Consider the following 137,215-nt stretch of genomic DNA (forward strand, 5'->3'; position numbering starts at 1 on the left):
CCTCTCTCTCTCTCTCTCTCTCTCTCTCTCTCTCTCTCTCTCTCTTCTCTCTCCCTCTCCATATTTCTCTCCTTTCTATCTCTCTTATTCCTCTCGCTCTCTCTCTTTATATATATATATATATATATAATTATTTTCTATTGTGCGCTATGTTTAAATAGGCGCGCGCCACGCCGTACACTGTGCGTCATGGCTTAATGGGGATCTTTGCGTCGTGCTGTGCCATTTACCAATGACAAATATGAGTCTGACAATACTAGTGAATACTTCACTAGTAGTCTCAATACGTACCTTCATAACCATGGGATTATCCACATAATTTCTTGTGTTGACACCATGCAGGTGTACTAAGAATATACAAGTGCACTAAACAAATGCTTTGCAAAAAGCGTAAGTACGGCTTGCAAATGCATAAAAAAATAAGCATGATACATCAATTGAAATCAATTCAACCAGATGTGTCTTGACCAATACATTGAATTCTTAAATCTACGGTCAGAGAATGTTGCATGGGTTAAAATGGAATGAATATGAAATCTTATAATTATGCAAGAAAATTCAGACTCTCTTTTTAAGATTCAAATGCCAAAGCATCAATATTACAAGCACGCACTCAAATAGGTCGCTCTGCATATAGGGCACAGTTGTAAGTCTCTCATATTTCAAGTCAGATCCTCCTTGCAAGCTTTATAGTTGACAAGGCCTGAATCCCATAAGAAATGTACAAATAATAAGTATTAAATAGTGCATCATAAGTCTTATCCTCACTAAATCGGGAGATAAGAATGTGCTGAAATTTGATGCTGGACAGGTTCTGCCGGCTGATTTCTGCAGAGGGCTTTGGGTGAGGTTGCGGTTGAGTTATGAACTGTGGCGTGGAAGAAGAATGACAGATTGCTGCTGTTGCTATTGGAGAGGGATGAGGACTGAAGCTCTCAATAAGAGCTAGTGATCCAAGAAACTTTAGCACCTTTTGAGTAGGTATAAACTCCAAAAAAAATTAGAAGACAAAGAAAGAGAAGAAACCAGAAATTTTATTCATTCCATAATCTTTTCTTACGATAGGAGGTGTATTTATAGTATTTGGGTAGACTAAGTTTACAACATAGAACCGTTCTACCTAGAACAAATTAAAAGAAATACTAGACTAATGTTTTATTACAAATGTCAACCTATTTGTCATTTATGAAATACCATATGCTCATGTCTAACTATAGTACTCCATATAATGAACTGCTCATCTGGATTGTTCCTTGCTCTACTAGGTTTGCCTCTTGATGCCTAATCACCTAAGACTTTAGTAGAGAATGGTGGTATAAGAGTTGACAAGCGTAAAAGAAACAATAGCAGCCATATCTAGACCTACTATCATCTTAGGCATAAAAGCGGTGCAAAACCAAGATTGATGCTAATCATCTTTTTTTTCTTGATCAAGATAAGGATAAAAGGAAGAAAGAGTTCTAGAAACAGTCTAAGCTGTATCATATTTGCCAACCTATACTATTGTCATCTTTGGTAAAAGATGGATTTAAGTTTCTAGAGGTATGGAATGCTAAAGAACACGAGACTCATTAGGAGGGGCAACCTCATAGGCGACCTTATCGATTAACCACTCCATGAATGCAAACTTGAAGTTGCATTGTCGATTCATTTTGTACTCCAGTTCCTTTTTGAACAACCATGAGTACAGATTTGGGTGGGGCTTCTCTCCAACTTAAATCTTTCGGCAAATTCCTCTGAAATTAAATTTTTCTAACTTCATGAACAAAAGATGGTAGAAAGCATGATTATCTTGAACAAAATATTCAACCTAGCAAATTTTGTAGAAAGCAAGTTTCTTTATGGCCTCATTTCATTATTGACTGTAAGCTTCAAGAGCAAATTTTGTTGGTCCTTTTTTTTTCAAACTATTTCATGCGTTGGTCTTGTTGTTGTATAGGCTGAACCACCGGTTGATTTGTCCAGCTGGTTGATCTTGTGGTTTTTGTTGTTTTATTGTGTTTTAAGGGCTTATTTTGATGTGTTGTTTGGACCTTTCTGGGTGGTAAACGGCTTTTCCATCACTTGCATGGGTTATGGTGGCAATTTGGAAGCTTGCAAAAGGCTAGCTAACTGCTTCTTTTCCGATCCATCCTTGTCTTAAATTCTACAAAATTTTCTTTCCAGCTACATTGCTTCTCACAAGCCGTCAAAAGTAATTGAGGGGTTCCCCTGTTATACCCTTCTAATCTACACTTTTTCTGTATATACCACAGTGGATTGCTTTACCTTTCCTCCATCTTTCAGATTCAATCATGGATAGTGTCAAAAACTTAGCATTGGCATGATCACAGAGTTGGAGATGCATGCATAAAAGGCCTATCATTATTTTGCTGACCTCGATTGTCTTTTCCTCCTTTCTCATCTTTGTATGCGGTCTTTTGGTTGTTTTACCACCAGTCATTAGCTGATTTTTTACTTCTATGGCCATCGCTTTTGGTATTGACATCATCAATCAGGAAGATTATGAAAAATTCCAGTTTTTGAGGGAAGTTGTTATTCGAAGTTCATAGAATTTAGGGCTCATTTAGATTGATTAAACAGAGTAGAGTACCATGTTTGGTTCACCGCACCAGATTGTATGCCTCTATAGCCCCAAAAATATTATCACAAAAGTTTAAGAAGAATATCACAATAGGATGGAGTGCCTCATCAACAATTGTGAGAGGAGACAATTATGGAGAGAAGATGATTTCTTATGCAAAGACAAGCAAATTCGGTAATGACTCACAGTAGAGGGTATAATTGCAAGAACAGCATGTTTGTTGTAAGTCCCACATAGGTGATTGGCACAACAGTCGGATATTAATATAGCCACAAGGCTCCTATACCACGGGAGATTTGAAATATTGATGAATATTTGAATGCAAATGAGCAAATCCACTTGCATAATGCAAATGCTAATTAGGCACTACTTATACTGAAGCATAGAATGGATTACTTTCAAATATAAATGAGTTTTGACTACGTGAATTCTGACACCCAAGAACTAACTAGATTTATGCTCAACTTATATACCAATTTAAACCATAGATGAATTTTTAACTTACACTCAACTCCTCACTTCTCACACATAACCCAACGCAATATCAAACTGCTAAAGAAATGACATAAAAAGAACGATTCACAAGCAGTTAGATTGTGCAGAATAAACATAAAAGGTATGTCCACTTTATTATAGTAGCTATAGTAGCATACTTGATGTTTATACAATTTGCAGAAAAATGGTTCTTGTAAGTTCCATTAAGCATTTAAGCTTCTGCTAACTATTATAGAAGTTCTTGTAGCATTAACTTACTGCACATAGCTTGTTCACATTTTTCATTGCAGTCTTCAAATTGTCAAGTGCCTCCTGATGGTAATCAGCACTCAACCACGAAAAGTCGAAGCGTGCCACTAACAAAGACAAAACTCAAACATATTAGACAACAGAATGATAGAAGCAAAACACGGATAGGAAAATTTGCAACAACTAAACAAACCTGACATTCCTGCTAAAAGACATCCCTCAATCACTTCAATAGAACGTGATTTTGGCCCAAGGGTTCCAACAATCTTGGTTAGAAAGAACCCCTAAAAATATTGTATATCGGCCTTTAATAAATAGATGCTATAGAAAATAGCCAAGAAGGTAAAACAAATATAATAAATTTTCAATTGATCTAAAAACAATTTCATAAGATATATATTGTTTTATCATTTTGTTATGATTCAAATACAGTGTGCCTATAATGCAATCAAGCAAATCAGCAAAAGAACAATAGAAACATGAGAAGAATATCAGAGGGGAGGTAGAAGTGCTATCCACTAAAAAAAATTAAAGCAAAAAAGGACAAAAGGAATTGTCCAAATAATTAATGAATAGACAGCAAAAACTCTAATTTATTTCTGGCAGGTTTAATGCAATCTTTGACTAGATTTAAACAAGTATCCATAAGGACCATAAAGTCCACATCCAATACTCCAATAACCAAATAAAAATTTGTGTATCTTATGTACAAAATAACTTCATAAAAGTTCTTATTTTCTTACCATAACTATTGTACCATAGGCAAATAAAGCCCAACTTGCATAATGACTAATGTTATGAAGTCTGGATACTCTAAAAGAACAAAGAACAACACATGCAAGATCAAGCACACGCATTGATGGAGCCATGAATGTTTCTTAGTAGAGGCACACAAATTAATTTTATTAGTTGGGGAGGCAGAAATTGAATGTTTACCGTTGGAAACATTAAAAAAGACAACCATTTCTTATTGAGTATTGACAACTATTCCAGTAATTCTGAAGAATTATATTTTCGATGAACAGAAAAAATAAGTACTTATCCAAATGTTTAGCAAAAAACTATTGCCGATTCTAAACCGGACTTCCTATATATTGGAATTTTGATGCAAAAAGTGTGTGCCATTAACACGGATTCTGAATAAATCGAATCGGCAAATTATAAGTACGGGAGATGATAATATTAGCACATGGGAAATATATTGGGTACATGATACCCCGACTTGGTTACGAGTTCAACTTTTTTTGAAATTTTAAAAAGATTGTAGCGACCCCAGTTTGTTGCAAGGGGAAATCTAAATATGCCAAAAGAAATTGGTAAACCTCCAAGGAAAAAGCCTTATTTTTATGTATTCAACCAAATGCATTCCATAAATTAATCACATATCTTGTTCGAATAAAGCTAACAATGGTGATGATGATGATGACTGATAAATCATAAGCACATTCACAATGGTATGAGAATTTATAAATAAAAACAACAAGTCAATTCTTAATAGCTGCTTGTAGACATCACAAGTCCATGCATATCGATAGACGAATGCCGGGAGGGAGTAAGAGAGGGAGGGAAGGGAGAGAGAGAGAATACGGGCTTCGATGGCGCCAGAACTGAGGCGAGACGAACGGGCTCCTCTATGAGCATCTGACCTCCATGCATTTCGATGGGGGAAAAATTGACGGATTAGGGCTTCGGGCTTCTCCAGAGTCGGAGAAGGAACAAAGGGCGCCGTAACGGTTGCCTCCGAGTCGCACACGATTGCAGTATACAGAATTTGTGAGAACGTTGCCACGACCGGATTTAGAGGACTCAAATAAAATGTTAATAGGTGGAGTGGAATTTTATATTTATTTTTTAATTTATATATTTTATATGTATGTAGAACTTTAAGTCACTATAAAGCATATTTAAAGTATAGGTAAAGCGTAGTAAAAAAACTCAACAAAAGAATAGTCAAATCGTAACTAAAATATAGATAAATAGCAGGCAAAGCGCTGTAAAAAAATGCAACAAAAGTGCACTCCACATGTCAATTTTTAAATAGATGTCCGGACGTATCTTACGTCCGGTCTCGTCCGGTCTCTGCAACTAATAATTTTCGGTGGCGAACAAGCTAGCGCAGACTTCAAAAGGCTTGTTCTGGAGGGCAGAATCCAATGACAAACATGTTGAAATAGTATAGAATTATTTGGCCAATTAAAAAATGTTATGTTCTTATGTTTGACATAAGTTATCTTTTTTTTTATGTCTGAATGTTTTTTTAAGGGTTAAAAATTACTGATTTTTTTTTTCAAAGGAATTTAAATGTGTCTTTGTCTTGTATATTTTGTATTAGAGTTGAAGAAACTCATAATCAATTTTTTTTTAATGTGAATTTTCCTTTTTATTATTTCAAATTTAATTCCTCAATTGAAGCACTCCATTCTTAGGTCTACTCTTATTCAAATCTTTGACTTCATTTCTAATTCAGATTTGGCTAAGGTTGTTAAGAATCTATTTTTTTCTTGCTTCTTGTTGTACTTAATATTTTTTTATGGAGAGAATGAAATGAGAGAAAATATTGGGGGTAATTTTAAAACAAATGTTGTTTGGTAGGCTTATTAGGCAGGTTATTTTTATGAGATTCCTCATGAAAATCTTACCATGAAGTTAAATATTTGATTCTCTGCGCCTTGTGTTATATTGGTTATGGGTTGGCATGGGCTTTTGGATTGGCTTTTGGTTTTGTTGTTATAGTTTATTAGTCTTCTGTGGTGGTTTGTTTCCCTGCTATTTTTTTTGGTGGGTTGTTGTATGTAGATGCAATGGTTTTTGTTCTTTGGATTGTATTGTTCTTTGTTTAAGGATTCTTTGAGTCTTGTATTGTGGTGTTTTTGGGTAGGTTTTGTTTTCTGGTTTTACTTTGGGTTTTTTTGGTGTTGTCTCTTGGTTTTCTGTGTTGGTTTGTTTCTCTGGTATTTTCTCAGGTGGGTTGATGTTATGGTGATGGTTCATGTTCTTTGGTTTGTTGAGTTATTTGATTGAAGACTTTTTTGGACTATTATGAGTTAGTTATTATTTAAATCCTATAACCTTGGATGGCTAATTTGGTAACCGATTTTTCTCTGAATGGTCATTTATAGCCATCAAATATACTTTGCTCAATGCTATTTTTTCCCATGAAATTGTTGGATTGGCAACCAAATCTAGCTTTGGATGGTCGATTCTTGAAATTTGGTGGTTTTTTATTATTTTCCATAAGTCTTCAGATGGAATTTAATCTTCCCGAGTCCCAGTTGTGGGGGTTCCTTTTAGTTTTCCTATTTCATTATTTTTTTTTCTTGGGGTTTTTTTGTTTAGTTATTGTTTTAGTGTTCCAGTTATTCTTCTTAAAGTGTCTGCAATTTAGATATTGAAATTGGATATTTGCTCGAGTTTTTTGAACTCCTTCTGTGGCTTTGTGAAACACCTTAAGTTTGAACTCCTTATGTGGCTTTGTGAAACATCTTAAGTAAAAAAAGTTAAACTCTTAAACAATGAGATGCATTTTTATGTAATTGTTGAAATTTTATTAAAAAAACTTTGCAATTAATCGTGCTCATCCCGGAGCAATTCTGGGACGGGGGATGTCACGACCCGACCCGATCCGGAACGGATCCCGCTCGCACCGGGTTGCGACTGGAACGAACAAACTGACTGACCAGGATCTGGCTTTGGAATTTGTTTCGAAACTGAATCTTCCAAATATTTCAACTCAAACACAGACACACAGAGCTACTATGAAACATCAAATGCAGCGGAACACCGGTAAAATCACGGAAAGAGAAACCGGCAACAAAACTGACTCCAAACGCAAAAGCTCAAAACAGTGCTCGGACAGAAAAGAGTGACTAGCTCCAGAGTCAAACAAAACACGACAGGGCTGATCAGAAATGTAAATCGTACCTGTCACAACATCTGGAGCATCACGAGCCTCCTGCTGACTCAGGCTGTAAACTCGTGGCTGAACTGGAGCTGGAGCTGAAGCAACAGAACTACTCTGTTCCCTCTGAACAGTAGGTGGTCTCCGTGGTACAAAACTAGAACCATCACCTCTACTAGAAAATCCCTCAGGGCGTGGAGGAACAGTCCTCGGTCTTCCTGCTGCTGAACTGACAGGTCTAACAGAGCCCTCAGATCGAAACTCAGAACGTCGATCAAACCCAGCCTGTGGACACTCTGCAATCCTATGTCATGGCTAACCGCATCGGAAGCACAGACCAGCCATCCTGTAGCACTGGCCAAGGTGTCGCCGTCCACAACTCTGGCACACAGGTGCCATACTGACAGATCCAGAACTCATCGTACTGGTAGCAGTACCAGACAACCCTCCACTCCTCCTAGAGTCGGATCTGGTGACTCCGGATTCAGAACCTGCTACAAATCTCCTCTTTCCAAAGGAATCACTGCCTGAAGCCTCGCCTCCAAATCTCTTCCTACTCGTAGTCCACCGCTGCTGAGTAGCCATCAGGTCATTCTCTATCAAACGAGCTCGCTCCACAAGTTCAGAAAAATCAGTGATACGGAACGGTATCAGGGGCTGCCTCAGAATATCTCATAATCCCCTCAGAAATCTGTAGCACCTCTCAGTAGAAGTACTAACCAGCTGCGGAGCATACCTGGCTAATGCAGTAAACTCAGCCTCGTACTGCATCACCGTCTTACTCCCCTGAACAAGTCTCAGAAAACTCTCCTGCATCTGCTATCGTGCAGAAGGGGGAACGAACCAATCTCGAAAAACATCAGTAAACTCTTCCCAAGTAATCAAAGAGTTCAATATGCCCTAAAACTTGGCCTCCTGCTGGCCAACCCCCCAATGCTCAGCTTCACCATCCAACAGAAATACTGCCAAAGGTACCTTCCTGTATAACAGACACTGCATGCCGTCGAAGGTCTTCTTCACTCTCCTCAACCACTCCTCAGCAGCTCTGGGCTCAATAGCGCCCTCAAACCTCGGAGGTTTCAACCTCAAAAACAACTGCAGATGTCTATCAATGTCCTCAGATCTGACGGTAGAAGCTCTGCTCTGAGTCTCGCTCATCATATGAGCAATGAGTGTAGCAAACTGAGACAGCGTATCAGCACCGGCCACAGGGGCTGTACTCCCCACTGGTGCTGCCTGACTGGTACTCTACCCGTTAGTCATGTCTGGGTCTGGCTGATCCATACAGAAATCCAAAAAAATCCGAAAAAGTACTATCACAAAAACAACACAATAAAAAGCCAAATAAACCAAAACTACCCCAGACCGACTCACTACAGATCACTTCCTATAGCTCTGTTGTACAATCCAACCAAATTCCAAAACCAAGGCTCTGATACCACTCGAATTGTCACGACCCGACCCGATCCGGGACGGATCCCGCTCGTACCGGGTCACGACTAGAACGAACAAACTGACTGACCAGGATCTGGCTTTGGAATTTATTTCGAAACAGAATCTTTCAAATATTTCAACTCAAATACAGACACATAGAGCTACTATGAAACATCAAATGTAGCGGAACAAAACATATATATTTTTCTTTCTTTTCCTTAAAATAATTATCTACAACTACAGACCATGGCTCAGCAGAAAGAAACAGAGCAGAAGAGCCATGTCTGTACAAAAATCAAAAGTACAAAACAATATCTACATATCAGACTCTGAAATCTAGTCCTGGACTTCATTCCCTTTCCCAGAACCTGAAAACCACCAGAAAACAAGAGTGAGCTCAACAGCTCAACAAAGCGACAAACCTCCAATCAAAACTTCTAGAATCCAAAACCAAACACATCAGACCAAAATCTAATCAGAATTCGGAACAGAATCGTATACCGAATCAGAACAGAATAAAATCAGAACTTATACGGACATATATCAAATCAGAATCAGAGTCGTACAAATCAGATCAAATCAGAATACAAATCAGAACAGGTTAAATCAACAGAATCAGAATCGTACAGAAATCAGAAATTCAGACAGATCAGAACAAACAGATCAACAGAATCATACGGATCAGAACAAAACAGATACGAACATATATCGAATCAGAAGCAGATCAGAACAGATCAGAATATATAATCAGAACAAACAGAATTGTACGGAAATCAGATGTCATATCAAATCAGATATCATATATATAATTAATAGCTAAATCAGATATCAGATATATAATTAATAGCTAAACTAAACTAAACCTATAACTAACTAATACATAATCCTACGTTTATTCGACCATTATGTCTCCCTTGTTTGTCACGTGGGCATCAGTTTTATGTAGATAGCATATGTGTGTTACTTAGCACCAGAATTATGAATAGATTTTCATCGTTGAATTCCGGAACAGAGATAGAATTGTCTCCCAACTTGAGCTCCTCTAGATTTGGCCTTCCAGACACTAACTGAATCTCATAGGCATTCCAGCCCTTATAACTCCCCTTTATACTAGCATCATAAGAAGCATTATCAATTTCAGAGAAATGCCGGACAAATATTAGGAAAATTCACATGAAAATCGTTCTGGCAAAGCACAACGTTGTATTACGATAATTTTACACAATTTCCTGAAAAATCAAGAATCTCAAATTGCACAGCAAGTGTAAGATACCAACATTTTACAAGACTTTAATCTACTGCTGCAACATATTTTAGTACTAACAGAAAAAATCCAGTCGACGTGAAAAAATTCACCGCTCGAACAAAACACCCGGACAAAATTCCTCCAATGTAAATATTAGTGCCAAAATGTGTCACACTTCGGCCCGTGTCAATACATACAGGAAGTTACGCTAAAGAAAGAAGAACAATCGGGAAAATATACGGACGAAAATCACGAATTAAGATTATAATGTCTAATTCCGACAGGAATTAAATATACCGCCGAAACAGTCGGACTGGTTGAAATATGGAAAGTGGAATGGCCTTACCTTGCGTGGGCTTTACAGCATTCCGAACAGTTCTCGTTTCGCACGAAAACAGCTCCTCGTTTGCCGAAATCAGATCTTTTTCATATTATAGTGTTTCTCGATCTTTACTCTCGTCTTTATCGTAAAACATGATATTTTATATTTTTTTTATGTTTCGTCTCTCTTCAACAATCTTTATAATACACAGATCGGCCCGGCCGATCATAATATCGTCCTGGGACGATCTGAACAAAATCCATCGTCCTGGACGGTTCACAGGGCGATGCTCAGGACGAAATTCTTGCACTGAACTGATCGTCCCGGGACGATGCCCCTATTGGCCCGGACGATACCTACAAGAATTCATTTCTGGAGCTTCTGTACAGAAATCTGGAACAAACATACCACTGATCGTCCCGGGACGATCCAGATCGGCCCGGACGATCCTGGAACAGATTTTGATATTACAGGGACCTACTAGGAAGCTACACCAACAAAACAAAACTGTGAGGCTCTTAGGTCAAAGCAAACAATATCTCAATAGTTAAGAGCGTGGGTTGCCACAAATGATATCAGAATAATGCATCAGTCAGAATATGTGAACTAAATGGTATACAAGGCAAAGTACTACGCCGTGGGAGCTACATCTTAAACCCTGTATGGGACAAAGTGTTGCATGATGGAAGCTACCACTTGAATTTGTAGGGGCCACCTTTAGAGTTCTATCTATATGGTGGATGATTCTGATATAAAGATGCTAACAATGATATCAATTACTTAAGAGAAGGAGATCGTGAAACTTCTTTTGGTGTGATGGTTGAAATTTCATTCAGAAATTTTACAATTAAGTGTACTCATTACAAAGCAATTATGGGATGGATAACCTAGTGGGAAGTTACACCAACAGGACATTATCTTGATAGTTGAGAGTTTGAGCTGTCACAGGCACTTTGGCAACTTGTTTAGTTCTTCAACATGTTGGTTGGAGGAATTAGCTAGATTGTGGGCTTGGATACCTGTTTAATTTGCTGGTGTCTTTTCTGACTTGACTCAGGTTATAGTCGGTGCTAATTTTCATTCTAAAATACCGAATGGCTGTCTATATTGTCCATTCATTGGTGGCTATATTGGATATTTGATACATGAATATTGCTATCTTATGGATTTATTCTTGGAGGCTTTATTGGAGACTCGAGCCTTCAGACGGCATATCTTCTTAAATTGTTCTTTATAAGTGGCAATTTTATTTTTTCTTATTGCTTGGGCTGGTCCTAAGCAGGTTGTATTTTTATTTAAAGCTTTATATCTTAAGTATTTGTATTCAAGATTTGTAAGTTTTTTTGTTTTTCTCACATTTGTTGTAATATTTTAATTATAACTTTTCATTATATTAATGAAAATTGAACATGATTGCCCCTAATTCCTCCCCCCCCCCCCTATATATACCCTTAGCCGGCGTCGCCTCTTCTCTCCCTCCCCCCCCCCCCCATATATATATATATATATATATATATATATATATATAATGGCAAAAAAATTTAGCTAGTATATGCTTCAAAGTCAGTGTTTGATTGCAGTGTAAGATGAATATAATATATATAACAAATTCATAGTATATTAATTAATAGTAAATTGAGTTATTTTTGTATATGCATAATATATACTAATATTCATACATTATATGTTATAAGTTATAACACAATTTGACATAAACTTGTGTACTAAACGGGTGGCATCGTATGAAATTATAACTATTCAGTTTGCAAGATCTATTCATAAGTAATTTATTTTCATTTCATTTATGAACATAACACAAAGCTACTACATCAAATTAATATTACTGAAAATATCGTCTCTATCCAAAAAATATTCTCTCTCTCTCTAGTTCGACGAATCAAACGATAGACATGAGATTTTGAAAATTTTAGTGGATTTTGATATTTATGAAAATTCTGATTACAAAGCCGTGATGCCCAAATGGTCGACGGCTCGACGCCATAATACTCCCAAGGAATTCTATTTTATATTCAGATTACAGAGAATTTGGCGTCACAGCGCAGAGACCAGCACCGTACGTAATGCTCCCAAAGACTCCAAATAGAGTAGAATACATATAATGATGTAACATAATATTATAGCGCTCCCATAAAACTTATTTTTTCTACGCAATAACAGAAAAAAATCAACGTTGTAATGCCTAGAAGACATTAACTGACAATAAAAAATGAACATATCAACTTACCGTATTAATTTTAAGCCATAACAGGACCACAGGTTATCTGATCACTAATATAGTGGTCCTTGCATTATATGTATAGAAATATATGCATATAAATTTATATTTATGTGAGCATTGTTGTACAATAAAATACTCGTGGAAAGGAAAAAAGAGTTTAAGTTATAGCATCCTACAAAAAATTCACCCGCATATAGATAGGTAGATAAGTAGGGGTGTCAATTCGGGTCAACGGGTCGGGTTCAGGTCGAACCCGACTTGATTCGAGTGTAAACGGGTCAACCCGAACCCAACCCGTTTAGCTAAGTGGGTCAAGAAATTTAACCCGGACCCAAACCACGACACGTTTTATTCAAAGACGAGCGTTAAGGTGAGTGTGAGTTCGTGACGGGAAATGCCGTCGTCGGTCGGTGCCGACTCGACGTCTCCGTCTCAACTGACTCGCATGACTTCGTGACAGGATGTTGCACGACGGACAGAGGGCTTGCTAGCGCGGGCGGCGTCGCGGCGAGCTGAGGCGGTGCGGACCAAGACCGTGGACTAGGCGCCGTAGCAGCGTAGCCTCAAAAAAAAAAAAAAAAAAAAAGACCGTGGACTATGCGCCGACGCGCCGTAGCGGCGTAGCCTCGTAGGCGAGTAGGTGACTGCAACTAGGTGAGCAGCGACGTGTTGACGTGGACAGCGGGCTTGCCAGGCGACTTCCAATCTAATCCCTCGAGTTGAGACACAAATGCTATTTCGTATTTCCCTCCCAGTCGGCCAGTCCCACGCGGGAAAATTTTAAAACAAGTGGGTTACTAGGTCAATTCCGAGTCAATTTCAGGTTACCGGGTTGACTCGGACCCGACCCGTTTTTTAAACGGGTCGAAAGTTGAGACCCGAACCCGACCCGTTTGTTAAACTGGTCGGCCCTAACCCGGATTTTTCGGGTCAGGTTTGGGTCGGGTTATCGGGTCAGGTCAATAATTGACACCCCTACTCACTACTTTGCCAAAGGATGATGATGAATTTCTGCGCCTAACGAGTTGTATAGGTGCTTTTGAGTTCACAGGGATTAAGACCATCCCCAACGGAAAATCTCATTTTTCACTCCAAAATGTCGTGAAACTAAAAAATGCCGTGATTCATCTCAAATCGAACTCCATTTTGCCCACTTTTGTGAAGGTAATGATCTTTCTCTTCTTTCGGCGTTTCTTCTGTAAGTTCGATAGAGACAGAAAAATAATGAAGATGAACAGTACAACGCCAATAATATTGGCGTCCCACTGTTCACCTGCAACTAAATAATGAAAGTCTTAGGATTCGGCTGGAGCTCGCGAGCGACGCCATTCAAGTGTTTGGAGTTCGATTGGAGATGCCCTAAGGATCTTCAGCTGTAAGATCTCTTCATAACTTTGGGGAAGAGGAAAAGAGCCTTAGGCTGGAGAGATTCAGAGAGACTGAAAGATAGGAAGGGACATGGAAAGTCCAGCGAACTTCTCTTGAAAACTTAGCCAGACGCGGCTCGAATGGTAGTGCGAGACTTCTGAAGACTTGAGAATTCGGTAATGGCGGGCTTGCTAGTCTGGAAATTTCCTGCAGGGAGGGGGCGATTTGTCTAGTATTCTGCGACTTTTTTTTTGAAAAATTGTTCGGGCAAACCCATTTTTCATTGCTGAAGAAGGGATATAAAAACAAGGTCCCAAAAAGAAGAAAAAATAAGAAATTACATAACAATGAACACCTATAAAAAACTAAGATCGATAAACAACCTAAAAAAGAGACAACCCGGCTTTTTTACTGTTTCTTGATGCATTTTTTTGATAAAAAAAATTAAAATTTTATACTAAAAAATTAAAATTTTATACTAAAAAATTAAAATTTTATACTAAAAATTTGCTTTAATAAGCAATAAGAAGGCCATCCAGAACTAAGCCAAGTATAAAAGAGATAAAACTAGAGGCCCAAAGGCTAGCCAGACTTAAGAACTGGCAAGATGTTTCCTGCAAAAATTGCCAACCTTTTAATGAGCACAACCAAGTTGCCTAGGCAATGGGGCATCCATTGAAGGCAGCAAACAGAAAAATCTGCATGAAAGTAAATAGAAGCACAAATTACCTCATATAAGAATTTTTTTATAGCCTTAGAGAATTGGGAGTATCCTTTGATATAATTCAAAATCTGCATGAAAAACAAAAACCTAAATACTTTAAAAGAAAAAAATCACATTAAAAAAATGATGAGAAATAAATTAATTGTGGTAGTTACAAAAAAAATGAATGGGCTGAGCAGGGATACTTCTTAAAATAAGCCGATCAATTGTTTTTAAACCCCCATCAGAATTAAAACATAGATTAGCTGAAATAACATTATGTAGAGAACTAAGGAAATTATGAGGGAAGGACAAATTGCCACTAGTAACCAACTAAAAAATTATAGCATCTAGGAAAAACTAATCCAAAAGGGAAGAATAACTCAGAAAGTGAATTCACATAGCACCAGGGATCCCACCACAAGGCAGTATGACTACCATCACTAACCCTGATGGAGAAACTAGGCTTAATCAACCCAACAATCTTAACCAATTGTTTTCAGTATGCAGAAACCTTTTGAGAAATGAGCTTCCAAAATAAAATATAAATTTTTTTAAACCAACAACTAAGAAGAGAATAAGAAGAACGACATATCCATATCAAAGCAACGAAATAGACATGGGTTAGAGCAGAAATGGAGGGAAGACCCAACCCACCTTTTTTCTTAGATAAAATAGTTTATAGCTTGGGTATCACCATGAAATAGGAACCTAGCACAAAGCTTATAAATAAAGTTGCAACATGACTTAGATAAGATAGAGTCTCTAATCCAATAGGCAATAGAGTTCCAAATACTAAACCTAACAAATTTCAATCTACTTGCAAAAGAAAACAGCTTAATTGGCCGTCCAACCATCTAACATGTTTGAGATTTTTTACATAAGAGGAAGAAAACTAGCAACTCTAAGCCTCATGGAGGAGATAGGGAGGAGAAAGGTATCCCCAAATATTTGAAGATATCCTCTCGCAAAGGTAAATTGAGAATGTTAGTAATACCCATGAAGTTACTAGTATCTTTAGAGAAGTAAGCAAAGCTCTTATCTTGATCATTAACCTTAAGACTAGAGGCACCTCCAAAAACTTGTAACGTATTAGACAAAACATAAGTATTTTCACAAAAAGGCTTTTCCAAAAACCAGCAAATCATCAACATAAAGTAAGTGAGAGAGAGTAGTCCCAGTAGAGGAAATCCCATCAAAAGGGATATACCAATTATGAAAATCCATCAGATTGGAGAAAACATCCATAATGATACAAAATAAATAATGGGAAAGGGGACAACTCTGCCCAAGCTCCGAAGTAGAATTAAAGAACCTATAAGGACCACGATTGTAGAAAATGGAAAAATAAACCTTATCAATGCAAGCATGAACCCATGACACAAAAACCACCATTATAATGAATGAAGCTCTTATCTTTATAAGTTTCTTTTATTCAAATCTGCATGGCTTAACATTATATCATCCTGTAGGGTAAACTAATGTTCTATAATTGATTTAAAAAGAGAAACTATAATTTATTTTCTTAATCAAATATAATATAGGGAAAATGCAATCCATCATAACAGATGAATAGAATATTCTCCTATTGCCCCAATTAAAAAATAAATTATAAATTTATTTCTATAATCGAATATATAAAAGATATTCAATTCACCATAAAGGCAAATGTAAAATATATTTAATCATATAATATAAAATAAGAATAATTTATATTAAATTTATAAACTTATGTTATAATTAAATTTATATTAAATATGTATTTATATTAAATTATATGGTTATATATAAATTTAATTTACATTAAAAATTAAATTTAAAATTCAAAAAATATTTAAATTTAAAATTATCATATTTTTATGAGTGTAAATTCTTATAAATATGAGATTTAGAATTTTTTTCTTTTATGTGAGATTTTAATATAATTCTTTTACTTAATTATATAAAATTTATGTTTCATAGTTTTTTTTTTTTAAATTTAATTTTTTTGCCTCAAACTTTGAATGATAACATTATTATTATGTTAATTTTATTAAATTTTAATAATATTTATTATTTATTACGTCATCCGGTTCGACCCCGGTTAGACCCCGGTTAGACCGGTTGACCTCTCATTCTTCCGGTTCGTTGTCTGATCCGGTTTTCACAGCCTTGCATTTAAGTATTTAGAAAGTATTGTTGATACAGTATAGTATAAATAGGCAGTGAAAAATTAGATAATACTACCAATTATTCAATCAAGCAAAATTAGATAAATAATTTATGTACAAATTTTTTTTGGGGACATATATGTACAAATTATACTACTAATTATTTAATAAATTTACTTGATTATTAATATTTAAGTTATATTAATTAAGTTAATTGTTAATTAGATTAATTTCTTTCCACGTCTAGGATTTACTCTTCATCTTCTATATTTCGTCGTTGATGTTCGACTTCCTTGCTTGGCGTGAGGTAGAGTCGCTTCTTCGGCTCTTCGTTGCGGTTTGACTTAGCTCCTTCGACGACGTTCCCTTCCTGTCGGATGGGAAGTTACGACATTTTGAGAGGAGGCAACGACGGGAGCCCGCTCGATGTGAAGGTAACTATCTTTCTCCCTTTCGCACGCTTCTTCGGCCAAATCCCGTAAATCCGCCGAATTTCAGGATTTACTAAATCCGAGATTTACGGTCCAAAGTGGGAGACAGGATTTATTCCGCCGTGGGATTTAGCGGGCGCTCAAATCCCGTTCGGCAGGATTTGGCTTAAATCCTATTCAAATTCTGCATAAATCCTGTTGCCAAACAGTCCCGGAGGGGCTGTTTGCTTATGTTTAATTTAGATTCCTATGAATTTTTTCTTGTCTCTAGAGCTAATTGTTTGGCTATTTCTATGTATTTTCTTCGCAGATTTTCTGGGCATCTTCGGGCTTCAGATTACTGCGCATGCGGTTAGAAACTTGGTCCTTCTCCTGATCTGGAGGACCCCTCTAAATGCAACTTTCCGTTTACTGAGTGATTGATTTCCATGATTTGGATCTGTTTTATACTTTTATTGGCGGACACCACATTAAAGACTAGGCATTTCGATCTCTTTGAAATTTCATATAGTTTGGATGCTACTGGAACTTTGATTCAGCTTGATATATTTTCTTGACGTGCATATTTTCTCGAGCGATCCATTTTTTTCCCTCCAAAATCATAACTGGATTATGGGTATGCATGATTTCTTTCGTCAGCTACACAGACAGTAAATTAATGCACTCATGAACAACTCCACATTTGGGCCAGGAAGCCCGAAGCCCTTTCATGCCTATTCTAGACGGGACATTGATTTGGAATCTGGAAACTTTAGAAAACCCCGACAACAAAAAAGTTTAGTGTCCAGATTTATTAGAATGATCAAATCTATTGGAAACCAAATCAGCTATATCTATAAGCTGCATCCACTTTTAGTTTTCATTGCCTCGTTAATATTTGGTTTGGCTGTGTTGATTGTTCTGTCTATGTATGAAAATAGTTTCCTGCTGATGAAGCAGCAAAATGACAAATTAAGTTTAGTCTATGGTTCTTATCCTATGAAGAATTTGCATAATCTTGTCATGGTGGCTGGACATTCCATTTACATTAGTAGCACCTGTGGGAAGTTTGATAGTGAAGATTCCTGGTTCTTGGAGCCTTATCAGAAGCATCCAGGTCAAGCTGCTACATTCATTGCTCATATTAAGGAGGGAGTGAAGATTGCAGCTCAAGATGAGAACGCTCTTCTTTTGTTTAGTGGAGGGGAAACACGTAATGGTGCTGGCCCTCGGAGCGAGGCCCAAAGTTACTGGGCTGTTGCTGAAGCAAAAGGGTGGTTTGGTAAGTTATTTGACTTATTCTTGTTTCATATAGTTGCACTATCTGGCTTGCACTAGTTTAACTTGAAATTTATGATAAATTAGAGAAATAATTTGTTTTTAGTATGCAAAATATGCTATAATTGAAATATTCACTCATATACAAAAAAGTATAGGAAAATGTCATAAGACTGATAAATGCTAGCACAATTGTTCGGCCTGTTTGATGTTTAAATTATCAACTGATTGAGTTCTATCTTCATTTCCCCCAAATATCTCCGATTTGTGCATTTAGTGCTGAGTAAAGTTTATTACTGCTTAATGTTGCTGCTTCTACTTTCTAGAGAGCGGAGTCAGTATCAAATATTTTTTTGTTGAGTATGCAATAAAACTTATTGATTGATTCTGATAATATATATATATATATATATATATATATATATATATATATACACACACTTAGCTATTAAGCTGGAATTCAACATTATAGCTGTTAACTTTTTCCCCTTTGATAATGCATCTCTCAGAGGCCTTGTAAGTTCATCAAATCGACATTCAATGGTCATGAGAGCGTGCTAATACCCGTCTATAGTGATTTTGCAGTCTCTTGTAGCTAAATGCGCATTAATTTTGCACTTGGTTCGTCAAAAAATGATCCCCAGAGCTATCAGCTTTGGCTTACAATATGTTAAAAAATTATCATGTCTGTGTATGGCCAACCGTAATCAAGATCAGGAATTCTGATGCTATATCAAATAACATCATAATAGGTTGGCCTCAGACCTATTTCATAATCCTGCTAGAAAGATCGACTTTAAAAGATTTTAATATTGAACTAGTTACTTTCATCTTGATCTGAATTCTTAAGGATTCTCCCCCTATGGAATCTTTATCTGGTAGGCTACAGCTGCAATCAATTGAGCATTAAGGGTCAGCTTATCTAAGCATTTGTCACTTGAAAAGAAAATCCAAAAAATAGATCACATCTCCAATTAAAAACCAACTTTAGAAGGCATACGACATGCATCTTAGGGCTTTGAACTTTTTGTGCATTAAATGATTTGGTCATTGTAAATGTCTAGAATTTGATGGCCCAAAGTTTATATATTTTTAGAATCAAAAGAGAGAATCTATTGAGATTAAGTGAGAGAAAATGAGGGGAAGAGAGACAATAATTCAAAGTGGTTTTGAAATGCTGGGAAAAGATTCCTTGCTTTTCTAGTTGTCTCGTCTTCTATTGATGCTTCAAAAAGAAATTAATCAAGTCTTTAGAACCATCATCCTTTGAATTGTTGCACCCATTAATACCTAGATGTTTTGATTCATCATTGGAATGGATGCAATGAATGGTCACCTATTTATGATGAATTGTAATTCTTCCCATCAAATTGATTCTTGTATTAAATGCCTCATCAATTACTTTGATGTTCTTTCACGTTTAGCCGAGGGTAATTATTTCCTATGTTGACGAGCTAATTTGATGACATGGGGGTGAACTTTGACATTTGAGCGTATTTGAGTTAAGTGAATTCTAATTTGTGTTATTAGTCTGATTTATCTTGACTATTTATTTAATATTTATTCTCATGACATGCCCAATTTGAGACACACGAGCTGTTTTGATTTGATCTCCATGAGTAGGCATACTAATTTCCCACATTTGTTCCTCCTCATTTTCAATTATTTTTATGTCAAAAATAGATTTTGAAATGAGGAATCACAACACCTATAACTTTCTTTTGTGATGCTTTGCATGACCTCCTCAATGATATTGCTTTTGAATTTTTTTTTTTTTCAGTTGAGAATGATTTGCATGAAAGTACTTGCTCCGTAGGAGGCATTCCTCTTAAAGATGCAAAGGATTTAATCAACCTCGCAATAAGCTTCACTGTCTTTATTTTTGTTGATTTCTCTCTTTTAAAACCAGAGGTTACAATACCATCCAAACCAGGGCTTCATCCAAGCTAGTCTTTCTAGAGATATTTCTTTAGCTTCTCCTACCATAGGTGGCTCTATCGCCAACCCTTTGCCCTTCGTTTTGCTAGTCAGTAGGTTGTCCCATAAAGAGAAACAATTAGACAAAAAGATCGTTTTGTTGAGATTATCTTGATCATTCTTGTTCCTTATCGGGAAAAGCTCTACTTGGGTGCATGTCTAAACAAAGGCACCAAACTATGAACGATGAGATTTGGCATCCCGAAGTTCATGTACTTTTAGAGAATAGAGATTAGAGAGAGACTCTGAGTTGTAAGAGCGAGTAAGAGAGAAAATAAGAAGAAAAAGGCAAAAAATTAAAGTAGTTAAATTTTTGTGACCTACATCTATGATAGAGGATGGAAAGTTGTCATGATTTCTCTTAATTAAAAGTTTATGTTTTGAGATGTGTGGAACCATTGTCATCTTTATCGTCTCTTTTTTTTAATCCCTCTATGAATTCCTGAAAGGGGAATTCAGTTTTTCAGAATTATACTTTGAATCATTGCATCCTTGATGCCTAGACCATGTCATTCAATTGAATGGAAACAATGAATGGCGGCTTCTGTATGGTGAATGTCCATCTTTTGTTGAATAATTCTTCATTGTGAAAATCTCATTAGGTACTTAGACATCGTTTCATCTTTTTAGCTAAGAGGAATTATTCCCCATGCAAGCTAGCTGATTATGACCTTCGAGTGAATCTTAGCCTAACATATTATAGCCCAATTTGCCAAATTGGTTTTGCTTGACATTTCATTTAGTTTTTTATCTTTACGAAATGACCTCAACAACTAACACATTAATATTTAGTGCCTAAGTTGTGGTACATGTGTGGCCCTAGGGGTGTCAAAATGAGTTTTTGGGTTGGGTTCGGGTCCAACCCGAAACTGCCCCACCCTCAATTGATCCAACCCTAACCTGACCCGATTACACAAGCGTTTAAAAATCTGAAACGAACCCTACCCGCCCCAAACCCAGGTGAACTAGACCCAACACACTAACCTTGGCGAGGGCGAGGCTGAGAGCGGTCGCAGGTCCGAGGCTGCCAGCACGAGTGCAAGGGGCCAGGGGTGAGGCAGGCCGCAAGTGAGTGGCAAGTCACGGGCCCTGTAAGGGAACCTATATTCCAAGTTCCTATCCTAATTTTAGTTTCATGGACTAGCTTCTTTGCCCACATCCGTCCTTGATGTGGGAACCCTTGCCTATTAACACTACACCCGGGCATCGGTGCAGCGGCCCTTTCACACTTGTCACTGTATTTAGGCCATACAGCACGTCGCTTCCAAGGGACACCCTAGCATTAACACAATTTCTTAAAGGATTCATGTCATTATTGTTCGACAAGTTTTACGCTGGCTGTCGACTACCTAACATAACCCTCCACTTTTCTCATCCAGGACTTGGGACCTGGCAACGACAGTGTTTAAAAAACCAGTATAGATACATAAACAAAAATGATGAACAAACTAGAATGAATAAACTTTGATCAATACTATAAAATTATAAATTTTCCTCGTGGTTGGATAAAAAATAATAAGAAATGAATTAATATCTCCAAAATCCAAAAATAATATAACAATCGATCTTGTTAAACCCAGCTCAGACTCGTGACAGTGTAAAAAATCTTTTGAAAACAAAGACCTAATTAAGAAAAAAATTGGATATGTTTAAAACTTCATTCTAGAAAATATATATGATAGAATAATATAGCAAAGTAATTAGTCAAAATCTTGAGTTTCAAAAATTAAGTCTTTGAAGATATCAACTAACAAATGAATTTTTCCAAGATTTAAATGTTTAAAAAAGAAGGAAGGTTAATTTCTTGTGGGCTCATTTTGTACCTCTTGTTAGTTGTTTGACAGACTTTGCTCATCTTTTTATTTTTGATACACATTATGTATCTTTCAATTATTTGATGATCATTATGCATCTTTTAAGTTTTTTTTGGGTCCATTTTATAGATCTTGTCATTTTTACGAGCAAGCTCCCTTTTGAAACCTTTGAACACTCTCAATTATGAGAATATCTTCCATATATAAGAGAAGAAAAAAACTCACTATCTAATATAAGGAGGAGTAAACCACAAAGTAGAATTATATTCATATGATAATTTCAATAACCTGATCAAGAAAGCTTGAAAGTGATTTAATGACTTTGAACATTATTCATATGAGATGGATTACAAAAAGAAGATAGAAAAGATCTCAATTTCAAAGTCCAATTTTTAATTTGAAATAGTTTTTGCTTCGAAAGGAAAATTACATCCCTAAGGAGTTAGGGAAGAGAAATAATCAACTCCCTTTAACTGATTTAGGCATGCCAATCATTATTTATAATTTTTTTTTTTAAAAAAAAGTAAGGCAAAAATGTCATTCTAATAGTGGAAAAAAATGAATGAAAAAATAATATATTACTAAAAAATAGAAAATAGAAGCACATTGACAGAAATAATCATGCAAAAAAAAAATAAGATAAAAAATAAAAAAAATTTCTAGTTCGGTAATCACAAAGTTCATTTATTTATGTCTATAACACCTAATATAGTCCTTAAGATGCTAAAAATTTTAAAGACCAGTGGTTTAGTAAAGAGTCAGCTAGTTGATTTTCAATTGTTACATGATGTAGCTCAATGTCTCATTTAGTAACATGATCCCTAATAAAGTGATGCCTTATGTCAATGTGTTTGGTTCTAGAATATTTGATATAATTTTTAGAGATGTAGATTACACTAGTGTTATCACATAGGATTAACATTGTGCCTACAGGTAATCCTAAATATAGAATCTATTGCTTTAACCAAAGGACTTGGGCCATACAATTTCCTAAGGCCATGTTTTTATCTTCAGTAGTCAAAAGTGCAACTGAGTTTTATTTTCAACTGGAGCAGGAGACTAAGGATTATCCTATGAATTGACATATTTCATAGGTGCTTTTTATATCCACCCTACACCTTGTAAGGTCTGAATCAGAATAACTTATAATCTAAAAGGAAGTGTTATGCCTTGGATACCAAATTCTTAGGTTTTAGGTTCCCAAGAGATAACTAAGTTTTCTCTTAACTACAGTCAGGTGGGACTCCTTCTGATTAGCTTGATATCTAGCACAAAGGCAAACACTAAATATTATATCACGTATGCTAGCTATCAAGTGTTGTTATACCCCTTATCCACCAATCTTGCCTTATTCCTAACCACCACACAAGAATCATTCATTTTATTCTTAAAGACCCATTTGGTTCATACAAAATTTTGGTCCTTAGGTCATTCTACTAGCTCTTAAGCATCATTCCTAAAAAATTAGTTTAGTTCCTCTTGCAGGGTTAGGATCCATAATTCATCAGAAAGGGCTTGTTGATGTTGGTGGGTTCCTTCATTGAGAAGAAGGCAGAGTGGTTTACTTCTTTCTAAGTTCATGTCTAGTTTTAACAACTTCAGAAGGGTTTCCAAAGATAAGTTATTTTGGATGACTTAAAGAATATATCCATTCTCTAGGCAAAGTATTTTTAGGTTCTACCCATTCCTCTAGATTTATAGTTTCTTCTCCTTGGGTAATCTCACCTACTTCATCTTCTTCATCAAACCTAGACTTCTTAGAATCAAATTCATCAAATACTATACGAGTAGTCTCCTCCACCACCAATATCCTCTTATTAAACACTTTATAGGATTTCCCTACTTTTGAATAGCCTAAGAATACTCCTTCATCAGATTTTGGGTCAAATTTTCCTAAGAGTGATTTCCCATTATTTATAATGAAAACCTTACATCCAAAGTCTTGGAGGTGAGAAAGGTTGGGTTTTTTACCTTTAATGATCTCATAGGGTGTCTTATTCAATTTGGATCTAACATTCACCCTATTCAACACATAATATTTTATATTCATCACTTCCGGCCAAAAGTATTTTACAAGTGAATACTCAACAAGTATCTATTCTTCCTTTTAACTATCCCATACTACTGAGGGGTTCTAAGAGCTCAAAATTTATGACTAATCCTTTGCTTCTCATAATAAGTTTCAAATATCTCATTTTTAAACTCTCTGACATGGTCACTATGGATGGTCAAGATATCACAATCTAGTTTTTTTTTAATCCAAGTGAAGAATGATTTAAATTCATCAAATGACTCACTTTTATGTGATAAAAATCTAGTCCAAGTGAACCTCGAGTAATGATCGATTATTATAAACCTAAAGATCTTTCCCCATAAGCTTGTAGTGCTAATGGGTACAAATAAATTCATGTGAAGGACTTCTAAATGTTTAGAAGTGTTAATATCGTTAATGGAATGACTAGAGGATTTGACTTATTTTGCTAATTGACAGGCATCACAGGTGGTCCTCAGTGAATTCAAGCTTGGGGATCCCTCTTACTAAGTCTTTTTAGTTTACTTTTCTAAGTATCTTCTTGCTAGTATGACATAACCAAGACTCATAAGCAACAGTTTTTAGGCAAAGGGTGTTCTCAAAATTAATATAATTTAAATCTAGCATGTAAATATTATTCAATCTTTTTTCAAGCAGCTTATTTTTTCCATTCAGGTTTATGATGCAACTAGCAGTTAGAAATTTACTTATGTAGCCTTTCTCACATAGTTGGCTTATTCTTAGTAGATTATATTTTAAGCCATCAACAAGTAAAATATTTTCAATTAAAAAGTTCTTGGAGTTTTTGATCATACCTGCACCCACCACTTTCCTAGCAGAGTTGTCTCCAAGAGTGACCTTGCCTCTAGCCCCGGCCTCTAGTGAAATAAATTTATTAGAATCTCTAATTATATGGCATAAGTATCCACTATCCAAGTGCCACATACCCTCATAAGATCTTGTGTGAGAGCACCCCTACAAAATCATCATATATCAAATTTGGGAATCCAAATAAGTTTGGGTCCCATCTTATGGAGAGAACAATGAAATGTATGCATGCTATGCTGTAAATATTGAACTTTAGGTCTCCACACTAAATGTGTTATATGATAAACGGTGCATGTGTGGGAGATATGTTCTAGCATGCCACAAGAGAAACATCTAACATCAGGAAAAGGGTTTACTAGTCTACTTGGGTTATAGTGCCTCTTCCTAGGTTTAATGATGCATGTTGATCTGATTGATTATGAAACTCAAGCATTATGGGTGGTTTTTTATTTTCTTTGAAAGCAATTAATTTAGCTTCTAAAAAGTTATTTGAATTTTTAAGAATTAAAATTTCTATTTTTAAAGCATGCTCCCTACTATCTAAATCAGTTGCAATAGTGTCTAAGTCCTTGTATACATTTTCTAACTCAATATGTAAACTTTTCAAGGAGTCATGCTCATTTATTAAATCACGATGCATTGATCGAGTCAAATTCATCCAACAAAGTCATATGATTGCTATCCAGAGTAGAATGATCTTTCCTTAGAATTTCATGCTCATTTTGCTGATTTAAAAACTTAGTTTTAAGACTAACATGCAGTTTCTTAAGCTTCCTATACGAAGAATGAATTTTTTTAGAAATTTCAAATAATTGATTGTATGTTAATTAACATACCTCTTCTTGGTGAGTGACTAAGAAGATCATCCTTCATCATACTAAAGTTTGTTATCTCCTCTTCAACTTTAGTTTCAGAGGAGTCTGATGCAAAATCTACCCAAAAAGCCTTTTGGGTTATTAGCTTGCCCTTTTTGAACTTGAGTTTCATCTCACCCTTCTCTTTGCTTGGGTGAGCCTTAATTATAGGACAATTAGATTTTATATGTCTCGGATTTCTGCATTCAAAGTAAATCACTTCAGAAGAACCTTTAGAATTCTTGCTATTCTTACCTTTGTTCCACTTCTGATGGTGTTTTTGCTTCTTTCTCAAGAAGATTTTGCATTGCCTTGTAATTAAGGCAATATCATCATACTCATAACATAAAGAATCAATGTCAGAATCATCAGCCCTGAAGGCTACAATTCTTTCCTACTTTTTCTCCCCTGCATCAAGTTGTCTTTGGTTCACTCCTTTCTTGTAAGGAATGAGTAATCCAAGTAAGTTATCTATAGAATAAACATTCAAATCCTTGGATTCAGTTATATCACTAATCTTAGCATCAAAGGAAGAAGGTAAATATCTCAAAATTTTGTTTACTTTCTTATGGTTTGTTAGCTCTTTTCCTAAGGCATGCAGGGAGGAGACTATTTGTGTAAACCTAGTATATATTTTATATATTGACTTAGTATGTTTCATGCAAAAACATTTGTAATCATGAAGTAAAATATTTAACATAGTTTGCTTAACTTTACTTGTGCCTTCAAATAAAATGCATAATCTATCCCAAGTTTCTTTACCATTTGCACATGTTAAAACACGCATGTAATCTTCAAATTTTCGTGCACATAAAAAATAGTTAAATATTTTGTATTAAGTTATGCTAGATCTCTATCATCAAAAGTCCATTCAGAAAAAGGAAGTTTAGTTTTTAGGCCATTAATTTCACATGTTGGTGTAGAATAATCTTCCTTTACAAGCATCCACATGCGATAATTTATTGATTGCAAAAAGGCGGACATGCGAGTTTTTCAAAAATCTAATAGTATATTATCAAATAAGGGTGGTTGAGTAATGTAATACCCTTCGTCCATGTTTTGGTTACTAAAGTTAACTATGGATCTTTAATTCAATGTTTTTGAGAAATTGATATTTTGAATCCTGCTCTGATGCCTTCGTTAGGATTGTTAAGCCCTTATAAACTAGCCCTTGACTAACTAAGTGTGTGTGTGTGGGGGTGGGGGGGGGAATTGGTATTTTAAAAATTCCTAAAAAAAAAAGAAAAATATTTTTGAGATTTTGATATTTTTAAACAAACTACTTTTATCCCAAGACAAAAGCAGAATAATGTCATTAAAAAAGAATTATGATATTTCAACCACAAAAATAATCAAGAGTAAATAATACGAAAATGTAGTACAAGAGTTAAAATAGAAAGAATACACCAAATTTTTTTAGTGGTTCGGTGAATGTGACCTACATCCACTCACTGGAGCCTTCCCTCTAGGTATTGCACTAAAGTTATAGTGTCTCTCCTCTTGATCCCATAGTAAGGAGGAGAAGCCCGTATAAAATCTTTTTACTAACCCCTATGAGGCAGAGAACCTAGACTCCTTTTGCTTCCTCCTGAAGCAGATAGAGAACCCCAACTCCATTTTCTTCCTCTTGAAGTAGGAAAAGAACTTTGATCTAGTGTTAATGGAGGCCTCCCTAGAGACACCAAGGAGCCAAGGACAATGATTGGAGAAGACACCTGAATTCTTGCTTGGAGCAACCTTTATGAACACCTCACCAACTCCCCCTCATAAGATTTTCTCTCTCTCCCAAGCTCTCATTCACCTTCTTTAAGCTCTCTCATGTCAAGAAACTAGCAAAAGATTTTTTTCATCAGCTAATAAGAGAGTTTAAATAGATGGTTCTAAAAATGCCCTAATTTTTAACTTGCTGTTAAAGATCATCAAGGATGATTATTATGAATCTAATTTCAGGAAATAAAATTTTGATGATGGTAAACATTTCTATTACTTATATTTTTCTATGACTGCCTTACCTACTAATGTTTCAGGTCCATAAGGTCGAGTGTAAATCAAGCCAGTTTAGGACACACATGCTCATGAAAAAGATTTTATTTGTTTTTAATTTCTTCTATTTTTTATCACATCATTCGAGATGATCCAAAATCATCCTGGACAATCAGTCAAAAATAGAAACCCTAATTAGGGCATCCTGGTTAAGATAGCTATAATTAAGCAAATCATCCTGGATGATATTATCATCATCCAGAATGATAGGTTAAATCAGAAAGAATCAGCTGCCACAACCTTTATAGGCATGTTTTATTTTTAGACATTATTCAGGATATCATCCTGATGATGCATTATAATTATGCTTAAATTAGTTTAGTAATTAAGAAAAGTAATTAAGTTTTGATTTCTTGATCATATTGTCCTAGATGATCGCAAGATTAGCCGGGATGATTGGTTAAACAAATCTTAGTTCTTCCTAGATGACCTGAATGATGCTCTATACGATATGTATTGATTTGAACTAATTATTCAGGATGATCCAAAATTGTCCTTGATGATCAAGTTATTTTTTTATCATCTAGACATCCATCCAGGGAAATATTTTGGACGATATATGATGTTTTGTACTAATCAGCCTGAACAATAAGTTATTTTTTCATCATTTAGATATCCATACAGGTGGATGGTTTGGATGATATTTGATGACTTAAACTAATCATATAAGATAATATAATATCATCATGGATGATATGAACAAAGAAACCTTTTACTCATCTAAACTCTCCCAAATTATTATGGCTGATTGAGCTAAATTTGAATTGATCGTATAGGACGATCAGTCAATTATCCTTGACGATCTTTGATGATTAGTTGCAAATTAGAGAAAATTTGAAGCCCTTCTTTAGAAGATCTCTTGTTTTCTCAAAAAGAGATCTTTTGCTATTATCTTGACCTAAGAGAGCCAAAAGGAGAGGGAGAGCAAGGGAGAGAGAGAGAGAGAGAGAGAGAGAGAGAGAGAGAGAGAGAGGGGATCTTATGAGGGGGAGTTTGTGAGGGGTTTCACAAAGGTTGCTCCAAGCAAGTATCCGAGTCATGTTCTCTAGTCATCATCCCCGATTCCTTGGAGGTTCAAGAGAGGTATACTTCAGCAACTGATTGAGATTCTCTACTTGCTTCAGGAGGAAACAAAAGGAGTTGGATTCTCTACCTGCTTCAGGAGGAAGTAAAAAGAGTTAGGATCTCTACCTCACCGGGGTCAATGGAAAGAAGTTTTATATGGGTTTCTCTGCCTTACTTTAGAGGAAAAAGGATATACACCGAGTTTAGTGTAATACCCGAAAGAGAGGCTCTGGGGAGTGGATGCAGGTTAAGTTAACCGAACCACTATAAATTTTGGTGTGTTCTATATTATTATTTTTTTGCATTTAATTTCTGCACTTTAATTTTTGTGGTGATTGTTTGGTTATGTTTGTGATTTTGTTTTAAGAAAATTTTAAATACCAATTCACCCCCCTCTTGGTTAGCCTCGGGACTAGTTCATAAGGGCTTAACATTCCTAACAAACTTTTAAGTGGTATCAGAGCGGGATTCATAAAAATGAGTTTTTTAAAACTTTTGAATTTCGATCAATGTCTATGTTTGGTAATCATAATACCATGGAAGGGTATTCTATTACCCAACCACATTTTTTTTTCATAATATTCATTTTAATTTTTGGAAAACTCATTGCTTACGAGTAAGGGGTGAATCAAAGACTACTTAATGTAGGCGAGAGGAAGAAGGAGAAGACTGTGGCACTGAAGGCCAACGATACATATACTAATTCTTCTAGGTCTGAAAGTAATGATGTTGTTTTAATCACTAGGCAATTCAAAAGCTTTCTAAGGAAAAATCACCAGCACCATCAGAAGTTGAATAAATATAAGGGTAGCAAAAATTTTAAAAGTTCTTCTGATATAGTTTGTTTTGAATACAGGAAGCCTAGACATGTTAAAGCTGATTGCCCTACACTTAAGGCTCACCGAAGTAAGGAGAAGGGTGAGGAGAAACCTAAGTCCAGGAAGGACAAGAAGTGGTTCCAAAAGGCATTATGGGCAGATTCTGCTTCGAACTTCTCTGAAATGGAAGCTGAAGAGGATACAACAAACTTGTGCTTGATGGCTGATGATCATCTTGGTTAATCTGACCAAGAAGAGGTATGCAAACTAACTTACAGTCAATTACTTAAAGTTTCTAAACAAATTCATGAATCATATGGAAAACTTAAGAAATTGCATGCTAGCTTGAAATTGGAGTTTTTAAATTTATAAAAAGAGCATAAAGTTATTTTTAAACATCACCCCATACTTGATAGCAATCACATGTCATTACTTGATGAGTTTTATGAGTTAAATAAAAAGCATTCTAAGTTGGTCATTGAGCATTATTCATTGAAAGCATCCTACACCTCAATTGAAACTGATTTTAAAATATATATTAAAGAATTTGAGCATAGGGAGCACTATTTAAAAGTTAATAATACCATTTTTGAAAGTGCTAACTTGAGGTTCAAAGCTGAATTGAAAACACTTGAGGAAAATAGGAATCCACCAACTCCTGAATAGTTTTTCAATCTTAATCCAAAGCCAAATTTTTTGAAACTTAGGAAGAGGCAGTATAACCCGAGTAGATTAGTAAATCCTTTTCCTAGTGTTAGATATTATTCATGTGGCATGCTAGGGCACATTTCACACACTTGCACTATTCACCATAGTACTTATTGGGTGCGGAGATCCAAACTTTATGATTCACAACATAACATACATGCATCACTTCCTTCTTTTCATAAGAAGGGACCTAAATTTAGTTGGGTTCCTAAATCTGAGGTTTGATGATTTTGTAGGGTTACTCTCATAAAAGGCCTCGTGATAGCATGTTTTACTTGCATAGCGGAGGCTCATGACACATAACTGCATGAACTTGTTGCTTAATAAATTCTGATTTATATATTTTTTGATCAATTGCTCGTTATTATTTTCTATTTTTTTTATTTTGAGTGTTGATTCTTTATTTGCTATTATTTTATAGTGTTTTAATCTCTGATGTTCTCTTTTTATTTTTCTTTTTTGTCATAGCTAAAATGATATTTTATGCCTTATTTTTGTTTTTAAAAATTTGTAGTCAATGTCTGACATATCTAAATTAGTTAAAGGGAGAAATACCGTTGATTATTTCCCATCCTCTAACCTCTTTTAGAGGTGTAATTTTCTTTTTTAAATAAAAGTCTTTATCAAATTAACAACTAGACTTTGCAATTGAGACCTTTTTTATCTTGCTATAGTAATCTATCTTATATATATATATATATATATATATATATAATGCCCAAAGTCTTTATATTACTTTCAAACTTTCATAATCTTGTCATTGTATCATATGAATTTGACTCTATTTTATATTTCATTCTTCTTTATGTTAGAGAGTGAGTTTTTCTTCTTTAATATCTGAAAGATATATTCACAACTAAGAGTATTTAAGATTTTTGAAAAGGAATCTAGTTTGCAAAAAAAATTATAAGGGCATAAAATGAGCCTCAAAATAAAGAAAAACTAAAAAGATACATAATGACCGCAAAAAATTTGAAAGATACATAGAGTGTTTCAAAAAAAAAGCAAAATATGCGTAAAGTGTGTCAATCAATTGATAAGAGACATAATATGAGCCCACAAAAGGCAGGCTTCCTTCTCTTTCAAACCTTTAAATCTTAGAAGAATTCATGTGTCACTTAATATTTTCAAAGGCTTGATTTTGAATTTCATGATTGTTACAAATTACTTTAATATATTATTCTACAAGATATCTTTCTGGAACCAAGTTTTGAATGGATCTCTTTTTCTTATTCAATTAGTTTTTTTTTCTTTCAAACCTTTAAATCTTAGAAGAATTCATGTGTCACTTAATATTTTCAAAGGCTTGATTTTGAATTTCATGATTGTTACAAATTACTTTAATATATTATTCTACAAGATATCTTTCTGGAACCAAGTTTTGAATGGATCTCTTTTTCTTATTCAATTAGTTTTTTTTTTTTGAGTTAGGTCTTTTATTTTTAAAAGATGATTTACCCTAAGAGAAGTCTGAGCTAGGGCTAACATGATCAACTATTCTACAATTTTTTAGATTTTGATAATGTTAACTCATTGTTCTTATAAATTTTTAATTCAATCACATGAAGAACTTATCATATTCGTGCTTTGATTAAAATAAAATAAAAAATAAAAAAACATTTTTTTGTTCATTTTGCCATTTTTATTATCTTTTTTGTATTTTATTTTTATCTTTTACTATTGTTTTTTATGTTTTTGGGCTTTCTTAGATCATCTCCATCCATCTTCATAATTTCAATCTTTGTTCACATAATTCTGAATGATATTCATATCATCCTGGACGATACATTCAATCCACTCTTAAAATTCTATCTGACGGCTGGTATAACTTTTATGTTTATAATCATCCTAAATGATCCATCATCATCCTGGATGATCTGATCATTTTTTGTGCTTCAATTATTTATGATCATCTTGGATGATCCTTCTCATCCTTGATGATCTTCACAATTTCTGCTCAATTATTGGTAATCATCCTGGACAATCCACCTATTTATCCTGGATGATCCATGTGGCAAAAGTTGTCACACATTTTAAATTCGACCAGTACAATCAATTATTACTCTTCATACTCGACGATCCACCTAATCATCTTGGATTATCTACTTTTTCAATGGTCATCCAGCATGACTCCTCAGGATGATCACATGTATCTTATCATCCCAGATGATGTCTGATTATCCTGGATGATATAAATGCCTTTTTGACCAATCATCCCAGATGCAATAATTTCACTTAATCGTCCTGGATGATTCTACGATCATCCTGGATGATTCATCCATTTCATTATAAATTGAGGCTCTCAAACATTTTTTCTCACCCAAGCCTTCTCTATTCATGCTTGCTCTCAATGTTTCTTTATTTTTCATTCTCACGGCTGGTGGCAAGCGATCTAGTATGTCTGATGAAAGCTCCTCGAGGGCCAACCTTGACCCTCATTTCATCGAGGCATCCGACCAAGCCGCCTATCTATATTATAAGATAGCCAGGATCACCTTATCACAGACTGTCAACCCACATATGCTTTCTTATCCTATTATCGACCTTTTTGCACACACCTCTCTGACTTTTATCCTTACACTTGCCATTCCCTTTAATTATGAACTACTTTTTAATTTTTTTGCTAGCCTTCGAATCAACTCCTCCTTCACTGCACTTCATTCTTATGTTAATAAGCATCCTGTTGAGATCACGTATCAAGATTTTCATGAGCTCATACAGTTATCCACCATATGAAACAAGCTTTACCTCTTGTCTCAAGACCCTGATTATGATTAGGCTGCGGCCAATCACTTTCTTTGAAACACTACTATCTCTTATCATGTTGAGGAGTCTACTATCTTACTCAAAGATGCTAGGATAATCCAACATGCCCTTTGTACCTCACTTATTCTAAAAGCTGGTGATTGTGTCCACATTACTCCACTCCTTTCGATCACCACTTTCTACATCATGGACCACCATAAATTCAATGCTACTGATCTTATTTTCCACTATATTGAGCACCTTATGAGAATTAGAGATCCATGACATAGAAGGAAGCCTAACCTTGCCCTCAGACACCTCATAGCCTATGTCTTGGATTCCAAATACAACCTTCAATATCCTACCCCTCCAAACTTTCAGTCTACCTTCTACGCCAATAACTCTTTTCATGTTCTTCATAGTACTCATCTCCACCTGGAGCACAAGAAAGCTGAGGGAGCAGAGGAGGAGGTTGCTCCTACACCTATTCTTATACTTGCTCCACCCTGCCAGAACTTTCAGCTGGACCAGCTGGTGGAGCAGTTTGACCATGGAAATATGGTTCGAGTCCTACATTTATGCACAGGAGCAACAACATGTGGAGGATGTTTCTCGATTTGATTCTTACATGGCTTACCAGCAATGCCAGCACGACCAGGATATGGCCTAGTTCAGGGAGTAGTTTGCTACATTTTGTATATTTTTTTTGCCACCACCACCACCTCCTTCAGATGATCAGGGGTCATCCTACTTGTAGTTTATTTTTTTGTATTATATTTTATGTGATGCACTTTATTCTATTTGGTAGTTTCTTTTCGTAGTTCCCTCCTCCTTTTTGTGATGTCAAAAGAGGGAGTAGTTGTATTATTTTATGTTTTTTAGTTGTTCTGTGTTTGTCTTTTATGTTGGTTAGTTGTATTGTAATCATCTTTTAGTAAAATTTGAACTTCTTGATTCACATTATTTTTCCTTGTGATGTTTCCATTTAACTGCTTAAATTATTTTTATTTACCATCATAAAAAAGGGGGAGATTATTGTAAATCTGATTTCAAAAAAAATAATTTTGATGATAGCCAACATTTCTATTACTTTTGCTTTTCTATGACTGCCTTGCCTACTAGCAATTCAGGTCCACAAGGTCAACTGTAAATCAAGCTAGCTCAGAACACACACGCTCATGAAAAAAATTATGTCTTTTTTTGTGTCTTCTTTTTTTTTATCACACCGTCCGGGATGATCTAAAATCATCCTGGGCGATCATTCAAAAATAAAAACCCTAATTAGGGCATCCTGGTTAAGGCAACCGTAATTTAGCTAGTCATTCTGGATGATATTTTCTTTTCTCTCTCTACTTGCCACATAAGCACCCACTAATTCCCCTTTTAATTCTCCCTTAATAACCGCTTCTCTTTAATTGAAAATTTGGAGGTTTTTATTGCAATTAACCTCTCCCTCCAACATAAGAAAATCTGAAAATTCAAATTCAGATTTTCCTTTGGTCTTCATCTAGCTCACGGCTTCAACCTCCCTCCCTTGTCTTCTTCCCGCCCTTCCTCAATGTTGAATGACGGATCCGGAGCTTGAATGGGGATTAGTATTCCACGCCGACGGGAGCATTGATATCCTACGCTCGCCTTGCTTCGACGTGGGATTTGAAGACGACGCCACAATCGAAGAGTACTTGGAGCGAGTCGTCCCGATCCTCGCAAGTATTTTCGACCGACAATTTCGTGGTTACACTTGTACGATCATTGGACGCCATCCGCCACCACCTTCTCCGGTGAATACCTTTCCGGCAACAAAGTCTTTCGTCGCCTTCATCGTAGTGGTGCTCTCCATCCTCGCATGGTTCTTTCGTCTCCGCTAAAGCCCAAGAGTGAACGAGAGAGAGAGAGAGAAAAGGGTACTCAAGGTGAACTTATTTATTATTAATTGTGGGATTTTTTTTATGAGCATTTAAGTGTTTCTTTTATCCTAGAATGCTATGAATTGTTTGGTTATCTCAAAGCAAATCTTCGCCTAAGCAAGTTAATTACCTAGAACGATTTAATCCTTTATTTTGTTGGTAAGAAAATTTGTTTTGTCAACGTTTTGGATAATCTTCATTTTAATTTCTAATCGCAATTCCTACCTTGATTCACATCACAAGCATTTTCAAGAGTCATATGCAGAATTGCAGATGTTTTTCAGGCAATATATTGCTTTGCTGGAAGGTTTCCTTCGATAGTTCCAAGCAACAGCGAATGATTAATTCTACTTCTACTTCCCCACTAGTTGTTACCTTGAATACACGTACTGTTATGATAATTAGAGTTTTCGGTGACTCCCATTGCATTTCTGTTTTTAATTGGACCTTAACCTACCGAAGGAAGCTCTAAGCATTGCATAACATCAAAAGATTCAAAACCTTGAGACCTACTTAGGTTTATCATCATCAAGCTAGCTACGTGGGCTTTGGAAGTAGGATCTGCATTTTCCTTTACTATTTTGTACGATGGTGTATGTGGCATAGGATTTGTTTGGGTTAATTTTATTATAGATTTTTTTTAGAAATTTTGAAAATGTAGAATTTTAACTTTCTTAAAACTACCACACTCTTGTAGACAGGGGCAGAACTAATCTCTTTTTCAAGGATAGGCAAAATAGAATTGTGAAATGCACAATCTTATATATGAAATTGAAAGATGATTTTTTTTTGTTAGAATTTGGGCAAGTGCATTTATTGAAGGTTGACACAATAGTTAAAATGCATATTCTTCTAATAACAAAAAAGATTTCCGGGTTGACAGTTGCCCACTTTGAGTTCTTTCTAGTTCCGCTCATCCTTGAAGATATTATTGTTAAAAGCTACTTCTCATCAAATTTTTGTTGCAATTTTTATAAAGCAACAAGAAAGTTATGACAAATAGAATTGTGGCAATGATCTGAAAAACAGAGCAGTGTAAAAGTTACCTCTAATAAACCCTTAGTTGGTACTCAAGAGACGGCCCAGTTAATTTTCCCATCTATCCTGAATAAGATCAACTTCTTCTAGTATTGAGTCTTTGGGATTGTTTGTTATCCTATTTTAGGTAAGATTTAAGTGAGATTAAGATTAAATTACGCTAAATATACATTTGAGAATTCTAAATCCTATTATTTTGATAAATCTCACTTGATCCCCTCCCCGTTTTGGTTAAATTTCATAATTCATAGAGTATAATGAATTTAGATATTTCTCTCTCGTAAATCATAAATCTGAAATAACAAACAATTTAGCACGATTTAACAAGATTCAAAGTTGTCATGCCAAATCCTCTAAAAATTTTAATATTTCACAATTGAGATTTTACCATAGCAAAAATCATATTGATTCTTATCATAGTTTTTGCTGTTATCTAATGTTCTGGTATCAACAAGGAAAATAATTTGTGTTTTCAATTTTCTGATATCAGGTTGTCAGCTATGATTTCAAAAAAGAGAGGTTTTCTGACCTGCACCGATCTTCAATCAGATTCCCAGAAGAAAGATTTTTCTTCGTTGGCACCCCAACTACTCCTGATTCAAAGGATGCAGCCATGGCGGGGGAAGCCATTGTCAGAGCTCAGTTCCAGGTCGATCCTTATGGCTGTACAGGTTCCCTTCAAGACAAGAGACTTAAAAGGGATCCATTTCATCGGTCTGTTCCCTATCCTGGAGGATGCCCTGAACTGAAAAGCTTGTTCAGCTACTGTGGCCCCGCTATTTATCCAGGCGCTCTCCCATGGTGATAACTATTTATTGCATTAAAATCACAGAACATAGCCTTCACAGCTGATTTATATTGCAGAGAAGTAATGCTGGTCAAATAATTTAGGTGACTTCGGATCTTCTTGAGGAAAAAGTTTGTCTTGTGCTTCTTGGGAGAGAGAGGGAAAGGGAGAGAGGGGTGAGAGAGAGAGCCAAAAGAGAACAATCTTATTACTTTTTTAAAATAGATGCTTTATTACAAACGATAGAATCTATATATAGATACTAACAATAGCACAAAAAAATACATTAGAATCTAAACTAAAAGAATAATAAGATTCTTTCTTTTAGTTTAGGTTTTTTTTTGTAGTTTTTTGTGCTACCATCAGTATCTAATATAGAAAAGCAATAAGATTGTCTGATTTGGCTCTCTCCCTCGCCCCTTCTCTCCCTCTCCCTCTCTCTTCCAAGAAGCTTGAAGAGAAATATCTTATTCCTCAAGAAGATCCTACAAGTAGTTTGGTGGATTGGATATGTTCAATTGTGTTTACATTGGAGCATAGAAGATCTGAAGCTTGTAAGAATTTTAGTGGTTGATCGATTTGTATAAATGCTTGTAATGCTTGCTGATAATATTATATCATAGTTACATGAAATTCGTTGTATATTTATTTGATGGTTATATCAACTCATTTATATCAATGTTATCAGCACAATTCCTAGAACACTTGAGATTCTTAGAACACCTTAGATATTTTGACATGATTTATCAACTACTCATTTGCCTTACTCACTGAACTTTATATAGATTAACATAGGGCCTAAGTTCACTCTTCTATGGGCACAAGTACATTATTTGACAAGTTTTATTATGTTGAAATACATATTTTTATTAACTTCAAACAACCATTTGGATTCTAAGAATCAGCTGACAATTAAATAGATGATTCTTTATATTTTTATTAATGAAATTAACAGCAAATCTTCTTTTTTTGTTAATTTGGAATATCATCACAAAAATTCTCTCATTTTTTTTTCAAGAATTTAGGAACACAATATTTGGACTCACAAACAATACATATTTTATATATATATATATATATATATATATAACTCGAAGCTAAGACTTTTTAATTGATGGTCAAAGCATCCAACAAACAAATCAAAGAGAGCTGAGTAAAAGATTGTATCTGCAAAAATATAAAAAATATAAGTTATCATGCCGAGATATTTTTATTTTTTTTTATTTTAATGATTCTAGGCTATGATGCATAAATTTTGACAATTATGTACTGTTCTACCAACCAAAGAGAGCTTTATATTTCAATCAAAATTTTGATTTTTTGTTTTGTTTTGGTATATCCAAAATCTAAAATTTTAATATTATATACTTATCATTTATAGATAGCTTGAACTATTTCGCAACAGTACAAAACATACATAGCAGTACATTGCATCAAAATTAACAAAACATTACATATATTAAAGATAAAAAACGCATAATAATAACATCTGAGATAATAAATAAACGTCCAAAAATTTATCATTTTACATAAAATTTTATATAGTTGATTTACATAAGCATGTATTTTTTTTAACATTGCAACAATACAAAACATACATAGCAGTACATTGCATCAAAATTAACAAAACATTACATATATTAAAGATAAAAAACGCATAATAATAACATCTGAGATAATAAATAAACGTCCAAAAATTTATCATTTTACATAAAATTTTATATAGTTGATTTACATAAGCATGTATTTTTTTTAACATTCGACATATGAATTTTTTAAGAATGCATTCTAAGTGAATATGTGTGAAACAACACAAAAAACACACAAACCATTGCTGCCCATTTTACAAATTTCGCGTTAAAATATTTGGGCTTGTTTGAGAACTTGATGTGCCTTGAAGGTGAATAAAGTTTTGTTATATTTGCCTTTATGACATATTTCTCTGTTGAAAAATTAAGCTTAGCAAAATATATATTGCCTAACATTGTCGTTGCTAGGTCCCAAATCCTGGATGAGAAAAGTAGAGGATTGCATTAGGTAGTCGACAGCCAGGTCGAATAATCATGACATGAATCCTTTAAAACATATATTGCCCCATAATATATAGGGATTTTTACATACATAACACTCCAAACATTTGTATTTACACATCTCACACCCAAACTTCAATTTTTACTGTTATACCACCTAAAAGTCATAACACTCACCAAATACAACACTCCGTTTGCTTCACGTTAGAAACCAGTTCTACCATCAGCTCTTCTGGTCGACGAATTCACCCGTCCACTTTCTACTTCTTCGGACCATCGAGGTGCCATCTCTGATCCACTTCCACCTCCTTCAACCTCCCCGTTGCCGCCGATTCCACCATCGGAATTCCCCAATTGACGATCGGACATTCCTCCAAGCCGCTGCCACCAACTGTGGCCCTCCGATGGACCCTATTATGAAGAGCGGCGTCAATAAGGAGATCACGCTAAACGAAGAGAAAAGTGAATCGAAGACGACGCAAGCAGCTAAATACAAAAAGAATCTTGAAGCTTACAACGATAGAGTTTCTTCCAAACAAAAATAAGAGCATTTGACACGCTATGAAGGTGCCTTAATTTTTCCGTTTCCCCGACGAAATCATTTTTTTAACCTGTGTTGATGAGTTTCTCTCTTTGCAAATTCTGGGGATGCTTGATTCAATCTCATTTGCTCTAAGAAATAGTAGCAGCAAAAATTAAGGAAAAAACATGTGCATAAAAAATTAAGGAATAATTGTCATCATGTTGTTGAGTTAAGACAAAACAATAGTAGAAAAAAATTCATATAATTCACTGGATTTCTATGCAACTAATTGCAAACAATAGAAGCAATTGCTTCATAACCACAGTTAGCAAAATCATTTATTTCACGGATTGGAGCTGCATAATGACAGTTAGCAACTAATTTGCACGTCTAACGAGTATTTTTTCACGAACTTCAGGAAGAACATTTTCATCGGATGGAGAAAATGATCAGTGTGTGCCGAATGGGATTCAACTGCTAGATGATAAGTTATGTAATCTATGAAGATTAGAAAGAAAAAAAAATATAGAGAAGGAAGAAGATGAAAAGTAAAAATGGATATTGGAGTGGCTCCCCTCTCTCTCTTCCATGGGATCGACACAACGCCCTTTTTTGTGAAACAGAGCTGGCGAAGAGGTGTTGCAAGGGAAAGTAGCTGCTTTTTTTTTTTTTAACGGGAGCAAACAATGTTGCATTTGGGGAGTGTTAGGACTTTTAGGTGATGCAATAGTAAAAAGTGAAGTTTGTGTGTGAAATATGTAAATAGAATTGTTTTGAAAAAAAAGTTGTTATGCAAGTAAAAAACACCTTTTAAGCTTTTTCTTTTCTTTTTATGATGGCTCTGCAGAGAATGCAATGTCATCTTAACAAGTCTCCATCATCTGTTGCTCATGTTTTTCTCAATCGACAACAAAAGTTTTATTCCATATGTGGCATAGGATTTGTTTGGGTTAATTTTATTATAGATTTTTTTTAGAAATTTTGAAAATGTAGAATTTTAACTTTCTTAAAACTACCACACTCTTGTAGACAGGGGCAGAACTAATCTCTTTTTCAAGGATAGGCAAAATAGAATTGTGAAATGCACAATCTTATATATGAAATTGAAAGATGATTTTTTTTTGTTAGAATTTGGGCAAGTGCATTTATTGAAGGTTGACACAATAGTTAAAATGCATATTCTTCTAATAACAAAAAAGATTTCAGGGTTGACAGTTGCCCACTTTGAGTTCTTTCTAGTTCCGCTCATCCTTGAAGATATTATTGTTAAAAGCTACTTCTCATCAAATTTTTGTTGCAATTTTTATAAAGCAACAAGAAAGTTATGACAAATAGAATTGTGGCAATGATCTGAAAAACAGAGCAGTGTAAAAGTTACCTCTAATAAACCCTTAGTTGGTACTCAAGAGACGGCCCAGTTAATTTTCCCATCTATCCTGAATAAGATCAACTTCTTCTAGTATTGAGTCTTTGGGATTGTTTGTTATCCTATTTTAGGTAAGATTTAAGTGAGATTAAGATTAAATTACGCTAAATATACATTTGAGAATTCTAAATCCTATTATTTTGATAAATCTCACTTGATCCCCTCCCCGTTTTGGTTAAATTTCATAATTCATAGAGTATAATGAATTTATATATTTCTCTCTCGTAAATCATAAATCTGAAATAACAAACAATTTAGCACGATTTAACAAGATTCAAAGTTGTCATGCCAAATCCTCTAAAAATTTTAATATTTCACAATTGAGATTTTACCATAGCAAAAATCATATTGATTCTTATCATAGTTTTTGCTGTTATCTAATGTTCTGGTATCAACAAGGAAAATAATTTGTGTTTTCAATTTTCTGATATCAGGTTGTCAGCTATGATTTCAAAAAAGAGAGGTTTTCTGACCTGCACCGATCTTCAATCAGATTCCCAGAAGAAAGATTTTTCTTCGTTGGCACCCCAACTACTCCTGATTCAAAGGATGCAGCCATGGCGGGGGAAGCCATTGTCAGAGCTCAGTTCCAGGTCGATCCTTATGGCTGTACAGGTTCCCTTCAAGACAAGAGACTTAAAAGGGATCCATTTCATCGGTCTGTTCCCTATCCTGGAGGATGCCCTGAACTGAAAAGCTTGTTCAGCTACTGTGGCCCCGCTATTTATCCAGGCGCTCTCCCATGGTGATAACTATTTATTGCATTAAAATCACAGAACATAGCCTTCACAGCTGATTTATATTGCAGAGAAGTAATGCTGGTCAAATAATTTAGGTGACTTCGGATCTTCTTGAGGAAAAAGTTTGTCTTGTGCTTCTTGGGAGAGAGAGGGAAAGGGAGAGAGGGGTGAGAGAGAGAGCCAAAAGAGAACAATCTTATTACTTTTTTAAAATAGATGCTTTATTACAAACGATAGAATCTATATATAGATACTAACAATAGCACAAAAAAATACATTAGAATCTAAACTAAAAGAATAATAAGATTCTTTCTTTTAGTTTAGGTTTTTTTTTGTAGTTTTTTGTGCTACCATCAGTATCTAATATAGAAAAGCAATAAGATTGTCTGATTTGGCTCTCTCCCTCGCCCCTTCTCTCCCTCTCCCTCTCTCTTCCAAGAAGCTTGAAGAGAAATATCTTATTCCTCAAGAAGATCCTACAAGTAGTTTGGTGGATTGGATATGTTCAATTGTGTTTACATTGGAGCATGGAAGATCTGAAGCTTGTAAGAATTTTAGTGGTTGATCGACTTGTTTAAATGCTTGTAATGCTTGCAGATAATGTTATATCATAGTTACATGAAATTCGTTGTATATTTATTTGATGGTTATATCAACTCATTTATATCAATGTTATCAGCACAATTCCTAGAACACTTGAGATTCTTAGAACACCTTAGATATTTTGACATGATTTATCAACTACTTATTTGCTTTACTCACTGAACTTTATATAGATTAACATAGGGCCTAAGTTCACTCTTCTATGGGCACAAGTACATTATTTGACAAGTTTTATTATGTTGAAATACATATTTTTATTAACTTCAAACAACCATTTGGATTCTAAGAATCAGCTGACAATTAAATGGATGGTTCTTTATTTTTTATTAATAAAAGTAACAGCAAATCTTCTTTTTTTGTTAATTTGGAATATCATCACAAAAATTCTCTCATTTTTTTTAAGAATTAAGGAACACAATATTTGGACTCACAAACAGACCATCCTAAAGGAGTCGTAAGGCCGTCAATCTCTGATAAAAGGCTTGATCATTCTACGTAGGCTCCTATCTTCCTCTGAAGACGGTCTCGAAGGAGTCGAAAGACCGTCATTATCCAGTTAAGAATTGGGCCTTTAATACCAGATCAATATATTGGTGAATGTTTGTGGCAAATAGAGTATGACTCTCTAGTGCCAATCCAAACTTTTCCCAAACAGTTTAGAATCGTCATGACGATGGCAGCAACATAGAGGAGATCCCATTGCAATAATGATTAGAAGGAGATTTGATGATAATCAATGGATGGATGGATGAATTTCTAGTGATGATTGGTGGTTAAGTTGTATTTTGTTGGAGATAATTTGCAGGCATGCTGATGAGAATAGATAGCGAACAACTTGATTGAATGCTATAACGATCTCATGTAAATCCAATGATATTGTATATGACTTTGAGACGTTCATATAACTTGATTGAATGCTATGTCGATCTCATGTAAATCCAATGATATTGTATATGACTTTGAGAAGTCCATATAAGTTTGATGTTTGCTTTTAATGCAAGAAAGGCCCCATTTTTATGTAAAAATATATTTTATTTGTGAATTTACCCCCATTTACCTAATTAGAGGGATTCATTCCTTTTGTAGCTTTTAGCTTTGATGATTTGAAGAAATATATATATATATATATTTTCATGGCTTTTAGCCTTATGAGATTTTTAAATAAATGATGACACTATTAAGCCTTTTCACTCAGTAGCTTCTCGAGATTATTTGTTAGATCATTGCTCTACATCGTTATTTTACATCAAAAAAGTTGAAAAAATCTATGAAACGTAAGCACACAAACAATATTAAATATGGATGCCATTAATGAATATATAAATGGTAATAATGAAATATAAATTACATATTTGATGTTAACATAATATAAATATTAAATTTTAAATATTAGATATATAAATAGGATGATATAAAAGGATATGTAAATTTCCATTTTAGTATTTAAAAATGGTTAAACTTCGGATTATAGTAAAAGATAGGTTAAACTTCCTAAGAATGATAAAACAATCATTATTCCAAATAAAGAACGTGCGCAAATTTTATTTGGGAGTAATATCTCTCCGGGGTCTTCGACCGCGCGGCCCAGAAGGCTTTCAGCATAGGCAGCCTGGAACAACTTGCACTGCCGGGGTTTTGTTTTCACCGCACTTTTACTGCTCTGATACCTTTTGTAGAAGCTGCTTGGAGAAGAAAAAGGAGGAAGGAGCGAGATGTGGTTCTTGTGCGTATTCTTCCACCGGCTGCTGGACTATCGCCGGCCGGAGGTTGAGTCCCTGGCGGAGCTCTTTGGAGCTTTCGAGCCGATGGAAGATGGAAGTCCAGTGCGGCCTCTTTCGTTGGAGTGGAATCTTCCTCAGAACCACCACATCGACTCTCCCTTCCACTTCGTTAACCTACCATCCGAGGATGTGGCTAGGAACATCGCCAGACGAAGTGAGCATTCCTGCGTTTAATCTGTTGCGCTGTTTTTATCCAGTTTTATCCTATTATTGTATTTCCCATTGTCAAGATTTTTAACTTTGTTTCACTTTTATTGTTATTCTTGCATTCTTGGTGGGAGATGTTCTTTTTTTGTGTTAGGTCATTTCATATTAATGTTTTTCATTTTAATGAAGATTAATATTTTAGCCTATGGCTCTTCCCTTTTTCAAGGAGTATTTATCTAATAATGCATTCTGTTTAAGCTATATTTGAAAATTTTGGGTATAATGCATCCTATTTAATTCGGAGATTGGAATTTTAAGCATAATAAGTCCTGTTTAGTTTTAAATATTAGATATTTGGTTCACTTGCACTGATATTTTCTATGATTCTCTTTGGGATTGTTATATAATGACGTACAATGGTCAAGTTGATTTTTTTTCCTGCACGTTATGATGATTGCTGCATTTATTTGCTTTATGATATGCTTGATAGCCCCATCCGGGACCTATGATGCACATACACACCTCTTCAAGAGGGAATGCAGTGTTGGACAAGGACACCTGCCCGACATGGATGGGGCATGTGTCGGACACAACAAACAAGTATCCGATTAAAATAATATTTACATTTAAATGGACACACGTTCCTAATTTTTGATGATATATTTTTTTAAATTACAAATTTTTTATATTTTTATATTAACTTAATCAAATTAAAGATCACATTCGAACGTATATGCATGGCCCGACTGCCATATGCCTTAGGGTTAGGGTTGCAAACGAACTGAGCCAAGCTAAGCCGAGTATGTGAGTGTTCATGTTTGAGTTCATTTATTATCAGCTTGTTCAAGTTTGGTTAGTGTTTGATTCGTGCTTTATTGTTTGTGTTCATGTTTGGTTTGTTTAAATTAATGAGTGTTCATGTTTGGTTAATGTTAGGTTCGTTTAGTTTTTATTGAGTTTTAAACAAGCAAGCCTTAACGAGCTATAAACGAGTTGTACTTCTAGATGTTCATTAACTTAATAAATGAGCTTTATCGAGCATTCTAACAAACAATAACATTGAGCATGTTCGTGAACATATTTAGCGAATTTTTTTAAACTATCAAACAAGCACGTTCATGAACATATCTAATGATTATTCTCGAGCTATCAAATGAGCAAGTTCATGAACATATATAACTAGTTTTTTTGAGCCACCAAATGAGTTCGTTCACGAATAAGTGATCTTTGATTCATTTTATATTTGTTCATGAAAATAAAATAAAAAACAATCTAACAAACATGGACAAACGTGAAATGTCTCTTGTTCATGAACAAATTCATTATATTAAAGGCAGAAATTAAAATAAAATTAGATTTATAATAAAAGCAGTTGTCTATGCAAAATGAAAATAAGATTAATCAATATGAATATATTTTCAAATGAAGCTTACCTGTTGCATTTCTCTTCATTTGGTACAACATTTGAAAAATTATCTTTTGTGTTCATAGAAAGACTTCAATGGTTCTATTAGAACTACAAAAGCACACTATCAAAACAAATACATCATATAAAACACACTATCAAAACAAATACATTATATAAAATAAAGCTTGTTGATATTTAGTGCTTAATGAAATTCAAACCAATGAGAAAATAGAAGTGGAGAGCATATATTTCTGTTAGAACTACAAAAATAAATCAAGTATAATATGCTAAAACTTTCTCTTGAATAAAGCAGCTATATCTGTCAAAATTACAAAAAAAGTAGGTTAATACAAAGTTTTTTATCGCTGCAGAACTTAAAACCAGTTTAAATCCATTGCTATACTATTAGATTTTTAAAATCAAGTCATCTTGTTATTTGTGTGGGTACATTTACCTGTTGGTGAATTCATGCCCTCAACAATAATCCTATTTGATGTACCATGTTATTACAATTTCAAATTTCTTTAGATTTGTGCTATTGCGAAATTCTCCACTTTTTTTATTCACAGGTATTTGAATGATCATTTATCAAGTCTTGCAATTATTGTCATTTTATCTTTGGCACATTTATAGGTATGCTTGTCAAGGGGATTTATGAATTATGGGGAGAGGGCATTACCGATGATGATTTAGAAAAGGCTATTAGAGGTTTCCCTGATGAGAGAAAGTTGCCATATTTGAAACCCGAAAGCTCATTTCGCATTACAGTAGACAATTTTGGCAAAGTGATCAGCTTTCAAGAACAAAATGAGCGCATCCGTGGACTCAGTTACATTCCGTTCAAGGTCTGTTAAGCTATTTCTTGAGCCATCAGTTATAAATACTGACTAGAGAAAACTATTGGAAATTTGTCTTCAGATTGTAGAAATTTCTAGAAAAGTGTTGCTACTTGCTAGCCTTTTTTACGGGAGCATGTTAAATTTGTCCCTTGAATTATTTGTACGACAATACGGCTTTTTGCTGAAGTTTCTCATCTCCATTCGTTTGTTCATCGTCATCATTAGATCAAACTTTTGTATCTGGCTTTATGAATCCTTATGTTCCATTCATTCTTTTTTGTGTATTGTATGAAGTATTGACTCTTTTTTGCATATGACCTTTGGCCTTCCTCTTTACTTTTCTAATTCTTTCATATTGTTTTTATTTATTTGTTTCTTTGGCACACCATTTTCCTTCTTTTGTGTATCTCTAAATTACCTTAATTTATTTTCACTTCCACCTCCAACAATTTTTAGAATAAAGCGTTTTTTCAATTTATCCATTGATTTTATATAACATATTCATCTTATCTTTCTCATTTCAATCTTAACATTCTCATTTCAATCTTAACATTCCCATTTCAATCACACTTTGCTTGGATATTAGTGGCTACTTTATACTTTGACAACTTGATTCACATAGCATGATTGATTTAATTCTAATTTTCTAATATTTATATTTTAGTCTCTATGATGTTCTTCAACCACAATTAGGTATCACTTGCTCGCTTGTTTGATAGCTATTAATTTCATACTCACTAAAATTTCATATATATATATATATATATATATATATATATATATATACTGTGTGTTGAAACATTTACGGCGGTAGATAGATTGTGAGTTTAATATCTTAGTTTTATACGAAGATCTATCATACATAGATAAGAGAGAAGAGTGCAACAATCATAAGGGATACTAGAATTTTTACATGTAAAACTTTGAAAAGCAAAAAAATAACGAGGCATTGCCCATTTGAAATAATTTCACTTGTGTTTGTCGTTGATTATAAATGATGTCATTCCATTGGGAAAGACATTGGCTTAATGTAGCAAACATAATTGTATAAAGCACATTACACAGTTGTACTTGGAAGAATCTAATGACATGAGTTGTTCTAAAGAGAACTTTAGTCTGTTCATTTGGTTGGTAGAACCGTAGTCGAGTGTCGGTGGTCGGAGGGACTATAGTAGGCAATCAACTATGGTCGAAGGGACTGTAATCAGACAACATACATCAGAGGGATTGTAGTTAGGAAGCGACTAAGGTTGGACTTGGAAGGGTTGTAGTCGGGTGACTGTGGTTCGAGGATCATAGTTGACCAGCGACTGAGGTCGGAATGACCATAGTCATACGACGCTGGTCGAAGGGACCGTAGTCGTGCGACGGAGGTTAGAGACCGTAGTTGGACGATTGAGGTTGGAGGGACCATAATTGGAGGCCAAAATGATTAAAATATCAAAATCACTATTCTTATTAAATCAAACAAAATACAATAATTATAATTTTAACCTTTGAAATTATAAAATCAACCTATCAAATTGTCCCGAATAATCAGTACTATAACATATAAAAAATTACGTGGCAGAAGTTCACTAAATTCGGAGAAATACAATTAAAATCATTTTGGGAGGAATCAAACGATTGTATGATTTTTGGAAACTGCACCATATAAACACTTTACAAAATTGAATGAAGAATGATGTTTCATAAAATTAACCTCAGATAGTTGGGATAATGCTAAGGATGATGTTATTTAATGTTACCTATACTCTTTTTTTCTTCTAAAGCAAATGTTTTGTTTTTGAATAATTATATTCACTCAATTCGTGATTTATTATTTCTGAAAATTTATGGTTATCCATAGCAATTCTAGGTTTTTAACCATGCCTGTAAACCTGTAACATACTTAAGCCTCAGCTGTTTTATAACTTGGAACTTCTATGTACAGTTTTTATAGTTGCTCGAGTCCATTAGAAATTTTCAACTTATTTTACACTTGCTTTCTGAAATTCTGTCACCATAAAGGGTCGAGTTGATTTACGTAATCCTGATCATAAATTCTGGCTCATGGAAATTGATGACTATGGAGAAAACAACGGTCTTCCACCTGTTGTAGAAAGAAGAATTTTTTTTGGCCGGGAAGTTGGAGCTGCAGATAGAAAACTCCTACCAACCTATCAGTTAAAAAGTCGAAAATACATAGGACCTACTGCCATGGATGCTGAGATTGCCTTCCTAATGGCAAATCAAGGTTTGGCACGACCAGGGAAACTCATCTATGATCCCTTTGTTGGAACTGGGAGCATTCTTGTTGCTGCTGCACATTTTGGAGCAATGACTATGGTTTGTATCTATTTGACCTTATTTTCAACATCACCAAGGTTTTTTTTTTTATTGGCATCGAAATTATTTTTGTATATTTAGTTTTTGGAGTTTCAAGGATTCTAATTGAATTTGATCAGGGTGCAGATATTGACATAAGGGTGGTACGTGATGGCCGTGGTCCGGACTGTAATGTTTGGAGCAACTTTGAACAGGTATTTTTTTTCCCATACATTCCAAACGTTCTTGCACTACAATTTTCCTATAGGTGATGCAAATATTCTCTCAAAATTAGTGTATATTATGCTTTTTTTTTTTCACATTTCCAACCTTTTTTTAGTATCCACAGCAATGTAATTGGTTATATTTTGTAAATCTAAGCCCCTAATATTGTCTTAAGGTTTTAATATTTGTACTTTTCTTTGATTTGCTTCCTCTCTTTATTATCTTTGAGCTCCGTCCTTTTGTCTCTTATGAGAATGGAGGTTCCAAATGACAATATTAATATCTTAAAGGAGGATACTATCGCTAACCTATTTGACAAGCATAGAAAAGCGGGAAGTTCTTCTGACTATACGAATAAGAAGAAAAGGATAAATATTGAGGAGACAAAGGCCAAAGGCGAGATTCGAGAGCTCAGTGCTTCGTCAAAATCTTTGGTCGATCAACATTTTTCTTCTCTTGCTGCTATGGAAAGAGATGCTACTCGGCTATGTCTATTTTTCCTCAAGATGATGTTGAAATTCGGAGAATAGGTAAAAAATTGAAAACATTTTAACACAAATTTATCTTAATAAATTATACAAATTTAATTTTAATGAGCCACTTTTAATGCAGTTCTTTCCTCAATGAGCAAGCTCTTAGGTATGATGCCCAGTGCCGAACCTCCCATTCGCCAAGAACTTTTTGATGAGAGTTGAAGTCGACTAAGTAGTGGTTTTGTCAGAGATTGGCGTTGCAGAACCACCCATGGAGGTTGAGGATCTCGAAGTTGTTCAACCTCTAGCTACAATAAGTGAGTCTGAAGTTGTCCAGACACCTATTGAAATAGTGGCACTTGAAGTCGCCAAGGTGCCTGCTGAATAACATATTTTATGAGGGGCTGAGTATTGAATTTGGCCAAATTACAACTGAAAGTATGATTTATCTTCATATTGGATAAAATTTTAGTTAGATCTTGTTGAGGAAAGTTTTTTGAATGGAATCTTTCCTTTTCTAGCCTTCCCTTTGGCTGGGTTGGCTGTAGAGAAGGATCAGAAAATATTCTCGAATTTAGTTAGCCTTGTGCTAGAAACCTTGAAGAAATTTACTGGGCTTATTACTGATAAAGGGAAGATGCTAATTTCAACTCTTAAAGAATATTCCCAGGATATTCATAGTACAAACTTCGTTACCTCGAGGAACTTATTGAAGCGGTGCTCTTGAAAAGAGATGAACAATTGTCTATTGAAATAAGCCAATTGAAGTCATTCATGGCCGCTATGAAGGACGAGTATGAAGTTAAAGAGTATGAAGTGCTTCACTCTCACTCTTTGAACAAATGTGTCAATGATTAGTGCCTTATACTTGGCTTGATTACTGATTATCTGAAAATCAATTTTGACAACATGAGAAAATATTGTTCCTGCTGGACTCTTCAAAACAACTTTAATGTCGACACTCCTACACAAGAGGCCCTATCAATATAAATTATAAACCGCCACTGCATGTCTTTCTTGATAATCACCTTTCCTTCAACGCTAACTACATTGAAATTGGCCAGTAAATTTGTGTGCGCCCATGCCTTGATGGCGGTCTTTGGCTCGTATAAAATTTGGAACTCGTTGACCCACCGAGTTGAGTAGTTGCACAGAGTAGTCTGGCTTTGCAAGGACCGACTTCAATGGATGGTTAGCTACAACAAGAATCGAATGCGCCTTGAAGTAAAGAAGAAGTCGCCGTGCAAAGCTAATCAAAGCCTAAGGTAGCTTTTCGGATAGTGCGAATTGGCCTCATGTAGAATTTTGCTCTCCTAATAGATCGGTTATTGCTTCTTCCTTTCTTTGCGACGTGCACTGAGCTCACCACATGTTTGCTAACTCTATGATACTCGAGCAAGTCATTCATCAATTGCGGACTTTGATGTCGGGGCAACAAAGAGAGGACAGACTTCAATTATTTAAAGACAAGTTCACATTTTTCATACAAGGTGAAGTGTTTAACACTTCTCAAAACTTTAAAGAAGGCTAGCACTTGTTGTCTAACTTTTATAGGAACCGACAAAGTCTAGCGATTTGCCTTGTAACCTATGCCACTATGTTGTGTTTTGAGATGAGGGCATTTCAAAAACTGCTTTAACTTTCTCTAGATTTATTTTGATGCATTCTTGAGTTAGTAAAAAAGCCCAAGACTTGCTTGATCCGGCTCCAATGATATATTTTAGAGGGTTCAACTTCATGTCATACTTTTATTTTTTCGAAAAAATTTCTTTGAGATTTTCAACATATTGCTATGAAGTATTGCTTTTAGTTAAGAGATTGTCAATACAAACTTTGACCTTCCCTCTTTTGATTTTAGAAAATATAATTCATCATCCTTTGGTATGTAGCATTTGTATTTTTTAAACTACATGGCATAGTGTTATAATAAAATAATACTTCACTTGTGGTGAATGGTTCCTTCTTGTAGTTGATTATGTGTAGTTTGGCTTGATGATATCTCGAGAAGGTATCTTAGATACTCATCCTCGAATGAATGACTGTAGAGTTGACTAGGTCATCAATAAGCAATAGCAGATAGCTATGCTTGGGAGAAGCAAAGTTTTCTAATGGGTGAACTCAACATACATATGCTATTTTTCGTTTGACTTACACACCATAATGAGAAGGCATTGTCTAGTGCGGGCCTCTTTTCAATTCTCCTCTTCTTGACTGAGAATCGAAGTTGACTCCTAACTGTCAGGTTAATATATCTCATCGGCAAGTGGAGTAGTGGCCAAGACTATAGCTCTAGAAAGTCTTATTCTAAGTTGATTCTTAAAGGCTTTTCCACTCTTAAGAATGGTTCTTGACATTCTCACCGATGCTCCCTAAATCATTTGAGCTATCCTCTCCTTGAATTTTGAAAGTTGACAAGCAATCACCAACTCCAGATTTTCTATGTTAACAAATTCTTCTCTCCCTCTTTGATGTCATTCTATTTTATGTACTATACTAGTTAGCGACTTACTCCATGCTCATCTCACCTTTTAGGATGTTGACTCTAGAATTGTCTGTGATTCACACTCAACTATACTGAGAATATCCAGTGAAAAAGGAAATATAAAAAAATAGGGAGAGAAGAATTTTACAGTAAACGTTACGAGAATTTGGTAAAATGTGCTCAATTACAGAAAGTTACATAAACTGAAATCACCGCTTGATCTTCTATTTCAGATTTGAATTGGGGATTGAGCATTACAAAATTAACCATATACATAGCTATACATAAAATAAGTGAGAATACGGTAATTGTGTGGCATGATTGGAAAGTCTAACTTGATTTAGTTATTTATTGAGTAGCCGAGTAATTGAGTTGCCGATCAATAGTTTTTTTTTTTTAAAGTTGCCCCTCCTTGAATAATCATTAGGGTTGTCCTTATAGATAGTAATTGTTGGGGTCAACTAATAAACTTTACTCGCCAACTAGGTCGAGTTCTTTTGAAATTGTCGCTTGCTTGAGGCAAGTTTTCTTGTAGGCTAGTGAGTATGAGACCAAGTACACCGAGTTACTTGGCTTGAGTTGACTTGATTTAACTTGAATCGGGTCAACTTAGTTTGAACAGGATTGTTCTAGATATTTGGGTGTACACTTGTGAAGGTTAAATTACATGTTTCATGATGCACATAAAGTATACGGAATTTGAAAGATCAAATGGAATGCAAGCCATTCATAAAGACCATCAACAATTTTGAAGGATGTTTTACCTTCATTATATAGTTAGGGGTAAATTTGTTGATAGCTACTTCATAATTATATTTTTGAGAATATAGATGATATAAAACATCATCAATCAAGGGATATGAAAGTTACGTTTTATAGTTATTTTTTGTTGACCGTTCGATTGCTGAAGCACATTTGCGAAGAACCATTTTTCTTTGTATTAGAAGCTTTTCCTTAGGAAGTCCTTATAAACTAAATCGTCAATTTGGCATTTAAGTCAAGCATGATTTTTAGGATTCATTCAAATGATGCAGATGGTTGGGAAGTTGGGACATGGAATTAAATCAATAGCATGTTGAAGATCCCATAGAGGGAGATTATTTGGGAGTTTGCTCGGAAGATCAACAAATTTAGTCTACAGGGGATTATAAAATAATGATTGGAATAGGGGATGAAATTAGTGATCTCATGAGAATAAATGACAAAAGTAACTTGAGGCTTTTGTTTTACTTTTTAAAAGGCCTTTTGGGAAAGGAAGTGGAGATGGCCCTTAGGAGTAAATTGAGAAGTCGATGGCTTAGAATGTAAAATGCTTAATTTTTTTGAATTTGGAATGCCTATCCTCTTTTGAAGTTATAAAAATAGAAGAAATGGGAAAGAAAAGAGTTTTCAATTTTTTATTTTCATTTGTATATAATACCTATTCTTATAGTTAACAACTTATATGCACAATAAAAAAGAAATAAATGTAAAATACTTTCTGTTAAACGCATGCAGTTATGAAATAAATAGTACTAAACGATTACTCTCCCAAAAAAAAAACAAGGATTGTCTTAGGTAGATTGTAATGTTCAAATAATAACAAAACATTAAGCATCTTCCAAAAAAAAAAAAAAAACTATTGGTCATAAGAAGGACCACCTGAACAAAATATAGATAATAAAATCATTCCAAATATAGCATCGTTGGGTCTCCTACTTATTGAATTATTTGGAGGATTGGCTGGTGAAATAAATGCATTCCTTGCAAGTCTTAACCAAATAATAGAAAATCTTTCCAGACTTGAAAGGTTTTTGAATTCTTGAAATTCATGCTCATTTTTCGAACACTCCCCCTCAAGCTAGCTAAAAATATTCTCCATAGCTGCTTGCCTGTTAAGTCGTTAAATTGCCTCTTATGTAATTCTTTTGTATGAATATTCGCACTTTGTTCAGTAGTAAGCATATGAGAAATTTAAATCAGTCATTTCTCAAATTTTTTTCTTTTATAAAATATTTGACAGCTTTCACATGTTTTTCTTGAAGGATAGGATTTTGAGCAATTGCTATTGCCATTTTTTTTGACTTGGTGTTGAACAAGCAATTTTCAATTCTTCCATCAAATTTGGATCCACAAAGCTTCACAAATCCCATGATCCACTACTTCTGGCCCTGCTAAACTTTGTTTTTTTGCTTCATCATGTAACCAAATTTCTTTCAATTTAAATCTTGGTGTCTTTTTGTGATAGCTTGCGTCTTATTTCTCGATTCTGATGATGCTTCAACATTGAGTCTTTTGTGCTCCTGTTACAACAAATGGGGTAGAACAGAAGTAAAATGAGTATATTTTTAAAAAGAATTGCTCAAGTTAGAGTTTGAATCTCATCTAGTAATCGACAGGAGTGAAGGGAGAAAGAAGGTTCATGAAATAAAAATTTACCATTTCATGAGTCTCCTACCAAAAGGATTGATGAGAGGGAAGATTCTTGAATCCAATCCCATATATTAGGATAAAGCTAATAACTATGATGATGTAGAGATTAATATATAGATAGCCAGTGTTTAGGTGCCATTAGAGACAAGTCTGAATCTAACATCTATAAATATGCTTGGCAATTATTTTAATTATGTTCAGTAACATGATTGTTCTTGATAGGACTTTCCGGAGGATAACAATGTTCCCATGTATCTTAACCTGTGCTTTATGGTTCGCCTTCTGAAATGCTTAATTTGTGTATAATTTTGAGGAGTTGACCTGTAGGGAACCTTTAAGGTGAAGCTTGTGTGGGGAATTTGTAGCATTTTCGGGAGAACCATGGAAATTAAATATTTGAATGTGCACTCTTTGATTGAAGTCCTTGAAGTCGCACTAATCATGAAATCTTTTTTTTTTTCCTTTCTGTGTTTATTTTTAAATCACTCTTGCAAACTTTCTGTGTTTTCAGTGGGTCTGACTTGAGACTTATAACCATGATTATTTCTATCATATGTTTTTGGTTACATCTCTATGGATATTTTGAATCTTTGCAGTATGGTCTGCCGAAGCCACTTTCTTTGATGAGATCAGATAATAACCTGCCGCCTTGGCGTTCTGGACTCAAGGAGGTACGCTTGATTTACAATTTATCAGATGATTTACTTATGAAATATCAGAAATTTATGTTCTTCTTTGATATCTATTAAAGCTATTTGTTTTTGTTCACCTAATAATTGCAAATTTATAAATAGCTGGATACAGAATCAGTAAGTGTGGAAATGTTGAACCATGCATAGACATTTAACTTCTGAAGTTCATTAAATGTCGCATTGCATGTATCTAAATATTTTTCAAGTGTTACTAGCTCAGCTTACTTTGTGTTGCCTCTTTTTTTTTCAAATCTTTTAATTAATTTTAGCTTTCCAGCATACCAGTGTTCTGGATTAAGTATATGCAAAGCATTTCAATTTGTTTTATTGCCTTGAATAGGCTTTTATTATAGATTATGTTATTTAATAAATGTGATGTGTAGGTTAATAGGTTTTTGTGAGTCTTTGAGTTTATAGATTTTTATGGCATTAAGTGCTTGATAGTTAGCTTAAGAAGTCATAAAGTGTCTTGTATTGCAATATACGTCTCCCTTTGGAGCGTATTAGGTTATGAATAAGATCAACTAAATCCCTCCATACTAATAATCTTTTATTCCCTTTGCTTAATCATTCATTTTGGGCATTTATGGTGAGCTGAAAAAAGTTGTTTATACTTTATGATTCTTCGATGTCATAACAATTGGTGCTCTTATTGAGCCTCGCCATTAGGTGCTTGTCAATCAGCACCTCTCATTATCATCACTTGAATTTCCTGCCAATCAGATACCTAGGTCCCTATCTGCCACACTAACGGTTTCTTTCTTGGTCAATTCCTTCGTCAATTCCGGCGTCCATACCACATCATCCAGATCATGCCCGGCACATAAAAAACTAGCAGACATCTTTTTCCACACAGTCAAGGTGCTATTTCTAGAACAGACTTCTACCATTCGTCCGCATCTCTTTCCTTATGATGCCAATCCCATCCAGATCTCGCCACACCAAACTATGCCATTCACCAGATCTAACCAAACCTCGGCCATCTTGTGCTAGTTCTAAGTCTTCATCCATCGTCCAGATCTCCTTTGTCCCATCATTGTTTATCGCTCCTTGTGGCATCTTAGATCTTCACTCTCTGACGTTGCACCATCTAGAAATCAATGAATTCAGATTCCCAAATTCCTGTTTCACAGTCACGTTAGATATATTCACTTTTTTCTCCCATTGAACTTTAGATCTTTGAAAATATATCAACTCTAGGAAGTTAACTTCCGCCGCATCTCTTGCTTACGTCACTAACCTTCGCACAAATCTCATATCAAAATATCCCAATCACTATTATCATATATTTGCTGTTGGATCCCTTTTTGTTTGTTACAATCAACATCTACTTTTGCCAATCCCATCATTGGTGCTCCTTTCCGATGTCTGTCACTATCATGCCAATTTGACAAACCAAGTCAAGATCTAACAACTCCTCTACGACAAATTTCCATTTCCAACTATATCCGCAATCTCTCAGGAATGACAAGCACCTACTTGCACTCCTTGTGTGATTCCAACGAACATCGATGCATCCTCCCGGCTCCATGGTTAAACCAGCAATCTCATCATTAACCCTTGATCAGCCTGTCAAATATATCTCATTTGTATTTTGTCTATATGACATTTCTAGCATGCTCATGATGATCCCAATTACTGTGACAGTTGCATGACGCAAAGTACCAGGTGTATGAATGGTTGCTACTTCTCTCATCACTAGCATGGATCATCGGCTTGATGCGTGGTTTGATGGCTGCTCTCTAACGTTTGCATTTATATGCCATAACAGGATTCTTCTTGGGTTCCTCACTTGGATTGATACTCTATGGAGGAGTTTCTTTTTATTATGTTCGACCTTAAGGACAGTTTTGCAAGGGTTGAAATATTAGGCATCTGTTATACATTATATAATAAAAGTAATGGGTAGGTTAATTGGTCTTTTTGAGACATTGAGTTCATAAATAGGTATGGGTAATAAGTGCTTAATAGGTAGGTTAAGTAGTCCTATATATATATATATCTCCAATTGTAGTGTATTACAGTATGAGTGAAGTCAACTGAAACCATTTTGTTGAGGATCTCTTCTTCCCTCTTTCAATCCCATATTTTTTAGAGTTTCCAACAAGCTCAAAATTGTCATTTTTTTTCATATGATCCTCCATGATCATAGAAACTTATCCTTAAGATCTTCACCTTCACATTGAGGACGACTAATTATGTCCAAAACATTACAATTGCTTCATAATTGCCCTAAGTTTAAACAACTCAAAATCAAAATTGATTGTTTCTATTACTCACTTCAAATTAACTTGATTTAACTTTAGATTGACTCAATCTATGAGATATGTAACACACAAATTTGAGTTAAAAGTGATTACTGGTTGAGCAAAAAATGTACATCTGCATATGAATAAATTTTTATGAAAATTTAAAATTAATATCATATATAATTAGCAAATACGCATTAATAAAATAGTTGATATATATATATGTAATGGACTAGATCAGAATATGCTCAAAAGTCAATAAGAAATCATTTTCTTTTAACTCTACAAATTTGGCTCATGGTGAAATTGTAATATTTGATTTCAAGTTTTCGCCAACTTGGTCAATTCGATTTGATGTCTTTGCCACATTACATAGTACTAGCATATGCCGTGTACAAATTCATGGGTGAGGATGTATGATAAACTTTAATGGTTGAGAATGTGTATTTACTTGCTTTTAATATTTTATTTATGTCTTGAGAAATGCGTAATACTATAGTAATAGGCAAAATGGGTTGCACATGTATTTTGGCCCTTCTGCTTTATTGATATTATAAGATATTTCTTTCTTATCTTTCCAGTTTTATTTGTCATCCTTCCTAGAAATCTCATTGCTTAATCTTGAAAATATATTGGTATTGAGATGCCAAGTGGTTGGCCTTCACCAACAACGGTAGAAATATAAAATTTTATACTCACTATAAATAGATGATGTGAGGATTGTGGGAGCATAATGACATCACGTGTTTTGATGTTATTATAGTTATCTTATTTGTTATTTTCTAGTTTGTTTTTAAATGTAACATGCCTGTAATGTTGGTTCCTAGAATGTGATTTGTTCACTAGTTTTTTGATTCTTTGCTCAATTTGGTTTTTGAGTATGCATCTAGTTCTCTATATTGTCCATCCATTGATTTGTAAGTTCATTATTGGTGTTGCTGATTTGGTAAGCATTATTAATGTAAATATTGGATCCTATTTACTATTTTTACCACTAGTGGAGGCCTGCATTTCATTTACTGTTTTTTTAACCTCCTTGTGCACATGCTGGAGTTGAGTCTGATGGTTTAGTGTAACAGGGATTATGGTTTTCACCATATTCCTTCTGCTATCTACGATCATTCATTGTAACAATCACTCTAACGGTACTAAATTAGCTCATAGAAAACCTGCTCCTCTGATTTTGTATGTTATATATATTCATTTCTGGAAACATTGAAAAATGACAACATATTTGTTCACTTATTTTTATTTTAAAAACAAAATGTTTTGTTTTTTTTAAAAAATACCAAAATAACTTTTATCTATCAATATTTAAAAGTAATTTGGCCCCTCAAATTCCTATTTTGACAACCTGCACTCTGACATTCGCCCAATTGTCATTATCTCTTCCACCCTCATCAACGAATGCTTCGCCATCAGCGAAGTTTCGTCCAACCCCTCAACCTCGATCCTCATGGACGCCTTTGCTCACTCTTCATCCTCGAGATTCATCCCCTTTGACAACAACTTTCTATCCGTCACCATCACTGCAATCTTTGACGCATCTACATTCCCACTATTCTCAAACGACTCCATCCTAAGCTGCGCTGCATGCAATTACAACTCATAATGCAAATTCCAATGCATATCCTCAATACTATTTCCATTCGTATTTTAACTGGCTGACAACCTCTCTAAACTTGTTTAACACGTTCTCATTGATCATTATGTTAGACCGGTCCACTGAACTGGTCTAGCTGGTCCATACAAGACCGGCTCGCATGTAACAGAGGCAAAGAAGTTCTGCCTCTTGATTGTGCCGCTCAAACCGCAAAGTCAAAAAGCTCTGATTAGGACGGATTTAGGAGGAGTTTAGGAGGAAAATTTAAAAGTAGGGGTTGTTTAGAGATTTCCTTTTGGATTACATGCATTAAATAATTTGTTTTCCTATGGTTAGGGCATCTTGAATTTGGGTGAAATTTGAGATCTCTCTTAGGTACTTGGGCTCTAGCCGCCGACTAGGGATTGGGAGAGCCGGATCTTCCTCTCGAATTGCAGATCCATTGTATCTTGTTTGCTTTTGTTCATCTTTCATCAAATAAAAGATGTTTCGTTGTTGTTCGTCTTCCTTCTTCTCAAAAATTGTTTGCATGTATATGATTTTCTCATATTTCAGCTTGGATTTTTTAGGTTTATACAAATGTTTTCTATCAAATTGTTATCAGAGCAATTTCCTTGGCTGAAATAGAAGTCTTCCTAGCTCAATTTTGCTGCGTTCCATATCCGATATTGTTGTTTTTGTTGATTGGAGGCTAGAATTCGCTTCAAACTTGTTGTTTTTTGCTATTGGAGCCTAAATCCGGTTCCCATGGTAGGAAGACAGGTAGAAGTGTTGGAAAACTGAAATTTCAGATCTCCACACTCGAACTTTTAGATGTCAAAAGTCAAATTTCAGCCATTCACGAGAAGATGTATGAAAATTTTTTCATCCTGGGGGAGATGCTGAAGAAATTGCTCGAGGGCCAATCTAAAACGGCGTCGTCAGAGGTGAAGGAAGCCTCCGGCAACCCGAGAAGCGGGGAAAACTCAAATCCAATAAAGCAAAGGGAAGATCAGGAGGTGGAAACTCGAAAGAGAAAAGAGAGAATACCTCTCCAAGAGCCTTTTCCTAGGGGGAGCAGGGTAGAGGGTATGGGGAGAAGCGTGATGAGGTGGAACATGAACAAAGGGGTGTTGAATTTGAGAGGAGAGGGGTAATTGGGGGTGGGGGGGCTGAAATTGAAAGGAGAAGGATTTATTATGATCCCAGGGGTTTTGAATTTGAAAGGACAATGTGAGAATTTGATGAAATGTTTGGGAATGAGCATAAAAGGGATGATTGAGACTTTTGGGGGGAACCACCTCCTTGGAAAATGAAAAATTATGGAGGAAACAGGGGGAATTGAGGAGATCCGAGGGTGAGGAAGCTAAAGATGTCTATTTTTGAGGGAGATGATGCCCATGGCTGGGGGTGGGGGGGCTGAAATTGAAAGGAGAAGGATTTATTATGATCCCAGGGGTTTTGAATTTGAAAGGACAATGTGAGAATTTGATGAAATGTTTGGGAATGAGCATAAAAGGGATGATTGAGACTTTTGGGGGGAACCACCTCCTTGGAGAATGAAAAATTATGGAGGAAACAGGGGGAATTGAGGAGATCCGAGGGTGAGGAAGCTAAATATGCCTATTTTTGAGGGAGATGATGCCCATGGCTGGATCTACAAGGTGGAAAGATACTTTACCGTTAATAGGCTAACATAGGAGGAGAGACTAACGACAGCCGGGATGTGCTTGGAATGGAAAGCTTTAACATGGTACCAGTGGAAGGAAACAAGGCGACCCATACGGACCTAGAGGGAGTTTAAGGATTGCTTGTTTGAACATTTTCGAACTAGCAGAGGAGGAGATTTCTATGAGCAATTATTTGCCTTGACGTAGGAGGGGACGACGGTGGAATACTGTGAGTAGTTTGAGCACCTGGTTAGCTGACTGAACCAACTTTCAGAGACTATATTGGAGGGGAACTATATGAAAGGGCTCAAACCAGAGTTTCGAGCGACAGTTTGAGTGATGAGACATCGTGATTTGGGAGAGGCTATGTAGTTAGCTCAGTTAGTGGAGGATCAGAGGCACCTAAAGAAAGAGACTAGAGGCAGCAACTCATGAGGTTCATACAGGATGAAAACCACCTTCTTGACACCTAAGGAGCTGACACTGGGAGAAGGCTGTAGGTGGAAGACCTGGGGACAATTTCAAGAAGCTTATATAAACAGAGTTACGGGAGAAGAGGATGAATGGGCTCTGTTTCAGATGCGAGGATAGGTATATGTCGGGGCATAAATACATGGACTGAACCCTTAATATTCTTACCATTTGTGATGACGATTGAATGGAGGGTGTCGTCTTTCCACCTTGCGAACAATGTATGTCTTTTGGTGTGTGTGTGGGGGGGGGGTATTGTTAGACCGATTCAGCCGGTCCATACGAGACTGGCTTGCGTGTAACCGAGGCGCAAAAGTTCTGCCTCATGCTCGTGCTGCTCAAACCACAGTGTCCAAAAGCTTTGATTAGGAAGGATTTAGGAGGAGTTTAAGAGGGAAATTTGAAAGTATAGGCTATTTAGATATTTCATTTTAGATTGTATGTATTAAAAAGTTTGTTTTCCAAGGGTTGAGCATCTTGAATTTTGCTGAAAGTTAGAGATCTCTCTTTTAGGTACTTGGGCTCTAGCCGCTAGTGGGAGAGCTAGATCTTCCTCTCGAATTGAAGATCCATTCCATTGTATCTTACTTGCTTTTGTTCGTCTTTCATCAAATAAAATTTGTTTCGTTGTTATTCATCTTCCTTCTTCTCAAAAATTGTTTGCAAGTGGCTGATTTCTCGGATTTTAGCAAGGGTTTTCTATCAAATTCTTATCAATCGCTGATCCATAATATTTCCAAGCTCCACCTTTTTTAGCCAATGCTAATCCATAATATTTCCAAGCTCCACCTTTTTTAGCCAATGCTAACGGCACTCGTCAAAATTGATATGGTTGAATATGGCAGGTCGGGCACAGAGCATGTTAAAGAAGATGACATCAAATTAGTAAATTCTTGATTTTTTTCTTATACTCGTACGCCACAATCAAATTGGGGTCCATATTGCTTAGGTGATATATTAAAAGTGGGAAAAAATGCATTAACTTTTGCTCGGTAAGCATTAAATTTTAGATTTTGGCGCCATTTAAATTGTTGTTTGGAGCCCCAGTAAACTAAGGCCTCGTTTGGGACGGCTTTTTTATTGCTTCTGAAAACAGCTTTCTAGTTTAAAATTTTAAAATCTTAAATTAAGAAGCTGTTTTAAAAAGCAGTAAGAAAACTGAAGCCTAAATCATTACGTCTTTCTCACGTATATAACTGGGAACTTCTTCCCATTTTTCCTCAATAGTATTATCAAATACTAGATTAGGTTAGGATAATTAAACTGATCATACTCAAACTTATCCATTACAAATTTTCCTACATCAAGGTATTTGATGCCATAATCTGCGATCCTCCTTACGGTGTTCGTGCTGGAGGACGGAAATCTGGTGGCCGAAAATTACTTAAAGGCGCTGTTGACCCATACACAGTTCCAGAAGAGAAACGATTTAACCACATTCCATCAACTGCAGCTTACAGCTTAGCAGAATGTGTGAACGACCTTCTTGAACTTGCTGCAAGGATGCTTGTCATGGGAGGCAGGCTTGTGTTTTTCTTTCCTGTACTTAGGGAGGATGTGGTAACTGTTGCCCAGTTCCCCGAACATCCTTGCTTCACATTGATAGCTTCCTGTGAGCAGATTCTTAGTTTACGCTATAGTCGCTATTTGCTCACAATGGTGAAGACTGGCCATTACACTGAAGAGATTTCAGAGTTAGCTAGAAAGAAGCACTTGGACTTCAGAGAGAACCACCTCAAATGGATGGAAGAAGGTAATCTTCATTCTGCAGTGTTCAGTTCTTCTGATGCTCAAAATACAAAATCCTTGTTTGACAGAGATAGCAAGCCAAAATACAGAGGCAAGTATGTGTAATATTATTTATCTTACAACTCTTTTTGATTGTTTGTTTTGAATGTAATTTATAAGAAAACCAAGTGTTTTGAAAGAATTCTAATGAGTACATTCAAACATTCTCTTCGAAAATTATTATGTTCGGTCACCTGACCTAGAAATAGGTCCGGACATCCAATAAAAACTTGCCACATGGACTGCGCTTTGACTGTACGCATTGACTGCGCTTTTGGTGTGCTTTAGGTGCGCTTTGACTGCGCTTTTTTGACTGCGTTTTACCTGTGCTTTTTTGAATCAAAGCGCAGTCCATGTGACAAATTTTTAGTGGATTTCTGGACCTAAAAATAGGTTCGATGACCGGACCTAATAATTTGCCCTAATCTAGATGCTGAGCTATTGAGAGATTTTTTTTGGGAGGTCAGCCCAGTCCTTTCTACTTATCAATGCGTGAGACAATTCACTTATATGCTGATTTTGTTCATTGGGTATAGAGGGTTTCATTGTCAAAAAAATGCAACAAAAAATAATGCCAACACTAATGAGAGCAAAAATAATGTTGCAAAGTACATAGGCAAAAGCTCTTCTGCAAGTTCTGCCATCATAGAAGCAACTTAAGCTCAAGTGAGACCAATTAGCTAATCAGTCTCCCTCGTAAACCATCATCTTTCAATTTGATACTCGTTGCGAATTGGTCACATGATATTGGTTGATATCTCATGTCAACAAAATCAACTAGGCTGAGTAGCTTATTAATGAGGGCAATAAAGATTTAAATGAATGTGAAGATTTAGATTTCTTTTTAACTGTTTTTTAAAATAAATTTTTAATAAAAATTTTTTTAGTTCAAAAAATTTTTATACTAAAAATTTTCTTTATAAAATAATAAGAAAATCAACTCAAATGAAGATTCAATTTTGATGGTTGACATGTAATATAAATACTTAAATATGAATGTATTTATGCTTCTGATTATTTGGATGGAAATATAAATAGCAATTAATTATCATGCTGAAGTGTTAACTTCCTTTAAAAAATTTCTCTTATATTGTGATAACATCTAGGAAAATTTACATGCATAATATTAAAGTTATATGTATTTACATATTTTATATTTATTAATATAGCATTTTAATGTTTAAATGATACCGGAAAACATGCTTGAAAATATATTTTTTATATTAATTAAATTCATATGAGTGATATTTTGATATTATTTAAAAATTAATATATTATATAAAAACTTAGTTTATTATTTATCTAAATTTTATAAAATTTATTTAACTTTTAATGACTGAAATGATATGCATGCAATTTTAATAATTGTAAATATAAAAAATAAAATAATGTTGCATCATATCCATGAAACAAACATTCCAGAAGTTGCAAGCATACTGCAAAGTTTACTAAATTTTATGCGACTCCTTAATTTTCCCAAAATTTTTTTTTTTTATGCGACTACCCGCGACCCGCATTTATCAATCCATCGCTTTATCCAATGGACGGTTCGATTTGCTATAACATAGAGTCCCTAGATGGCATTCACGCACGGATTTTCGTCGTTCTCCGTTGCCAGTTGGAAAGCTGTCCGATCTTCGGAAGAAATTGTAGGGCTCGTCCGCACGTAATAATTTTTTCCGAGACAGATCAGAGATACAAGCATGTAACAGGCTGTTCGAGGAGGGTGAAAGAAGAAAACAATCAGGAAGCTTGCAGGCGATTCAGTAACTCTCTAGTTTGATTGTAGAACTCTCTGTCTGAACCTCTTTTTCAGGTTATAACCAGTAACTCACATTATCAGTACCCCCTTTCAGATATCTTCGAGTAATTAGGCGCTATAATTTTCTAAAGTAGTTAGGGTTTTGAGTTTACGAAATGCGTCAGTTCGGTACAGGAACGCCGCTACTGTTTTTCCGGGGGTTCGCTTTTAAAAGATCTGGATTCCTTGAGGCATAGTGCTTACCGGTTTCTTTTTCTCACTTAAGGCGAATGCTTATTGATACTGTTTTTTCAGTTGTACTTTTTTCTCAGTAGTGAATTGGACTTAACGGAGTTTTTCACTACTTGCAGTGATTGTTGTACTTTCAATTTGATTTTTGCTAGATTTTTGCTGTATTCTTCCTTGAATTGTACAAAAGCTTTGCTTCGTTGGAGAAAGCTGCTGATTTGGAGTTCTGTCGGACTGAACAGCTACTTGCGAGCTTTAGCAGTTTGTCTCTGGCCACTGGTTGCCATATTTTGTCTTGAATTAGACATTTTAGTGGATGCTACGTACTTCGAAACTTTAAGACGTAACATTTGATTAACCTTAAGTGGATGCCCTAAAATTGACCTGTTGATCGATCACAATACGAACGAAGGAGAGTCCCTATTGAGAATTGTTCCTGAATGGTGTTGTTTGAAGTGCAATGGGAGGGAAGGATCAGCATTTATTGTGATGAAGGAAAAAGAATTGTACATAAATAGGAAGGGAACAATATCAGGGATATTCGAATTGATATATAGGTAAGGAATTGCATGAATTGAGGAAAGGATTTACATGCGAATAGAAAGAATTATTGAGGGTATTTAATGAAATGGGAAAAATAATATTGAAGGGTATTGTTAAGATTATTTAATGGTATATTTGTGTTAAGAAGGGCAAAAGTAAATGTATGTCTCATGAAAGCATATCAGCTTTTTGATTACCCTACATTTTAACTTAGCTGAATTTTACACTGTATCAGTTGTCATGCACTTAACCAAATGCAATAAAGATGATTTTTTTTTTGTCTCAAAAAAGATAATCAAGCAATAAAAAAGCTTTGCCAAATGGGTTTCGAGTTTGGTGCATCTTATTTTAGTAGCCTTTCTTCAAAAGCTGATGTGCGTTAGTATGGGCAGTATCCAACTTTCTGGAAGTTAAATACAAGTGTGTTTATTTATGAATGCTACACTTGTAGCATTCATAAGCTGTGTTCCAAGTTTGGGTTGAAGGAATGTAATACATATATGTGTTTTATTTGCGGAACTGAGGCACGAGAAGGAAAATTGTTGTAAGTTTTAGTTTCTTTACCTTCCATGTTAATTTTGTGTTAACATTTGTAAATGCTTGATTTCTACTTTGTACCTATGAGTTTTTGCTGTGCAGATTACTAAGGTAATTGAATAAACAAACTATCAATTGTACCTTTGAAATAACTGAACATATAGTTAGCATTTTTTCATTTTATTCTTACTGTGGAAAATATAAATAGAGCAACATGTTTTGAACTTGAAATACTTTACTTCATGAATTCATTAGGGTTATGCTTCTTAGATATATTGATTGAAAGAAAACTAGAAATTTAACATCTAAGTTTCATTATCTTACTTTGTCCTTGTTGTTCCTTGCTAATCATGCATGCTGTTTTTGACTATCAAGAAAAATACTAATTTGACTTAACTAATGCACTGGTGAGATAAAATAAAGCAATTGTGCTTTTCTGTAAATTTCTTGTTCTGTAGCTATTTTATTATTTGTTTCATAACTTTGCCTGATTTCTTAGCTGTAGGAAGCTTTTGGCTCACTTATTCCATATTTTATCATAGTGTTTCCACATTAGACGCTGATGTTTTATTTGACCTTTTTGATCTATTGGATTAATATTTTAGCTTTTCATCATGATGTTTTTCTAAGCACTAGGATTATACAAAGCATGTATACTTTAAGTTTTTCTTTTAATCTTTTGACACATAAAGTTCTTACTATTTTCTTCAGATATTTGCATTTTCATCCGACATCAGTGTGAATGTGGTTCCGTCACTATGCTCAGCAAATAATGTCAAGCAACGTGGTTTTTTGTCGATTAAACATCCAGGTGCTGGCATTCACCTTCTAATATTGTTTTGGCTATTATTACCCACATTACATATGTCGGTTAACTTCGTTGTTGTGCACGAAAACTTTTGAAGAAGTAGAGTGCGATGTGCATGCAGGCATATAGCTAGTTATTTGTATATGGGTGGATGTTCTTGTTTTGGAGCGTACAAACTCCTGCTCTTGCTAAGATGGCATTGAAGATGGTCTTTCCTTCAATATTTTTCCTTTTTTCTGCGGCTGAGTCATCTGGCATCTCAAGGAAAATGTTATATCTTAACCTGTATGGACAGTCAAACATACTTCTGAGCTGGCCGATCTTAAGTGCAGGCATATTCGTGTTGGTTTCAGTAGTCTTGTCACTGTTCCTTGTATTGGATCATCTTGTTGTGTATTATGAGCCCGAGGTATGACTTTATGTTCTTTTCCGCTTGTAATTGTATTGCATGCAAGTCTCTTTTTCTGTGTTTGGTTTTATTTTGTGCAATTTTTATGTAGTTAAGGCTGTATATAAAATTATTTTGTAGTGGAATTTCAGTATTTTTATCTATATCACTTTTATTTGTGCATTCCTAATTTCCTACGTAATAGTTATGGCAATAGAGAAGACTTTTGAATGCTGAAATTTATTTTGGAATCTTTGATGTGCATAGGGTACGAAGCTTGTGATATAATACTTAGTGCTGCTGAACAAAACTGACTAGTGATTTTTATTTTCTTCAGGAGCAGAAATTTCTGATCGGCATCATTCTTATGGTTCCTGTCTATGCTATCGAATCGGTACTTATAACTTAATCCCAATGTTATGGTCACTGTAGCTAAATTTAGTGGTTCGTCTATTTTTTAAATTGAAGACGTTCAGAGTTTATGAAGCTATTTTACACTGCATTATTTGGAATACATTCTTAATTTAATCCGCAATTGTTAATTTTTGATATAATTTCCCCTAGTTTCCTGTCAGTATTTCCTTTTTTTAAATATAAGCGGAGTTTGATCCCCTCTTGTCATTTAATGCATAAGAAAGTCCCATGCCTTGGTTTCAAACCCTTGAATTGTCGTGTGGTCAGCCAATTGCTTAGCAACCAGAATACAAGGCTCTTGGTGCCTTTTTTAATCTTATTTTATTTATGCCTGGTGTTTTAAGAGGATAATTATGCTGCTGCTAGTTTTTTTTTTTTTTTTTTTTTTCATTTTCCCCTTATATTGTTCTGGTATGAGTTTAACATCATAGTTTCTAAAATCTTATCATGCATAAAGTATCATGTACATGCATGATCAACTAGGTTAGCTTAATCAAATTAGAATGCGACCCTAACTTGTCACACACTTGAATTCATCAAAGATCCTGAACTCATCTTTGGGAGGATAGTTTTGTTAGACCGGTCCAGTCAGTCCACACGGGACCGACCTAGGCAAGTAGAGGCGGAGGTTCTGCCTCTCCCGTGGAGACCGAGCGGACCGCAAACCTCCACCGGGCTGATTTATGAAGGATTTTTGAGAAAGTTTAGGAGGGAATTTGAATGTAGGGACTGTTTAGAGATTTCCTTTTGAATTATATGCATTAAATAGTTTGTTTTCCTAGGGTTAGGGCATCTTGAATTTGGCTGAAATTTGAGATCTAGTTTTAGGTTTTCTTTGGGCCTAGCGGTGTCTAGAGATTTGGGAGAGATTGATCCTTCTCTCTAATTGAGGATTAATTGTATCTTGTTGTTTTCCGTTTCTATTTCATCAAATCATACAATTTTTCTACTGTTTTCTTGGTTTTCTGTGGATTCTTGTGGAGGATTTTTGCTGTTTTCCAAAGATTGATAGGAAATACTTGAGATCTACAAGTGTTTCCTATCAAATACCTTTTATAACTAAGTAGACCAGCAACCATGACAATCTGAGACGACGAAACCATGAGATTTTAATTGGGGTTCGTCTGCATTCCTCCTACCATCTATTTTATGGTGTCAAATGTTGGCCATTAAAAGAGATGCATAATACTAAGTTAAGTGTGGTAGAGATGAGGATGCTTAGGTGGATGAGTGGCTTGACCCTTAAGATAGGATATGAAATGAGCATATACGTGAAAAGGTTGGAGTAGCTCTTGTGGAAGATAAGATTAGAGAGAGTCGCCTTAGATGGTTTGGTCACATTAAACGGAGGCCTTCCGATGACCCGGTTAGGAAAGTTGATGTATTAGATTTGACTTATGTTAAGAAAGGTAGAGGTAGGCCTAAAAAGACTTGGTTATAAAATATTAGAAATGATCTTTCTTTATTAGATTTAAATGAGAAATTGACTTTTATTCGGACACAATGACGAAAAAGGATTCATGTAGCCGACCCCACGTAGTGGGACAAAGGCTTGATGTTGTTGTTGTTGTTGATAAGTTTTAAAATTTAAATACTTAATTTGTTGTTTCTATATGCTCGGTGCCTATTGCTTATCTAATGACTTCTCTTAATAAAAAATTCTCTCTTGTCATGGGGTGGATAATTAAGTATGGGGTTTGCACCTATAGGAAATCTGGAATTAGATCCTAAATTCCTTGCAAAATAGGGGTGAAATCTTTAGGGAGTGTCTTATCTTAAAACTAATATGCATTATGAAAATTTGACCCAACAACATTCCTACAATTGTCCCATACCGATAGACCGGGGTGCATATATTCAGGTCCAGTATGTAATACAAACAATTCTCTAGATCACATACAATGAGCAAGCTATAATGTGTTGTCGATTTCAAAAATTAGGAAATTTCAACTAACGAGGAAGTTTAAAGCATTTCGGATGATTCAAACAAGTGTTCGCCCCATTCCTTGACTATTCTTTACATGGTAATACTATATTTAAGCACGACATTGATTGCTCACATGAAGGGTAGAAAGATTTGCACCAAAAACCTAATCAATGAGTATATTTCCTATGAAAATATATCTTCTCAGTTCCTTGCCTTCATAACAAATCTTTCTTTCATAGGCATCTCTAACAATATTTTTGAAGCATTAAAGGTAAACTTGAATGGAGAGAGATTATTCCTGATGAAATATGGGCTTTGGAAGAAAATGACACACAAATACTCTCAACCTGCCAAAAAGGAAGAAACTTGTTTGGTGCAAATAGATAATACAAGGTTGATGGGGGCATTGAAAGGTATATAGCTAGAATAGTTGTTAAAGGGTTTCCTCAAATATATAAGATTGATCATCAAGAAACCGTTGCATCAGTTGCTAAGATGATTTCTTTCTAGGTTATCCTCTCTTTCATTGCCAATCTAGATTAACCACTTCATCAACTATGTGCTGAAAATGTCCTCCTAAATTGTGGTTATGAAGATGAAGTTTATATGATTATTCCACTTCGGTTTGAGACAGCTAACAATAAAAATAAAATCTAAAGACTCAATAAATCTTTATAAAGTGTAAAGCAATCATCAAGAGCTTGATTTAATGAATTCATCGCTAATATTAAAGAGCATGGGTATTCTGAAGGATCGATTGATCACACTTTAATTGTCAGTCAATCATCAACAGATAAAATTACAATTTTCATTGTCTTTGTTCAAAATATTATCATTATTAACAACAATGAGAAAGCGATAAGCAGAATAAAATGAAATTTGGCAAATGAATTTGAAATTAAAGATTTGGGGGCCTTAAAAATTTTCCTTTTTATGAAAATTGCAAGATCAAGTAAACTTTGAACCACCCAAAAGAATTTTGTATCACATGATCTAAGCCTATTAATACACCAGTGGACGCTATCAATAAAAGTGGGTCCCAAAGTGGTACGCCATAAGTTGACAAAGATAGGTACCAATGCCTGGTTGGAAGACTCATGACTTAATTACCCTCAGTAGATATGATATCTGCTTCCCATTCAATGTAGTTAGTTGATACATGAATGTCCCCACGTATGAACATCTTGATACTATTTATAAGATACCAATATATCTTAAAGTTTACCAGAAAAAAAGACTTATTATTCTAGAAAGGAGCAAATAGAAGTTTTGAAATCTTTACGGATGCTGACTGATAATAAATCCACTTATGTTTATTCTCATTTTAATGAGAAATTTAGTTGCAGGAAGAAATAAAAAGCAGACATTTGTTATGAAAGTAGCATTTAAGTGGAATTTAGGGTTATGGCCCATAACATCTGTAAAGAAATGTGGCTCAAAAGATTTCTTGAAGACAATAAAGTTTACATTGACGGACTAATGATTATGGTGTGTGAGAAGCATGCACAATTAACATTGCCGAAGATCCTTTCCACCATGATACCATTAAAGATGTCTAAATTGATAGATACTTGATAAAAGAAAAGATAGAAAGAACCGAGTATGAAAGTTATCTGTGGGTCTCCGAAAGGATTCTGCTCATGTGGTTCGAATGCAAAGGATACGACCACACTATCCCGAAAGACAAAATGGTCGTAGGCCTTTACAATCGACACAAGCAAGCCGATGGAAGAGCAGATGGAGTTATACATACGATTAGCCATGGAGGGTAGCGGCTTTCACCTACCAACCTTGATGGATAATAATATATATAACCCTAAATTCACGAGATTTCCCCTATTCGATACATCAGCATCGAATAGGGTTTACTTGATTGTGGGGATCGGTTTCCTACGGGCGCAAGCCCCCGTAGTTAATTACATCTTAGACATCGATCTAAGAAAACTCTCGATTAAGGATGGTGTATTATTTACTTCTTGATTTGGTGCACAAAAAGAGTTCCTAAGTTCTATTCCAAAGAGTCTATTCTATTTATCTTTAATGATGATTAAACCTTTTTGAATGGATAAAGATATGATTAAAATTTTGAGTTTAAAAGATTCAGGATCGAATTGCTACCCTAAGAGAAATGACAGACTCAAAACATACCAGAAGTGAAAGGACGCACTGAGGGGTGTACAACCTGGGCTTATGCTTGCCTGTAGTGAGCTGCCAGCTAACATCCTAAACACAATCAATCGCCTTATATATATACAAGATAGGAAAACTCTATCTTAAGAAATCAAGGATATGTAGTTCAAAAGGGTTTCAATCAGGGACTTCACAATATGCACAAGAATGTACCTAGCGCTATGTATGATGCATGAAACGGATATGAAATATCCCTAGGTCTACTAATGTAATGCATATATGTAAGTGAAGTACAATGTGAAATAAGGTGTGTAAAAACAAATGCATGCATGACATTCAGAGTACAAAAAAAGTAAATAAACACCCTAAGAGTACCCTCCTGGCAAGTTACCCGCACAGAAAACCATCCTAGCAATGCCCACTTCGTGTGGGAAAACAGCGATGCCCATGGCATAATAGGTGGCCTACTCTACAGGCCTAAATGACCTTAATGGTCTCTAAGGCTCACAGAAGGTGGGGGGTATCATACCCAAAACCAGAAAAAGGCCAAAATCCTAGCGATGCCCACTTCGTGTGGGAAAACGACGATGCCCAATGGCACAAATGGGTGGCCTACTCTACAGGCCTAAATGACCCTAATGGTCTCTAGGGCTCACAGAAAGGGGCCAAGCCTTGACCTATAGGGCCAAAGCTTCGGTAGTGAACTAACCTAAGGTCAGCTATCTAAACATGCTAGAATACCTATTAACAAGTTGTGTGTGATGTGTAGCAATTCCGATATATAATTAGGAGTTTATGTTGCAGAAATTATACCTGAATGTATGTGGCGCTGCCACTTAATAGCTCCAAGCAAGCAAATGATCTCAGATTGTGGCGCTGCCGCTTAAAAGCTTATAAGCAAGTGATGTCGCTCGATCCTTGATCATTAAGCTCCAATGTACCTCGCAAAATAAGATAACAGAAAAATATATATATAAGCGTAGATGCCATTTAGAAAAGAAATGCAAGTAAATAAAAATATAACTAACATGAAATTTAAGAATTGCATTTATAAAATATGTACATGTAGTAAACACTGTATAACAAAAGAAAGCATCGGTCTAACCTAGAGCTAGAAGTCGTATCTTAACCAAACAAATCTGAAGTGTGTGTGACAGGCTGTGTAGTTTAGGGTATGTCCTATGTAGGGTAATTAGTTCAAGTTATTTGCATTTGGTTTGTTAGAGGTCAAAAGGAAGATCTTAGTTTGAGTTTAAATATTAGTATTTTTAGGATTGATTTTAATTTTTTTTAGTGTTTAATTGATTACCACCTTTGTTTCACACCGAGGCCGTGAGGTTTATTTCACCCTCCTTGGGGCTAACTTAATAGCCTCGTAGGCCTGAGTTACTCAGTGGTAACCAATTTTTGTTGGATTAATTAGTTGGTTGCAAATTAAAAGAAAGATGGATTAAATGATTTTATTATCAATTAAGGGATTAAATTATTTAAGTTTGCTATCAACTTGGTTCGTGGCGTTGTGCCACCAAGCTCGAGGAACCAGGCCTCCTTAGGACACTTAGCCCCGCAGCCCGGAGTAGTCCATCCTAAAAATCAAGTTGATATAGTTGCATTAAAAGATTTGTTGATTGGTTTTAAGAGATTAGTTTAATGTTTGATTAAGGTTTTAGGTGGATTAGTAGATTTGGGTTTTAGAAGATTTTTAACTTAATGAGTTTTAGCTTAGGCTTGTTTTCCTAACTCGATCTATGTCTTTTAAATTTTACGTTGGTTGAGAATTCATTATTAGATTGGTTAAGTTTGATTTTAGGTTCTGTATTTTAATGATTATGAAATATTAATTATAGTTTGAATATAAATTAAGTGTTTTAGTATATTCCGAGTTGGATTAAGGTTAATTTGTTGGTTAATTATTAATAGATTAAGAGGGTACTAAATAGGAAAATATATCACTAAGTTTTCTATGTTTTGATGTCTCTATCCTATAGGGAGCATGCATCATAAGTTTATGTTACCTAAGACTCGGTCCTTAATTCTCATCCTTAGGTGTCACTAATATTATAGGGGACAAAAGAAAGTTCACTTCTAACCCTCTAGACATTCGTACATGTATAAGCAAGTTTAGGGATTTATGAATGAAATTACGATAATAAATAGAAGAGCGGGAAGTAAAAAAAATAAAGACGCCTAAACAAGATAGAAAGAGAAAAATGAAAATCATATATAAAAGGAATATAGGCATTTTGTTATTGGACATGATTCTTCGAAGTCGAGCATGTCTCTAAAATAGCATCCTCCCTAATTCTATATGATACGAATAGGGAAGAAGGCACTTACAATGCCCTTTGATGTCCCCACAATCCAAACAAAGCACTTGATATAAGACTCAACTCAAACAAACTTAACTACCCTCTAAATAAAGCTCCAATCGACAAAAGAAAACAAACTCCCAAAATGCAACCCAAAATGGGCCTCTTAAAACCCAAAACATGATCTTACTACTCACTAATCCAAAACCATCTAGAAAACAAGTGCAAGCAAGAAGAAAGACAACTGCCCACATAAACAAGATCATTCACTCAAAAAACAAAGACACAAAAGAATCTTTCAACCCAAAGCCAATCGTAAGACCATGAATCCCCAAAAGACTTATAAAACTTTTCCAAGGAGACTACACATAAAGCCCTACATGAACGACCTACTAAAACCTTCCAACACAAAACAAAACAATTCAAGTGCTTTTCTTTTTATTTGGAATGGGGTAGGAATCCATAAATCTTCTCCAGCAAGAAAATTCCACAAAAGCTTTCGTTATAATACATTCACAAAATCTATCGCGAATCTTCGCAACATAAAACGACTCACAAAGCTTTTTCATTAAATATAAATGTTTGCGAAGAAACAACGGGAGCAAATCATAAGAAACACAATTTTTAGTATAAAGCAAATCATAACACTTCTTCAACATAAGACAAACCAAAGCTCTTTTAAACATAAAGTGGGTCATAAATCTTTCAAACATGAAGCCATTCATAAACTTTTCCATTCATACTAATCAATATGATTTTCATATAAAACTCATACAAGCGAAGGAGAAACCAATACTTAAGAGTAAAAATAAAAGTATTCCATCACTCACCATGATTCTTTAGAACTAGACATACTTCCAACTCATTCTATTCCCACCCAACATTCGATGCAAAAGAGATAGAGAAGGTCCAATGCAATTTCACTCTTTCAAATATCCAAGAAAAGACTTTCAGCCAATAGGAAGCAAGATTCCGCTTAAATCCATGTGCAAACTCATATTTGAATCACAGGAAAGTTCTTTAATCATTCTCCAAAATACTTTATGAGAAATATGCGAATACTTGCCACGATTTTTCTCCAACAACCTTTCCAATCTCATACTACATGCCACAAAAATTCAAAGGAATCAAACTTGCAAATATATAACTTAGAAGATGGAAAAGAAAATCCATCACATACTTCTTTCCAAATTTCGAAATAGACCACTTATGTAATCACCCAACTTCCTTTATAACATGTATGTATGAGTGGACAAGAGTAAAATTCTGAAACAAAAGACTTTTCGAGCTCAACACCTATACAAAATGTATTTGAAAAAAAAGAGAAAGAAATTCTTATGTCATTATTTTGTTTCCAAAGCTCAAGGGAGAAATAGCATGCCATCACCCAATGTCACATTGATTCAAGACATAGAACATATGATTGCTTTTCAATATGTTTCCAACCTTCATAATAAAGACTATCAAATATTCAAAGAGAACTTTAATCAGACTTCATGATATGACAATTCTAACCAACATTAATGTAAGAAGAACAAACATTGACCTCTTCATAAAGGCATTTATACTTCAAAGAGGAAAGAGCCTCCACAAACTATATAAGCGGAGAATCAAGTTGGCCCATAAGAGAGACTAGATACGTGACATTAACAAGAGAGCTTTCATATAAAGAACGTGAAATAGGACCATGTATGTCAACTCCCACCCATTAAATTCTAATGTAGCCTCAATTATAAATCATCAATAAGAAAGGTGCTTGCCCACAATGATTCACTAAAATGAAGAGAAAAACTTTCATGATGTTAAATACAGGATTAAGAATAGAGGTTTCACCAATCACAAAACAAGGATTACTTGAAATTCTCATATGTGAGATGAAGTTAATAGAAATGTTCAACTCCTAGCATAAGTCCAAATATATACCACATACTCTTATGCAAGAGGGAAGAAAAGGTTATCCATTGATATAATTATTACAGAACATATCACTTGTATGGCATGAACTATAATAACAACAGACTAAGCCAACTATCACTCCTCTTCAACACAAATGTTCACTCTTAGTCTCACATTCTCAAGAAAGACAAAGAAATGAGAGATGATGTAGAATTCTTGCATCTAAGCGTATTCCCAAAGCACTTGGTTAAGAAAACAACTATCCAAACATCACAAATTCTTTTTGTGGCGTTTTGTCAAACACTAAATATGCAAATATTGATAAAGTCATGAAAAGAAAGTCACCATAAAAGCCATGATTTACACCTATTCAATCAAGACTCTCCAAATAACTCACAAAGGAAACCTAATAATCCATGGATTCATCATTTTAGTAAAGAGATATGTATACATGAGTATGGAAAGACAATCCAAATAAGTTTCATTCTCAGATTTTATAAAGAAAAGGGAAGAAGTAGTAGAAGAATAAGAAGGGGAAGAAGGAGGAAAACAAGAAGAAGAAGAAGAAGAAGAAGAAGGGTAAGAAGAAAAGAAAAGGAAATAAGAAGAAGAAGAAAGGAAAGAGGTCACCTGCCCTAGGGAGGAAAGAGGTCACCTGCCCTAGGGAAGAAAGAGGGGCTTCGTATCCAGCTACCGGAGGAGTGTCAGGCGTGCGAATCCAGAGGGAATCGGGAGGCTTAGGCTTCCTTGTCCCTCGCGCGAATCAGAGAGATGGAGGGAGCAGGGGCGTCAGGTCTGGTCCGGGAGAAGGAGTCGGACAGGGTAAAAGGTCCGTCGGGTTCGGCCTTGGTGTGCAAAGCCGAGAGTGAGAGGTGGTGGGGCTAGGCCGGCCGAAGGAAGAGGCGAATCCAACAGGAGGGAGGAGAACCGAGGGAACTAGGGCACGGGGAGAAGAGGGGAGCTTCGGCCTCCTTGTTTATGCGAACACAGAGAGAGACGGAGCCAGAGAGGGGGTTCCGCCTGGGCTAGGTCATCGAGACGGGGTGATCCCGTCCGGCTAAGTTGCGCGAGAGAGAGGAGAGGGGATCCGGGCGGCTGCCTTGCGAACCTAGAGAAGGATTCGCCTGGGCTTCTCACGAACCGGGAGAGAACGAGAGAGGGAGGTCGGGGGTCTTCCGACCTTGGCCGTGCAAAACGAAAGGGAGACGGGGAGAACTGCTCGGTTGGGATTTTTGAACAGCAACGACAAGCAGGAGAGGGGGAAGCCACGACCTGGAAGGCTTCGAACGGGAGCTCGTCGGCTTCGCTAGGTTCGCCAATGAGGGAGACCGTAGGGAAGGAGTTCCGTGCCTTGGCTTTTCTGGGCCCTGCGAACTAGAGGGAGGCGGGGGTAGTCAAGGAGGCTTTTGGCCTTAGTTAGGGCACGAAAAGGGAGAGAAGGGAGATCAGAGCCGTCCGATTAAATTTCTGATCCGACCGTTGGATTCAAATTGGCTTGGAAATTCAATCAAATTTTGATTAGGACTTAGCTACATCCAAGTGACTGAAATCAGGTTCAAATTGAGTAAGGTTTGGTTCGATCCGGGTCAACTCGAACTCGCCTCGACTCGACCCAAAATTAATTCAATAAAATAAGATAAAATAAATCAAACTCAAATTAATGTCGATTCGAATTGAATCGGGTTCGACGAAGCTCGATTAACACGATCAAACACAGTCGAGGGCAAAACCAGGACAAAAGCGAGGTCAACATTATCTACATCTTGAAAAAATCTCAAATCGTTGATCTGCTGTGCTTTTAATCAAATATAATTCGATAACCTCAATTCTATGGTAGGAATAATCAAGATATAATCCAAGCGTTATTTTTTATTTTACTAGAATAAACGGTTATTTGTTTATCTTTTATTTTTAACTAATGAGCTTTGTAAAGCCTCTATACAATTCGATAACCTCAATTCTATTAACATAGTAATTTACCAAGAAGTTATCCTTTTTTTCATGTAATGGTTGTACCTTCACTTGCTTGGAATTCATATTTATTTAAATGTAATCTACTGATTTCTACCATAAATATTTGTGCTGGTTGTAATGTTCTTGGACTTTTCTATTTGGAATGTAAACGTATTCGGGTTTTACAAGAAAATATCTTAAGACTTTCATTTCTACTGTTTTTTTTTGTTTATTTGACTAGTGTTCTCATTTGTTCTGGGATATTAATCTAGTCTCCCCTTTTTGTGTTCTTAGTTCTTATCACTATTGAATTCAAAAGCTGCATTCATCTGTGAAATTATGCGCGACTGTTACGAGGCCTTTGCTCTATATTGCTTTGAGAGGTATTTAATTGCATGCCTAGGTATGGTTGCCTTTGCCATTTTCTCTTCTTTACTTTTTAACTAATGCTCGGCATCTTTGATACAGTAGAGTGTGTTAAATAAAATTTCATCGGCTTGGGTTGGTCTTTATCTTATGTTAGATGTATTATAATGTTGGACACAATGAAGAATGTGCAGGTTGATCTGTGGTAAACTATTTAGGATAAATTTTGAAATGCTAACATTAATGGTAGCATATTGATATGGGTGCATTAACCATTATTTTAAATACTATGTATCTGAATATTACTTCAATCTCTCTCTCTCTCTGTCTCTCTCTATAACACAGACTTTAGAAAATTCACAAGATTGGTATGAATCTTGTGAAAATATTTGAATTGGAAATTTTTGGAATTAAATTCATGCTCATCCGAACTCTAATTTTAACAAACTTATAGTCAAATTGAACAGTCTTGATAATGCAAACCTTAAAGCGCTATAAAAGGACCGATCCGACTCCAAATAAACTCAAATCAAGCATTTGAATTATGTTTGGAAACTTCTGAACATAAATTGATGGACCAAATGAACTCTAATAATAGCATATAGTTAAATTGAGTGTCTAGAAGAGACGAATCTAACGAGCTTAAGATCTTGATTCTGGCATAATCAAGACATTTAAATATTTGATAAGATGATATGTGATCAAGGGAATTAATATGGACTGTATCATGGAGTGCTTTGGAATTTTTTTCTAATTTACTAAAATGTTCATCTCAAAATGCCTATAAATAGGCGTGCTTTAGATTCTGACCATATTTGCTAAAATGTCCATCTCAAAATACCTATAAATAGGTCTTCATTATCTATAGAAAGAGAGTTTGAAGAGTGGAAAGAACTAAAAAATTCTCTTCATTTTTCTGCTATCACCGCCAAGGACCACCACTAGCGATCACCGCCACCATCACCCGACTTTTGTTAAGATTCAACCCTGTTGTTGGGTTATTAGGTTCACTTGTGGACACCTGACTTCTATAATTCTATAGAGAAAATCAGAAAATTGTATTGTAACTACTCTTATGTTCAATTATGAAGAAGAGAGGATTATTGGATCTTCTACTCAATAGTGGATTTTTGCATTTGGGCCATACCCCATGATTTTTTCCTTTCATAAGTTTTTCACATAAAAAATTTGTAGTTCTGTACTTGCTGGATTTTTGTCTAAAACTAAGAAATAAAATACACTCTACCGACACAAATTTTCTAGCATATTACGGTTTGATGCCATCTGTGAAAAATATTCCTAACATGCCATACCTAATCAAGGATGCCCTAAAATTTTCCAAATGATTGATAATCAATCCCTTAATCAAGGACAATAAAATATAGGTGATGAAAGTCATCCAGGCCTCACTTTAGAAGAATGTATGTGTAAGATGGAAGAACTTCAATTACAAATCTTGCAACTATTAGAGGAGACTGGATAATAAAAAGAAGCACCATAGTATGTTTGAGTTATAACCCCACAAAATCAACAATACTTTATGGATAATGCCAATCAAGCAATATATCTCATCATACTAAAGGCCCCCCTCTACCACAATCTTATGAAGATCACTCGAATACTGATAGTTCAACATATCCGTCTTGTATTATTCAATCAGCCCGTCATGGATGATTTAAAACAGCTCGCTATACCCTCACCAGTCATGGATGATTTAAATCAATGTTACTTTAATGAAGCCCCTCATGATGTTGTAAGAGACGTGGCATGAAATCTTATCCAGGACTTTTCTTGAGGGAAATGAATTAACTTACTTCTCATCAAAATAATGCGTTTCTTTAGCATTCTATTGTAGTAAGGTTTAAATTGCCTATAATTGATCTATATGGTGAGACTTCTGACTTTTTTGAGCATATTGATCACTCCAAGACCATCATTCATATCTAGCATGCTTCTAATGTAGTCCTTGGCCAGGTCTTTCCTATAATTCTTAAAAGACAAGCTCGTACATGATTATATTCTCTTTCAAGTAAAATTATTCAAACTTTTGTGAAAGAATTCATCGCCAATAGAAGGATTATCAAGAACTCCACCAACCTTTTTGGGATTCGCCAAAATGAGGGATAGATCCTTAATGAGCCTTTTGAAAGATTTTTTTTTTTATGCATGCTAAATCTCAGTAGTAGATCTAAAAATGTTAAGAAGTGTTTTCCTTGGAGATCTCCATCCTAGACCTTTCTACTCTTTATTGAAGCGAGATATTGTTCCCTCCAAGGTGATCTCATTTATCGAGTAGAAGCTCAAAGAACTGCTGACGAGACCATCAATACTTCCTAAGTATGCAAGGAATATCTAGATTGAGAATCATTTAACTTTTCACTAAAGTATGCAATGGGATTCCCTTCACGGCTAAGCACAGCTCATATACTAATATGCGAGGAATCACAATCAACTTCAAAAATCTTATCAAAATTTGGCAGATTAAGGATTGGAGGTTGACTCATTTTTGGTTTGATTATTTGAAAAGTTTGTTTAGCTCCAGGTGTCCACTTAAAAATTCCTTTTTTTTAAACAATAAGTGATAGGAGCAATTAGAGAGCTAAAGTTTTTAATGAATCTACAATAGAAAGAAACTAGACCGTGAAACCCTCTCACCTCGCTAATATTTTTAGGAGTAGGCCAGTTTTGAATTGCCTCAATTTTAACAGGATCAACCTTAATTCCCTTCGCATACACGATGTACCCTAAAAATGTCAAACTTGAAGTCACGAAAAAACATTTTTTCATATTGATGTACAATTTTTGTTCCCTTAGAGTTTGCATAATTTGTTTCACATGATTAAGATGTTCAGAGGGGTGAATGCTGTAAATCAGAATATCATCGAAGTACACAACCACAAACTTTCCTATGAAAGGCCTTAAAACATGATTCATTGTTCTCATAAATGTACTAGGAGCATTAAACAACCCAAAAGACATAACCAGCCATTCATACAATTCTTCCTTGGTTTTGAAAGCAGTTTTCCATTCATCATCCGATCTAATTCTAATATGATGATACCTAGTTCTCAAGTCAATTTTAGAAAAGATTTTAACACCACTTAGCATATCTAACATGTCATTCAGCCTAGGAATTGGAAACCTATATTTGATGGTTATTTTATTTATAGCTCGGTTATCCACACACATCCTCCAGGTTCCATCTTTTTTAGGAGTAAGTAAAGCAGGCACAGCACAAGGACTTAAGTTTTCTTTAATTAAACCCTTCTCTAAAAGTTCAGACACTTGCTTATGAAGTTCTTTATGTTCAGTTGGACTCATCTGTAATGGGGAAGATTAGACAATGTGGCTCCAGGGATTAGATCAATGTGATGTTGAATGTCTCTCATTGGGGGCAAACCTTTTGGCAACTCTTCAGGGGTTATGTCAAAAAATTCATGGATTAAAGGTTGTATTTCTTTAGGAATTTATGAAATTGTATCAGATTCTTTTCCTCGGACCAGGTATGCTACCTCAAATTGTTTCAATTCATTTGTGTTAAGAAGCAGTTCACAAGTGGTTGTTTTTGCAATTTTGATATTTTTGTCAGGTGGGTCAGGAATGTGTTTTTGTGGGTAAAGAGTGAATTCCTTATTATTTTGAATTGAAGTGTAGGTATTCTTTTCCCTGTTATGAATTGTTTTATGATCTAATTGTCATGGACGACCCAATAAGATGTGACAAACTTTAAGAGGCACAATATCACAAACAACTTGATACTTGTAAGAACTCCCAATTGTTAGACTAATAGTACATTGCTTTGTTATAGGAACCTCACCTCCTTTGAACCAAGAGATTTTGCATGGTTTGGCAAGTGGCTTAGATTTTAGTTTAAGCTTATCTACTATCAGTTGTGAAACAAAGTTACCTGAACTCTCACTATCGATCATTAAGGTGCAAAGTTTTCCCTCAACAGTGCAAGTGGTTCAAAAGATGTTTCTTCTAAGCCATTTATCCCCATTTTCCATTTTAGCAGTTAAAACTTGTCGGATTACTAGGAGTTGATCACCTTGATCGCCCTCTACATCCACCCTTTCTAATTCAATTTCATTTTCAGGTTCAATTTTGTTTTCTTCTTCCTCTTCCTCTAATTCTTCATCATTTCCAATGTTGTTAGTTTTTGGAGGATTGTTTTTTCTACAAGCAGCTGAAAATGCCCATATTGTCCACATTTGTAATATGGTCCAATCAGTTTTGGTGGTTCAGTTGGTTTGGGTCCCATTAATCCCTTACCCTTATCTAAAGCTTGAGTTTCAAAAGTTTTAGTTCGCACACCAGATGTTCCCACAAAAGTTTGTGAAGATTGAATTTTAATCCCTTATCCCATATATATGTATGTATGCATGTATACAAACAACAACAACAATAACAAGCTGTTATACCACTACTTGGGGTCAGCTACGTAGTGGGATAAAAGCTTGTTGTTGTGTGTGTGTGTATATATATATATATATATATATATATCCGCCCTTTAGAGTCCCTCAATCTTAAATATGTTACTCAGGTAACATGGCAGTGAGAAACCACAACAAAGCTGATAACCCTTGTAACTGTTTTTGTATGTATGATGGAGAACTAATCCGTCAAGTACATGTCATGTTTAATTGAATTTGGATATAAGGACAAATGGCCAGTCAAAGGTAACCCGACCCTAAATTTTTTTTTTAATGATTTAGCTAAACTAGAAATAAGGCCCAACGCAGCTCGTGTTTGGAAGCAATTGTCTTAGGAAGAAGTACATTAGATGTATTAGAAGTTCGAATTTGCATGTTTATGTTTATTAAAATTTCATTACTCTTTGCATGTGAATTTTTCTTATTTTGTTTCATTTTACTAATGTAAGCTAGTAACAAGTAATGATTTTAGGAAGATGGAATGAGATTGATGATAATGATGGCAGTACAACGAATAAATTGCAGATCAATGTTATTATATATGAGTGTGAAATGGGAAAGCGGATTGAAAGATTGAGAAAGGAGGAGTTCGTCCTGCACCTCCTGGTGTGCTGCTTCCTGCGCTTGATGAAACCGGTGTTTTAGAAGCACTAATTGCCTAGTGAAGCGCAAGTTCTTTTTTTTTTTTTGCTTCAATGAATGAAATGCTAAGTGAAGAGTAAATTTTACTAATTAGGGTGCTCATGGATTGTATATCATATATACATATATTATGTATATTAATTAATCAATATTGCTCCACTTCTAATAATTTTTAAAAATTATAATAATAACATTTAATAACAATAATTCTTAGGTATTTGAAAGCAAAAAAATTGAATTGAAGATACAAAAAATGAAGTGATGAAAAATTACATTAAAATCAAGAGTATTCATGAGATTTAGAGACCGATTAGAGATTGAGAGGCGAAGGAACATGAGGCAAAAGAGAGTGAATATGAGGTACTAAGAATGATCTAGAAAATGCACTAAGTATTCTCGAGAAGAAGTGATTAAGCAAAAATCTGCTAGCTCTAGCAACAATAACCAATGAAAAGTGCATACAAAAAATCACACAGAGAGAGAGAGGTGTGATAGGCATAGTTTACTTTGAGCTTGAGCTTCCCAGTCAAATGATCCTCATGGGCACAACATGGCTTCTCTTCACTTTTCAAGCATGTTTTTAATAATACTGAATGAAATATTCAGCTTAAAAAACAACCACCAAAATGTCTCAACTTCATGGAAGCTATGAGAAGATGGATTTATGATGCAAAGAAGCATTTTAAATTGTCATAAAAGATATAGGAAGTCTGTGAAAAGCCTTAAAGGTGTACTGTTTTAGTTTGATTGATTACCGAATATTTGTTACCGTAAGTGCTTTTTCTAAATTTCATTATGATTCCCGTGAAATGTTCTTGAATTTGTTTGCTTTTTTAATCTGTCTCACATGTCCGGGAGTATAGATTTTTTTTCCTCATTGACTATTTGTGAATTAAAAGTTACCGCAACATAATTTTTACCAATGATTATAATTATTTATTTATTTTCATCCAATAGGAGGTGAGGAGAGAACAATTAAGCTTATGGAGAACCAGGTCCAAACCAGTTCTAGCATGCCTCTTTTGGAACTTGCTTACGAAGATAGAGTTATAAGGCATCCATTTCCATTGAATTGTTGTATGAGGAAATGGTATCTTGGCCCAGACTTCTATCAAGCTGTGAAAATTGGTATTGTACAATATGTAAGTACTTATCTTTTTGCGTGGTAATATTTCTGACGATACGTTACAGACATTTTGATCAAATTTCTCTTTTTCAGATGATATTGAAGACAATTTGTGCACTCTTAGCAATCATTTTGCAGCTTTTTGGGGTCTATGGTGAAGGAAAGTTTGAATGGACTTGTGGGTAAGATTAATCTCCATTATCTCTTATTTTTAGTAGAATTTCTTTTTGCCCATTTAATGCAACTTTGAGTTACGACTGGGTTAACTTGTCGAATTTCTTGATGAATATTTATGTTGTATATGTTGTCAGGTATCCATATCTAGCGGTCGTTTTGAATTTTAGCCAGACATGGGCTTTGTATTGCCTCATACAGTTCTATTCTGTTACCAAGGACAAACTCGATCATATAAAGCCTCTCGCCAAGTTTCTTGTGTTCAAGTCCATTGTATTTTTAACCTGGTGGCAAGGAATTATTGTTGCGTTTCTCTTTTCAACTGGAGCTTTTAGAGGCCATTTAGCACAGGAGCTGAAAACTCGCATCCAAGATTATATAATATGCATTGAGGTATGATGCCATATAATGTTCATTTATTTAACATGTACTTTTTTTTCCTAGAAGAGCTTTGGCATTTTTTTTATGTTAAATATGCTTGAATTTTATTCATTCTTAGTTTATATAGGTGTATATAGCGCCATTGCTGATCCTTTGTCTGATCTTTTAAAAATCCAAGTTTTGCCACAATTCATTATTTAGGCGGTGGAAGGTGGGTGGGTCTATGCTCCAATTTCTACACCAATCTCATCAGAGGAAAAAAAATTTCTCTTGAGTAAATGCAACTCATCTCTTAAAACTGAAATAACCTAGCTGATGGTAGTTAACCTAATATTTTTAGTAACATTACATAATTGTTTATCAAGATAAGTTTAATATTACATACTTTTTAACCAAACATCACAACATATCATCTAAGCTCCAATTAACTCTTTTAGTTTGTCCATCACTATGTCAGCGGTCAAAATTGAAAATTTTATAATTGTATTTTGAGTATGTTTAATATTAGTTGCTTTTTCAGTAGTTATTTTCCCCTTTGATAGTTGCTATCAAAATGATCGTAGAATGCAGCAAAATGCTGATTTTTGTAGTTATTTTTCCTTTTGATGGTCGCATTTCATCCTTTAACCCCGCTATTACAACTCGGCCTGGGGTCTTGGATTAATGTGGCGGGACTTGACGGTTGGACAGTTAATTAAAAATTTTGCTTCATAGAATTTGCATCAATAAGCTATTTTCAATATAATGAAAGAGCCACTAAATCCTCAAATGCATTTTAATGAAAAATATTACAACTATTTCAAACAATACCTTTCTTGTGGAGCGTTGTGTCTAAGATACATGTTCTTTCTTTTTCCATTCATTTAAATCCCTTGACTAATACATGTACACAATTGTAAATATAGGGTTGAGTCATAACTCAACTCAGTGGATATTAATTAAGTATTAAAATATTCAATAAAAAATAACTCAACTCACTGGGGCACTTCATTTTTTTTAAAACTCAACTCACTGGGCACTTCATGTTTTTATATTATAGTAATATAAGGTGTTTTGAATAATATGCATGCTCATTATAAAATATAAAATATTTCTTATTCTAAATTTATTTTAATAATGATCATGATGACTTCATCATTTTTGTAAATAATATAACCGTCGTAGGAGGCATTGTCTAAATAGTATCCATTAAGCTACTGTCTTTTTCATAATCATTTTTTTTATTTGACATGCATGGATACATTGTTTCTTTAGTCAATAACATAAAGATACTCTATCAATCAACATGTATATTTATTATCTAGTTATTTCATTCATATATCATTCAAAAATTTTTTATAATGCATATGATGAAGTTTTATGCTAACTGTCACAAAAATTTTGATATGACCATTCATTGAAATAGAAAAGCTAAATAATACTGAAATTTTACAATAATCATTAACTAAACAAATATCAATTCAGTTAATAAAATCATATAAGATGAAGCAACGTTATTATTGTAAGAATAGGAATATGAGTGATGTGAAACCAACATGCGCAGGAGCTCATTTAAGAAATTTTAAGAATAGTTGACAATGAATTACCAATTAATAACTTATCGAAATAACAAGCAATTTCATCAAAGAATCTTAGTTTTCAACTAGCTTAGGCAAGGAAGTACATGTAGATTAGCCAAAACTCCTAGGTAACCAAAGATAGTAGCAATATCAAAAGCTATTAATCAACAATCCGCAACTTAATAAAGAGATATTTCACCTTGGGGATGGATCAATCAACTACACTAGGCTTAGCGGAAAAAGGTCTTTAGCACACCCAACGATGCCACGAGGACGGTAGCAACACCAATGGCCTTGATCCACGAAAAGATCGGCGGTGGCGGAGATGGCGGGGATGGATGGCCTTGGAGGATCCAATCGTAGTCTTGAAATTGGTTTGAAATTGGTCGTCTATGACGTCCACGAGAGTAGGCAAGATGCGATTTAGATAGTCCTCAATAGTGTCGTCAAATCTAAATCCAACGTCGAAGAACTGCGAACGGGTGATGTGAATGTCGCCGTAGATGTCGTACACGAATCCGCTATCAAGCTCAGGATCTGCCATGCGTCATTTACGCGGAGAGGGGCGGCATAGTCTTCTTCTTCTTTGACTTTACAGATCACAAGGAGAAGCAAGATGAGGGGGCGGTGGGAGCAGGAGGAAGAGGAGCCGGAGGTTTCCAAGAGAGATCCAATGGCAATAGGTTTAATCCCAAAATCTGAAATTAATTTCAGATTTTAGTGGATTTAGAGGGAAATCCAAATTGAAATTAATTCAAATTTGAGGGGAGTTAAAGGGGAATTAATAACAAATAATGGTGCCATTAAGAGGGGGAGGCCGGCGGGTTCTCAAGAGAGGGGGAGGGGTGTTGTTTCAAAACATGAAATTAATTTCAGGATTTGAATGAAATTTGGCGGGAATTTGATTTGATATTTGATTTTAAATTGGCTTGGAATTAATGCCTTAAGTGAGCATTAAATGGAGAGAGAGAGAGAGAGGGCCTAGTAAGGCCGGCGGCATGGAGAGAGGGGGAAGGGGGAGGGATCACAGGGAATTAGGAAGCTAGATTATGAGATCCTTTTCAATTTGAATTTCAAATTGTTTTGAATTTGAAAACTTTCCTAATTTGGCTTTGACAAATTAGGAAATTTTGGAACTCAATCAATTTTGAATTTTCAAAATTTGATTAAGTGGGGAATGCGGAAGGTGGCTGGCGGTTGGGGTTGTGGAGGAGGTGGTGCCGGAAGGAAGCCGGCAGCCAAGAGGAAGGCCGGCGGGTTGGCTCCCTTGGATTTACTGCGGGATGAAGTTGGGGCTCGGATTTCAAATAAGCGGAGTGAACATTGGGTGTTGGATGTGGATGAAGAAAGCACAAATAAGATAAAAAGAACTTAACCACGAGTTGCGGACTCTTCCAACGACTGGCGGGCCTTGCAATTTGCTCCCCTTAAGCTCTCTCCCTTCTCTAGCTCTCATGCAAGAAGAAGTAGAAACAAAACACAATTTTCATTCAAACATCCATTCATTAACCTCTCATGAAGAGGAGAAGGCCTTAAATAGCCAAAGGAATAAAGAGAAATACAAAGACCAAATTGCCCCTAAGGCTAACACATGACGAGGCCTTTAAGGGCATACATGGAAAGAATTCATTAGCTATTACAAGAGAAAAGACCCATATATATAGGTCTCAAGCATACAAGAAGAAATAAAGACTAAATTGTCCTCAGGGCCCCAACATGACTCAATTCAACATAAGGGTACAATAGGAAAACATAAAAATAAAATGCATAAACAACTAGAAATAAAAGCTCTGAATCGTGGCCATCGATCTGCGATGCTTCCGGCGATACACATGTTTGAACCTTGGATCGATGTTCTCATCAATGAGTACTCACCTCAAATCTAGATAATTCGATGGCTTACCTTACTCCTTGTTTTGACTTCAATAATACGACACATATAATTGAATGCATAGAATGTTCATCTTAAGATTGATATAATAATCTAATTCATCTTTGCTTTTATTCAATTGCATAATACTGTTTAATATTGAAAATCCAATAATTTAATGTTTAACATCTTTCTATAACTAAACTATTAAATTTTCAAATGCACATAAAATTTAAGATTACACATATTAGTCATGTCTCACAATTTAGAAGATTTTTAATTGAATGCAATGATAATCCCTATCTTGACAATATAATAACATTTTAAACCTCAACTAAAATTATCTCTCTCTCTCTCTCTCTCTCTATGTTGAACTCTGCAAGCAGATCCACCACGCAAGCGTTGTTATAGATTTTATTGACTATTCTAAATGTTCCCGCACTTCTAGCATGTGATTTACGGACGAATCCGCATCATTACTAAGTTACCAACCTCAATAGATTTAAATTGTTGTTCAGAATCAGCATGAAAGTTATACTTATTATTGCTCTCTTCAGTTAAGCGTGCAATTTTCTTAAGAAAGTGATGCAGATGTAATGTAAATGCGGCATGTGATATGCGAATTCATATGTCCAAAATTCAAGACTCAATAAGATGAACATGAGGTGATGCAAGAGACTGCAAGATGAATGAAATATGGATTCACACATAACTTTTAAACAAGGAAAACTTTGGAAGACAACAGACTACAAAACACACAACACATACTAACTCACACGAACATAGCTAGAAAAAGTGGACAAGTCACAAAAGAGTGGTTCTAAAGTGTTCGGTCTAAGGGAACTGGGGTAGGGGGAGGAATGAAAACACTCTTAGCTACCAGGACACTTCTATAGGTGGTTTCAGTTAGGGTCGACAGCAGTCTCCTAGTGGTGGTAGCGTCACTTAATAAATTCATCCAACTAGGATAGAAGTGGTCCTTATCCTGGTAGTACGAGGCTATAACGGGCAAAATGTATGAATCAAGAATGACACACTCGGCCAAATATATATCTAATTGAGCAACTCTAAAGTTAGACTCTAATGAAACAAGAGGGGGCTCATTGCTCAAATCAGGCTAAAAAACTTTCAGACTCAAGGTACTGTCTTCCGAAAGAGACTCAAGTTTGGTTGCAACCCTAAGATCCATGGGTTCCATTTCACTTAAACCAGGTGATAAATTCGATTGACTTACTTCCAACTCGAGATTATCTAAGTCGCTATCAGAATTATCTAGAATTAAATTAGAATTATCCAAGACTAAATCAGAACTATCCAAAATTAAATCAAAATTATTAGAATTATCCGGAGTCATCTCAGTAGGTGTTACAACTAAATCAGGATCTTCCAAATTTAAATTCAAAGTGTTCGAAGTTTGATTGGCTCCTTTCGAGATCACATTACTATCATCCAGGCATACTTTGTCCAAAGGCTTATCCTCGAGGAGACTAGGATCGGGGTGGGTTAAGGTGTCGATATTTAAAGGTTCTTGCTTTCCTAGCTCAGGGTTTAAGTCATTTAGGGAGTTTGATTCAATCTCTTTAGTTTCATCCTCAAAGAATTATTCGTTATTCTTAATATCATTAGCATCTACGAAATGGATGCACTCAGTTTTAGGTTCAGAGGGTGTTTTCTTGTTAATGCATTTCTTTATCAAAAGTACACTTGCAGGGTCAAGGACTGGGGAGGCTAAAGGTTGACGGGGATGGTTAGAAGTAGGTCTAAGTGGGGAGTCATAAGAGATTGATCCAACAGAAGACCCAGTAGAGGATCGGCCATCAAGGTTAGGTGAAGACCTATAGGGTGGGGCAGCAAACCGGATGTTACTAATGGGTGGGTGGTTTTGACCACAGTAAGGTCTACGGGTTGTCCCAACGAAAGAGGTAGGGTGATGCTCTAGATGACGGTCACTAGTAGAGGGTCGGTATTTTAAATTAAGATCCCGCCTCATGTCTTTCCAAGTAGTGTACTCACCGCGAGACTCTTTATGATCTTCCAATCTTGCCTAAAATTGAAGAGCTCGACCTTTAAGGTGAGACTTAGCGATGCTAACCTGGTGGGACTCAGGGATATGACATGATTCAAAATAGTCATCTAGTTGTTTAGCCCATTCCCTAAAGTGGTAAGTATCCGAGGAACCATCAAAGATTGGCAGATGATATGGTGACTCTAAGTGAGGTCGTGGAGGCCCAGGCTCAGGTCTCTGGTGATAAGTTGAGTGGGGCCTGTATTTAGAGTGGGGATAGTCAACGGGTTTCTCCGTCATAATTCTAGTCATATTGCCCTCTAGGTTAACGATGTCATCTAAACTCTTTTGGAGTCTTATCGGGTCCATTGAAAAGTGTTATGTGATTCTTAATGAAGAATGGGTGTAAGGGACAACACTTTCCCAGGAGAAAACACCATTACGAGTGGTTGTATGGTGCAGGAAGAACTCAGGACAGCCAGCTACAGGACTGATTTAAGTGATCTAGGCAAGTAGGTTGGACTCTGGAACATGGACAACAAGTGAATACTACCTAGAACTCTTCCAAACGGATGCTAATAGGTGCAGGAATATAGTGGACAGCAACCTACAGCAGTTGGGGAAGTTTCCTATGTATTTAGGATGACTTTTAGGGTGTGGACAGCACCTAAACACTAGGTTGGGGTCACCTAAAGCTCTCTAAATGTTGCAGAAATTTTCTGGACAGCAATGTTCAGCCGTTGTTGAAGTTGTCTAGGTGTTTGGAAGGGTCCGAGGGAGTGGACAGCACCTAAACAAGGACTTTAGGTTCACTAACGGATGCTTAACAGCAGCTGAAACAGTGTGGACAGCAGCTATACTCAAGGGTGTAATTGTCCTAAGCAATTAGTAACAATGTAGGTTTGAAGGCAGCACTTAAACAGGGAACAATGCTTGTGTTGGACAAAGAAATTACTGGACAGCCAAGGCAAAACAGTAAATAAAACTATCTAGATGATGTTATGCATGCAAAATTCAAACCACAATGGAGAAACTAGACCTAGGAATGCATCTAGCACAAGTAAAGCATGCTTAGCCATGCTCTGAATAAACCAAGATGATGTGACGTACAAGCATGGATTGAATTAAATTAAAGGAAGTTTGCACGCTTAAATTTTAGAGCACAATAATTATAAGCTTTCTCTTGATGATAAACGACAAATAAAAATGAATAAGGTGATAAAATAGCTTGACGTCTAACCCATGCGGAGAGGTTGAAGATCATTAAATAGTCAACTAGAAGTCTTACTTTACATACATGATGGTTTCAACGAGAAATTCCAATGCTAACAAAAGATTAGTATTCATAAAGGGCCTCTCTCACCACTCATTCAAATACTAGGTTTAGGCCGGAGGCGATAACACATGTGCATTGTGAATCAAAATTATAACAAACGAGTAGAATTAACTTAGAAGATAGAGAGTGAGTGAAGAGTTTACCCAAAAAAAGGAGGTTATGAAGCTATGACGAATGGCTGGATGAAAGCGGCTGCCTTCAAACTTCTAGGACTACTCAACAACAAGGGAAAGCCCTCTTCGGGCGGCTGGACGACAGTAGATCTTCCTCAGACAGCAGCTAGGACTAGGTTCTGGACGGTTGGACAGCACGCCTAGTTTGCTCTGTGGTCAACAGGGAAAAATTTTAGGCACGCTATTTGAGCTCCAGGGAAACTTCTAGACTAGGAAGAAGGGCTGTCCCTGAGATAATGGACAGCAATTGTCGCTCCCGGGGATGGCTGGACGTCGGTAGGCTGCTGCAGGAATTTCGGCAAAAGCAAATTGAGATGTTTGGGCAGCAGTTTTCCCTGGAGCTTTGAAGGATTTGGGAAGGAAAAATCAGCCAACAGCTGCGGGAATTTCGGCAGCAAGGAGGGGAAGTGTTTGAATTAATTTTTAGCTTAGGAGTAGTGATTTGGAGGAATTAAAGGGGTGGGGGAAGATTTGAATCAAAAGCTCACCATTTTAATTTCAGTTTTTGATTAAATTGGGAGGGAAAAGACTTGAATTTTGAATTTCAAGTCATAGGCATTAATGCCTTGAATGGGGGGAGTTAATGGGGGGGAGCCATGAGAGGGGCCGGCGGTTTCATGAAGGAGGAAAAGGGTTTTATTTCATAACCTGAAATTAATTTCAGGTTTTGTATGAAATTAGGGGAAATTTTATTTTGAAATTTGAATTCAAATGGGTGGCCATAAATGCTTTAACTGGAGAATTATTGAAGCATTCAAAGAGGGGAGAAACCCTCATGGGGCCGGCGGTTTCAAGAGAGGGAGAGGAGGTGTGGGAGCAATTTATGAGCCTTCCAAATTAGCACGTATGCATTAGGAAGCTAGATTATGAGATCCTTTTCAATTTGAATTTCAAATTGTTTTGAATTTGAAAACTTTCCTAATTTGGCTTTGACAAATTAGGAAATTTTGGAACTCAATCAATTTTGAATTTTCAAAATTTGATTAAGTGGGGAATGGGGAAGGTGGCCGGCGGTTGGGGTTGTGGAGGAGGTGGTGCCGGAAGGTGGCCGGCGACCAAGAGGAAGGCCGGCGGGTTGGCTCCCTTGGATTTATTGCGGGATGAAGTTGGGACTCGGATTTCGAATAAGCGGAGTGAAAATTGGGTGTTGGATGTGGATGAAGAAAGCACAAATAAGATAAAAAGAACTTAACCACGAGTCGCGGACTCTTCCAACGACTGGTGGGCCTTGCAATTTGCTCCCCTTGAGCTCTCTCCCTTCTCTAGCTCTCATGCAAGAAGAAGTAGAAACAAAACACAATTTTCATTCAAATATCTATTCATTAACCTCTCATGAAAAGGAGAAGGCCTTAAATAGCCAAAGGAATAAAGAGAAATACAAAGACCAAATTGCCCCTAAGGCTAACACATGACGAGGCCCTTAAGTAAGGGCATACATGGAAAGAAATACAATATACTCATAAAACAAAATACATCAAAAGTAGATCATGGCTGTAGATCATGCATGTCTCCTCTCGCTAGAACTCATGTAGATGTCCTCATCAAGAGCTTCATAAAGTGATGAATATATGATATATATAAGCAAGAATCTAGTCTGTTGGTATATATCTTAGTATAGTCAAACATATCAAAGTTATATGGAGTAGAAGATCCTACTTGCTAGGGCATATCCTAATATGGCCCGATAAGTCGCAACTTAAAGTTATTTAATTAGCTAGGGCATATATTAGAATGGATTGAACAGAAAAATGCGAATAAAGAATCCTATTGGATAGGGAATATCCTAATATGTCCAATAGGTCACAAGTAAAATGATTTGGTTGGTTAGGGCATATCCTAATATGATCCAACAGATCAAAGATATAACGATTAGTGGACTGTATCAGTTAGGGCATTTCCTAATATGACCCAATAGGTCACAGCTATAGGGATCTAGTTAGCCAGGGCATATCCTAGTATGGTTGATTGATCAAAATGATCACCTTTGGAGGACAAAACTCATACATCAAACAGATCAAATCATAAGTTAGAGTACAAATCATCATATCCTTAGGTTGGTCCTTCAGTATCCTGATAAAGTGACTAGAAATATAGTAGATATATGATTAACTCGACCTTATGATATTGAGTTGGAGGGGATGTTTGATGGGGAATCCAATCACTATTAAGTAACTACTCCATATTTATATGATGGAATTAACTTTTTAAAGATTTTCTTTAAGAGTGATAATTAAAATAGCATACTTTTCACTTTCAATGTTTCAATTTGGTTGAGACGTGTTTTCAATTTAAAGCCAATTTATTTTTTCAATTTTGAATAGATTTGGTAGTTTTCGGGTTTTAATGAAATTTCGGAGTAAATTTTTCAGTTTTACTTGAAGGTTATGTATTTTTAGGAATATTGAGCTCAAACTCTCGAGCAATTATTTAAGTTTCATTAGAATTCTAATTACTTAAAAAGATGTTGTTATCTCAATAAAAAATCATTAAATGAACATTCTAATTAATCTTTAAGAGCATAACAAAATTGTTAATGTGATATTTGCTGGGTTTATAACATGACCTTGTATGGTCAAACAATGTTTTTAATATGGAGCTTGGATTTGGAAGCAACTCCATAAAGTTGGATTAGTTTCTGATTTGGCTTGGTTTGATTGAATCAATGTTTGAACATGTGCATTGGCTCGACCGTTTACATGCCGTACTTCAAAAGTCTAATGAAGTTCATGCATGCCTAAATTTCTTGAATTGTTGGTCAAATTAGGTCAACTCGTCCCCAACTAACCTAGACTTTCACGATCCATATTGGTCTTATTTCTTCCAACCATTGACAAGAACCTTACGATTTGCCTCAAATGTGAATACGACATTCCAAATTATAGTTTGCTTTAGAATGCTTATCATGGGGAGGAAGAATTTTGTGTAAGATAATTATTTTAATCGGATTGAATTATGGAGGTGCCACCTTTTAGAAGTTTCCTCGTAATTTGGTGAATAAAAATTTGTGGTATCTGCAAATGCAATTCCTCTTCATTCCCCTCCACTCATTTTATCCTTAGGTTATCTCTATTTTGCAATCAGAGTCATCATTTTGTTCACAATCGACCATCCTCTCCCTTGCCAAATCAACCTTATTAGACATCTTGTCCAATTTGTTACACTCGACCATCCTCTCCCTTGCCAAATCAAATTGTGAATGGTTGAATTTTCACTTGGTCTTCTTGCTTGATTGGCATTCTCATATTTTTTAATCTTAATGCATTTTTTACCTTTCTACATGTTTGGCCTATCTGCATGGCTAAGTACCTTTTCTAATGCCTAGTTATTCTCATTTGCCAACATCAAACTAGCCTCTCATTGCGATTATCACTTACTGTTGTTGTGACCTACTGTCTATCTTGGTTGCTTCTCATTGCAATTTCAGTGGCTTCACGGCTGTATTTCCTATAGCGTTGCTTCAGCAACATGGACTTTGTAATGTCTGTGTGCGGTAGTTTTTATTTTGATATTATTTTGCGTACTCAAAATTAAGAATTTAAATTAAATCTATGAGAGGTGGTTGATTGGAAATTTCAGGCTCATAAATACCAACACTAGTTTAAGCTAAACAATTTAGGATTAGCGTATTCTATTTAGAAAGTCATGTTCCTGCAAGGATGGACGGGGCTCCAAGAACAGAGAAAGAAGTGACAGGAAGAACAACTCCATTGAGTATATAGACTATGAACAACGCAGATTTGGCAGATAGTAGGAGTATTAGGTAAGGAATCTCTGGTTGAACTGCTGGGACCGGAGGATCTTTCTTTGCCTTTGCGGCCACGGTCACGATTTGAGAACAACGCCGTGTTGGAACTATCGGCCCGAGTGAGTCGAGCCTCATCAGCGGCAATATGAATTTCCTCACTGATGAGTAAGGAGTACAGCTGATCAAGACTGAGAGGTTGTGTCATGATTCGTATGGAGGTTTTGAAAGATTGATACTGATTGGGAAGGCCATTGAGGATATAGAGTATGATATCCTCCGAGTCGATTTGAGCTCCGGCAGCAGCGATTTGATCGACAAGGAGCAGTAGCGATTTGATCGACAAGGGATTTGACTTCATTTAGATATTGAAGCATAGTCATATTCTTGAGCGAAATATGGTGAAGTTCCTTTTTAAGTTGAATAACCTTGGAACGGTTTGTAGATTTAAACCGGGTTTGAAGGGTTGTCCAAATGGCAGAGGTAGATTCAAGAGTTAGAATGTAGGGAAAAATGGAGGCAGAAATCATTGAGCATATGGTAGCCGCTAGGTTTTGATCATTAAGAATCCATTGGGTATAGCAAGGATTGGGAGCAGTAGTGCCATCTGCGCGATGGGTAAATTTGTCGGGAATGGGATGTTAGGGATCAAGAAAAGATTCGAAGCCGTTCGCACGACAGATCTTAAGTAGCTGCGAACGCCAAAGCGGGTAATTATCAGGTAGATCCTAAGGTCTGAAATTTGTCTGGAAGAATCCTAGGGTCTAGAGTAGATCCTAAGGTCTGAAATTTGTCTGGAAGAATCCTAGGGTCTAGAGTAGATCCTAGGGCCTGGAATCTAGAAGGATCCTAGGATCTAGAATAGATCCTAAGGTCTGGATCTAGGAGAATCCTAGGTTTTAGATTGATATGAAAGAATCCTAAGGTCAAGATAGATCCTAGGATCTAGAGTCTAGATTGATGTAGGGTCAGGATTGATCTGGAGTCTGGATGGGTCCCTAGTGACCTCATACAAAAATGAGGTCAACAGGCTCATGGATCTTCAAGCCTGCTCTGATACCATGTAGAAAGCTATGTTCCTCCAAGGATGGACGAGGCTCCAAGAACAGAGAAAGAAGTGACAGGAAGAACAGAGAGAGAAAATATTATTTGATTACTGTCTTTCACTTGGTACAGACACATGTATATATAAAGCCTAAAGAAAACCATATAGGCGGCTACACAAGAAAGCTATACAGTATACAATTATATTGTTTTATTCTTGTGCTCTAATATTCTAAAGCAATTAAAATAATGCAATTTATGTAAATCACTAGATCACACAAGGGAGCTTGGGATTTAAAGATCAAAGTCTGCTTTTGATAATGCATGTTTGAGTATATATATTTAGGTTTAGCGTATTCGAGTTTCTAACATTCTCTCTTTGGGACAGCCGTGGCAAAGGACTCGGTGAAGATTCTGCGTTGATGATGATGGCATTTGCTGTTAACAAATATAAAATTCAGACCTTCCGAGCTAAAATTGGCGAATCAAACATTGCTTCACTTAAGCTCTTCCATAAGCTGGTCTCTCTATCTCTCTCTCATGAGCCACATCTATATAGGAAAAATTATTCTGCGCGGACGCCGAACGTCATCTGGAGACCAATCAAAATGCGCCACATCACCCTTTTACTGTACCGTTGCCTGGTACCACGGTTCTGTACCTATTGGTATTGTCGCTTGGTACCATGGCATCCGGGCGAAGAGTTGCGTCCAGCATCCACACAGAATAATTTCTCCATCTATAGACCATTATGCATATCTGATGGTTCTCTGTGTATGGACTATGCAGGGTTTTAAAGATGTTTCTTACAGTGAAGCCTTTAAGGAGGTAATGTTCATTTGTCTGTTATGTAAAAGTAGAGGTAAGTTTGATTTATTTTTGTGGTTTCGCATCATTTGACAGGTTACACTTGAGTTGCGAGTGACGGACCGTTCATTTGTAGATTTGATAGCCTAACTGGTGAATGTTTCTAACCCTGCTGCATTAACAAGTATTTACTTCTGAACCTTCCTTTCTTCCTCGTTAACCATTTTTATTTAACACCGTTAACAGGGTTTTACTATTGCAGATGATGTAATATTTATAATAATGATGGAATATAAAATATAAATATGTTATAAAAATTTATTCAATGCTATTTCTTATTTTAATTTTTAGTTATTTCTTATTGTAATTTTTAGTTGAATTTAGTTTAGGGGTGTCAAAATCGCATTTCGGGTCGGGTTCGACCCGAATCCGAAATTGACTCTAGTTTAAACGGGTTGACCCGAACTAGTTTTGCAAACGGGTCAAAAATATGAACTCGGACCCGGCCCGTTAAGTAATCGGGTTGACTCGACTCGACAGTTTTGTAAACCCAGACGTGCTGGACGGCAGAACAACGGGGATCGCATGACGCGTGGCTTGGTCGACGGTGACAGGCGAGGCTAGCATGGTACATCGGGGATCGCGTCGATGGCGGAAGGCAAGGCCAATGTGGCATACCGGGACTCGCATTGACGACGACACTACAGGCAGACACGACGCGACACAGTTACGTGGGCAGATGCTGCGCTGTCAGGCGGGCAGACGCGCAACGGGTAGCACATGTCTATCTGGGTCATTTTCGGGTTTTTGGATCAACTCGAACCCGACCTGATTTTTGAAATGGGTCAGTTTGTTGAACTCGAACCCAACTTGTTTCACAAACAGGTTGATCATAATCTGGAATTTTCGGGTCGAATAAAAGTCAGGTTTTCGGGTCGTGTCAAATATTAGAGAAATTATTGTGTGCGGAATCCGGGAATGCCACGTCACCGGGGCCCAGTGCATCCGGTGATGTGGCGCATCCGGATTCATCTCCGAATGCAGTCGGATTCCTTACACAATAATTTCTCCAATTATTGACACCCCTAATTAGTTTAATCTCTCCAAGTTTAAGATTTAAATAGTTTGGTTATCCATTACAACTATAATAGTTTTTTTTTTATTACTAGATTTATTAGAATATTACAATATGACAATTATAAGAAATTTATAATTTGTTTTTAAGAAAAAAAATAAAAAAATTATAATGATGTGTTAAATATGTGTTTGTGTCCTGTATTTCTTCTAATAATAGATGCATTTCATGTACGTATCGAACTTTGTTTGTATAGGTGCATCCTAGTTTGATTATGTTTTTCAATTATTTTATTATTTAAATACTAATAAATTAATAGAACAATATCATCTTAATATTAATTTCAAGTATTATAGTTATTTTGACGACTTCTTGTTCATTTCTAAAAGAAAATTATTTACTTTATATTAGCCAAAATAATATGTCTATATTCATAGTGAATTCTCTTTATTATTTGTTGGTAGCAATTGCCTAAAGATCGCCGTATTTTAAAACTTTTAGGGGGAGCAATTGCTTAAAAATTATTGTAATAAAGATCAAAAAATATATTTGAGGGAGACATTATCTAAATAATTATATAATAAAGAATTCTGCCTCTGTTGATGCCCTTCCTTTGGAACTTTTATTTGGTCTGGTGACAGGACGTAGCTCTACGTTCGGCCGCCAGTAGAATCTCGCCACGCGTTCTCACTATTTACCTCGCGCACCGACAACCCGACCCGGAACGGACTCAGGATTACTCGGTATTTCTCGATTTTGCTAGGTATTGCTCGGTATTGCTAGGTATTGGTTGATTTTGCTCGGCAATAACCAATATCGAGCAAATACTGAGCAATTACGAGCAAATACCGAGTAATACCGAGTCTAGAAAAACTCGGTACAACTCGGTTTTGCTCGGTATTACTCGGTATATATCTTTACAGAGTGGTATTTTTCGTTATTGCCAAGCAATACCTAGAAATACCGAGTAATACCTCGCAATACGCGAACATAGCATTCTAGGTTCCGGTCCGGGTCAATTCGTCGGGCCACGCGGTAAAGAGTAAGAGCACGTGGCGACATGTTATTGGCGGCCGAACGTAACTCTACGTTCGGTCAGAGGACGTAATAATTGTTCCTTCCTTTGAGCACCAATAGAGCCTTTCTCATGTTTTATAACAAGCTCTTGTTGCAACTTCCTTCATGCCTTCAATTAAATTAACGAGCCTAGCTTGAACTTAATACATGAGCTCAAGTTCAAGCCTACCATAAGGTAGACAAGCTTAGCTCGGGTTATAGCTAACCCGAGATTAACTTGACTCATTTGCTTCCCTATTTTTAGTTGTTTGTCTAACTAATTCTGTTGCTCCGATTGTTTTGGCTTAATTTCAAGCCCGAAAACTCGTAAAATTAATTTGTATGATAAAATATATTTCTTCAGACTAATTTAAATATTGAACTTTAAACCATTGTAATTAATTAAATAAATGATTACAGTAACATAAAATTAATAATTATGTTAAGTAATTATGGTGGGATAAAGACTTGTTTTATTAAGCAAATCAAATTTATCATTAAGAACATGACTAATAATTAATGATGGAAATAAGGCAAAAGAATTGGACAAATTTGAAATATTCAAATTAGAAGAGTTCAATACTTCAATGGTAAATTTGTGTAGGGGTTGATAGACATTAGCTGTGCCTTATAATTGTATAAAATTCTATCTTGCTTGCTAATTCCACCCTCTCTCTCTCTCTAGCTTAAAATTGGCTTATGAAAAAAATATTAAAAAAAGTTGGGCTATTTCTTTCCCCAAATCACATTAAACAATAAACATTCATTTAAATATGATTTGATTTTATTAAAAATTAAATAAACCAGTATTGGTAATTTTTCTTTTATCGGCTCAACGACAATCGATTGGGTCCAATCCAAAATCAAATTGATTATTAATTTGCATAAATAAAATTTAATTTAGATTGATCTCATGATCTTATTACTCCTAAATTATGAGCTATGTTAAATTAATTAATATTCATAGAAAAAATTATATCTAAATATCCTAATATATTTAATATTAAAGTGCTCTTAATAACAAATATATTTTATTTCGATTGATCATTTATTACCTCTTAATATAACTAAACTGTCAGATAAAATAATTAAATTATTAGATAATATAATTAAACTATCATAAAAGTAATCACATCTTAATATAAAATGTATTAGAATATCCAATGTTTTTTTTTTTGGTGAAAATTTATATTTTACTACTCAAAATTAATTTAAAATTATAAAATTCATTTTGAATGAAAGGCATGAGAACTTTCTATATATATATAATGCTCATTAGGAGGATGAGAAATTATACACGGTCATAGTTTAGAGACGAATCAGGACGTGCCACGTTATTTTTTTTATTGTGTATCGGTGCTGTGTACTAATGTGTATCAGGTGATGTGACACATTCTGATTCACCTTTGGACCATCCGGTGATCGTACAAAATATTTTTTTCAACCAGGAGGGTAGGTGATGACCAAATTTTATCGTATACATTTTAAAATATTGAATTAATGAAATTAATTGGGTGCAATTTTAAAGATTAACTAATCAATATATAATATCTTGGAAGAGCTCAAAAATTGAAAGCTATAATTATACGTACGGAAATTTATAATTTAAACGTCCAATTTGTAATAAAGATAGATATTCTCTTATAAATATTCACAAATAGGAAAGAAACAGTCATTCAAATTTGTATGTATTGTGCAATTTATTAAAAAAGTTGGGTTAATTTGTATACTTTGCTAACGCGTTAACGGTCAAATGAATTTAACAATTTATTAGGTTAACTCAAGTCTCAAGATACTGATGAACGGAATAGTCTCTTTCATAAACGATTTTTTTAATTACAATTTAAACCCTAACATTTACTCTTATTTACTCCATGAAAAGCTTGATAAGGTATATTAAAATATTACAAATGAACACACAATTTTTTTAAATTGCATCTAATTTCACAAAAAGTTGGAATTTCACAGATTAATTATTAAAAGAAAGAAAATTAATATTTTAGTTATTTTCATCCCTAAATATTTAAATTTTTAAAATAAATATTCAAATATAGTTTTAAAATAAAAATACCCATAAAATTCCCATCTCATGAAATTTATTTTTTAAAATAAGAATACTCTTAATTTAATTTAAAATGGAGATTATCACCTCATCACTAGCAACTGACTAACTAACATAATTTATTCTTTTTAGTATTAAATATAGTAAAATAAAATTTATTTTTTTATATAGATATGATGAGGTCTTATTTATTATCTCATTAGAGCCATTTATTACATGTTTATTCTTTTTTTTTTTTTGATCGGGTAAATGCTCGAATTTATTTTATTAGGATTCTTAATTTTTTTTTTAAATCAATGAGCTACAAATTCAAACATTTTATTGATTATCTTATTAGAGTCTTATATAGTCGTTATTTTCATTGGAAATGTAATTTAATTTAAAAAAATATATTATTATGTGATTAATTTTAAAAAAAGCATCAATTTTAATATTTTTATATTAGATTTTTTTCTTCTTTTTATCTAAACATATCAATTTATTAGATAATTAATTATAATTAAAATTATTTATCTATTTCTTTGATAATAAAATATATTGTATATAAAAAAGGAGATATAATTAAGAAAATGGTGTCTATTTATTTAATTTTATAAGTCTACATATCATAAAAATAATAAAAATAGAATTTTTAATGAAGGTGAATGGCGGCCAGGTGCCAAGTGAAAGGTAAGACATAAGCTTCCACTTTCAATCCCGCCCAAGCCCAACAACTACTCCACCCACTTCCCCTCTCTTTTAATAAATCAAAATCTGCTTCTCTTTTCCCATCCCAAATCCTCCAAATTCCTCAAGCCCTAACTCTCTTCGATCCAACTTTCACCTCTCCGCAATCCAAAGCTCCTCCTCTGCTTCAACCCAACCAAAAAAATCCCACCTTTTCACTCAGAAATGTCCACAATCCTCCTCCTGTTCATCCTCCTCTCCTTCTTCCCCTTTTCCACCCCTCAACCGAGCTGCACTCTCAACACCTTTTCCCAAAATCGAATCTTTAGTCTCTGCAACTCCCTTCCCGAGCTGTCGAGCACTCTCCACTGGACCTACCATCCCTCTAACTCTACCGTCGACATCGCCTACCGCGCTCCGCAATCTGCCGACGGGTGGATTGCGTGGGCTCTCAACCCAACCGGCTCTGGCATGATCGGTGCCCAAGCAATCTTCGCCTTTCTCGACTCCACCGGCTCCATGACCACCATTTCTTACCCTTTAGCCAACACTCGCCCTATGGTGAGGAATATAAGCCTTAGCTATAAGGTTTATAGCATGGAATCGGAGTTTTTGAATGGGATGATGGTGATTTATGCGACGATTGAGTTGCCGGGGAATAATACGAGGGTTAATCATGTGTGGCAGGAGTCAAATTTGTTTACGAATGGGTTTCCTAATGGGCACCGGACGAGTGGCCCCAATGTTTTATCGACGGGAGAGCTGGATTTACTTTCTGGGCAGTTTACGGCTGCTGGGAATTCCAGGCTTCATCTCAAGAATGTAAGTGGTGGTTAGTTGCTGATTTTTATTATGAAGTATGAAAATCTTTGGATTTTTCTAGTTCCGAGTTTGGTTTATTTGATTCATTTATTGGATTTCCATTATTCAGCTGTAGTATTCATTTATAATTTTTAAGAAATTCAAAAATTTTTCCTTACTGATCTTCAGTGTGGTTTATCCAATCTTTCTGTTTTGTTGAATCTTTTCCTTGACTCTTTTACTCTTTAGATTTTGTCTATCTGAATTCCAGGCTTCACCTGAAGAACATGAGTTATTTGCTGACCATGGTCCATGGAAACTCAATGATTTGATTCTGTAATTGGATTTCCATGATTGCTGGATATTTTAACTTTCCAAGCAATCTGCAATTTTTATAACTGGAGATTAACTTCCATTTCTTGGTCCTTCGTTCAACCTTGATTTTTTCTTTTCCCACAATTTTCTTTTTTTCAATGAACTTTTCTTGTTTTCCAAGTTATTTACCTCCTTGCTTAATCTAACAGTCAACCATTTATTTCTTTTCTGCAATTTGCTTCCGATAATTGACATCTCTCAAACGATCAACAATCAAGTAGTGGGACAAAGGCTTGATGTTGTTGTTGTTAACGATCAACAACAGCAACAATAACATCAAGCTTTTGTCCCACTAAGTGGGGTTGGTTGCATGAATCCTTTTTCGGCATTATGTCCTGTTAAAAGTCAATTTCTCATTTAAATCTAATAAAGAAAGATCATTTCTAATATTTTCTAACCAAGATCGTTTGAGAGACGAAAATGTTCTATGTGGCATGATTGAAATTGATATATATTGCAGAGGCATGGAGTCCTGAATGCAGTGAGTTGGGGCATTTTGATGCCTATTGGAGCTATCATGGCGAGGTACTTGAGGGTGTTCAAGTCTGCAGATCCAGCATGGTTCTACCTTCATGTTGCTTGCCAGATCTCGGCTTATGTTGTTGGGGTTGCTGGATGGGGAATTGGCCTTAAACTTGGGAGTGATTCTAAAGGAATTACATACCAAACCCACCGAAACATTGGGATTGCTCTCTTCTGCTTAGCTACCCTTCAGGTACAAAACTTCTGCAAATTTAGTGTTTTAAGGCTTCAAATTATCTTGAATCAGTGTTTCAAAAGTTAAAAAGCTCTAAGAAATGTGGCAATTTTATTAAGTAAAATCCACCCTTTCACTAATTTGTTTATCTTCTATGCTGTTTTTATTCCATTTCTAGCTTTGATTTTGCTTGCCTATGCTTTTAAAGCAAATTTGTCTCAAAATGGAAATTTTCAAATATGAAGTTTATTTTGGGCCATAAGTTAAAGCTTATGTTTGTTGGAAAATTGGTGAAACTTAATTCAATCATTGAGCACAAAAAATAAATAAATAAAAAATAAAAACACAAAAAATTACATATATTCACCCAATTGATGCGAACATTAGGTTGTTTACATTACATATTTCATTATTATTTAATTATTTAAACTTATACAAATGTATAAGATGACACTTTCCTATTTTTAAAGAGAAAATTAGGGTTGGTTAAAAAATATAATACAATTTTTAAAACTCCCATTATGAAATAAGCGAAATACTATTTGATACTTTTGAGAGGCTTTTCATCCTCTCCAAACCCTACAAATGATCTTGCCATGAATATTGACCAGTGGCTAAGTTTTCTTCATGGGACAAAAACTAGGTTATTTAGTAGTATTCATCTTTGCTGCAAAGTCAGGAAACTTACAAATTTTCACCTTTTAGTTGTATCCATACTTCGTTTAGAGAAATTATAGCAGGAAGGAAATGAAGAAGAGTTAGAAAGATATGCATGTGATTATATAAAACTTGATTTATGAAATAATTATGCCATCAATTCTTATTTTCTTTTACTCTCCATATTTCCAAATTTGCTGTTCAAAACTTCTTACAATCTGTCTACTTATGGTGTTAGGGTTTAGTGTTTGAATAGATTACAAGTGACTGGGTTGTCCTTAAAATTGAGGACGATCAGATTACACAAGTCAATTGTCGGGTTGAAATCTAATGATGAATGGAGATCGGACGAAAATCCGGCGATGGAAGGAAGTCATTTAGTCATCCAATTTATGCTTTGAAACTTCTAAATGTGTTTCAGACCCTTGATTTGGACCTATTTGTGCTCATATTGGATTGAATTTGGTTTCGTTGGGTTCGTCTATTCGAGATGTTCATTTTGACTATAAATTTGATGAAATGGGAGTTTGGATGGTCTTGGAATTAATTTCAAAAGTTTTTTTATTCAAATCTCTCTTTAGATTCTTGCCCGATCAATATTATTTTTTGATGATATATCAGGAAGGAAATGAAGAAGAATTGGAAAGATATGCATGTGATTATATAACTTGATTTATGAAGTAATTATGCCATCAATTCTTATTTTCTTTTACTTTCCATATTTTCAAATTTTCTGTTCAAAACTTCTTACAATCTGTCTTCTTATAGTGTTACTTACATCAACATAGAACTGATCTTCTATGTTTATATAAGCATAGATATGCATTGCTTTCTTATGTAAAGAACTTCAATGATGTTAGGTGTTTGCATTGCTTATGAGACCCAACAAAAACCACAAGCATCGCCTTTACTGGAACATCTACCACCATCTCACTGGCTACAGTGTCATAATCCTCAGTGTGATCAATATTTTCAAAGGATTTGATATCTTAGAACCTGAGAACAAATGGAAACATGCTTACATTGCAATCATCTCAGCTCTTGGAGGCATTTCAGTGATTCTTGAAGCTGTAACTTGGGCTATTGTTCTGAATAGAAAGAAATCTGAGAGTTCTGAAAAGTTTCAACAGGGTGGAAATGGAGTGAATGGAAAGACTGGTCATGATAGCAGACAGCATCAGGAAGCTTAGTTCTGATCTCTTCTTTGTATAGTAGTTATAATTTCATTGTTTTTTCATGATTATTTTTTATTTGGCTTTCTTTTTAATAATCTTTTGTACTTAACAGAGTTGTAATTTTGTTTAAGGGTTGAGGCATCAGCTTTAGCTTGTTTGTTCTTGCTAGTTGGAGACATGGATCTTCTGTATAGTGCCTCTTTTACCCTTCATATTGTGTTGCTATTGCATATTTATCTGTTGTTTTTTTGTCTCTTTTTAGTTTGTCTTGTAAGGGCATTTCTGGTGTTGTTTGTAATAAAGAAAAATTCACCTTAATCTATCCCTTTGGAATGCGAAATATAGATTTGAGCCATAATATTTTAGATTTTCATTCTTTTCAATTTTGTTTGGTGGAACCTATTGAATGTATATTTCTTGGGGGTGTTTTCGTAATTTGTAATTATGATAAATAGATTTTGAGAGAAATTGTCTTTTTCTTAAATATTTAACTATTGGTGTTGCAATAGATTTGATTCTATCAATTTTGATATAGCTTAGATTTTTATTGCTGTGTAAAAAGCCAGTTATTTGTTGATTTTTGTAGTTCTGATTTATGATTTGTTTGGAATAGTTTTCTTTTTGCTTTCTAAAATAGCTTTCTAGTACAAAATTTTTCAGTTTAAAAATTTTTTGTATTACAAAGCTATTTTAAGAAGCAGTAAGAAAGCCGTCTCAAATGAAACCTTAATTGATTGTAGCAATACCATTTTGGTTCCTATTTAATGAAATTTTCATTTGAAACTAAGGTTTCGTTTGGAACAACTTTCGTATTGCTTTCTGAAATTGCTTTCTAGTGCAAAATTTTCAAATTCAAGAAATTTTTGTACTTGAAAGTTGTTTTAGAAAGCAATAAGAAAGCTGTCCCAAACGAAGCCTAAGAGGGGGGTTTTTGGCTATGTAGGTGCTGTTTGTTCTCCTAAAAAAAGATTGTAGTTATTAAAAAAATAAATCTTATTTCCACAGAATTTCAGATTTATTAAAAAGATAAATTTCATTTCCTCATAGAATTTCAGATAAAAAAAAATTATGTTAGAATATTATGATATAAATTAGATCATATGGGCATAAAAGTTTTTGAATTTATTTTATGATTGTACAATTATAAAATTTTCATATATAACATTAATCTAAAAAATGAATTCAATAATTCGAGATAATCCCAATTAATCATTCAGTGTTGAATGAAGATTTCCACTGTTGCATATGTACGTACCATCTTATGTCTTTTATTTGTTGATGAAATTTTGCACTTTATTTTGTCTACGTGTAATTTTTAATTTTAAATCTGATATGAAAATAATAATAATAATAATAATGATGATGATGATGATGATGATGATGATGATGATGATAAACAAAATGCTAGTGCGTGTTGAGCATAATGTTATAGAGGTGTTAAAATGAGTTTTCAGTTTAGTTTCAGGTCTAACATGAAAATGATGTGCAATTAGTTGACCCAACACGAACCCGAATTGATTGGGGAAACATGTCACAGACCCGTTTAGCCCTGCTTCCGCCAATTCGCTCGATTTCGGCTTTCAAGCAAGCACACTCAGCCGGTGACCCAAATCGAAATAGCGAACCGTGAACGAAATGAAATTCTGCCTTTCGTCCAATCTTCCATTACAAACTTCTGGTGCTTCTTCGGCAAAATCCATAAATCCGTCCGACCTGGATCAAAATCGAGTTAACGGGTTGAACCGGGCCCAACTTGTTTTTTTAACTAGTCAAAATTTTAGACTTAAATCTGATTCGTTTGTTAAACCGGTCAATCCGAACTTGAAATTTTCAAGTCAGGTCCAAATCGAGTTGACATATCGGGTCAAGTCTTTATACCTCTGTAAGGTTGTATGCTTAGATAAGCCTATGTATTACTTCATAGAAAAAAAAAATCGACTTCATATTAGTTCATAGAAAAAAAAAGGACTGAATATTCTCAATATGTTTTTTGAATGAGTCTTAAATCAATAATTTTTATAGAGAATAAAATAATATATATGTTGATTAATTCATTTTATATTATATTTATTTAAAATAAATCTAATAATTTTGAGAATCATTCTAATAAACACCTTTTTGCTTCATTATAAGTTTTAAAAAATGATGAATCTCACTTTGGAAGTTAATTCAAGACTTTATTAAAATAATCTAAAAATAATAATTTTCATATTTAAAAATTGAAAAAGTTAACACAAGACAAGATAAACCACAAATGCATTTGAAAGACTTGATTTTTCTTGTGTCTTAAATGTTAACTTTGTGTTAAATTTTCAGACGAAGAAATAAAAGTCACGAAGGATATGTTTGATCGACTCAATTAATTTTTTTATCTTGTACTCCCCCTAATTATGTAGTAATCATTAATGGGAAGCTGTGTTAGTAACAACAATGATTACTACATAATTAGGGAGAGTAGGTTCTTACAGGAGAGAAGAATTGAGAGAAGATCGAGATTTTTGAAAAATAGGTGGGGGTCTTGAATAAAAAATTAAATAAAATGAAATGAAAAACATTAATTAAAATGATATGATTGGAGATAATTGGAATTCACTTTTAATTTTGGAATATATTTGATTAAGAGCTTCAAACTTATTGATATTTTTTATTTAGAATAATTGGACAATATTTGATTTTTTATTTTAATTTAACATAATAAATAAATAAATTTGAACACTAACATACTCATCAGATTCATGAATATAGTGATTTATCTAATAGATTACTTATTAAGAGTTTAATAAGTGCTAATTTAGTTATTTTATAACTACTTATTCTATGTTATTTATATTTTAATTTTTTATAATACTATATAATGAAAAACATTGAGTATAGTTACCATGCATAACTTAATTTTTAATATTTTTATAATATTTATTATTAAAATATTAAAAAGTACTATATGATAGATTAAAATATAAATACTTATTATAATTAACTTAAATGGATAGATTAAATTTGAATCTTTCACTTTCTTAAAAAATTTAAAATAATTCTATGTAATCATTTCAAATTCTAATGTTTAATAACACTTTATTTAAATCACATAATATTTATGGACATATAGTTTGATCAATTAGAATTAAAATATAATGACTATAATGGCCAAATGAGCTCTTGTTGTAAAATTGATACTTCTCATAAATCAAAATTTTAAGCTAGATTTACAATTTCATTTAGTCTCACACGAAAAATATTATAATTTCATTTTGGGTCGGGTCGTCGGGCCGCCATGTGGCGGCATTGTATTGGTGTTCGGACATAGATTTACGTCCGGACTCCACAGCAAATAATTTCTCCTATTCTAAGGGGTTGTTTGAATACGGGATTTATGTCGAATTTGCTCAAGATTTACACTAAGGCTTCGTCTGGAATAGCTTTTTAACCACTTCTTAAAGCAATTTTTTAATGCAACAATTTTAATTTTTTTTACTAAAAAATTGCAAACTGTCCCAAACGAAATCTAAATCCTGCCAAATAGGATTTATACTATTGTTCGAAGCCACGACGAAATAAATCAGCCGTTTCCTTTTTTTTTTTTTTACGATAAATCCCTAATTTACTAAATCCTACCGGTCGACAAATTTAACATTTGGCATCCTGCATTACAAATAACTACCTTAAATCCTGATTATATTGCCAAACAGTTTCATAATATTTAACAAGATTTAATACTTATGTTGCCAAACAGTTTTCAGGATTTCAAATTGGCAGAATTTAATAAATCTGGTTTTATAGGATTTACAGTCCAGACTTATTAAATTCTACTTGTTAGCCAAAACGTTGAAATACTGAAACAATTTAGTCATCAGTGAAAAAGGAAAATAAAAACATATGAAAATATTTACAAGCATAACATAAAAATATTGAAAGCTAACTGAACATTTGAGTGTGATCCACTAAGAGAGCAGACTGTCACGCTCAAATGTTGGAACAAGAGGTTTGGCTAAACCTTTTGGGCGTGACATGCCGAGCAGACTGTTACATGACATTGGAAGGTTCTGGAAAACTTCTTCGACTTTGCTCGCCATGTCACGTCCAAGGGGTTGTTTAGCCAAATCTTTTGTTCCAATATTTGGGCGTGGCAAAACGCTCCTTACACTGAAAGTGCTGATATGTCCTGCATAACTTGAGCCTTGTCTGCATCAAACTGCTCGTCCTCTGTAGAAGTTTGGCATCAGAATTGCTCACTTATGCTTAAGAATGATACAAATGAAAAAAAAAAGAAAATTAAACAGACCTTTTTCTAACTTGAATTCACCGAGGAGACGAAGAAGCTTGTTTTTGTTCGTCAAAAGTATTGTTCCAATCTCAGCTGGTTTGTTTTGGTTGGCAACGAAGAGCTGAAAGGGAGGGAGAATGAGTAAGAACAATGAGGAATGCGCGTATTCATCAGGAGAGTTAAAAGGAATAGTACCTTGAATACGTGGAAGGCTTCTTTTTGTATGCTTTTGCTTTCATGCTGAAAATAGCAATAACTTTATCAAATATAACATTTGCCTAAATGTTTGAATAAAAGCTCTTAAACATGTTAACATTCATGGATTGGGATTTGGGCGTATTAGATCAGAAGTATTAGGATCTCTCAATTTAGTTCAGACAAAATTCCCTAGCTAAAAACATCTTAAAATTTGTTTGGCATCATTTTTTATATAAATAAAAAATATTTGGTTAGTATTTTGTAACTTCTTTGTTTACAAATCAAGATGTTTTTAAAAATAATCAAAATACTGATTGGGTGTTTTCAATATTTTTCAAAAAATAACTCTTGGATAAGAACATGATTACATGAAAAAAGAAATGAACAAGAAAACAAAAAAGACTAAGGCTTCGTTTGGGATAATTTTCTTACTGCTTATTAAAATAAATTTTTAGTATAAAAATTAAAAAATTTGTACCAAAAAGCTATTTTAAAAAGCAGTAAGAAAGCCGTCCCAAACGAAGCATAAAATGCCGACCAATCCTACCAAATTCAGTAAAAAGACCCAGAACTAAAGTGCATTAATAAGAAAAGATCTCATACTCTTAGAAGATTCATTGGAACTATCAAGTTATCCTTTGAGTTAACATATCTTATCATAACAGCAGAATTTGATCGATCTAGCAATATGTCTCCCAAAAGCTGAAACAGCACAAAAGTTTGAGTGAAACTTCACAGCAAAAGAAAGAATGAAAAACGTTCATACCAATTTTCATTAAAATAGTATAAGCAAAGTGAGAAATAGCACCTTGATAGCTTGTCTAACTGTTACATAGTTCGTAGATGACATCAACTTCTCATTAAACTCTGTGAAAAACTGAAACAATGGAAAATGGGCGAAAGAATAGATCATATTTCGGATAAGATATCATAGATCATACTTGGATAAGCTCTAGCAACTATTTACTTGATCACTATACGAAATCTAAAGTATTTCGAAGCATGATCAAAGAATACATTAGTACTCTGAGATCTTCAAACTTATTTGGCAGAAAATCTTCAATTGTGTATGTGTAGTATGGCTAATTTGCACTTTGATATAATACTTCAACAGATATTTTTAATTTAAATATGTAAAAATATTTTTATGTGTTTGAGAAATCCTACAAGTAATTTTTAAGATTGAGGATCTCAAAAGGCACAAGCAAGAGTTAGTAATCATACACTTTGAGTAATTAAATTTTTGTGTTAGTTCATTACACTCAAATTTAAAAGTAGAGTCCGCTGCATTTACATATTGACTACATGAGATTAAAACAAGTGCATTTTTACCAAAACAACTAAAAATAACTCAGATCAAACTCATCTTTAGAGCTTATTTTGAGAACACATCTAAACAACATTTGATATTATCGCATAGAAAAATAAAAGAAGCAATCATACAAACTGATGCAAAAGAGTAACATACCCAATCATAGTTCTTAGAAAGAAATTCAGCTACAGTTGATTTATGCCTTGTCATGAGCTCCTGCAAGTCAAAGAAAATCATTTTCCAGTGAAGATAATGGTACTCAAAAATAGCAGTACGTTCCACAAATCAAAGCCACAAGCTCAAAAGTTTTGAATTAAATATCTGAAGCTGGTCAATTTCTTCCAAGTTAATTTAAGAAGTAATGCAAAAAACACATCCATTCGCACAAAAAACATATTTGCTAAGTAATCATGAAATAGATTGAGGGCAGAATTAACTTGTTAAATGGGATTGTTTTATAGAGCCAATCATCGATGCACTTTGCAGACATAAAGTCAATGCAGAGCTTTTTATTGTAGTGATAAAGAAATTGTAAATAAGCCTCAGAGATTTCTACAAAAAATGTAGAAATATTATTAATGAACCATACCCATAAGGATCTAAATACTAAAGCACCATTAAAGAAGACATAAAACCAATATAATTAGGTCAAATTAGATCTCTTCATCATTATCATTAGCCCTATCCTAACTATTTGGGATTGACTATATGAATCCACATTTTTTATTTATTCTTGTTGAGTGTTGGTTAAGGTGCATAACATATTCTTTATAGCACAAAATCAATTTAAAAAAAAATTACGTTAAAAGAAATCTAAATTGATGAGGATATCGGTCCGAGATTTCGACATGTGTACCGTCGTCGGAGTCGTAGATCGACGGCTACGATCCAGAGTCTGTACTTTTGATAGATTTTGTATTTTATTTATTTTCTTTTTCTCTTCTTCCTAGTTTACCCCTGTGTGGGTAGGCCCCGAGGGAATTTGTGTCTTTCTGGACGTTAAAAGAAATCTAAACTGATGAGGATATCGGTCCGAGATTTCGACATGTGTACCGTCGTCGGAGTCGTAGATCGACGGCTACGATCCAGAGTCTGTACTTTTGATAGATTTTGTATTTTATTTATTTTCTTTTTCTATTCTTCCTAGTTTACCCCTGTGTGGGTAGCGAGTCGCTATTGTAGCCCCGAGGGCATTTGTGTCTTTCTGGTTTTCTTTCATTTGGACCTATTTATAGGAGGCCTATTGCATTGTAATGAGATGATGAATTATTGAATGAAATTTTATGTTCTTTGTTTTGATCTCTAAGTGAGTTCATGAGAGGAGAAACCCGAGGAGGGTGATAGCAAGACCCATCAACCGTCGGAGGATTCCAAGGTTCGCACCCCCGATCTCTTCTTCTTCCCCTAACATAAACTTCCTCTACTCACCCATCACCCGCAAGCCCCTCCCACCCAAATCCCCTTTTTCTCCTTCCCAAACCTGAGCCCCACCTTATACCGCCGGCCTCCTTAGACGCCCCACCCGCCGGCCACCTTTCCCCCTTGCTCAAAACGCCGGCCCGCCTCCCCAAGCCCTCACATTTGAAATTCAAATTTCAAATATTCAATTACTCACTTTCCTAAAATAAGTCTTAGTCAATTAGGAAAGTTTTCCATAGGGAATTCAATTAAATAATTGAGTTCAAATACTTTCCTATTGTCTAAATTTAAGTTAGGAAACCTCTCTATTTAAATAAAATCTAATTTAAATTTCAAATTTTGATTTAATCCTTGGGGTCCACTTATTTAAACCAAATCCCTCTCACCCTCTCTCTACATGGCCGGCCATCTATTCCCTTCCTCTCTCCTCTCTCTGACACAATGGAGAAAAAGGATTCATGTAGCCGACCCCACGTAGTGGGATAAAGGCTTGATGTTGTTGTTGTTGTTGTTGTTGTTGCCCTCAATTAAGACTCCCTATTCATCTCCCACAATTCCTCTCTTCCACTTTATTTCTTTCAATTTAAATTTGAATTCAAATTCAAAGTCTTCCCTCCAATTCCACTTAATCTGAAAATTAATTTCAGATTTCTAAAAATCCTCCTAATCCAACCTAAACCTAACCGCCCCTCCCCTCTCCACCTCCTCCTACCTGAGAATCCCCATCTTCCCCTCCTATGCTCTTGGCCACCTCTCCTAGGTGACGGCTCCTCCACCATAACACCAACATGATGCCAAGATCCTTCCATGATCATGTATGGCTGATCCGGAGCTTGATCACGGATTTGTGTTCAACTCTCAAGGGGAGATCGACGTCATCCAATCACCGTTCTTCGACATTGGATTCGGATTCGACCACACCGTTGAAGAATACCTCGATCGTATTCTTTTACACCTAGCGGACATCATCGACGAGTAACGACCTACGGGAGAGTGGACAATCACCAGATGCCCATCCGCTCTTCCAACTCCGGCTTCTTCCCCGGCGACTAGCCCCCTTGGCCTCACGTGTCTACTAGTGGCATCCATAAGCTTGTTTGCAATCTTCCTCCGCTAAGTCGAGCGATCTCAAGAGTGTGAGGGATCCCAAGGTGAATGATCTAAAATTTAAATTGTGGATTTTGTTACGTGCCATTCGCTCTACTCATTTTTTTTTATGATGTAATTTTGTGAGTTTCCCTATTAATCTTTATTGTAATAACTTGTCATTACTTAGCCTTCCATGAACTTTTCCGAAAATCTAACTTGAATACGCATCCATTTATGCTTAGCCGAGCAAAGCTCATAATTTATTAATTTCGTATATGCAATTCTTGTTTCATCTTCATTGTATTACATCATAAACTCACAATCGTCTCGTCTTCCTAGCGCGACTCATTTGGTATAATCACGTGTGTAAGCTGTTGCACGGTATGCTAAACACTATGAAATCCCTTTAGGCTCCTTATTTATCTCAAGAAAGCACGAGTCCTTATTGAAAATGTTGACATATGCTAAAAGCTCCCATAAAAGCTCATACTAGTAAATGATCTGCACATATTGTTGCGTACGTAAATTAAGTTGATACGCTCCTCAATCAACTACACATCACCCTGTTATTTCTTATTCAATGAATCTGTCCACCACTCCAAGCAGTCATCTTCCAGATTCCCAATTTTCCCTTCCCTCTCTCAACAAAGTAACCAATTTGGGATTATATTCATTCAACAGGTATCCTCACTCAATAAAGAAAAATACTTGAATCTGTCCACCTCTATTGTCAGTTCCTCAATATTGTAAAAATGGGAGGAGATAACCTTTTTTTTTTCTTTTTTCATATAAATCGCATGAAAAGAATCCAAAATGAAAAATAAATAAAATCTTTGACCATATCATAATCTTGTGATGCGTTGTAGGTCATATGTATTTCACAGGTAACAAAAAATTAATAAAAGAAAATTTGATGAAACTTTAATTGTTCGAAAAAACAAGTAATTGTATTGATAATATGTGGCACTTGTGGCAAGAGAAAAATTAAAAATATGTGATATGTATACCCTGAATGTTGCAAACACATCCGATGCTATGTCGAAATTTGGAAGTTGTAGATAGTCAAAGAACTTCTTCATGTGCTCAGACTCCAAAACAGCCCTGCAAATAAAAAAATGAGATAAAAAAGGGATGTACAACAACAACAACAACATCAAGCCTATATCCCACTACGTGGGGTCGGCTACATGAATCCTTTTTCTCCATTGTGTCCTATTAAAAGTCAAATTCTCATTTAAATCTAATAAAGAAAGGTCATTCCTAATATTTTCTAATAGTTGGTTAAAGCAATATTTCACTATATTCAAATCCTTTTAAGTGTGAAAAACAAGCTGGGACAGTTGGGGCATGCGCCCCCACAACTCCTTCCACCTCTTTTAAAAAAATAATGATGTTTAGTAGTTTTAATCATTTTTTAATGATGCCACTCAAATCTAATTCTCATAATGGTGCCCCTAAGCCCCTCTAATGGAAAATTGTGGCTTTATCCTTAGATCCAGGAAAGGAAATTATAGTTTTGATAGGAAATATGGGAATATTCGCATGGTAAGAAGGTAATCAGGAACAACCACCCTAGCATATCTAGAATATGAAGCAATAATTAACTTAGTAGATGTTTAAAATCAAGCATATAAATCACATAATATGCATGCACTTTAGAACCCCATAAAACAATAATCAGCGTGATTCAGAAAAAAGAAAAAAAAACGAGAAGTTAAACAGGAATGTGGATCAAGGCTCTCACAATCTCCACAATCACTCACACTTATCATTCCTCTATGGAGAAAGAATCCACAAAACTCACAAAGCTGCATTTCAGAAAAGATCACAAGGACCAATATGAAGCAAAAAAATGAACATCCTGTAATTCAATATTTACTAGATTTCAATAAAAAGAAACTATTGATAATACAGAAAATTTAGATACACATAATGTTATACCTTGCAATGCATTGATGTCTGATGCACTCCCTCAACATGGCACCATAGTGTAAGGCAATATCCATATCCTCATATCTGCAAATAAAATGAAAAAATTTAAGGCAATAGAAAATATCTTAAACAAGCATTGCAATAAAAACTTATCTTTATCTCTTGTTTTTAAAAAAATACAATTCGCATGTAGTACTCAACGAGGGCCAAGAGGCTAATATTCATTCCAATCTTAGCGTTATGAAATTTCATTTTTTGTGTCAAATCCAGAATCATAACGTGTTAAAGCTCACCCAGTTATTAAAATATCCAAAAGATCTTTATTTGCTTCCAAATAATCAGAAGCAATCAATCGTGAGTGAACTTGTTGCCTTTGCAAATTTGCAACTACTTGAGTAGCATCTTTTCTAGCCTACACAAAATCAAAATAAAAAAAACAATTTCAATGATGAAAAGACAATTCCAGATGTAAAGTAAATGGGCATAAACATGAATTCTGACATTGCATTAAAATTAAAAAGACAAAATTACAATTTGTTAAGTCCATATAAATTAATCAAATAAATATAGTGCAACAGATCCATCGCTAATAATATCTTGCCCAAACCACTCTTTGAAGCTATCGATCATATATTAGCAATGCCTCGTCAGAAAAATAGGATATAAATGTACCTCAAGATTCAACTTTGGAAGGCTTGTTATGATTAGACGTAGTGTGTTTTCTCTGAAAAACTCTTGAGTCAATTGTGCACATGCTTCAGTCACCGGTTCAGCTTCACCGTTCCCATATAAAACATATTTCATCTCCCGAATAGCTTTACTTAGTTCAACCATCTATAAGGGATTAGTATAACACTATTAATTACATTTATAATCATAACAAAAACCAACCAAATAACAAGAGAGAAATAGTTATAAGATGCATTTTATTAAAAACATGAGAGAAAGTTCATGTACAATTGCATTATTAGACACCAAAATGTTCTCGAGTAGCAAGCCAAAATTAGAAACAATCATCAAATATCGTATTTCAGAATCAATTTCGTATCACCATAAGTTCAACCAAACAACATTATCACATAAAAATTTTCCAAAATACTTCATCTCTTATCAATCAAAAGAAAATTTCTTAATCTATTTAGCAATCCATCGGCATGGAATAAACTAAATTCGCAAAACAACGCTGCTCTTAATCCACCACTCCTCGAATAAAATACTAATAAGCTAACCCGGCCCATCCAAAAAAGAAAAAGAAGAAGAAAACCCTACATTTACATAAAATCCTGCAAAAGAACCAGTACAAACAATATTATAAGAGGATTACTGATGACAGGGATCAATACGAAGACCAGAGAAACAATACCTTCTCCTCGCGCTTGGTTTCCCGCGTATTCGAGTTGGCATCAATGCAAATAAGGAGATCGCGAGTGTGCCGCACAAGATCAATCGGCGTCCGCGCCTTGGACTTGAAAAGCCCCTTCATCCTTTCTTCTTCAACTTGGGAAGCCCTCCCCTTCCGTCGCACAGGCAAAGCTTAGCGTTTCCGGCGAGAACTGCAGGCGCTGAGATCAGTGGATCTGCTAGGGTTACAGGCGGAGGGAAAGTGTGCACGAGCAGCGATTTCTCTTCGAGAGCGAACCATAATAACGGGCGGCCATCAAATAGAAACGCCAAGAGAACGATTGGTGGGAAGTATAAAGAGAGAGAGAGAGAGAGAGAGCCAATGGGCGCAAGCGATTAGACCGATGGGCAGTTGAGACAGGTTTTAATTGCTAACCGCTAAAATGTGCTTACAAATTAACGTGATTTATTAAAAAAAAGTATATATTAAAAAATCCCAATAAAATTCAATTTAAAAATTAAAATTCATTTTAAATTTATTTTAAATAAATGGAAATATTAATTATTTATATATTATATTTATTTTAAAAATATTTAAAATTTATCCGGATTAAAATTTAAATTAATATAATTCGATATAAATTATATTATTATGAATTTTATTAATTAATTTATATTTTGATATTTTGTATAAGTAGCATAATATTTTGATATAATTTATATTTATATACATATATTTTTAATTTGACAAATCATATAATATATAATAATATTTTTAAAATATTATATAATATATTTAAATGAAAAAAAATATGTAATTAGATTATTATGTATTTGAAAAGTTTATTTTATTATTTTTTTAATTATGTTATATATTCTTTCTAATGCAACTTTCGCTTAACCCTTTATAATTTATATATTTTTAATAATAGGATATTTCCTTTATGTGGTTGAGGACATCCACTATTGAATTTATTTGGAAATAAATATGGTTTAAATTTTAATAATTTAAATAAATATTGTTATTTTTTAATAAATTCAATAATTTTAAAAATAATCCTTATCGAATTTAGAATAAAGAATATATGATCAATTAATCAAATCTAGTTGTCATCAAATCTATACAGTATGACCATATTTGAACATCAATATATGGTAAAAATTATGCATTGAAAATTTTATCAATACAAAATTATTTTTATTTTTCGATGGCGAAAATATAAATTTAATTAAAAAAATATCAAAAATATAAAATCTTTGAAATCAGAAATAGGGTAAATGTTCCTTACAGCGAAACGAGCAAGTCTTTCAACAGCGTCGACCGACGAAAATTGCATAGCAACCTCCAAATCTCAAATTTTATTTTCTCTCCTCACATTCTCTCTTAAATCCTTAATCCATATCTCAGTTAAAACGAATTGAGAAGAGAAAATGCATAATAAACTTATATAATGCTTTTAGATCTTTAGGATTAAAATAATAATATAACTATTTAATTTAATATTTTTAATATAAAATTCATGTAAATTAATTTGGGCTTTAAAAAAATATAGAAAAATGTCTTTAAAATAAATCATTTTATTTAGAAAATATCTATGAAATAGATTTTCAAAACGAACGCATGACAGTTCCTAAATTCCCACTTGTACATATATGAACTAATTTCTTAAAAAATTTCATCCATACCCAAAAATTATGAAAAAATTTGTGCAATTAAAATACCACAATCTCAATGCTATGACAAAGATGATTTGCAATTTGAAATTATATTGAAATATTCATAACATTCATATCATCATTTTTAGCGAGTACTATTTTTGTGAGCATATTAATAAAAAATTTTACTCTAATTTTGACAAGTAAGACATTCGTTTCATGTAAACTGTATATGTAGTAGTGCTCGAGTTGAATGTGATTTATTCTTTAGAGAAAAGTTTTTTTTTTTATAGTGAATAACACTTCGTCTATTACAAAATAAAGAAACATTATCTTACGATCGATTTAGTTCTTCCAAAAAAAATCTTAGCCAAATCATCTTGTTGATAGCTTTGGAGTTGGCTATATATTCAACTTTTATTATTGATAATGGTAGTTTTTTTTTATAGTTGTGACACCTAAGTATTGCTAGTTTCACATGAGGAGTACATATACCTAATAGTACTTCTTCATATATGTATGTCTCTTCTATATATTCTTCAATATATCCACATGATTTCAAGTCTTTTATATCTTTCAAATGGTATAGGGTCTATTTACAGTCTCCCAATGTACCTTCTCAAAATTTGACATATAATGACTAATAACTCTCATTATATGCACAATGTCGTAGTAATGCACGATGCATTATATACATCAAATAGTCAAGTATTGATGCCTAAGAAACTTTAGTCAAATAATATTTATCATTGTTGTGGGCTAGTACATTTGCGGTAGCAGAGGGAGAGAGATTTTCGTTGTAACGTTGCACGTATTACTAACACACAAACAGATAGTTGGAGAGAGAGCGGAGAAACATCGAAAAATTTTTACATGAAAAACTCAAAAAAGATAAAAACCATAGGTATTAGCCCAAATAAGAATATTTTACTAAATTTGAGTGAATTACAAAGATTGACCTACCCCTTAACTTAGAGGCGGTGCAATTACAATAGTTTGGAGAGTCAGTCATACTCCGTAAAATACTTGGGAGTGTGTAAGGACCGCAGTTGAGTTGGGAGTCTAGTGACGGTGATCAGCGGCCGGACGAAAGTCTAGATCCAGGGGGTTAGCTACTAGCTGTGGTCTGATGATGGGTGAGCTAAAGTGCAACAGAGATTGGCGGATAGGCGGTGGTTCGATCAGCCGATAGAAATTCGTTTGTTGTGGTGCTTGGGTGGAGCTCTAGATCCTTAAAGCCTCAGAGCTCTCTTTAATCTCCAGCCAAAAGATCCCCCTCACCACCTCATGTAGAGAGTTCAGATCTATTTATACATTTTGAGAGTGACATGCTCGATAAAAGTGGATAATATCCTGGATAAATTTGGAGTGCTTCATCGGATGGCTCATACTAGTTCTCTCAGTCATGCAATATTTTTCAAGAATTTAACTGCCTCGATGACTTCTGAATTAAGCAATCTTGAGCTCGTTGGATTTGTCTCATCAAGCCGCTTGATTCTACCATAAGCATGTCATAAATGAAGATCATTTGGTCATCCAATTAATGCTTTGAACCTTCGAAATACTCTTCGATACCTTGGTTTGGACCCATTTGTGCTCGGATCAGACTGATTTTGGTGTTGTTGGGTTCTTCTCCTTGAGCTGTTCAGATTGCCTATAAGTTTATTAAATTCAGAGTTTGGATCTTCCCAAATTTAATTTCGGAAGTTTCCACCATGGATATTCCTCAAGATTCATGCCCAATCAAGGCAATTTTCGGTGACGCATCAATTTTCATCTGTTTTTCATCATTATCCTTTTGAGAGTATAAAGTTATTTACAAGTGGCGTGCTCACCATTTTTTTTTACTTTCAACATATTGATCCTATTTAACAAATTATTAAGATTGTAATAGGTTCCTCACACATATAACTGCTCCATCTATGCTTATTCTAAGAATCTTCTTGCTTCCCCTTAAGTCATACAGATCAAATTTCTTTGATCAATTATCTTTTTAAGGCGATTAATTTTCTTGATTTAAAAATCGCATGAGGTTTTTTTTTTCAATGCTTTTTTACATATCAACAATGAACAATATTACTTCTGTGGAAGTCTATTTTCTGCTTAAATTCATTAAATTTTTTATATCATTGGTGTGGAGCTTGCTTAAATCGTATAGACTTTTGTTAAGTTTTCAACTAAATTTTGGTCCTTATCATTAGTGTGGAGCTTGCTTAAATCATATAGAGTTTTGTTAAGCTTGCAACCTAAAGTTGAACCATATACATAGTTTAGATTTTCATAAAAAATGTAGTCGCAATATCAATTTCCTCTAGGCTCCAAAAACGATTACAAAAGAGAGAATTTTAAGACTTAAAGAGTACTAAAGCTGTGTTTGTTAACACCATATAATCATTGTTGTCAACATGGTCGATAATAAATCATAGCCACGAGGGCTTACCAACGTCATCTTCATTAACATTGATGCCCACTACTTCAAGAAGACTAATGCTTGACGTCTACAATAATACTGATACTTACTACAGTCAATAATGTTGACATCAGTTGTCATCACCAAGGTCGATGTCATCATCACCGAGATTGATACCACAGTCAGTAATGTTGACATCTGTTGTCATCACCAAGATCGATGTCATCATTACCAAAATTGATATCTATCATCACTTGTTAATGCCACTAAAGTTAAATTTTATCTTTGAATAAAGTTTAAGCAAGGTTTGATCATGATTCAGATAAAATCTGAATGTAATTTGAATATGATTCAAACATGGATCAAACATAGATTGATTATATTCAAATATGGTTCAAAATGGCATATATAAGAGAGTATGTTCTACCATCCTTAACAAAGTAAACTACAAAGTTGATATGATAAATTGAATGTAATCAAAATATTAGCTTGTCTCAGCGAAGTTCTTTGGATGCTATCTCGAATCCTTTCATCACACTTTCGCTGCTCTTCTCTCGGTAAATGTCTCAATTTTAAGACTGCCCAGCTCTCTGTTCTCTCCCACCCGATAATCTCCCTCCTAGAAAGATGCCAAACCCTGGCTCAACTGAAGCAAATCCAAACCCAAATGGTTCTTTCTGGCTTGATTTCAGAGTCTCTTGCCGCCAGCCGCCTTGTCGCCTTCTGCGCCATTTCCGACTCGGCCGACCTAGATTACGGCAGTTTGCTACTGCTCAATCTTAAGAACCCAAATATCTTCTCATGGAATGTAGCAATTCGTGGCTTTTCGGATAGCGCTCGGCCAAAAGAATCAATTTTTCTTTACAAAAGGTTGCTTAGATCGACTGCCCAGCCAGATAACTTCACATACCCTTTTCTGTTCAAGGCATGCACTAAAATTCCGGACTTTGGAACTGGTGTTCTAGTTTTCGGGCATGCCCTGCAGCTGGGCCTATGCGCGGATTTGTTTGTGTTCAATTCCTTGATACGGTTATTTGTTGCTTGTGGTCCTTTAGCTGATGCACGCAAGTTGTTCGATGAAAGTTGCGTTAGAGATTTGGTTTCTTGGAATACCTTAATAAATGGTCTTGTTCAGAGAGGGAATCCAGAAGAAGCATTGGATCTGGTTAAAAGGATGGAAGAAGAGGGGATTTTTCCTGATAATGTCACTATGATTGGTGCCATTTCAAGCTGTGCTCAGTTGCAAGCTCTGGAATTGGGAAGCAAATTTCATCATTTCATGGTTGAAAATGGGTTGGAGTTCACGGTGCCTTTGACCAATGCTCTCATCGATATGTACATGAAGTGTGGGAGTTTAGAGCGTGCATGTTCTTTGTTTGATGCATTGAAGAATAAAAGTATGGTCTCATGGACCACGATGATCATGGGTCTTGCCAAATTTGGGTTTTTAGATGTCTCGCGGAGACTCTTTGATGAAATGCAGGAGAAAGATGTCATTCCATGGAATGCTTTGCTTGCTGGTTATGTCCAAAGCAGACAAGCTAAAGATGCAGTAGCATTATTTCTTGAGATGCAAGCTTCGTCTGTAGAACCCGATGAGATTACTTTGGTCAGCCTTCTATCTGCATGTTCCCAGCTTGGGGCCTTAGAAATGGGGATGTGGGCTCATCAATATGTTAATAAACGCAAATTCAGCTTAAGCGTTGCCTTGGGGACTGCTTTGGTGGATATGTATGCAAAGTGTGGCAACATTGAGAAGGCTTCCTTTATCTTCGGAGAGATGCTTGAGAAAAATGCGCTTACCTGGACTGCAATGATTTGTGGTTTGGCAAATCATGGGCATGCCTTAGAGGCCATTAGGCATTTCCAAAGAATGATGGAGATTGGGTTACAGCCTGATGAGATTACCTTTATAGGAGTTCTTTCAGCCTGCTGCCATGGTGGTTTGTTTCATGAGGGTCGAATGTTCTTTTCTCAGATGACTTCAGTTTATAAGCTGAAACCCAACCTTAAGCACTATTCATGTATGGTGGATCTTTTGGGTAGAGCTGGACTCCTCCATGAAGCAGAAGAAATGGTGAAAACTATGCCTATTGAACCTGATGCCATTGTATGGGGTGCTCTATTCTTTGCATGTAGACTTCATAGGAATACTGCTATGGGGTTGAGGGCTGCCACACGATTGCTAGAATTGGATCCAAGTGATAGTGGAATCTATGTTTTGCTTTCGAACTTATACGTTGAAGAAAATATGAGGGATGAGGCTGATCAAGTTTGGGCTTTGATGAAGGAGAGAGGGGTGGAGAAGACCCCTGGCTGTAGTTCTATTGAGGTTAATGGGGTTGTTTATGAGTTCATAGTGAGCGACAGGTCTCATACTAGGTATGAAGATATTTATACATGTCTAAAGCTACTCTATGAGCAAATGAGGCACTTTGAAAAATTGTTGTCAATATCTTTGGATGATATGCCATAAAAATAATTGCGCTTAACAAGAAAAAGCTAACATGTAGAAATTTGTTTCCTTGAGGAAAGTGAACAGAGATGATGCTTTGTAGAACTAGAAGAAAAATATAAAAAGCTTTGGGCCAAATTGTGGGTGTTGGGCTTGCTTGGAACAGAAAAAATATTGAAGCGCGGTTGCATGAGTATTCTGTAAACCATGGAAAGAGCTTTCTGAAAGAGTTTAGAGGGGATCATGAAAGACTTTAGGCAAAACCAGGAAAATCAATATACATAAATTTTCCTTCTGTGAAATGCTTAAGGTGCTGCTATAAAGGAGAACCGAAAAAAAGATATATTGAAGCTTTGGTTTAATGGTGGTAGATGAGCTTGACTGAAAGCAATAAAGGGTGATTTAATCAGCAGTCTTCGAACACTGAATTACAAAGGTGAAGAAGCTTTGAATTTTGAAGGAGATGGTGTTTTCCATGAGAAAAATTACTTGCAAAGTTGCTAATCTATTGTTGTTTCCTCTTGCAGATTTCTAAATCCAACAGGAAGACTTTTGATTTGTAGATTCACCGGGAGTAAAGATGTCTTATACCCTTCTCGTGGGTTTGATACATGTTTGTTGAAAGATACTTAAAAAAGCAACTTCAAACTCATCATTTGGTAAAGGCACCTATCTTAATATTTATTTGTAGATCCTGGAATTGAGTTTTAGCTTGAACAAGTTTGTTTATTTTGTCTGTTTTTTTGGAAGACTATGCTAAAAAACTGTTATCCTTCCCTTCAAATATCTAATCCAATTGCTCCAGCCTTTATGAGGGCCTAATAAGAGTTTTCGCTATATTGTAAGGCAGCATATAAGGCTAAAATTAAGGTAGGAACATTCTTTTGGTAGACTGAGAATTATTACTGAGAGTTGGTGAATGCTTTGAAGAGGATCTTCAGTGCACATGTTTCTATAACCTTAGGAGAAGTAATATTAGGTTTGAAAAATCTTGTTTTGGAATATTTTATCGCGTAGGTGAGTTTGACAACAAGGAGGACGTCTTTGCTATTTCCAAGATAATAATTATATTGAGAGCATTGTATCCGTGCAAACTTGTAAGTCTTTTGATATTCAAGTTATTGAAGTGTTTGTGAGTGTTTTCATCCAAGAAATTTCGCATTTTTTCACCATTTTTGGGCTGTTTTTGCTGGATTCCGAAAATTATAAACTAAGCTCCATCATATGAATGGAAGCCTAGTACGTTGAAGTTCTTTCAAGGATCTTTCTCCAATTAGTTCTGGACTTAGTTGTTTTATAGTAGTAGTAGACCCTTTGTTAGAATTCAGCGAGTGTGGAACTTGCTCATTAGGAAGATCTTAGCGCCTTACTAATACTTCCAATCAATACCTCTTCTAAGGCATTTAGAACATAACTTATACAACTTCATGGGATGCTATAATTTTTTTTAACTAGGGCTTGTATTCTTGTACATGCCTTTGTAGGTATTTCACAGGTATCCTATAGGAGAACTGTTATGTGTGGAATCTGATTGTGTTGATCAATATGGTTGTTCTATTGTCTCGGACCTCAAAGCTTGTCGTGTTCATTGGGGGGTGCGAGGGGTTTGCACCCTGCTTGGGTTCGGGTGCTTACACCCTTTTTTTTTTTTTTTTCTTTTTTCATACAACACAGCGGCGTTGCGCACTGGAGCGTCCCAACGATCTATTCCTTAGCGTCCCCAGCGCTAAACGACAGAGGGTAGAGCACTGCAGCAATCTAGATATGGCGCCGCATCGGTGCAAGATAGAGGCTTGAGTGCCGCAGCGCCCAAACTGGCGCCGCAGCTCTGCGAGACGGACTGAACGCATCTTTCTCGTTTTTCTGAAGGTTGCATCCCTTGGAGCTATTCACTTGTAGGGCTGCAAGCGAACCAAGCGTTCGACGAGCTACTCGATGCTCGGTTCGATTAAAGCTCGTTTTTAATCGTTTTACTAACTAAACAAACAAACTTGAACAACATTTTACATACTCGATCCTTAAATAAACAAGCTTGAACACTAATGTGTTCAGTTCATTTATGTTCACGAACAACATCATTTGAAGTTCGTGAACAAGCTCAACATTAAGTTCGATAAAAAGCTCGATAAAAGCTCGAATGGAGAGAAATGCAATAGGTAAGCTTCATTTAAGAATATATTCATATAGATTAATCATATTTTTATTTTAAATAGATAACTGCTTTTATTATAAATTTAATTTTCTGAACAAAAGACATTTCACATTTGTCTATGTTTGTTATATTGTTTGTTTAAGATGTTCATGAACAAATTTAATGTTTGTTTGTTCAATAGATTGTTTATTAAATATGTTCATGAACATAGCTCGTTAAGGCTTGTTTGCTTAAAACTCGATAAGCATTAAATGAACCAAACATGAACCGAACATGAACACCCTTAAATTAAATGAACCAAACATGAACACAAACAATAAAGCTCGAATCAAACATGAACCGAACTTGAACAAGCTAATGATAAACAAACTAAACATGAACACTCGCATACTCGGCTCGGCTCGGTTCGTTTGCAGCCCTATTCACTTGGATTTATCTTTATATTTTTTATTAGGGCAAGTGTGTGAACAATGCATATGAGAAGAGAAGCAAGGAGAGGCTGAGAGAGAAGAAATATCTGTACTTATTTCTCCCAATTTTCATAGTGGATTTCTTAATGTAGTGTAGCTCTGTGGTTCTTTTCCCCTATTTTGGATTGTTTGCACGTTAAATCCTGGTGTCCTTTACTTTCTGCTGGTTTTACTTTCTTGTTTGTTTCATCATTGTGGTATTACTCATCCTCATCTTCCCCAAGAAGAACTCGTCCAAACAGTCACATCAGTTTTTTAAGGTGCTTGCATGCAAGAAAATTGACCAAATTTAGGAGTAGCCCCTAGCGCGCATACTTGGGAACTCATGCATTTTATTCCAAGTAGTAGGACACTCATCTTGACAGAGATCAGCCTCTCAAGATTATTGTCCATCGAAAGAATTATCACACTCTTGCTGACAGTAGCAATAGGAATCACACATCTTAGGGTTCAATATCACTAACCCCTGGGCTCGAACAATCCTTAGCTCGCATTCATCATCACTCCAAAGGGCTTGCCCTTTGTGTTCGGAGGTCAAAATAGTCCCTAGGGACTCACCTCTCCATGTAGAGGAATTGTTCATGCAGACTCATCCTAAATGATCCTTTCTGAAGGTCACCCAACGCATTTGCCAATGAAAACTCGCCTGGCATAACTCACCTAGATGGTTCAACTTGGACCAAAGACTATATTGAAGATATAGAGTCACGTAAGCATCTACCAGTACATGTCTTATGTCATATTCAATCTTGAATGTGTTATTATTAAATATTGCAATTATATTATTTACTTTTTCATTATGTGTAGCTTTCTTTGTAGCCCTACAAGCCCTATAAATAAAAGGCGAGGAAGTACATTTGGGATCTTTGGACATTTGGGATCTTTGGATCACTTCCCAAATCTTTTGGAATATTCAAGATTTTTAGATATTTTTCGAGTTTATTTGCCGGCCTCTCTAGTTGGGTATCAAAAAATGACCTGACCCTAGACCCAACTCAAAAAATTCAGGTTCAAGTATGGTATTCTAACCCGTTTATTAAATGGGTTGGCTTTGGTTTGACTCACAAACCCACCTTTTACAAAAAATTATATGTTTAATATTTTTTTTCTTAAATTATTTTGCTTGTTAGTATGATCTTGTTTTTTATTAATTAATCTAAGCTATATGTTGATAAGTTATTAAAAAAACATTTTTAATCAAAACAGGTTATCATTGTGGTTCAAGTTATTTTGCTTGCTAGCTGGTCGGGTTTGAGTCTATCTTTTTAACCCGTTTAGTAAAAAAGTTGGGTTTGGATTGATTGAAATCGGGTCGGGTCAACTTTTGGTCAAATCCAAACTTGATCCATTAATCCATTTTGATACCCCTACTCTCTAATTCCCATCTAAAAGATTGTTTTCTATTAAAGTTGGGCGTCATTCATGAACAAATTCATATTTAATATCCTAAATGGTATGGTGAGCCTGAATTGAAGTTAGTGACAATAAGACAGGCACATCTTGAAGACCAACAGAACCCAAAGTCATTAATAAATATGGATGCCCCAAACTACGCTACCTGCCGTGATCTCATCGAGATGGAGGAGAGTCTCACTAAAATTATTCAAGACGTACTTGGAGAGTTGCTGAGAAATGCTCCCAAAAAGCTCCTCTGACTCAGCTGTTCGCACTTGGAGGTCTGCTGTGAAATGTTGTTTGCTTCTTTACAGAGCCTCCTCTATAGAACTGTTTCCTTCTGTATGATCCTCTGCTGTGGCACTGAGTGGAACTTTTCTATGTCTCCAAGCGTGTGATTGTGCATTGTAATTGAATTATGAAGGTTGCTAAATCGGCTTTTGTTATTTTGCACTGTAGCTAGAGCCAAGAGTGTTGAAATCAGGTCTTGTTTTAGTTGGAATCTGTGATTGCTGAAATTGGATCATGGTAGTTTTAAGCCAAATTATGAAATTCTGAAAGTGCCAATTTGGTGCTTTTTGTGGCCATAAATATGACAATTGATTAAAAATTTCATCTAATTTCTTAATGAATTCATGTTTCATATCAAACTTAAATATGCTGATTTACTGTGTATTCATCAAGTAGTGTCAGTCAAATTTAAAAAATCTTCTATTTATGCTGATGTGAGGCCTATGCTAAATACTTCGACTATCTTATCTCTTGTTTTTTTTTTCCATAACTTTTTATTATTGGTTTGCGTTTTATGCAGATTTTTCAAATTTATTACAGTATATGTGTCATATTACAGCGTGAATTCAGACTGTGTTATGCCTTTTTATCTCAATTTTTTGCAAATATTTTATTTAGCATTCTTTAAATTATCATTTGGAATGAATTTTACATAATTTTTTATTTTCATCAATAAGATAACCTTTTTACCTAAGTTAAAATTGATGGACTACAAATGTAATTTTGAGTGCGTGTTTTGTTCAACTCATTTAGATCTGTATAAAGGTTGGAGTAGCTCTAGTGGAAGATAAGATTAGAGAGAGTCGCCTTAGATGGTTTGGTCACATAAAACGGACGCCTTCTGATGACCCGGCTAGGAAAATTGAGGTATTAGATTTGACTTATGTTAAGAAAGGTAGAGGTGGTTAGAAAATATTAGACATGATCTTTCTTTATTAGATTTAAATGAGAATTTGACTTTTAACATGACACAAAAGAGAAAAAGAATTCGTGTAGCTGATCCCACGTAGTGGAACAAAGGCTTGATGTTGTTGTTGTTGTTGTATTTAGATTTGTATAAGGAAATAATCCACCCTAAACGTCAAATGTCAAGTCAAACAAGTATGAAAATTCTTTTGATGCATTTCGTTTAGATGTAATGCTTTTTGAAAAAAAAAAAATCTGAATTAAGTGACTAAAATATTTAGCTATATGCTTTGTTAATTTTATATTCACCGTCATTAGATTGTACTGTGCTTTAACTTAATTTAATATCTGCAAGTTGTTTCTTCCTATATATTGAAGCTTCTCATCTGCATAGCAACAAAATTATAATTTTTATTAATTTCTTGTAAAAGTTATATGCTTTTCCACTCTTGTTTTATTCTTCTCAATCATTTAAATGTCTATGGTCCTATCCCCTGCATTTTCTTCCTTTACTGATCTGGACATTAGCAATTTTTGTATTTCGTGTGGAAATATTTAGAACAAAGTACTGATAAATATGTAAGTATGAGTTTAATTTCATTATTTGATTAATTAATCACATAAAAGAACCAGAGTGAAGAAAAAACTTCTTCCCACACATTATATTTCTTAATAATAACATAGAACCGAGAATGAGGATTAATTGGGCTAAAAGAGACTGATTAGCAAATCACAGGTCACCTTAGAAGCTGTTAATGAGCTGGCAGATCTTGATATCTTAAAATAAAATATACCATTCAAATTTGGGTACGACAAAGCTAAAGTTGACTCAAAGTTTTATCTCTTAGCGTGGAGATTTATAAGTTGTTTTTGCAAACTTGTGTTTCTTCTTCTTCTTGCAATCATAATGGGGAGTATTTCATAAAGAAAGGATCTTTTAATCATATTGTGTGTCGAAAAAGTAATCTTGGTTTAGCTGAGTGTTTGAAAGGAGGATGTCTTTAGCCAGGGCTTGCATCCTTCCGCTGCAACCAAGTGACAAGTTTGAGTTGAAAACTTGAAATGACTCCTGACTGTGGGCATTTTGGTCCTCTAATTAATCAAATGATGGAGATTAGTAGGGGTACAAACCAACCAAACCAAGCTGAGCAGGTGCTGCTTGTTCATATTTGAGCTCGTTTATTATCAGCTTGTTCAAGTTTTGTTCGTGCTCAATTCGAGCTTTTCTGTTTGTGTTCAAGTTTGGTATGTTTAAAATTATGGATGTTCATGTTTGGCTTGTGTTCGGTTCATGTTTGATTTGTTTCATGATTATTGAGCTTTAAACGAATAAGTCTTATCAAGTTATTAATGAGTTTTACTTTCTAGTTGTTTATTACCTTAGCAAATGAGCCTTATTGTGCCTTCTAACAAAAAAAAAAGCTTAGAATCTACTCAAGAACATATCTAGTTAGTGTTGTCAAGCTACCAAACAAGTCCGCTCACAGCATCTCTAGTGAGTGTTTTCCTAGTTGTTTATTACCTTAGCAAACGAGCCTTATTGTGCCTTCTAACCAAAAAAAAAAAAAAGCTTAGAATCTACTCAAGAACATATCTAGTTACTGTTGTCAAGCTACCAAACAAGTCCTCTCACAGCATCTATAGTGAGTGTTTTCAAGCTATCTAACAACTCTTCACGAACAAATTAGCTTAGAAAATGATTCCTTATAAACAAATTTGTTCATGAACACTCTAAACAAACAATCCAACAAGCATGATATTTACCTCTTGTTCATGAACAAATTCATTATAATGAAATAGTATAATATAAAAATTAAATTAAATTTTTTATAAAATAAGAATCATTTATTATAATAAAACTAAAAAATACGTGAAAATATGCCAAATAAATATTTAAGCTAATCTCTTAAGAAATGTATTTAGTTCCAAACTTAAAATTGTAATATTTAAGTAGTTTAAAATTTATTAATTAATGATTGATTATGATAATAAATTATAATAGAACTATGGTAGCTACGAAGGGGGCTTGCAAGTAGTATGTTTGAAACTCTCGTCTTTCCTTTCCACTCCTACCGAAATTTAATTGAAGAGAAGAAGCAAGGAAGTCACGACGACTGTTTGCAGGCGGTATTCTTTCTATTCGTGCCTTTCTATTTGTTAAATCTCTGGATTTAATAAATCTGGGATTTTCAACGAAATAGGGCTGAAAGAGGATTTAATTGATCGTCGGATTTAGTACAAGACATAATTTGGCAGGATTTAGGCATAAACCGTACGGAAATTCTAGATAAATCCGTTACCAAATGGCCTGTCAAAGTATGGAGATCCTCTCTATTTATTGCTCTTAATATAGAATCCTAATACTCGTCAATTTGCATGTTAATTAGGCTAAGCTATGTCAACTGGGGTCGATTGACCTAACAAAAAGGCTATTAAGGCTTCCCTTGGCTCTTCCTCTTTTTTTGTAAAAAATAGTTTTAGAAATATTGATTAAGGGAATAGAGTTTTCTAACGGAAGAAATAAATATCAAAATGCTTCTCAAAACAGTAGAAAATAAAGTTCCTTAAAAAGCATTTCTATAGAAACATCCCATCCAAACAACGATCAAAAAATAATTTCTCTGTTTCTAAACAGAAAAGATTAAAAAAATGCCAAAACTAACAAGGCCTGAACTTATTTAGGGTTGAAAATCTTACTGTAGTCAATAAGAAGGGTTTAGGGTTTACGATATACCAAGGATCATTAGGATATGCTATTTAATGATGATGAGATTTAATGTAGATATGGATGATATTTGTTAACAAATTTGTTTGAAATCATGATTACGTTCTAACAATGCTTATAATTATGAGATATTTCTATTGATATCAATTTAAGCCCCATATGAATATAATTTTTTTGTGCCAGGAGAAATAGCCTGTAAGTTGATCTCATGAGTATTCTTAATTATTTTTTGGAAAAAAACAATACAACAAAAACCACCACTGCAAACAATAAGATTATGAGATATTTTGTCGATACGAATTGAAGCCCCAGATGCACCCACTTCTTTTTCTACTCGGGAGAAATAGTCTTCCAGTTGATCTCATGAGTTGTCTTAATTGTTGTTTAATAGCTTCAGATCTCCTAACATTACCTTTGCTAATGAAATTTCTAGAATTTGGAATGTATTAGCTTAGTTTCAAACTGGAAGAACTTAATTCATGGAATAACGTACAACTTACAAAATGAGCAAAATACATTATTAACACATACTCGACAAAAGGAAACTACAAGAACTTGGTGAAAAGCATGATGAAAATCTCCCACAATTTCTTGAGTATATGCGGCTTTTGTTTCCACCATTTATTTCCACTAGGCTCCACTTTATTTTTGTTGATGCAGAGATACAATCCACCGTAGTTGTTGAAAGGAGATGACAAACATAAAACAATTTATTAACTTAATCTTGATTTGGATTTTATTACCCTTATAAACTTGTAGAAAGGAAGATGGAAAGTTGATAGGACTAGTGATATGGTGGGGGAGGAGATTTATAAAGGTATGGTGGAGGAGTGGAAGATGGAGGAGGAGGAGATTTATAATGATAAGGAGGTGGTGGTGAGGGAGATGGCGGCGGTGGGGATTTATAATGGTATGGTGGAGGGGGTGATGGGGATGGTGGAGGGGGTGATTTGTAGTGGTATGGAGGAGGTGGAGAGGGAGATGGTGGAGGAGGAGATTTATAGTGATAAGGAGGTGGAGGTGAGGGAGATGGTGGAGGTGGGGATTTGTAATGATATGGTGGAGGAGGTGAAGGTGATGGTGGCGGTGGGGATTTATAATGATATGGTGGAGGAGGTGAAGGTGATGGTGGGGGTGGGGACTTGTAGTGGTATGGGGGTGGCGGAGAGGGAGATGGTGGGGGAGGAGATTTATAATGATATGGAGGAGGAGGCGAGGGAGATGGTGGTGGTGGGGATTTGTAGTGGTATGGTGGAGGAGGAGATGGTGATGGCGGAGGCGGTGATTTGTAGTGGTATGGGGGAGGTGGAGAGGGAGATGGTGGGGGAGGAGATTTATAATGATAGGGCGGAGGGGGTGAAGGAGATGGTGGTGGAGGAGATTTATAATGGTATGGAGGAGGAGGTGAAGGTGATGGTGGAGGTGGTGATTTGTAGTGGTATGGAGGAGGTGGAGAGGGAGATGGTGGAGGAGGTGATTTGTAGTGGAGGAGGAGAGTTATAGTGATATGGAGGTGGAGGCGAGGGAGATGGTGGTGGTGGGGATTTGTAGTGGTATGGTGGAGGAGGAGATGGTGATGGCGGAGGCGGTGATTTGTAGTGGTATGGGGGAGGTGGAGAGGGAGATGGTGGGGGAGGAGATTTATAATGATAGGGCGGCGGGGGTGAAGGAGATGGTGGTGGAGGAGATTTATAATGGTATGGAGGAGGAGGTGAAGGTGATGGTGGAGGTGGTGATTTATAGTGGTATGGTGGAGGAGGAGAGGGAGATGGAGGAGGAGGAGATTTATAGTGATATGGAGGTGGAGGCGAGGGAGATGGTGGAGGAGGAGATGGTGATGGCGGTGGTGGTGATTTGTAGTGATATGGAGGAGGCGGAGAGGGAGACGGCGGGGGAGGAGATTTATAGTGATATGGTGGTGGCGGAGACGAGTATATATATTTATTAGAGTCTGCCTCTACAGTCATGGCGGTCAAGCTAACCACCAATGCCAGTAATAGGCATGGCAACAGCCTCAACTGGCCTTGATCAGCCATGGTTGGCTGTTTGGGAGCTTATCGTAAAGCCACTTCCTCCTCCCACCTCAATCTAATGAGATAACAAACTAACTGTGTTTATGCTTTGCAAGGCTTGAAGCCATCCCTTTATATAGCCCAACTTACCTTTGGATAGCCCAACTTATTTATTATTTTTCAAATAGAACCTCCTAAAGCTCTCTCATTATTCCATCTTTTTTTCTCCAAGTTCTGTAGTTGGTTCCCATTAAGCAGGTTCTCATTACCCACGTTGTATGTGAAAGAATCCAAAGTCTGAACAAAGAGTTGTAAAGTTTGAATCTCTGAACAGAAAAAGATTCTCAGAGCACCGAATAAAAATTATTATCTATATATGGCCCGAGTTCAGTAGGTAGTATTCAATATTGTCCCTCAAGTTGATGAACATTTTTGGCCTTATATATTTAAGAATATTATTGTTTTATCTTGAGAAAATAGGCGGCTATTTTCTAAATTATTTGTAATCTTTTCATAGCTGCCTATAATCATTCTTAGGCTTTGTTTGAGACAGCTTCTTAATGCATTTTTTTAGCAATTTTTTAGTAAAAAAAATTTAAAAAAGTCGATTAAGTAGTAAGAAAATTGTCCCAATCAAAGCCTTAATTATCTTAAGCTTCGTTTGGGACGGTTTTCATACTACTTCTTAAAGTAGTTTGTAGTACAAAAGTTTTAATTTTTATACTAGAAATCTGTTTTAATAAGCATCAAGAAAGCCAATCCCAAATAAAGCATTAATCTATTCATAGCTGCCTAATAATAAGATTTTGTTTGGAACAGCTTTTTACCATTGTTTTTCTGCCGCTTTTAAAAAGCTTTTATACAAGGCAACTGCTTTAGAAAACAGAAAAAAAGCTGCGCCAAACGACCAAACCAAATCTAAAGCACAAAGAAGGAAATATGTATACCACCTACCTTTTACATTGATTTTCCAAAACTTTAGTGACCAACTTCTCATGAATTGCTTAATAGTTGTAATGACTTATTGATGCTTTCATTTTTGCACGTTTGAATGTATTGCTTAATCATATTAAGTAGGATACTATTACTTCTATCCATGTGAAGTGTTGAATATTTCTTACATAATTTCTATCTTTTTGCATTGCACTATCTTTTTCCCTTTTATTCCTTTTAAACATAAAGTTTATTAATAATTATGTTTACTATCATATCTTCAATTTTTTATTTTTTCAATTATGATTATGTAATTAGAATTGTAGAAGGATATGATGATAAAAAAAATTATTGTGATGAGCTTTAAAATATATGGAGATGAATGTAAAATAAATTATTTGTGTTATATTCGTCTTAAAACAAATCAAATAATTTTAAAGAACATCGTTACTATTTTATTTATTAGAGTATTTAGAAATTTTTATTTTGGTTGTGAGTGAGTCGAGCTGGCTTGCAAGCTGGCTTGTGCTCGACTTGTTCATGGGCTTGTGAGTCGAGTTCGAGCTTGATGAGGCTTGGTTGCGAGCTGGCTTGAATAATTATTAATATTTTTTTAAAAAAAATTTATTAAATTTAAATATTAAAAAAATTAATAATAAATGCTAAGCATATTTATTAAATTTAAATATTTTTAAATATCTCATAAATTTTAAAAAACCTTCGAGGCTCACAAGCCAGCTCGAGTTGGTTTACTTTGGGTCGAGCTTGAGCTCGACTCCTCGAGCCCGAGCTGACTATATATCTGACGAACCGAGCATGATAAGGTCACTATTTGACACGACTCGTTTACATCCCTAGCATGGGCTCGAGATGATATTGAGTCAACTTCAATTTTTGATTTATTTTGAAACAAATTGATGAGGGAAGTAATTTCTCCCAAAAGGTATAAACAACTCAATAGCTACAAAATTGTTGAGAAATTAAGGCTTCGTTTGGAACAGTTTTTTTACTCTTTTGTAAAATTGCTGTAAAAAGTAAATTTTTGAACTTATTATAGAAAGCCATTTTTATTACAAAATTTTTTAAAAGCAATGAAAAAATAATAGCAAAAAAAAATTATGATTGCAGTTTGAAAAGTAAAGTAATAAGAAAGCTATTTCAAATCAAGTTTAAGGTTTTATTTAGGACGGCTTTTTTATTGCTTTTTAAACAATCTTTTAATACAAAAAAATTTAGATTTAAAAATTTTTGTAATAAAATTTTACTTTTAAAAATAATAAAAAAGCCTAAATGTTAATAAATCTGTTTTGTAACCGTCACAAAAAGAAAATTGTTTGTGAGTAAACAATTTTTTAGAAATTATTTTCTTAATTTTACATTTATGTTCTCTAAGTTAGGACATATAAACAATATAAGCTTTGCTTATTTTTATTTCAAATTTAGCGTAAAGTGTTTTATTGGTTAATCTCTGCTGAATTGACTGTCGGTGATGACAGATGATTAAGATTATAATTAGTGATTAATTAATTATCTCATAAAGTTCCATCTTAACTGTATGAGACTTGCTTTATTTATAATGCAAGATGATATTAAGAATGCGGGCCCACACGGTTTTGAACTTTGACCAAGGCTTGAGTGACTACAATGGGTCCCACTCTACAGCTATTCCAATTTAACCTTAGTAGATTATATCAGTTAAGAGTATATAATTAAATTTAGGCTATGTTTGGGACACTTTTTTTTATTTTTTAAAATAATATTTTAGTACAATTTTTTTTTTTAGAAGACACTTTTTTTTATTTTTAAGAAAACCATTCAAATGAAGCATTGGGTTTTATTTGATATGACTTTTTTTTTATTATTTTTAAAGCAATTTTTTACTGCTTCTTAAAATAATTTTTTTATTGCTTTTAAAGCTATTTTTTAGTATAATTTTTTTTTTTTATATTAAAAAGCTATTTTAAAAAGCATGCAAAGAGTCTTACCAAACGAAGCCTATACTTATATTAGCTTTCAAAAAAGTAATTTCCCTACAATAGCGTCAAAACTATTTTTATAAAAAACTTAAGCTGCCTTAGATAGAGCTTAAGGTTTTATTTGGAATGATTTTTTTTATTACTTATTAAAATAGAGTTTTAATAAAAAAAATTATAAAATTTATTTTTTTTACTAAAATTTTGTTTTAAAAAATAATAAAAAAGTCCAATTGAAGCTTAAGTTTTCATTTTAGAGTAATTAAGTTTTTATATTAAATTAATTAAGATATTTAGATTAATTAATATTGGCTGATTAATTAATTAT

At 35.0% G+C, this 137,215-nt stretch overlaps 7 protein-coding genes and 2 long non-coding RNA genes across 9 annotated transcripts in view; 6 read left to right on the plus strand and 3 right to left on the minus strand.

Annotated features, from left to right (window-relative positions):
- Positions 1 to 5,128, minus strand: part of LOC110097741 (pyruvate kinase 2, cytosolic) — a 13,624-nt gene extending 8,496 nt beyond the window's left edge. Inside the window, exons 1-3 of the mRNA XM_020824287.2 lie at positions 4,916 to 5,128; positions 3,522 to 3,612; positions 3,338 to 3,435 (exon numbers count right to left, since the gene is read on the minus strand). Of these exons, the coding sequence (XP_020679946.1) occupies positions 3,338 to 3,435; positions 3,522 to 3,612; positions 4,916 to 4,984 (258 nt within the window). The 5' untranslated portion in view covers positions 4,985 to 5,128. The remainder of the gene's footprint in view (positions 1 to 3,337; positions 3,436 to 3,521; positions 3,613 to 4,915) is intronic.
- An 11,818-nt stretch (positions 5,129 to 16,946) lies between these two features.
- On the plus strand, positions 16,947 to 42,406 carry LOC110097738 (uncharacterized protein C57A10.07). Its single transcript, XM_028699593.1, has 6 exons — positions 16,947 to 17,122; positions 17,430 to 18,380; positions 25,371 to 25,377; positions 33,683 to 33,821; positions 36,696 to 36,980; positions 41,406 to 42,406. Exons 2-6 carry the CDS (start codon positions 17,786 to 17,788, stop codon positions 41,718 to 41,720), a joined length of 1,341 nt encoding a protein of 446 aa, XP_028555426.1. The 5' UTR covers positions 16,947 to 17,122; positions 17,430 to 17,785; the 3' UTR covers positions 41,721 to 42,406.
- A 1,464-nt stretch (positions 42,407 to 43,870) lies between these two features.
- On the plus strand, positions 43,871 to 63,004 carry LOC110097749 (tRNA (guanine(10)-N2)-methyltransferase homolog). The gene is made up of 6 exons (XM_020824298.2): positions 43,871 to 44,249; positions 46,284 to 46,495; positions 48,500 to 48,817; positions 48,937 to 49,011; positions 54,985 to 55,059; positions 62,361 to 63,004. Exons 1-6 carry the CDS (start codon positions 44,027 to 44,029, stop codon positions 62,904 to 62,906), a joined length of 1,449 nt encoding a protein of 482 aa, XP_020679957.1. The 5' UTR covers positions 43,871 to 44,026; the 3' UTR covers positions 62,907 to 63,004.
- On the minus strand, positions 61,731 to 61,948 carry LOC114580843. Its single transcript, XR_003702437.1, has 2 exons — positions 61,842 to 61,948; positions 61,731 to 61,799 (listed from the first exon to the last, which is right to left on the minus strand). It is a non-coding gene; the product is annotated as an uncharacterized LOC114580843 (long non-coding RNA).
- A 1,399-nt stretch (positions 63,005 to 64,403) lies between the features above and the next one.
- LOC110097730 (protein LAZ1 homolog 1) lies at positions 64,404 to 84,890 on the plus strand. The gene is made up of 8 exons (XM_020824276.2): positions 64,404 to 64,656; positions 66,622 to 66,721; positions 66,840 to 67,127; positions 67,444 to 67,500; positions 78,030 to 78,138; positions 84,134 to 84,318; positions 84,396 to 84,484; positions 84,614 to 84,890. Exons 3-8 carry the CDS (start codon positions 66,870 to 66,872, stop codon positions 84,873 to 84,875), a joined length of 960 nt encoding a protein of 319 aa, XP_020679935.2. The 5' UTR covers positions 64,404 to 64,656; positions 66,622 to 66,721; positions 66,840 to 66,869; the 3' UTR covers positions 84,876 to 84,890.
- Positions 84,891 to 96,972: 12,082 nt separating this feature from the next.
- Positions 96,973 to 97,735, plus strand: LOC110097753. Its single transcript, XR_002303239.2, has 3 exons — positions 96,973 to 97,107; positions 97,376 to 97,414; positions 97,490 to 97,735. It is a non-coding gene; the product is annotated as an uncharacterized LOC110097753 (long non-coding RNA).
- A 4,492-nt stretch (positions 97,736 to 102,227) lies between these two features.
- Positions 102,228 to 106,315, plus strand: LOC110097746 (cytochrome b561 and DOMON domain-containing protein At5g47530). Its single transcript, XM_020824295.2, has 3 exons — positions 102,228 to 103,074; positions 103,889 to 104,143; positions 105,643 to 106,315. The coding sequence occupies exons 1-3, from the start codon at positions 102,478 to 102,480 to the stop codon at positions 105,970 to 105,972; spliced, it is 1,182 nt and encodes a 393-aa protein (XP_020679954.1). The 5' UTR covers positions 102,228 to 102,477; the 3' UTR covers positions 105,973 to 106,315.
- A 3,286-nt stretch (positions 106,316 to 109,601) lies between these two features.
- LOC110097747 (putative MO25-like protein At5g47540) lies at positions 109,602 to 117,882 on the minus strand. Its single transcript, XM_020824296.2, has 11 exons — positions 117,532 to 117,882; positions 116,841 to 117,002; positions 116,462 to 116,580; positions 116,178 to 116,252; positions 115,244 to 115,337; positions 111,885 to 111,944; positions 111,225 to 111,293; positions 111,020 to 111,118; positions 110,414 to 110,458; positions 110,237 to 110,339; positions 109,602 to 110,157 (listed from the first exon to the last, which is right to left on the minus strand). Exons 1-11 carry the CDS (start codon positions 117,649 to 117,651, stop codon positions 110,093 to 110,095), a joined length of 1,011 nt encoding a protein of 336 aa, XP_020679955.1. The 5' UTR covers positions 117,652 to 117,882; the 3' UTR covers positions 109,602 to 110,092.
- A 4,123-nt stretch (positions 117,883 to 122,005) lies between these two features.
- LOC110097733 (pentatricopeptide repeat-containing protein At2g22410, mitochondrial) lies at positions 122,006 to 124,852 on the plus strand. The gene is made up of 2 exons (XM_020824280.2): positions 122,006 to 124,466; positions 124,558 to 124,852. The coding sequence occupies exon 1, from the start codon at positions 122,087 to 122,089 to the stop codon at positions 124,049 to 124,051; it is 1,965 nt and encodes a 654-aa protein (XP_020679939.1). The 5' UTR covers positions 122,006 to 122,086; the 3' UTR covers positions 124,052 to 124,466; positions 124,558 to 124,852.
- Positions 124,853 to 137,215: the final 12,363 nt, after the last annotated feature.

This window comes from Dendrobium catenatum, unplaced genomic scaffold (assembly GCF_001605985.2).
Source record: "Dendrobium catenatum unplaced genomic scaffold, ASM160598v2 fragScaff_scaffold_1344, whole genome shotgun sequence".
Classification (NCBI taxonomy): domain Eukaryota; kingdom Viridiplantae; phylum Streptophyta; class Magnoliopsida; order Asparagales; family Orchidaceae; genus Dendrobium; species Dendrobium catenatum.

What these genes read in the sequence shown, in the direction of transcription:
- LOC110097738 (XM_028699593.1), top strand. Translation starts at nt 17,786, where the DNA reads ATGAACAACTCCACATTTGGGCCAGGAAGCCCGAAGCCCTTTCATGCC. An exon ending in AGTTTGACCATGGAAATATG is followed by an intron (nt 33,822 to 36,695) that starts GTTCGAGTCCTA and finishes TTCTGATATCAG; the next exon opens with GTTGTCAGCTATGATTTCAA. An exon ending in TGTTCAGCTACTGTGGCCCC is followed by an intron (nt 36,981 to 41,405) that starts GCTATTTATCCA and finishes TTCTGATATCAG; the next exon opens with GTTGTCAGCTATGATTTCAA.
- LOC110097746 (XM_020824295.2), top strand. Translation starts at nt 102,478, where the DNA reads ATGTCCACAATCCTCCTCCTGTTCATCCTCCTCTCCTTCTTCCCCTTT. An exon ending in CCAGGCTTCATCTCAAGAAT is followed by an intron (nt 103,075 to 103,888) that starts GTAAGTGGTGGT and finishes TATATATTGCAG; the next exon opens with AGGCATGGAGTCCTGAATGC. An exon ending in TCTGCTTAGCTACCCTTCAG is followed by an intron (nt 104,144 to 105,642) that starts GTACAAAACTTC and finishes CAATGATGTTAG; the next exon opens with GTGTTTGCATTGCTTATGAG.
- LOC110097730 (XM_020824276.2), top strand. Translation starts at nt 66,870, where the DNA reads ATGTTCTTGTTTTGGAGCGTACAAACTCCTGCTCTTGCTAAGATGGCA. An exon ending in TTGTGTATTATGAGCCCGAG is followed by an intron (nt 67,128 to 67,443) that starts GTATGACTTTAT and finishes TATTTTCTTCAG; the next exon opens with GAGCAGAAATTTCTGATCGG. An exon ending in AAGTTTGAATGGACTTGTGG is followed by an intron (nt 84,485 to 84,613) that starts GTAAGATTAATC and finishes ATATGTTGTCAG; the next exon opens with GTATCCATATCTAGCGGTCG.
- LOC110097749 (XM_020824298.2), top strand. Translation starts at nt 44,027, where the DNA reads ATGTGGTTCTTGTGCGTATTCTTCCACCGGCTGCTGGACTATCGCCGG. An exon ending in TCAGTTACATTCCGTTCAAG is followed by an intron (nt 46,496 to 48,499) that starts GTCTGTTAAGCT and finishes GTCACCATAAAG; the next exon opens with GGTCGAGTTGATTTACGTAA. An exon ending in ATTTTGGAGCAATGACTATG is followed by an intron (nt 48,818 to 48,936) that starts GTTTGTATCTAT and finishes GAATTTGATCAG; the next exon opens with GGTGCAGATATTGACATAAG.
- LOC110097747 (XM_020824296.2), bottom strand. Translation starts at nt 117,651, where the DNA reads ATGAAGGGGCTTTTCAAGTCCAAGGCGCGGACGCCGATTGATCTTGTG. An exon ending in ATGTGTTTGCAACATTCAGG is followed by an intron (nt 111,945 to 115,243) that starts GTATACATATCA and finishes TTTGACTTGCAG; the next exon opens with GAGCTCATGACAAGGCATAA. An exon ending in CAGTTAGACAAGCTATCAAG is followed by an intron (nt 111,119 to 111,224) that starts GTGCTATTTCTC and finishes GTGCTGTTTCAG; the next exon opens with CTTTTGGGAGACATATTGCT.
- LOC110097733 (XM_020824280.2), top strand. Translation starts at nt 122,087, where the DNA reads ATGCTATCTCGAATCCTTTCATCACACTTTCGCTGCTCTTCTCTCGGT.